The sequence below is a fragment of the Scomber japonicus genome, chromosome 5 (genome assembly GCF_027409825.1).
Source record: "Scomber japonicus isolate fScoJap1 chromosome 5, fScoJap1.pri, whole genome shotgun sequence".
NCBI classification, from domain to species: Eukaryota; Metazoa; Chordata; class Actinopteri; order Scombriformes; family Scombridae; genus Scomber; species Scomber japonicus.
In genome coordinates, this window is record NC_070582.1 from 14,175,688 (window position 1) to 14,319,866 (window position 144,179).

General features: G+C 39.7%; 2 protein-coding genes across 3 annotated transcripts; one reads left to right on the forward strand and one right to left on the reverse strand.

Annotated features, from left to right (window-relative positions):
• The first annotated feature begins 16,189 nt into the window (after positions 1-16,189).
• On the forward strand, positions 16,190-17,262 carry LOC128359123 (uncharacterized). The gene has a single exon (XM_053319547.1). It carries the CDS (start codon positions 16,190-16,192, stop codon positions 17,207-17,209), a length of 1,020 nt encoding a protein of 339 aa, XP_053175522.1. The 3' UTR covers positions 17,210-17,262.
• A 24,357-nt stretch (positions 17,263-41,619) lies between these two features.
• On the reverse strand, positions 41,620-119,608 carry LOC128358360 (A disintegrin and metalloproteinase with thrombospondin motifs 20-like). Of its 2 annotated transcripts, XM_053318607.1 has the most exons (40): positions 119,518-119,608; positions 118,954-119,315; positions 114,602-114,770; positions 108,760-108,767; positions 105,000-105,251; positions 103,409-103,492; positions 102,151-102,275; positions 102,001-102,041; positions 101,554-101,659; positions 97,777-97,923; positions 94,819-94,960; positions 94,146-94,250; positions 84,754-84,899; positions 84,285-84,466; positions 83,224-83,360; positions 82,175-82,292; positions 78,923-79,018; positions 76,262-76,428; positions 75,966-76,095; positions 75,065-75,191; positions 74,762-74,972; positions 74,254-74,418; positions 73,703-73,873; positions 72,622-72,741; positions 71,013-71,120; positions 68,864-69,028; positions 67,036-67,296; positions 64,580-64,741; positions 64,193-64,369; positions 51,991-52,158; positions 47,950-48,123; positions 46,958-47,128; positions 46,528-46,731; positions 46,263-46,392; positions 45,096-45,190; positions 44,902-44,996; positions 44,574-44,707; positions 42,907-42,998; positions 42,544-42,648; positions 41,620-41,778 (listed from the first exon to the last, which is right to left on the reverse strand). In XM_053318607.1, the coding sequence occupies exons 1-40, from the start codon at positions 119,606-119,608 to the stop codon at positions 41,689-41,691; spliced, it is 5,733 nt and encodes a 1,910-aa protein (XP_053174582.1). In that variant the 3' UTR covers positions 41,620-41,688. The 2 variants fall into 2 exon arrangements, with proteins under 2 accessions (XP_053174582.1, XP_053174581.1); XM_053318606.1 differs by lacking the exon at positions 108,760-108,767 and having other exon boundaries at positions 105,000-105,253.
• Positions 119,609-144,179: the final 24,571 nt, after the last annotated feature.

Sequence of the window (144,179 nt, forward strand, 5' to 3'; positions counted from 1 at the left end):
ATGAACACAAACTGAGAAAAATCAACTGAAACTTTATGTGTCAGTAATTGTTTGAATAGTCTCACTTTTATTAGTCTGTCTGATGTTCTCTACAAACTAGTGCAACCATCGGAAAAAGCATTGTCTAGAAATGGATCAAACGTGACTGTCGATATATCTTTACATTCCTTGAGCCTTTTTGCATGCACAAGTGTGAAGCTTTGAATACCAGAGGCAAGACAGCAGAACTTTACATCTTCCATATTGGCACATACACTGCCTTCTAATATATCCTTCCAGCATGTGGTCAACAATATCCTATGATTTCTCTATACTGCATGTGTCATGTCTCAATTCAGTATCTTAAAAGCTCTATCATCTGCTGTATACACCACCACATGAAAAGACCTTGAGTTATAATGAGCACCGAGGCATTTGCTTGCGGGGAAGTATTCAACATCACTTTACAAGCCTTTACAAACATGCCAAATTTGATTGCATTTTGAGTATCCTGAGAGCTGTAGACTTTGGCACTGTCCAAAGAAAAACACCAATTTACTTTCAGTTGCTCTAGGCTGATTTTGGAACTGTAGGCGATATTTTGTCAAGGCTTTTGGGAATGTTATCACAAACACAGCATGCTGGGAGTTTATAAAACCTCTGCTAGCCCCAGATTATCCTTGAACTCTATGTTACCTGTCGTTGGTAAGCTATACTTGGCGAGCCATGGTAGACACTGAGATAGGTCATATGACACACATTGTTGGCCCATGTGTTATTATTCCAGATTAGAGAGGGATCTCACTCATTTTTTGCAATTCATTAGTTTTGATTATAAATGGCAGGTGTTGTTTCCATTCAGAATTTGATTTGAATTTCATAGCAGTGCTGACTTGAATTTAAAAACTACAGAGAATCTTTTGGGAAGTTTCTGCAGCTTCATTAAAATAATTCAGCTGTGCACAAATGTTTAATAGGTAGAACATTTCTCAGTGTGTTGCTGCAGTGATGTTTGCAAATAATGCTTTTCTAAATAGGGGGTTTCTCTTTCTCATACTTTCCCTTCCTCTCCAGTGCTCTCTGTTTTGGCAGACGTGCAAAGTAAAAGTGTAGTATATCATTAGATCAGCAATGGTTTCAAGGCCTCTGCCCCCATGGCATGTTCAGGCTTTACAGCGAGACCTCACTCTTATCGTAGACAACACTGCATTCATCTGCAGGGCAGATGGAGACACATTTTTCAACTCTGCATCCACAAGATTTACAATTGCGCCCACTACCTCTGTGATTTGTAGGTACAACCCGCTAATATTCTCCCATTTTACCTCTGCTCCCTCTGGCTCTACAGTGGGCTGAAGTATGTTGGGGGATATGCTTGATGTTTTTTCACTCCTCTGTCTGTGAGAATGTCTTATTTCATGTTTGTCTGTTTCTTATAGAGTGTGAGGGTCAAAGCTGGGGATTTCTCTTCAGTTTTCTTTTTTAAGTCATTAGGCTCATTGGTGGGAAAAGAGGTGAACAAGATGTCTTGGTATAAATACAGAAAATACCCTTACTGAGTATGAAGCAGATTTTTGTATGATCACTAACTACTCTTAGATAGATTAATAGATGGATTAATGCTTATTAGTCCTCCACTTACAATGAATAATCAGCACATCCTTTTCATGACCTTGTGCATGTATTTGAGAACTTTGTATGAGAAAAATAACCAAAATCTGATTACTGCTGTTTACATTGTCTCTGGTGGGCAGATTCGAGGACCAAAGCAATCAGAACTTTGGGCTCTTTGGCAGGGGGGCTTAAAGTGACAGGAGCTAAAACAGCCTGTTTCAGACAGAGGCTGAACTGAGGGGCTGCATAAAGGGTCCATACAAGATAAATAAGGTAGTTTTCTAAACTATAAATCATACAAAGATATTCCATTAGAACCAGCTTCAGAACATACATATAGGCCTGAAAATGTGCATGTATGTCCTTTTTAAAATGACCTTGGATGAGTAGTGGTCCATTCTTGGTGTCTCTCGTTGGGGTGTGTGTAAAGCGTACGAGGGGGAGTCAAGTGGGGGCTCTTTTGCATTGGCCTCGAAGCCCGTTGTAGTGGTACAACAACAGTTAACTTTTTTGTACATTTACATACACTTTCATAATTAGATAAGATAAGATAATAATTTATAGTCAATCCAAGGCAATACTTCAATTATTGTAAGAGTCATGTAGACATTGATACTGAGGTCTATTGATCTTGAATTGGAGGAAGCATTACTCTATCATCAAAGCTGGTTTCTCGTCTGTCTGTCAACTTACTCCTGTCATGTGTAGTCTGGTTTCTTTAGATGTTTTGATTTTGTGTTCTCCAAAAAGATTGCAAACTGCAGTCTCAAAAAGTCACAAATTCTAACATTGTAACATTATTAAGAAATATATACTGTACTTTTTGCATACATTTTGGAAGTTTTAGAATTAATTATATTTGCAGAAGGGCTATGAAAACTATAGCTGAACTTTTTTTTAAAGCAAAGAGCATTGTTCCCTATTGATTCCTTATGCTTGTGCATTAGATCATACTACTGTAGCAGTTTGTGCATATTGTAAGAGGAAAATGGGAAATCCTACTGTTTTGTTTTTGTTGGGCCCAGAACCAACAGACTATCCCCTTTCAAGCCATTTAGAGAGCCATCTTTAAACTTTACCCACAATTAAAACACAGAAGCTTCAGTATTCAAGGAATGCTTGGCAAAGTTGATGCTACAACCCCATTACAACACATGGGCCAGAAACATGAGGATTACAAGGAATTGACAAAATGGCCTTCTTCCTGCATTAAATTATATCCCCCTTTGTGTCTGTCTTTATGTCCTCAGACAGCCAAGTCTCTGCTGTCAGGGGTAGGGCACCATACCAGGGTGCTGTAAGCGGTTTAACCTACATGAAAGTGTCATGGCTGGATAAAGAGGATGACCTGTTCTTATTGGTCACCTTATATTTCTTTGATCTGTGTTGAATAAATCTCTGGTGAGAAAAGATAATATATACTCTACAGGAGGCCATTTGAAGGGCTCTTCTCTTTGTGGGTTTGGTGATACAAATTTAATTAGATATAACCATTTTTTAAAAGCCAAAAACATTTTATTTTGCTGACAAAACTCAACCTCATCATTTAGTTATATTTTAAGGTTCAGTTTTCTACTAGCGAAATAAGATTTTTAATTTCTCTCATTTTAGAAACCAATACAAATGTATAATAACATCTAAGGGTAGTGTCCTTGAAAAAGGAAGAAAAATACTGTCTATACAAAAAAAAATAAAGGCTTTTTTTAACCTGCATACATCCATTGTGATTTTCTCCGGATTATATGTAAAATTCAAAATATCAAATCTTACACCAGTCCTGCATCAGTTTGCCAAACCAAAACCACATAAGCCTGGATGTCTTTCAGCAGTATGATTGAGAGGGTTGGATGATGTTGAATCTGATACTGGCTAATCTCTAAAAAGGCTCCATCCTCCTCATCCTCTCATTGAAGACACAAGCAGATACTGGCCAAACACTTCAAAAGAACTGGGAGGAGAACAATCACTTTGAGAATTGCTGGTTTCCTTTTGGCTTATCCCCTTTGCTGAGGAATTTCTTGTATGCAAATAGCTGTTTGTGCGGATTTGATCAGTTCAGACGACACCCAAGCTAAACTGTTTCGTCTCACTCACCAAATCCGTGCAACCTTATCACCAAGCCAAGGCAACCATACCTGTCAACATTGGGCTTTGAAACTTAAAACAAAAAAGGGAAATACGGGAGTTTTACTGGGAGAATTATGAAACAGTGACAAAGCAAGAGAGGGGAAAAGACAGGAGAAACCCAGAGTTGACAGGTCTGAGTCAACTGACAGACATGACCAATGGCTTTATCTCTTGGATGTGAGTAGGTTTTTGATCTCTTGATCTTTTCTCACATTTAAACCCACATCAAAAGGCTTTAAGCTATTTCAAGAGGGTAGAGAATATGGCATCCTGTCTTCATGTGAGCTAATCTAACTCAGGCGGAAGTAACAGAGAGGAATGAAGATGATGAATGGCCTGCTCATACAGATGTAGCGAAGGGACACTGCCAGACCTGTAGTATCATGAAGTACTCCCAGTAGTGCAGTCAGTAGCACTCAGAAGATAGAAAATGCTGTTGCTTACAAACACTATAGCCAACACAACACCTACACAGGTATCAGCCTTGAACAACGTTGATGCTGAAACTCTTTAAAGTGATTTTCCATAGTTCATAGAATTACTGTTTTGTTCTTTTTAAGCAGGTCATTATAGTTTAAACTGCAACATATTACATAAATGGACATTGGCTGTGTTAAATATCTCCATATTTACTATTGCAACAAGTCCTCCAAATTAAGCAACCTCATAGGTTCTTTGTACCTGCACTCCAGAATGAACCATTGGATATTTATTTTATTAGTTTATTTGTCAGGGACAGTGCATATTAATAAACATATCTTTAAATATGCCAGAATTAGCCCCAAGGCTAGTTTTCATCTGTTGTCCCAGGCCAGGTGTGAGTTGGCAGCCTAAAATCGAGAAACAGATTTAAAACATTATAAGACAAGTGAGTTACAATAAGTATAAAACACAGAGTGACATAAGCATCACACAATAAAAGCAAAGCAAACTATGATAAGTTGCTTTCCAAACCCATTGCAAATCAGTGTTCAAAAATAATATTTTAGGATGCTACACATCCATGGTTAAGGTCTGATTTAGGTACAAAAACCACTTGGTTAGGGTTATGAATGGTTTGTGTTTAAATGTTCACTTTAAATATACTACTTTCTTAAAGTTAGGCAACCTTTGTCGTCATGACAACAGTAAACACCATGTTATGGTTGTAAAAAAGATGCCCCAGCAAAAGACAAACAGCAGTCACTTTTTGCCACTATCTAGTCATCCACCCAACCAACCTCCTCCTGATATGCAAGTAACCTTATAGACGTCATCTGAATTGCATCATTTCTCCAGGTCATAATTACAGCAGCTGCTAGATGGCAGCTGTTACTCAAAGATGACTATACATTGTTTTTAGCAATGAATAGTTGTTCTTGGGAGGACGGGCTCTACTATTGTCACAGTCACATGGTTGTCATTGTGGTGGGTGTTTATCTAAAATGAGCATGTCTGAAGAAGACTCTGAAAAATAGCAGGGAACACAAATGCAAGAACGTTGCCATGATGTAGAGCAGCAAGAAACGGCTTTTGTTGATAAAAAGATAAAAGTTGACTAAGAGTTGTCTTCCCTGGCTGTAACCAATGACATTCAGTATATAGTGCAGCCTGTAAGTAGCTGTTATAGCTGTATCAGTATTAATACATTCCCCTAGCTGAAGCAACAAATAATTTCTTCAGTACTCCCTGTGCAATAAGGCTATACTGTGTAGTGTGCTATTTTTAATGGTGCTTTTTATTTAAGTGTCTGAATTTTGTGAGATTTTTGATCTAAGCCTGAAGAGTGCGCTCAGAAATTGTAACAATAGAATAATAATAGTAGTAGTTAGGTTAGTGATATGTATCAAATACCACTGTGTCTGAGTCAATGAGTGTGTATCATAAAGAGAACGGTGAATGAATGAACAAAGCTGTGATTTTGGCCAGAGCCATTGTATGTGCTAGAAATCTGCCACCAAGTGTGACTAGTTACACTAATTCAACTAATTAAACAGCACACTATTTGGCTTAGCTCAGTGAATAAAGAATGAGAAAGTTGAAAAGATGTAACCTGAAAGAAGATGATGATAATCTACCTGGAATAAAATAATTTAACCTTGGTACTGTATATGTTGAACACTCTTCAGTCACTTTGACTTTGAATTACCTTTCCATTTTAAAGAGCACTAAGACCTGGCACCCCAATGTTCAGAGAAATATAAACAAATGATATCATGTTACCAAACTGGTGTTACAAAAGTACCACAGCTAAATTTTGGTGGGATTTTTCAACTAACTGTTATAAATACTGCTTGACAGAGCAGTAGTCCCACACTCTTGAGTGCAATGGGCCTTAACAATAAATAAAACTGACAATGTGTTCTTGTAGGTTGTCAGCGCAATGAAATTGTCCATTTTTCATTGCGCTTAGCGGCTATGTCTCACCTCCAGCTGTGCAAGGATTTACAGCCCAGTATTTTGTCTCTTTTGACCAGGCTGTCACACACTATATTTTAGCTTGTTCAACAGTCACTTAAGCAGACATTCAAGCATTTAATCATATGCTTCCAGATTTAACCCCACACCTTTCAACCCAAACCTCCATCTTTCACTACACCGTGGAGAGTGCACTTGTTTTTGAAAAACAGTTCAACAGTTTGACTGCATTAATCATGCAGGTAATTATGGAAATTAAACATCTAGGTGGTTGATGTGCAGTGACCACTTGTGTTAAAAAGTAATGATGGTAATATGTTAGACAAATTCATAGAATTAGAGAAAGTAGAGAGAAGGACAAACTTCAGAAGAGTAATTAGGGGTAAAACAAGGTGCATAAAATAGATTGTAGTTTTACCCTGCTCTGTTGCAAAGCAACAGAAAAGAGTATATGGAAGAAAAAAAGCCAAAGTAATAACAGAACGGCATTCATTATAACATTACCAGCATTGTTAGCACACAACAACCACAAAGGAAAGAACCTGGACCAAGTGGGATGTTTCATCTGTAGAAGATTAACTGTTCATTAGTCATAAAAGCAAAGTGAAGACCACAGGATAACCTTTCAAGCAAATACAAATGACTCAATCTGTTGTGAAATCTCAGAAAACAAGCGTTTGTTCATGCTGTCCAGCTGTCGGATTGTCTAGAGTTGGTTTTGATGGACCAAAAGATCTTACATATGAACTTTCACTTGCTGGGAATGTAGCTCTTCTGATTGGGCTTTATTGTACATTAACCTTATTTAACCTAAAAGAGAGTGGTCCAGACCTTATGGTCTACCATAAAATATCTAATTTAAATATTCTATTCAGTTTTCATTGGCTAGGGATTTTATTTTTAATGTGCTTCTCTCTCCTATCCTTCTTCTCTCTCCTCTTTACCCCAACCAGTCGAGGCAGATGGCCGCCCACTCTGAGCCTGGTTCTGCCTGAGGTTTCTTCCTGTTAAAAGGGAGTTTTTTCTTGTCACTGTTGCCAAGTGCTTGCTCATGTGGGAATGTTGGGTCTCTTTAAAATTAAAACCTGAAGAGTTCGACTTTGTTGTGATTTGGCGCTATACAAATAAAGATTGATTGATTGATTGATTGATTGATTGATTGATTGATTGATTGATTGATTGATTTTTTGATAGGGAGGGAAGACAACAGTGATTTGACATGGATGATGTGTTCCACTCACAACAGATGCCCAGCAGCCATAAAAAAGGAAAAGAGGAACAAAAACAATCCATCCCAGTTGTTTAAACTTGAACTCCAACAGGCTGATGGGAGGTAGGTTTTGGGGTCGTCCATGCCAGAGTGATTCCCCTCTATGCAGTGCCTCCCTGCGCACATCAAAGATCCTCTGCATCAGCAGATAGCCAGTCAACCCAGTGAGCAAAAACAGCTGGGTCCGAGCAAAACAAAGATGATATAAGCGCTCCTCGATGGCGGCACCAGAGCAGTCAACAATGATAAGACCCAGCCTATATTGTGTTTGAAGCGTAGCATTCCCCCCCTACCACTAGCACCAAAACCAGACAATTTAGAGACCCATGTAATGCAAGAGGAAATATAAACTGTGATCTCTTGAACTCTGTCAGAAGAAGAGCTCTGGCTTTTGTCTCTACAACCATTTTGGGGAAGTAGTGGGAGTGACTTTAACTCGTAGGGACTGTGATCAGTCCAGCCCTTTGTTGAAGTATTCAAACACAGCTGGACTGGGACAAAAAATCAGCCCTGGCATTTTTTGCCCAGACTGGCCCCTCACAATCAGTTGTACGCCATCCTTGTGGTCTCCCTAAATATTTGTACTGTACTATTCCTCTAAACCACTACAAAGCTGAGTAGTACGTGCTGAAGACAAGTGTACCAGTGCAAGTATAGCAGAGTACTGCTCTCTCTTTCGACTGATTCTCTGGTGATCAGAGGTGGCTGTAGAATACACACTATCCATACTCAAGTAGAAATACAAGTAATTGTCAAAGTAAAAGCTCTGCTAGCTTTTGAAGTATCTATACAAATATAAAACAGTCTTTCCCCTAGGTTGACTGCTTTGGGATGGCAGCACAAAGAGTGGTGGTGGTTGGTTGGGCAGGTGGGGGCAGTTGTAGTCATTAATTGAAAATGAACAATTGGACTTCTGCCCCTGCTTTATAGGCCACTTGCTCATTTATTAAGGTAATTAAAAATTAGAATTATATTGGCCCCAATTGCATCTGCCCATCAGGAAAATGCCCAGTATGCCAGATTACTAATTCAACACTGTTCATTATTAAAACACTGAGTGTTAGCAAAGGATGATGGGGAAGTATGGAGCTATGTATATAAATATGATGAGAAGTTTCCTCTCTTGAGTTAAAAGTATGTTAAACTGTTTCTTTGTTCTTCTGTTTCCTGTGTAGACAGAGGGAGCTTGTTTTTAATCATCCATAATGACACATGTCCATAGTGTCAATGAAACACAACAACACTCTGTAAAATCCTCACACACATTCAGAAACCAATAAGACTAAACATTTTTATCAGTAATTGAGTAAAATTATTTTGAACTTACAATCTTCAAAAATACAGTTTTGTGGTCTGCTTTGATATGACTAGCCAACTTAGCATGGGGACAGTTGCAACTGTTTCAACCGTCCCCATGGTATCAATCATGACAAAACATCATGTGCTAGCCAGCCACGCTGACATTGACACATGCTAACCATGTCATTGAATAGTCAACAAAACAATGATTCAAACTAGGTAACTTTGGATTCACACATACAAAAGGTCAGGACAGTATGACAAAAATACAGCTCGTGAAAAAAGCTACTTTCATACCCCCAAAACAACTTTTCTTGATAAAAGCAGGACCAGATGCTCAATATGGCCTCTCTCTTTTTGGTGGGCAGAGGGTCTAACTGAGCATGTGCAGTGTGAGTGTCATCACTCTAGCATGCTTCTGATTTGAGAAATAAGACTTGTTGCAACCGTCCCCTGTTGCAACTGTCCCCAGTCTCCCCTACAATATCAAATATTCCCTCTTAAACTGGGATAAATCAGACACAACACAACATCCAAATAAAGATGCTTAAATGACACTGACTCTAAACACACACTCTACAGAGACTGAAGTCCATATGGACAGAAAATCTTTTTTTTAAGGAGGACATTTTCCTGGACGCTACCCAAAGTGGAGGTAAATATTTTCATGGGATGGACAATTTCCTGTAGGATTTAGCTGACAGTGCTACAGGCCTGAATGACATAGGGTAAGCAAGGATCCAACTTAAGAAGTCACATTTACCAAGAACAAGTTTATTTCTTTTGGCACAGATACTATGATAACCACACGACTGTCTAAACAACTTTAATGAATTGCTGTTGTGACCAGAATTTAAAGAAAATAAACTCTAAAGCATTCAGTTTCTCATATATTACAAACTCAATTACAAGGTTAATGGGGTAGAGCTTTGTGAGGGATTACTCAGTATTATATTAATGAAGGCGCTAACGTGATTAGTATGTGTGTGTGCTGCTGGATGGGGAGATTACTTTTTGTGTTGAATGGTGAATAAGGTTAATTATGTTACAAATGTTAATTCATGTACATATGTCTGTGGCTGGACCTGTAACCCCTCAGTTAATAAATTATTTAAAAAAGAAAATCTGATATGGTAACACTTGCAAATCAGGACCGACTGAGGTGCATGTCCATACAGAAAGTTGAAATCAAATATACCAATGTGTTTGAAGTTGTAAAGTGGTAATGTATATCAATAAAAAGGAGAGGTCTTGACTATGCAGCTAGCTAGTGCCCATAAAGTGGCACAGTAAAATACATTTTATGTCCCAGAAGTGTGGTTACATAGACTTAGACATACTTGTTGAGCTAGTTGGCATGCTACTATGCTTGGTGAGCTCACTGACTTTTTAGCTCACCATTGACATTGACATGAAACACTAGCCAAACATATTAGCCCACCAAGCTGCCTGCCTCGCTTCATCACTAATCGTACAAAAGTTGACACCGTATTTATTATACCATCAACTTCTGTCTCACCACTGGCTGCAAACCTCTTGTGTGGAGCTCCAAGTCTATATTTCTGCAGAGCAGGGTTATATAAAATGATATGGTCCAACACACCTAATTTCCATTTTGGACTCTCTGCTATCTCAAATGTTGGCACTATAAAGACAGTAGCACAAATCTCCCTAAGGTAGCACTCTGCATGAAAGCTCTGTGTGTATCGACTTACTGTAGCCTCCACGTGCTAATCCTTTGTTTAGGGTGATTCTTTTGCAATCACTGCCAGAGAGCAGGAGGGGCCACTGAGACCCCCTCATCCCTTGAGGTCATCCAGAGCCACAGCAACGTCTGGTGAAAGTGCGACTCAAGCATCTCACAGCCAGGCTGTTACACCTCCATATGGGCCCATGAATTAAACATCAGCTAGGCAGACGGACTCCCTGCCTGAAAGCTTGAGGGACCAGAAATGGAGGCCAATTAAACCATGCCCAGTCTATTCAGACCTTACTTTGTCGCCAATTAAGAGGGCATATTACGGATGGGAATCAAAAGGGGTGATAAAACAGTTGGGTTTGATTTGATACACGACAGAGAGCTGTTTGCATAAAATCTTAGTGACTGAAGGGGAGCATTTTGTCATTGGCAATGATTGCTAGTACTGTTAAGGCTGATTTATGCTTCTACGTTTGGTCGACGTCAAGCCAACGGCATACCTAAGCAGAGCTCTCTGCATCGCTGTCAACCCCTACGGCGTCCCCTGACATGCATCTCCCCAGAAATGTAACTATGCACCGAGGCAACGCAGACCACAAGGGCTGTGATTGGTTTGCTTGGTAGCAAAAAATATACAGAGTAATAATTAATAAATAGAACAATGTCATGTGACAATCATGTGCATTATAACAAAACACTGCAGAAACTCAAAATCGACACTGATAACCATTCAGGTTTATTGCACCGCGACAAAACACGACGCGATGGAGAGACGCAGAATTTCGAAAGGTGCACGACGGCGTCGGGGCACCGGTGATGTTACGCCGTGGAGGTTATGTAGAAGCATAAATCAGCCTTAAGCTACAGTATACTCAACTCATTAAGAATTCTCTGAACAATAAGGATTGAATCTACTTGAAATCTGATTTTCTTAATGCTTACAAATGCACAAATAATATTTTTTTCCAGTAATTTGAAAATAAATTTCTGTAAAAGCTTGAATACTGAAATTGGAAAATCGTGCCTTGACACCACACTCTGACACATTATGTCACTATAGCATTATACACATTCATCTTTGCTGCAGTTCAGTTCCTCTTCTCCATCTCTGACACTTGTCTAGTGTGAGTAAACACTACTGCAGATAAGATAATAACAGGAAACACAGTTAATGACAGCAGCAGAAGTGAACTGAATCCGGAAACTTAGTTTCTTCTAACAGATGGAGATGATCACAGATGTGGCGCAATCACAAGCTTCTGGTCAAGTGCTTTGCTATGTTGCACAATAAAGATGTACCATTGAGCAAATCATGTCATCAAAAATGCATCATTATTTTCCTGTCAAGAACAATAAACAAGGTCATTATATCCCTTGTTGTTCATTATTTATACACAGTATAAATTATATTGTGAATGAGAAAAACATTTGTAGCGCAACAAGAAGCACAGAGTAGTTGATTTAGCTTTCATGGAGCAGTGCCATGTGCAAATAATATATGCACCTTCTTACCTTCTTACTGTGCAGGATGTAAGTATTAGGACAGTGATTTATTTCATTGTGTAATTATGTTCCAGCACATTAAAACAAAATACTTTCTGTGAGGTTAAAATGTTGACTTTTAACTTTTTAGGGTCTGGGTGTTCATATTGTCTCCTTTCACACATGGACTACAATCCCGAAGTAATCAGGACTTTACCCTGAGGAGCTATACTTTGTATGAGAACGCAGACCATCCCAATCAGTTGCACTGGACATTAAAAGGATGTCAGCTCCATAGTACAAAGTCAAATTAATGTCCAATTGAGCCCATGCATGAATTGGACAGGTCATTTTCCTGAGAAGAACAGTGAGCAAGTGGGCATGTAGACGATTCTATCAAGCGACTGACACGAAACAAAATATACAGCATCCAAGGGTGAAGAAGGGTCACTTACACAAAGAAGCCAATGTCTAGTCATTGTCTAGACAATGAGATTTGGGAACTTCTGTTGGTAAGGGCCAATGATGAAATTGTGAGACAAATTCAAGAAAGGGCAAGACATTTGGTTGTTTATGACCAAAATACAAACCAGTTATGTGACTGTTCATACTTTGTGTGTCATGTTGTGCCTCCTGCTCCCTACATCCAGGGTCCACCCTCACCTAAATCAAATGATGTTTTTGCAATAGATGAGAATGCATCTGACATGGATGATGTGTGCCATACATCTGAAAGGGTACCTGTATATAACGGATACTGATATTGGATGAACCATCCAGAACTCTTTACCTTTAGAGGGAAGGGAGATGGTACATTTTAAATGGGGCAAAAATGTCTACATGATTTAATACAGCTGAATTAAAGAACACTACTAATTCAATACACAGAAACGCCAAGGCAAACAAAACTGTCCCAATACACAAGACATTTTGGGTTCCTTCAACCACAGTGAAGAGTTTGAAAATGTCATTGCACATGTTCATGAAGATTTTTGTCTCCTGCAGTAGTGAGTACTTTTCCTTGATGGGCAGTGATTTATTAGTGAAAGGTGTTTTGTTTTTGTTTTTTAAATTGAGATGGACAATTAATGGGATCCCTATGGGTCATTATATTATGGCTTTTCTTCTGAGGATTTTTTTTAAATGCACTGATCTTTTCCTGGCAACCCAATTGTAGTGGGTGCTGAAACACAGAATGAAAAAAGCTGGGTCATGAAAGTTTACAATTTTCATTGCATTTCTGTGTAAGTTTTTGTTGCCAGGTACAGTTTTGCTGACATTGATCAAAAAGGTGGCAAGATGAGAATAGGCAACTTCTTTGGCTCATGTCAGCCATGACATAAAACATAAACATACCATATGTCTGCTCTGCTTTTTTTTTCACCAGTTTCTATGAACCTGCTGTTTTCAGCTCAACACACACACACACACACACACACACACACACACACACACACACACACACGCAAGCACAGTACACACATGTTCCTATTTGTGAGCTGGCAGGGAAAATTCTTGAAGATATAATCTTTACAACATTTGTAACTAGGAATTCATTGCGTTCAGCTCTCGATACACCCCCTCCAAATAGCTAACGTTTTACATCAATCTGTTCCCTCAGGGTAGGAAAAAGTGTAATGACGGTGAAACTAAAAGAAACAGGTGTTCTTGCTGTGAGTATCTTTGAAGGTGCTGAGTGTTACAAAATGATTGTGAATCACTGCTAATTGTATGAAATTACAGTTGTGGGGTGCAAAATGAAGCCATTCTAGTGTAGTTTGAGCCAACTCAGTTCTAGTAGTACTTTGGAGCATTATAGATGCCATGAATTATGGAATGACAAGGGTATTTCTAGATGTTTACTGATGACTCTGGTTTACTGGAAATGCTGCAGGGGATTTGCAGAGAGTTCACTTGATTATGATGATTGAGATACATTTCAATGGCAAATTGTTCATAAATTACATGAATAAAAATACCAATTCAGTTTCAGATTCACCAAATATAAATATCCTAATATAATATAAAACCTAAGTAAGCAGAAATAAGCAGAAATAAACTAAAGTTATGTGTAACTTGGAGACATGGGTGGATTAAAACCACTGAGTCTACAATTATTGGATTTGGCTGGAGCTGTGGCTATTGTTTGTTAAAAGAAAAGTTGCATTTATTTGTGACTTTATGAACAACAGCTCTTCTCTCAAGAGACTAAGTATTTAACCATTTGATTTTTAATAGACAGCATTGCCACTCCATTGTTTAGCTACACAATAAAGCAAAACATTTTACAACAGATATTTACATGAAGCTAACAGCTATTACATGAAGCTTCAGTTTCATTCAGTTGCTTTATCAGAAAAGGCAGCCATGATCAAACCAATTGAGAGCAGACAAATCAAAGTCATTTGTATTCCTTGACAAGCAAAACCAATAACCATGGCAAACAATACAAAAGCCAGCAGGGAAATATCTGACCGACAATAAATCTCCTTTAATATTATTTCAGCAGTATAATAAACTGCAGCGTTGGCTGCACAGTGTTCGCAGGACACATGGTGGTGTCTTGCAAATCCAAATTCAGTCATTATGTGAGTAAGTATGTGAAACGTGTTCAGCTGTAAAGTTTCATGTTGGTTTTAAAGTAATAATAACAGACTAAATGAATGCATAAATGTCAATTAATACAGAGAAGCATGTGCATCTGATTGGCCACTTGATAAATGTACATTATACACAATTTACATCACTCCTGAAAAATGTGTCTATAGCTTGCTCAGTGCTTGATTTTCTTCACCAGTCACCAGCTTAGCACACAGGTTGTTTGAGCTTGTTTGCTGGAAGTAATTTTCAGTCAGACTACTACCGCTTTGTATTGCACAGAGTCATTGTTTTCAATAACAACTGTAGTACCTGCTGTACCTTAAAAAGCTAGATGGCCAGATCAGGTGCTCATATAAACATTGAAAGAGGTCTTGCTCACTGTAATCATTCTTTTTGTTCATACTGACCATGAAGAGATCCTTTCCTGCTGCACTTTAAATGTAACAGATGTAGTCCTACAGTATGTGTTCTGTTTATCTGAAGCTGATATAAGGCTTCAGCTATCCAAATTAGTCAAATTAAATCCTGATATCAAATTCTTCAATGTTCATTTGGGCACATGACAATTGTGAACCTATCATTTTAACATACCCTTTATACTCATATGCTAACATTAATAAATACCATAAGTGCCATTTAGTAATAGTAATAGGTAATGGGTTTGAGATTGAGGCACTCAGCAACTGTGCTCAAAAGTCCAGTCAACACAGTGACATCAGCCACTGTTTTGAATGGACTTTCAGGAATTTCAGAATTGCAGAGACATGCATAGTTTTGAGTGAAATATACCAGCCAATGCCTTTTCTCTGACTTTATCAGAGGAACAGTTAATGAACAAATCAGGGACAGTTGTCAAAAATGTATATCCTGACTTCAGCTGAACCCTTTCTTATCTCAAGCTTTATCTTTGTCACTTTTTTTTCTCTTTTTTAGGTGAATATTTATAGAATTTTTCCTCCTTTCTATAAATGATTTATTTTGTTCACAATAATGCTATGTATTGTATTGCAATGATTATGACTGGCTATGTAACAGTATACATTTACTCAGATTTTAGCCTAATTCTAACCTGAATCCTTTTCAATCCCCTCTGTTCTTGGTTTTTCTATATTCATATGTCTGTTTATGAATAGTATTCTCAACATACAGTACAGAGGGAGCAAATATATACCTGTTAACTATGCAAGTACATGTTCCTTTGATTGAAATTCAGTATTAAACTTTTCTCAACAACTCTAAGATTAACAAGCCGAAGAGTGACTCATAAACTGCACGGCACACTGAAGTGTTATTTTCCTCAGCCAGAGTTATTTATGACATATTGCTTCATTGTGGGGCCATCCAAACAAAGAAGTTGCACTTGCTTTGAATAGTTGCAGTTAATTGCATATATAAGTCATGCCTATGACTTATTCACTGAGCAAGGAAATATTAGTTACCCCATGACTGACAGAGTTATTTATTGTCTATAGAGTACTGAAAGTAGACTCTTGACCAACAGTTTCCTTCCTTCTGGAGATTCACTTCTCTTGTAGGGCGTTAAGTTTGTTACTCATGTGCCAGTTATATTATTGGTTGCAGAGTCAGACAGGAGTGCTTCTTGACCAGGGCTTGAAAGTCGTGGACTTGGAATCTGTTTATAATATATATAGGTATATAAGATTTTTTTTTAAGACAAATAATTCAACAGGACTACCCGAGGAGAACATACCATCAAAATCATGGCATGTCTTGCTGTCACACTTGGAGTCACCATTTTATTGGGATTCATCAAACTCTCAGCAGCTAATAAGAACACATGTGACTTTTATGCTGCAGTTGGGCAAAATATGCCATTGATCCACAAGGGACTAACAAAAACAGACGGGCTGAGATGGACTCATAATGACACACTTATTTTCTACAGACAGCAAGGCAAAGTATCGGTCGGGAAACCAGAAGACATCTCTGAGACTGGATCTCTTTTGCTGAAGAACTTAAAATTCTCAAGTGCCGGGGTATATGAAGCACAAGTGCTCCATCCAAATAAAACAACGACAAATACGTGGACTGGTCGACTCTGTATGATGGACAAAGTATCAAAACCTCAACTCAGTTATGTCTGTGACTTCAAGTCCAGTGCTGTTAATCTGAAATGCCATGTGGCAAAACCGCAGGGTTTGATGTTCTCATGGACTCTCGATGAAAAAATCTTAACAAGCGAAATAAAACAAACACTGAGCGTATCACTGGCACATTTGAAAGGGGACAGGACCTTTACATGCAGTGTGGCAAACAAAGTCAGCAAGGAGCAGAGTGACCTTGTTCGTCCATCATGTAAAAATCCATCACCATCACCTCCACCTTTGCTTTGTTTTACATCCAAAACTGTTGTAGCAGTGCTAGCAGGAGGAGCAAGTCTTATTCTGCTTTTGCTCATCATCACCTTCATATTATGTTGCTGCCACAGACGCAGCAAACACAAGATGAGACTCAGAGATAAAGGAGAGCTCAGGATGCTTTCGCTAAACAAGCGGGACCCTAGCTCCACCGGCCCAGTTTACGAGACTATGCACCCACCTGAGGACTCTCCAACTCCTCCGAGCCCCAGGCCTTCACCCACGGTCTGTTATCAGAATGTCTCTCAGTCTGAAGTTCAGACTGAAAACAGGCCTATACAGCTATCCATAGCTGCCGAAGAACAGAAGCCTTCACCAGTGCCAAAGCCGAGGACGAAGGGCCCCCAGACACCAAACGTCTGAGTCTGCATTCAGCTTGAGGTCTAACCTGCTGAGCTCTCACTGGAATATGCTGATTTTGTAAAGTACAAATCTTTTTTTTTTACCAAAGATGTTTACCAAATGTTTCAGGAACTAAGACAAGGCTTTATGACCACACAATTGAAACAAAATGAAAAAAATCATACAAAAAAAGTCTTATTTTTCTCCATATTATAACCCTCCATATTGTTTTTCACTTCATCAATAACATGTATAGATGCAGTATATTGACAATGGAGCTGTCTGTGTCAAGGAATATTGGGTTTAATCATGTGCTGTGGGTCAGGGAAGGATAATTTGGGGCAGAGTCATCTGTTTATTCCAAGTAAATTTAAATGTAATTTCATGTGAAAAGTTTTGTTTTAAAAGATTGGTTACTTGATCCCTGCTACACATTCTGAAACATGAACCATGCAAGCTGAATTGCATTAAAGAGGCATCCTTCACTTTTTTATGTTGTTGATGATGTTTTATTATGCATTCTTTAACAGCAGAGCAAATGTACCTGTAACTTAATGTTTTGGAATAAAGCAATGTTTTGTCAAAAAAAATGTGTAAAATAGTTATGACAGCTTAGAGTTTGCATATGTAATAGCGATTGCTATGGTATATGGTATATATGGTACTACTGTATCACAACATCGATCTGATCTAATTCCTCATTTCTATTTTGATCAATGCAAGAACAATTCAGTTTGCAGCTACTCTAAAAAGATTTGATTTTCTGCACTATAATCATACTGTTTGTTTATGTACATGTTGTTTGAAATAAATAGTTGTCACAAATCATATATCTCACATTTCTATGGAAAACTATGATAAGCTGCTTATTTTTGTCAAACAGTCTTTTGTTCCTGCTTCTTACATGTCAGCATTCTTGCACTTATTAAAATTTGCTTGCTTGCAAGAAGTTATTAAAGGGGGTAAAAATCAATAGAGGAATGGATTAGCAAAGGCAAATATCTATTATCTCCGATGGGTAAATGGTAATCCACACATGAAAGTGTTTGCTGTCTCGCCTAATGCTGTGTGACAGCCACATAATAGAATCCCCCTGAGCGTCATCGCCTAAAACTTACAAGCCAATGTCATCTTTTGTCAGGCCCTGCTCCACTCCTGCTCTCTTTACATGGCTGAAATTTCAGTCCAGCCGACAGGGATTTGGCAGTAAAGCTGGTATCTGCTCCTGGAACAATGCCAGTTGTCTTTCTTGAGAAACACTGAGACTTAGCTGGCAACATGCCTTGTCACTTCCCCTCACCAGCTAAAAAAGTGCATGATAAACATAGACAGACAGAGCAACACACACGCACATGCATAGGAATATAGGAATACTGGATTCTCACACACACACACACACACACACACACACACACACACACACACACACACACAAGGGACTATATTTCATGATACAACTTAATGAAACACATCTCAGATGCCTTTGCCAGATCAGCCCTGGAAATGGAAGGGAAATACTTCTGAAATGTGTTTAATCAGTGGCTCTTGGAGTCTAGAGGATATACCCTTTTGATGTTGGAGTGTGTGTGTCCAGGAAAAGGGTCAATTACCCATGGAAAGTATTTATACTCATGTCAGATCATTCTTATTACAGTTCTCTCGTTGTCACAGGCTGCCAAGTCTGGGGAAAGTACAAACCAAATCAGAAAATCAGAGTCAGCCAGCGCTATGGCCTTTATCATCAGATTTGACTGAAAACACGGAGATGATTATGACCTATTAGCATTCTTGAGCCAACTTAGCACTCCTTGACCTTAGGTCTTTTTCTGAAACTCAAAATGTGCAAAGCAATGACAACTCTTATTTAGTTGAAGCCACAATCCTCCAATCAGTTCCCAATTTAATGAAAATGCAATGTGGCCAATTACTCTTGAGACTTAAATTGTGATATTATAACTCTGATTTATATGTTGTTGAAAGTAAAATCCTTTAAAGGTAATTCATACGGTGGCCGACAAGGGCAAATGCACAGCAACGGCCAAACGCTGCAAATACATAAACGATGCAGAACCAAAGACACACAAACACACAAAACAAATTTAACAACAAAATGCTGCAAATACAGAAAAGATGCAAAACCAAAACGACACAAACCCCCAAAACACATGCAACAGAGAAATGCTGCATATTCAGTCAACACAACGGAAGTGTCCACACAACGGAAAAGCGCCAGGCCGCAGGTTTAGTAAGTTGACTCAGAGTTTAAGGAAACTCTGTTTTTCGGTTTCACAAAGCCAGTTCAGCTTAACTCTGAGTCAGTTACCCTGGCAACATACTCCGTGAACCTAACCTGCTGGCTGGCAGGTTTTCTTCAACTAACCCTGAGTTTCTCCTCCTTTGTAGTTGAAGCCCGCAGACTGAAGGAGCTGTCAGACATGGTGTGTCCTTTTCTTTAAGAGTCAGTTAATATTCAAACACAAATACTATGCAGAAATCTCTGTAAGAGGGTGATCGGACCCCGCTGGGATGTTTTATCATTCTCTGGTGATGTTCTGTTTGAGTGTTTCTGTACAATCGATAATTTATCTGAACAATATTCTCAGCCCTCGTATCATCTGTACGACACCACATGGACATGCTCTCAGTTCAGAACAAGTTCTCTGTTCAAGTTCATGTTTCCTTTAAAAAAAGGACACACCATGTCTGACAGCTCCTTCAGTCTGCAGGCTTCAGCTAAAAAGGAGGAAGTTAGTTGAAGAAAACCTGCCAGCCAGCAGGTTAGGTTCACGGAGTATGTTGCCAGGGTAACTGACTCAGAGTCAAGCTGAACTGGCTTTGTGAAACCAAAAAACCAGAGTTTCCTTAAACTCTGAGTCAACTTACTCAGAGTTTTCACTAAACCTGCTTTCTGAAACAGGCCCCAGGTCGGGAGTTCGGAACTCCCATAGCGGCCTGACGCTTTTCCGTTGTGTGGACACTTCAGTTGTGTTGACACTTCAGTTGTGTTGACTGAATATGCAGCATTTCTCTGTTGCATGTGTTTTGGGGGTTTGTGTCGTTTTGGTTTTGCATCTTTTCTGTATTTGCAGCATTTTGTTGTTGCATGTGTTTGTGTGTCTTTGGTTCTGCATCGTTTATGTATTTGCAGCGTTTGGCCGTTGCTGTGCGTTTGCCCTTATGGGCTACCCTAAATTCAGTCTGGAAAATAAGTAGAAACCTTAGATTTTGGTTTTGCTGAACACATCATAGTATTTTATTAAAACAGTGTTAAATCCCTTTTTAAATGCCCCATTAAGAATCAAATTCACAGTATCTGTCAACACACCAGTCCTATTTATTTTTTCTCTTCCATCTCTACACCTCACACTTATTTTCTTCACACACAGCACATGCAATTTGTGGATTGGCTCTACACACTCTGCAGCTGGCTGCAACACACCAAATCAGTTTCACAAATTTGCTGAGGAATAAGGCCGCACTGATTTTTAATGGAGGCGGAGTACTTTCCGGGCCTGAGCAAGATTTAGACACTGGATGTTTGGACTAAAGCAATGCTTAGTGCGCAGGAGTTTTCTAAATCTATAGTAACATACAGTAGACTGTAATCTGACTCATTAAAACATTGTGTCCTTCAAGAGAAATTTCATCTGACAAATTTTGCCACACTCTGTAGCACCTCTCAACTGGGTGGGTCGACACCAGGCAGTAAAATTGTTATCATGTAGCATACAGGCTGCAGTGTGGTTAAGTTGTTCCTCTGTTCTTCTAACCACTAGTTTTAATCATGTGATTTACTACGTCACTCAAAAATATGTTGCCCTTCTTGTTCCTACATTTGGATGTTTGAGCTTTGCTGTGCAGAATGATGTATGTGCAAAGTTTGTTTTCACATTAATTTGTTGAAAGTGGACAATTTCTTTGTGCTCAGTGAAAATCCAATTTTAAAGTACAGACTTACAAGCATGATTTGTGACCACAATTAGTTTGGAAGCCAATCATGGTCCAATATTCAACTTACACAAGTGTGAGGTGGCAACTGCACATGCAGTGAGAATGGACTTTACGGTGAAGTAGGTGACATTCAACTTCTGAAATTGTATATATTTACATATTTATACTTTATGGGATTTTTAATGAGAGAGAAGGAGTAGATGCCATTTTGGTGGTAAATAAACATATCCAACACACATTGTTGTTCCTACTAGAGCATTTTTATATGTATTAATACATGTTTGGAGGTGATCTTTAAGGAACATCTAAAGACCTTTATAATGTTTTATTAGTGGATACACCTGTGCATCTGTATTTCAGTCCTGTGAAATGCAATCTGTCTAAATAAATGTCACTGTAGCATCAAAAGCAGGAACTTAACCTTAAAAGACCAAACAATAGGCTGTACTAAACTCATCTTGGTCAGTTGGTTTAGTTAGTTACACAACAGTTCAGCTTAACTCTGAGTCAGTTACCCTGGCAACATACTCTGTGAACCTAACCTGCTGGCTGGCAGGTTTTCTTCAACTAACCCTGAGTTTCTCCTCCTTTGTAGTTGAAGCCCGCAGACTGAAGGAGCTGTCAGACATGGTGTGTCCTTTTCTTTAAGAGTCAGTTAATATTGAAGCACAAATACTATGCAGAAATCTCTGTAAGAGGGTGATCGGACCCCGCTGGGATGTTTTATCATTCTCTGGTGATGTTCTGTTTGAGTGTTTCTGTACAATCGATAATTTATCTGAACAATATTCTCAGCCCTCGTATCATCTGTACGACACCACATGGACATGCTCTCAGTTCAGAACAAGTTCTCTGTTCAAGTTCATGTTTCCTTTAAAAAAAGGACACACCATGTCTGACAGCTCCTTCAGTCTGCAGGCTTCAGCTAAAAAGGAGGAAGTTAGTGGAAGAAAACCTGCCAGCCAGCAGGTTAGGTTCACGGAGTATGTTGCCAGGGTAACTGACTCAGAGTCAAGCTGAACTGGCTTTGTGAAACCAAAAAACCAGAGTTTCCTTAAACTCTGAGTCAACTTACTCAGAGTTTTCACTAAACCTGCTTTCTGAAACAGGCCCCAGGTCGGGAGTTCGGAACTCCCATAGCGGCCTGGCGCTTTTCCGTTGTGTGGACACTTCAGTTGTGTTGACACTTCAGTTGTGTTGACACTTCAGTTGTGTTGACTGAATATGCAGCATTTCTCTGTTGCATGTGTTTTGGGGGTTTGTGTCGTTTTGGTTTTGCATCTTTTCTGTATTTGCAGCATTTTGTTGTTGCATGTGTTTGTGTGTCTTTGGTTCTGCATCGTTTATGTATTTGCAGCGTTTGGCCGTTGCTGTGCGTTTGCCCTTATGGGCCACCCTAAATTCAGTCTGGAAAATAAGTAGAAACCTTAGATTTTGGTTTTGCTGAACACATCATAGTATTTTATTAAAACAGTGTTAAATCCCTTTTTAAATGCCCCATTAAGAATCAAATTCACAGTATCTGTCAACACACCAGTCCTATTTATTTTTTCTCTTCCATCTCTACACCTCACACTTATTTTCTTCACACACAGCACATGCAATTTGTGGATTGGCTCTACACACTCTGCAGCTGGCTGCAACACACCAAATCAGTTTCACAAATTTGCTGAGGAATAAGGCCGCACTGATTTTTAATGGAGGCGGAGTACTTTCCGGGCCTGAGCAAGATTTAGACACTGGATGTTTGGACTAAAGCAATGCTTAGTGCGCAGGAGTTTTCTAAATCTATAGTAACATACAGTAGACTGTAATCTGACTCATTAAAACATTGTGTCCTTCAAGAGAAATTTCATCTGACAAATTTTGCCACACTCTGTAGCACCTCTCAACTGGGTGGGTCGACACCAGGCAGTAAAATTGTTATCATGTAGCATACAGGCTGCAGTGTGGTTAAGTTGTTCCTCTGTTCTTCTAACCACTAGTTTTAATCATGTGATTTACTACGTCACTCAAAAATATGTTGCCCTTCTTGTTCCTACATTTGGATGTTTGAGCTTTGCTGTGCAGAATGATGTATGTGCAAAGTTTGTTTTCACATTAATTTGTTGAAAGTGGACAATTTCTTTGTGCTCAGTGAAAATCCAATTTTAAAGTACAGACTTACAAGCATGATTTGTGACCACAATTAGTTTGGAAGCCAATCATGGTCCAATATTCAACTTACACAAGTGTGAGGTGGCAACTGCACATGCAGTGAGAATGGACTTTACAGTGAAGTAGGTGACATTCAACTTCTGAAATTGTATATATTTACATATTTATACTTTATGGGATTTTTAATGAGAGAGAAGGAGTAGATGCCATTTTGGTGGTAAATAAACATATCCAACACACATTGTTGTTCCTACTAGAGCATTTTTATATGTATTAATACATGTTTGGAGGTGATCTTTAAGGAACATCTAAAGACCTTTATAATGTTTTATTAGTGGATACACCTGTGCATCTGTATTTCAGTCCTGTGAAATGCAATCTGTCTAAATAAATGTCACTGTAGCATCAAAAGCAGGAACTTAACCTTAAAAGACCAAACAATAGGCTGTACTAAACTCATCTTGGTCAGTTGGTTTAGTTAGCTACACAACAATCATGCCTAGGTGTAAATATGTAGAAAAAACTAATCATGTATGAAAAATAATAATAATAAATTGAACTAGATCCACTTAGTAAAACATGCTGCGTTTGATCTGATAAACTTACAACACCTCCTGACATTGAAGAGATTTATTTACATGATATGTTTAGATTTATTTGATACTGTTGTTTAAGAGAATAATATGCATAAACAACATTATTCCTATGCACATAGATCCGAAGTGAGCTGAAATCTGAGGGCATATGCAGAAGGGATTTTCCAGTGTCTTCATCAGCAGGCATTTGGAATCATGGGAGATTAAACCAGGGACCCGCCAACTGGGTGACCTTTGGTAGGAGTCCTTAAAGAACCTGAAATGTATAACATGTTGCTCACATCAATTTAACACAGACTCAGTATCTTCCGCTTCTGGGAAAGGAGGTCACCTGACATTTCCAATGAAATAAAGTGTAAACCAAACGCTTGTATGACAACACATCCTGTCCTAGGAAAGTTTGAGTGTAGTGTGTGCTTCTTTGTCATGGTTACACAAGGGTGGCTTGTTGAATCCCTGTTTATAAAAGGATTTTTTTTTTTTCCGGATTTCCCTAGCAGAGATGTTTCTCAGTCTGCGCCTTGCACCCTTGCCAAATATCCCATCGTTGTCTACTTCGACATGGTGGAAGAGACTCCTGAAGAGGCTGATTTCATGAGAAACCATGACAAATAGGCTTCCAACATGTCTCTGATCTGCAGACTAACAGTTTTATAAATTTCTTCATGGCTGACTCAAAGTTGCAAAGTGCATGGTTGGGTTTTTTTAACACAACTTTGGGAGAAAAATATAATAGACTGATTGTATTTGCAGGTTTGATATATTTTTGGATTATCTTATGTGTTGTGTTGCTATGTCCATTTAACACCTGCCTTTTTAAAATAACTGGCTATTAAATTTAATTGAGTTCATAGATTTCATTAGTCTTTATGGAGCAGAAATCCAAACATGTATATTTTGGTATGCCTCTGTATGATGGCTTCTGCTTTTTAAGAGGCAAATTCATAGTTATCACCTTAGAACCAACTCTGCATAAGCCTAATGAGAAATTGCTGGTTGAGTCTCAAATTTGGCATCTGTGGCAGTAGTTAGGAATGCATGTATGAATCACTTTGATACCATATCATATTCCAAGTAAATGAGACTCAAAGGTCATACAGGAAGAAGAGATGGACAGAATCAATGTTTAGACCATATCGACAGCAAGTAGAACAAATATTCCAATAATTTAATTCTAATGCCTCAGCAGCTGTTCTGAGCCAAAGAGGCTGGCGTGTGAAAAGAGAAAAGGCTGGGAAAACAACAGCCCTTTGTCAGACTCAGACCTAGACAGGAGCACTGCTGCCATTTGTAGCCAGTGAAGGAATGTGACAGCACCAAGGTCTACAGACATGATACAGAACATCACTGCTCTCAGCATAAATAGATCAGCACAGCAAATAATACTGTATTGTATATTCACTGTGTAAATGGGAAATACTATGCTTTTTCTGTTATTTTTATACTGGTATAATGTCAGATATCTACAGTACATCTACTTAAACATGTCTGAAGGTCCAAAACCTGAGGTGAAAATATGTAAAAATGCTCCCTACAGGTTTCAACCTGCTTTAAACACTTAATTTGAAAAATTACTTCTATACTTCTTCCTCATGATGACAGATTGTTCTCGCATACCCACAAATGGCCTTTAGTCTTTGTTGCTAGGGTTACTGCTAAGGTGGTTTGTGTTGTCCACTCGCATATTTTGCATATTTTGCATATATTTTACAACAGACATGTACATATGTATTTGATGGTGTATCATGAAGAGAGCAGTGTGCTGAACAGAGTTGAAAGTTGAAAAAAGTTGAGTAAGAGATGACCCCAAAAGGTAAAAAAGAATTTCACAACAGCAGAAACTGAAATAATTGTGTCGGAAGCAGAATCCAGAATAGGCACACTTTTCTGTAGTGTGTCCTCCAGAGTGACGATGTAAAAAAAAAAAAAAAAAAGAAGAAAAGGCCTGGGCTTTAATAGGTGGCCTGGGCAGTGAATGTTGTGTCCCCTGAGGTTCGGACAGTGGTACAAGTTTTTAAAAAAAAGTTTGACATCAAAGTTAATGCCAAAACACGGGTCGCAGACCAGAAAAAATTAAGGACATTTCAGTTTTTATTCTTAATACATTTGCAAAAAATTCTAAAAAACCTTTTTTGCTTTGTCTTAATGGGGTTTTGTGTGTAGATTGATGAGAATAAGGCTGTAACATAACAAAATGTGGGGAAAGTGAAGGGGTGTGAATACTTTCCGGATGCACTGTACATTTTGTAATTTGGCATTTAAACGTACCATCACGAAAGACCCTGCATTAATGCGTAGAGTATTGTGTATGTATCATGGTCTGAGGAAGTTCTAAAGGACAGAAAATATTGATGAATATCAGATTTGTGCATCAAACGTTCATGCACATGGTTTACGCACAGATTTGTGTGTTCGCACTGTTTGTGATTGAGGCCCAATGGATTTGTGGAAAGACGTACCATGTATTCGGAATGTGAATCACCACAGATGAGAGGTGTAGGACATGACACTATATTTTTGGAGGCAAGAAGGCAAAAATAAACCACTCACTGACTAGTTAGAAAGCTTTTGCATACTGCCTGGAAAAAATGTGAAGATATCCATAGAGCTATTTCTGCAAACCACCCTATTTAGTCTAAATTGCCTTAAGCTCCTTAAATACTGGTTGTCACCTGACCTTACAGTAAACTCTATAAAAAATCCTGTCTATGACTTGCCTAATCATATTCATTTTGGTATTATGTGCATGCAACAACTGAAAACAATACAGTCTACCTGTCTGTTGCCATATTTCTTAAATATGTTAATGCAACCATTATTACAGAAATCAGGCTGTTCCCAGATACAGTCAACCCTGGACCAGTTACATAAACACATTTAAATCTTATCAAAATCACATCTGTTTTTAAAGACAAAGTCTGCGCCTTTTACCACTCCAACGCTTCACTTAAGATGACTGTGTTTAGATATGAGATATTTTCGCAGTGGTTAAAGGACCCCCTCCAGCATGGTAAATTTTGTATCGTCTGTTTGTTATTTTTCACCAGGTGTATCTCAGAACTCTACATTTTGGGCGCTGCTATGAATTCCAGGTGAATCTCCCATACAGACGATGAGTCTAAACAAACATTCCAGGGGAATCAGCTGTAGACAAAAAGGGGGGTAAACTCCAGTCCATAACTGCTGTAAAGCAGGCCTATCATTTCCACTATAACCATAGCTCTGTAATAAAAATGCTTCTATCAGCCAAATTACCCACCCATGGTCTTGCACCTGATATAAATCAGATGGAAGAAAAATTCCACCTTCTGCTCTAATAAGCATCTTGTGTGTACAGACTCAACATTCATACAAAGATCAAACATTTCTGTAACATTCTTGGAGATGTAGTGCGTGTGTTCCAACATTAAATTACAACCTGGCAAAAAAAAGAAGAAAAAAAATCAGCACCCTGCTGGTCATGATTTTGCACAATAAGACTTTTTGCTTTGACATGCAGGGCACACGTATTTAAGATCATTCTCCCAGATAGCTATAATACCTTTTGAGGAACACCCAGAAGAGATAATTTGGATAGTTTGAAGCCTTTGTCTTGGTGTGCAGGCCTATCTCCTCTCAGAGAAAAGGATCCCTTAAACCTTATTGTATGCCTGGATTCATGCAGGGATAACAGCATGTCAGTGAAGGGCCATGTAACAATAGTTCAAGATGAGAGAGGTGTAAAGGTGCGACGGAAGGCTAACAACACAAAGATTTGCTTTGGCTATGCCTTGTCTATCTGAGAAAACATCAACTCACTGCCAATGGCCTGTCTGTGTGGCCTTCTTTCTTCAAACCTCTTTGAAATATGGTCTGCTTTTTGCATTGGCCCCATACTGGAAAATTGCCTTGAAAAGTACTTTATCACCAAAATAGATACAGTAAGAGCTTTTGGTAAAAAAAAAATGGTGTGTTTGCAGGTTATTTATTGCTGCCATGGAGACAAACTGCTTGAGTGAATTGAAAATTAAACACACAAATTAAAGTTGAGCAAGATGTTACTATACATTCAAATGAGAAATACAAGATTAAATGGCCTTTATATGAGACGCATGCCATTCCTAATCCTTTTTGTTTAGTCATAAAAACAGCAATAATAGGAAGTATGAGCTATTTATAACAACGCACCATTAGTGTATTTTAAGCAGTCAAGACTAGTCATAGAGAACAAAGCAATAAAAATAGTATAACAAAACAGAACTATTATATTGTAACAGTCTTGTATGCTATACTATAATTGACTGTTCTGAAGAAACTACAAGCTCAGTATACAAAGACAAAAACTGTGCCAAACTTGTCTAATTAGAATATATTTAATCACGTGTCTAACAACTCCTCTGGGCTGATTAAGCTATGTCAGATCTGGTCCTTATGGCAACTGATAGACAGTCTGGTCAAAGTGTCCACTGATGCTGCACATTATGCCAATAAATGTGTCACAAGCAGTTGGGTAGTGTATGTTGCTTAGCTGCAGTACCATATGGAGTGCTAAAACTGAATCAAAAATCCTGCTTCCATTATGGCATTTGAAAAGCTCATGAATCTTTCTTACAGTACACCTTTTATTTTATCGATGTTTTAAATGGGAACAGTGGTCTGGGGTAAAGGCATAAGGGTTGAATTTGAGGTTCCTTTAAACACAATTAACTCCAGCACAGAAGGTGGCTACGTGGTTCACTTTTAGAGTGCTGGGAGCAAGATTGATCAGCAGTAACTTTCTGAAATGAAAGTTGAGAGTGCATGTTGGTTACTTTAGACGTTTCTAAACAGCCGCCGGTTTGATTTACTCCAAGGCAAATCAAATAAAGCACACCATTTCTCACAGAAGACTTTTACCTCAAGGTACTTGTTCTATCATTCAGATTTTAGAAAGATTTTAGATCTAACCCTGATTTTCTTTTCTTTCTTTTTTTTGAAATGCAATCCTCACATGCCAGCCATTTGCACATAGGAGCAGTCAGGAGCTATAGTGTATACATACTGGGTCTTGTTCTGCATTTTATTTTATGTCATTTATCACAAACCTTTACCCATCTGCATTTCAAACAAGCTCCAGACATTTATCATCAACTGGTATTATTTGACCATTTGTTAAGCCTCCCCTTGCCCTTAGTTACTGTTGCTTTGCTTGTCAAAAGCTGACAAAATACTTGTGTTCTCACTTGGGATTTAGTGGGGTGTATTACATTTATCTTAATGTTTGTGCTAACTCTTGCTTTTGTTTTGCTATTTTTTGTATTTGCATCCTTTCTTCTTGTTGCATTGAACGTATGTTGTGACCTGTTATTAGCTGGTGCAGCCATAAGGCTTAGTGATAATTATATCCACTAGACCTAACAGCAAAACATTTTACAAGTAGGCTAACTACCTGAGCTTATGAGTTGTGTTTTGTAGTTCATATTTTCAGACTGTACATTTTACTTCTCAAGATAAAATATTTTAGGAGGACTAATTAATTAGTTTGGGAGATATAACGGTTTCTCTGCTTACAAGTTTAGCTGGACATGCTGGAAAGTAAACTCAAAAGCCAAATCACATAGAGAGCAAGGAAGAGATGCGAACATAACCCTAAATTTTAATATACAGAACCAGCTACCATTCAATGGACGTGTCGGTTCAAAACAAGGCTTTTTCTATCCTTTGACCAATGCCCTGCCTATGGATGCTAGGGTGTTTTATAGACTGTGTTTTATAGACTACAAATGAAAAACATGAATCATTTAATTTGCCTTTTCTCACATTTGTCTCAGATAGTACAACAGCTGCTTTACTACATTCTTGAGCAACTTCTAGTTGATCCCAGCTTTTGAAATTTAAGTCAGAAGCTGTGTCAAACGCAGAGCTATGTAAAGTAGACACTTACAGAGCCTCCCTCAGTTTTGCATCTGATCCTCCTTTTTATGCTCAGTATTACAATGACAGTGAATACCTATAAATGTGCTTCATATTAATATAAGTACATTTGAATGTTACTGTACTCCAGTATAAAATATGAAGATCTTCAGATGGCAAATGAAGAATGATGAATGCCACCTTTTCATGAAGAGGAGGTGTGATCATTTGCAAAAATCACAACCCCCAAATTTCTGTGCAAGGCTTCATGTTCTGCTCCATTTTGTGTGTCAAATATACAAAACGCTCCAACAACAACTGAGTTGTTCATAGAGAACTGTTACTGTACAGAACATAGACCTTAAAATCTATTACCAGTCCATAGATTGGAGGAGAGTTTGGAACAATATTCCAGTACCCTGGTTCGCTGTGTCAGTTTGGTCAAACACACACACACACACAAACACACACACACACACACACACACACACACACACACACACACACACACACACACACACACACACACAATTTGTGCAATCATCTAACCATCAGATTCTAAATCATAAAGTTTTTCATAGGTTTTATTTATCTCAAAGAAAACATTGCCAACTTAAATTGACTTCAAGCCTCTTATGTTTACTATGCTCACTAAATGAAAAACCTACATACATGTCATGGGAATGTCCAGGGTTCAATACCTGGATCAAGAGCCTTATCAGATACTGGATACAAGTCATATCCTGTCTCCCAAACATTATCTTATTGAATAATGATTCTTCTCTTGCTATTTCTAGTCATCAAAAAAGGAAGTGTTACGTGCTTAATCAGGATCGCTTCGGTTGATACTTGCCCCCAGAGCATGCACATGAATTTTGGTGAAAATTCTGTCCACTGGGTTTGCAGATACGCATTTGTGGCCACAAATGCCACAATCTAGACAAATGATTATTGTGTTATGGCCAATATTCTTAAAGACTGAAGAATGCCACCGTTTCATGAAGAGGATGTGAAGACATTTTGGTTAATGGCAGCCCTGTTTTTTTAAAAGAGTTTTCTCATTTATAATAGAAATGTGAATCTCAGTAGGTGTCATGTTGCTGTTTTTCGCATTTACTCCTTAGCAAAAAAATCCATCATGGCAGACTTTTATGATCCAAGATGAAAATCCCAGAGGATTTTTTTGTAGAGCACACTGGACTTTTTAATGACATTTTAAGTCAATCAGACTCCTGTGTAAGGAGCATGGTATTCCCAAAATGTATATTTTGGGCCTCAATTAGAGCGCCATCATCTGGTCACTTAGACTGATATATTGTGCACATGCACATCATGGTGCCAAGTTTTACACTCATACAAAGAGATAATACATACACACACACACACACACACACACACACACACACACACTGTCTGTAGTCCAGACAGATAGACACACTCAACACAAGAGGGGAGCACTCAGACTGGCTTTCTTAATTAGAGCAGATATACATAGGGGTGGAGATGTTTTTTGGGGGAACATTGTTAGGGTTTGAGGGTCTTTTGAAGGATGAAGCGATAGCAATGCTTTCTTGTTGATAAAACATGATCACATCCACATGAAGAAAAGAAAATCACAATTGATTTTTTTTTTTAAATTGACTGTCATAGAGATTGTGCAACCAATGTTTTAACTGTCTAAGAATGTCCCATGTTTCTCTTGTCCAGAGATTGTATCTTTCTTTTGACAGAGGAGGGCTAGTCTAAATGTCTCTTAGGTACAAAAGACCAGAACCTATTATTTAGTCAAGAAAAAGAGTGGAAGACCTTCAAAGAAGTGATTGATGTGAGTTAACCCTGTCAAATGCAGGGTTATGGATCAGTGCAAAACAGAACATAAATCACTTCCAAATGCTCCTATCTACCACTGTTAAATCTGACTGATATACTTTTTGCTCTCTCTGCTGCTGCAATGAATGTCTTTTTATTCAATCTACCATCTTTGAATGAATAATCATAATATTTATAATAATATTGCATAGTATGTTTGCAGAAATTAGTAGACAACAGTGCCCTCAGTAGATCATATAATGCAAAGTCACTGTGTTCATGTTATCTCTGAATTTCCTCCATATTCCAAGAGGAAAATATATTGATTTGACATTAATGTCTGCCTTCTGCCTTAAATCACTGATGTGGCAGGTTTAATGTGTTATTCTATTTAGTCACTCTGTCAGTGCTGTTTTCAACTATTTGAGTTTTATAAGATGTGACTTCTCAGTGTTATAGGAAGAGCTCCATGGCTGCGTTTCAATGTTTTTGTAGTTTGATGCATCAGCCTCCAGTTAAATAAAAGAAACCCATCTGCTGGTCTGCAGCAGGAAAACAATTGAGCTTGGAAAAATGGACATAATCTATTCTGAGCTACCTTGAGAAGAATTCCCTCATGACCGCTAACATCTTTTTCATAAGCTTTGAAAACTTTTCCACTGAACAGAAATACAGCGTTTCGCTTCTTTTTTGTATATAGTATAAAACCCCAAAATGCTGAAGCCACAAGAAAGAATATGTGGGACTTATTTTTTATTTTTGGAGGATTTCAGTTGCTTGCATGGTTTATTGTCTGTCATCACATGATAGGGTTGTGTGCCACTAACTGGGATGCAGTGTGTATACCTCACAGACCCCTTGTTAGTGTGAAATGCAGGAGAACAAAAGCAACATTCTGTCAAGAGGTTTAATACACCCTGGTGACGTGAGCCACAACAGTGTGTAAAGATCTCCAGAAAGCTCATTTGATTGGAGTGTTAAGCTGTTAAAAATAATTACCCCCTCCACCCCCACCCCCCACCCTTTGCTGTTATAGAGTGTATTGCCTGCGAGTTTCAGACACAAAAGCCCGGCACAGCTCGTGTCTATAGTTGCGTCTGGCTTGTGCCTAATTCATTCTAACTATGCTGACACGGGGCAACATTTTCCAGGCTGCTCAACAGCCTAAAGTTTTACAATGGGAAAGTATTTTCTGCAACAAAAACACTGCCACTGGTCATAATTGTGTGCCTTTCCTAAATGACTGTCAGCAGACTTTTATGGCCATTTTGCTATGCTTACTGTGAGAATAAAAGCTTTGGTTGTGTAACAAGTAGAGCATTTAAACTGTAATAATATCGACAAAATATGATGCAAAAAAACATCTTGCCTTACAGGACTGAGTCTTAAAAAAAGATTCTGAGAAGACATGGAAATCCTTCAGTGACTGTGTACTACCGTCTGTTAGCTGTAATGTGTCATTCACGCCAGAGTGTCACGTTCATGGATCAAACAATGCAAGTCCATTTTTCACCACACCACATGTGCCTATGGGCTATTGGCACATGCTTACAGGCCCCAGGGGTCCGACACCAACCCCCCACCCCCTTCATACCTCCTCCAGTTGGACCATGCCCGTCTCTGACAGCATACCACCCAGCCATATGCAGTGAATAGGTGGTCAGCTTTGGACCAAGAGTGCAGTCCCCCACACATCACATGCAGCTGTTACAAAATAGACACTCTAGACATGTAACACAATACCTAAAAATGACCTCATTCAGTCTCAGCCAGTTAAAGTCAAAGCTGACACGATTTCCTTCAAAAAGCTGGCGATCAAACTGACAGCACAGTCTATAATGCTTGTGAGGCAAAGTACCAATAGCTTCTACCCCCAAACTACTGATAGCCCAGTTGGCAGCAGAGATAACTGTGTAATCGTGTGTGGCTTTCATGGATTTCTGAAGCAGACATGGTGCATCAAAAGATGAAATTGATACTGTTCAAGGCCAACTGTTCCATTATAGGATGTGTGTATATGTGCTAGTGCAGGGTGGGACGGGATTTAAGAAAAAAGAGAGATGTGTTGGTGTGAGGTATAGAGGACTTTAATCCTGGTTAAACAACCTTCTTTCACTGCAGCAACTTTCACTCTGATAATCATTTAGAGGACAGCTGGACATAGATGTCTGTATGCACAGTTCTTTGGAGTAGTGCAAACACATACCTCAGGGAAAAGTATGTAAAATATAATTACATTTACAATTGCTGATAGAGGATAAACAAAATACAAAAATTGTGATCATTTGATGCTTCAGCCTCCAGAAACCTGTTTAAACCTGCCCGCAGTTATATAATGCTTTACCACCATCTACTGGTCAACAATAAAGGTGCATTTATGAACTTCACCAAATTGTTGCATACTGGCCTACTTCAACTCCACTGAAAACAGTAACATGCACTATCTATCTATCTATCTATCTATCTATCTATCTATCTATCTATCTATCTATCTATCTATCTATCTATCTATCTATTTATCTATCTATCTATCTATCTGTCTATCTATCTATCTATCATACAACACAAGTTAAATTTCAATATGAACTTAACATGATTGTTGTTTGAATTTACATTTGAAGAAATTAGTTAATGTATTACATGAAATTACAATTATTGTTTATTGACTGGATTTAAAATATAATATCCTAATCATTTCTTGTTGTCAGATATTCCTTTTTCTTAACTGAAATAACATGACAAACTAAGTTCATTCAGTCTTTGTTGACTGCCATATTTGATTTTCAGTGTCCATTTCCTCAACAAACAATGGTGTTTGACTGTAGGAACATGGTTGGGTAGTGTATAATATTTTTATGATAAATACTGGTTACATCCATTGATGCAATCCAGTGTCCAGTTGATATAAGCAGTATTTTTTCATAAAAATCTGATTATGTACAGTAAAATGTGAATGTTTTTAACAAATGTTATATCATTAGCCTCAACTTATTTAGAAAACAATGGTTATGTTTGTTTAGGATATGTCCTGCTCAAGCTTGACAAAAAACATTAAAATGTATTTAAAAATATATATATTTTCATTTGATGTTTTAAAATAAAGTAACTATTTTTATAAATGCACTTAAAAACACTGTAGGTGATTAAAATATTTAATATTTATCATTCTTTTGTGGTTACACCATAGGACATTTTCAGGAGCACTCTTACTTTTGGTTTTAAAAAAAGTTGCACGTCATTTCAAATGAATTAAAACCAACAAAAACACAAAATATACATATTAATAAATCTGCTACATGCTTTTAAAACAATTTTAGAATTACAAGTACATTTTTGCCAACCCTTAATTGTCACTGACCTGTATATAGAGTACGATACAGTAAACAAACTGGTGAAACAGCACTGATTGTAAACATTTTGTCAGTGGTTTAACTCTATCATAAACAGCACCCCCTGTAATAAGATCTGATGCAGCTAATGAATAAGTTTCATCTCTACTTCATCACCCCATGGTACAAAGCCCAGTACCTTAGATACACTTTTGTGCTGACAGTCACTATAATGTCAAAATGGTCTGATGTCAGTCAGCTTGGAGGAAGTTTAGAAGAGCTCCTCTACAAAGCATAAAAATACTCCTGGACTATCTGTATGAATTTGTCAGCACAAAATACACAATTTACACTCATATTTTCTGAGTATAATCTACCTGCTAAATTATAACATTTATTATATTTACATGTTACTTTTACATACAAATTACTTAATTAAAAAGTTAAATTGTGGACATATTTATTTATTTATAATTGCTCCAGTGGTTCACACATGTGCCCAACATGGACAGTGGATGTAAGAGCTTGTTTAATACACTAGGGGTCACTGTTTTCTCAGTTTAAGGAAATGCATGTTTCTTTGGGTCATTAGGCGGAAGCCTCCTTTTTAGTATGTACTTCACCAATAAATATTGCTGTCATGTAATGGTGTGTCATGAATTTATTTTATTTTATTTTATGCAGCTGACATTGTACTGCATGAGTTGAATAACCGATACTTATGACACAATCTGTCACAACACAATTAAACATCTGGGATATAGTTCAGTTACATTTTTTAAAAGTGTCATAAATCCTTTGAATTTCATAATATGTAAGCACTGAATCAAATGCAGATTAAATTGCAAATATATCAGATCAACTGTGTCAGTGTAAACCATCTGAGTAGTAGTTTATGGATATATGGTCTTTGGAGCATTTTGCAGCACATTGCACTGGAATGTCTGTGCTGTTACCTCAAAGCAGACTGTGGTACATGGTAAACATCAATCATTAGTCTCTTTTATGAGGATTCTCAGTGCAGGTTTGTGTTTTTCAGCTCAGTCATTAAAGATGTCTGGTTTATGCTCACAGCAAACACACCAGGGAAACTTTTCCTAACTTGTTCACATAGTTTGGAAAGACCTAAGCACAGCTTGGTTTCCCTGGAAAACTGCTTTTGAGGGGAGCTGTTGTCGTGCTTCAGGTCTCTTCCAAATCCTCAGATTAGATTTTAGGAACCAAGGCAGGCTTTTGGCAAGAAATCAAAGCAGTTCTTGATGGACCACAGTATCTGTTTTCATTTATTGTACAGAGCTATCTCTGTGCAATGAGCCCTATAAAAGAAGCTTGTATATAAACACTTTGTCTTTTGCTGAAATACCATCACCTTTATTACCCAGTCACTTTGGTGACATAATTCCTCAAGAAGGTACTTTCCATCTCTCTGTCAAATTTTCAAAGCTTACTGGGAACTTACCTCATTCTTTGATTTGACATAGCAACTTGATGAGTCATCAGGCAGCTGACAGCATCATCTGTTTCCTGAACTCAAGAGTAAGTGTTCTTCAGTGAGAAATGTATTAAAAGGTATTTGCTCTATTTATGTGTCTCTTCAGGGCCGTTTCAAGGAATTTGGGGGCCCCAAGCAAAATGAACATGGAGGCCCCCCCACCACCACCGCCCACCGACGCCGGCCCCCCCTTGGACCACAGCAAAAAAAACCTACGCCCCGCCCGCCCAAAGCCTACAGGAACCACAGCATAGACACACTGTTGAAGTTCAACCACACATATCAATAAAATATTTCTTAACAAATAGGCTACTGCTTACAAATGTTGCATATAGGCTACTGCACACATAGTATATTTTATTTGAACATTTGCAATCAACATATAAACAAAGTGCAAATTCGGTATTAAATATAAAATCCAACATAGATAAAAGAACACACACACATATAAGATTAACCGTTAAAAAATATGCAAAATATTTACATCTGCTGTTTGCGATCCTTGGCTTCAGCAAAGGCAACCACAATGTCCTCCATGTCCAAAGACCAGCGAACATCACGCTAAATTGACATAACGGCCAGTCCTGTGAGCCTCTCTTGGCTCATGGTGGACCTCATATATGTCTTTATCAGCTTCAAAGTAGGGCTGGGGCGACGCAAAAAATACGTCGACGCAAAAACTGTGCGTCGATGCGTCGTTTGAAAACAAAAAACGAGTAGCGGTAGAGGCAGCAGCAACGCAAGTGAGTCAGTTGACTCTGATCAATGTAAAAAACCAACTCGTAATTCTGTACCTGTCACATCAATGCTAACATTCCTCCACTCCAATGCATGACTACATCATGTCTTGGATTAAACACACACATTACACACCGTATTCTAGAGTGAAAAGGCAGAGTGTATGTTCCTATGAATGAAGAGCAGTTTATCCTCTTAAAACACGCTGTTCCGTCTACGGGACGGGACAGATGTTAGGAGGTCTTCTGAATGTTTTAAACAGCAACCCTTAAACTTATATATCCATTCCGTGCAATGTTAGAAAGCTTAGATTGTCCTGATTCATTCAAGACCACTCACACATTGTATGGTTGCTCACAGCCGTAATAGTATTAGCGATTAGCTCGGCTAGCCACTCAGCTAAAGTAAGAACAGCTATAATGCTACATACCTTCAAAGTCTTCCCTTTATCCACAACGATCATCTTATGACTCAGGACTTTCTGTACAGCTCGCCAAGTATCCATTCTGCTGAAATATGAAATCCGTTTCCATAAAACTGGAATATTTTCCTCAATATGTCAACATTTATTTAGTCTAACACGTAACGTAATAACACAAATAACAAACCATATGCGGTCCGTTTACGTCATTTCCGGACCTGCACGTCCATCTCAGAGTACACGTGACTAGATGTTTACAACCGTGAGCCTCTTCTGCTTCTGACGACACCACTCACCAGCCAATCAGTGCTCAGGCAGTACATGCCTCCAAAGCCAATGAGGACATGTGACCGACGACAACGACAACGTGGCTTTGATTGACAGCTGTTCCAGCCTATGGAAATATTCAGTGAAATGAAGTTGATAACCTTTTAGCCAATAGTCTGAGGTTTCCAACGGTGTATGACGTCGTTTAGGCTAAAAACATAAAAAATAGGGGCGTGTATTAAGAGGCCAGCTCGGGGCCCCAGGCAATTGCTTGGTTTGCCTGTCCTGTTGCGACGGGCCTGTGTCTCTTAAGTGGAATTGAACTCCAGAATGTTGTGGAAATGCAACCTGCAGCACTGAGTGAAGGCACATTGGCCTACAGTCTGGCACGTATAAACACCCAGCCAGTGGTGACCTGCTGTCCTTCTTTATTAACCAGTTGGTCTCTCTGTGGTGGAGAAGAAAGACTTTCACATTTCAAAACATGTTTTGTTTATTGCACTGTACTTCACTTGGATGTTTGACCTTCATTGTGAATAGTGATGTACTGTATGTGCAGAGTTTGACAATAGAAGGTGGTTTATTTATTGGTCATTAATTTTAACCTGAAATCTGAGATATGTGCATGTATGAGCACCATTTTGTGATATTGCAAGAAGTCTGGAAGCCAATCCTGGTCAAATGTGCAACTTATACAAGTGAGATGTGGAGACTTGAAACCTCTGCTACACATACACTGACGATGGACTTTATGGTGAAGAGATTGTGGATTTTTATTGAGGGAGCAGTAGATGTATTTTTAGGAATGTTAGGTAATTGAACTTCTCTGTTGAAAAAACACATATTTGACACAAACTATATATCTGGAGTATCTTTATTTGTCTAAATATTGTAAAAATAGATTTCGGTGCAAAAAATGTTAATTTTAAATATACTTTAGTTGAAGCCCCCCTCAACTCAAAAAAATGTGTTTTGTAGAGTACCTATGAATAGCATTTGTGTATACAGTATACAGAGGTGGACTTTTCAGTGATTTGGGAGACATCTTGTGTCCAACAGTTTTGAAACAAGAAATATTTGCATATTCATAGATTATGGGATTTTAAATGAAGGAGATTTTTGTGTGGAAAAACTATGAGGCAAATTATTATTCAAATAATTTTATGCACATCTTGTCATGTCAAGATGTGATCTTTCAATGTGTTGTGCAAATAAAATAAACATAAATCAACTTGTGAGTCAGCTGAAGAGCTTTTTTTTTAATTATTACTAATTTTTAACAGCGTTAGTAGTAGCAAGTCATACAGTATTGGTATGATTAGTAACCATAGCACCAGAATCAATCATTCATTTCTTTTATACAGGCTACATACATGCTGTAGGTACATATGATTCTTAAAAACATCTTTGGATAAAGCATGGCAAACAAACACACAGTTTCTCTATTCAGTACCAATGCCCATTCAGTATTTAGCACACTGTTTACAATTCAAGTATGAATATTAAAAATACACATATATCATAAGTTACAATTCTTAACGGTTATTACAAAAAACCCCAAAAAAAACAAAAACAGGATTACATTTCTACAAAATTTATGGCACATAGTGCATCAAGTATTCTTTAAATTTCTGATACAGACCTCATAGCACAATTGACCATCATAAAATAAATGATAGCCAAAGGTTTTCTAGCTGCTCATTGACTTATTTTTTTATTTTTTTTCAGCCATTCTTTAAATCAAAAGAAGCTGCATTGTCTGAGAAGAAAAAAGAAAGTCGAATCTGCATCTATCCTCTAACTTTGGTTAAAGCTTAACATCAACATACCAGCATGTTAGGTTGCATAATATACAAAGTTGTAGTAGTGGTCATGGTAAAAGTCAGTCATGATGAGTGAAGTTCTACTCAAGGGCAGATGTAGTGATTTATCTGCTGTATCAGGCAACCTTGCACCTAGATTTTCAGCTACATTAATTAGAGGATCGTGACATGCTTTAAAGGCAGATCCTACATCTGCTGGAGAGAACTGAAGCTCTGCCACAGTGATTATTATTCCCAAAGCCAGTGTTTTCCTTCTTAAGATTAGAGGTAATTCTAGGAGTTCAAAAGCACCATTCAAAAGCTCCTTTTTTAAGGTTAGTGGTTATACACTACAAATAGTAGTAAGCTAATACCTTTTTTTTAAGTGAAGCAAACAAAGGACAAAAAAAAAACAGACAATGGCTTCACTGTCGGTAGTAGTCATTGTACCTTAAAACATGGAACATACCTACAAATCATTACAGAATAAATATGCTTGAACATAAATATATTACAACACATATCTCAGTAGAGTATGGTTTGTGAGAGGTAGGTGTTGCAGGTACCTACAGTAGGCCCACTGACGGGTGTGAGGAGAGACATCACACCTGATACTGTGTCACGGTGTAACAGATGAGAACTTGTCTGTGTGAAGACATTAAAGAAAAATACAAACTAAAAAAAAAAATCTAAAATGAAAAGCCACATTAAACTTTTCCCGACCGCACTAGTGTTTAACCGTCTCTGTTAGTGAGTAGACTTTATATGCAGTTTTCAGTAGTTTTGTGCAATACCTGACAACAGGTGACACCAAACAGGCTCTAGAAATATATAATGAAAACTAAAATAATCTGTAATTGTTCTAAAGACTCCTAATGCATCAAAGTTTGACCTTTGACTTAAGGCAGGTTTGGAGGGATGTCAGTAGTTATCAGTAGTTTTTCTCAAGCCTTAAATAATTTTTTGATGTTTCAGGTAATATGGTTATTTGTTTCCTTTCTGAGAGTTAGAAGATTGATACCAGCTTCATATCTGTATGGTAAGTATGATGCTTTCTCCAGCGGCCGGTTAGCTTAGTTTAGCATAAAGACTGATGGCAGGGGGAATAGCTAGCCTGGCTCAATTCAAAGAGAGATACAATTCCATTTTTGCTCCAGGAAGTTATTGTGCCCTTTGTTAGAGCTGCCAGTAAGTGGGATTTGTTACTTTAAGAGAGAGAGCTAGGCTAGCTGTTTCCAGTTTTTAAGCTAAGCTAACCAGCTTGCTGTGGCATCATATTTACCACAAATAGAATTTGTTCTTGTATTATTAATTTTCTGCACTGGCTTAATGGTGTACATAAGAAACTAGCACGTCCATCCCTTACATACTATTCAAATGTCCAGCAACGATTATTAATACATACATAACTTATACTGGTATATTGTTTCATTGAAGTCAGTAGTATAAGAGACAACAAAATCCTTACAGTGTACCTGTAAATATGTATATAATCATATTTGAAACATACAACAAGATTATTTCCAGGCACTCCATGATAAAATTCTGGAAACTACTCTTATCAACAGAAAACACTTCATTTGACAGAAAACAATATGTAATTTTTTAAAGATGAAAATATCTCATTTAATGGGAGAAGTTCTGTTAAGTTTTTCTACTGTACGTGTAGTTGCTTTCCCAGTGTTTTTAAGTATTGTATCCCTTTGTATGCTAAAAATGCTTAACAGTGTCAGAGGAAGAAAACATTTTAGATTCCAATGCGCAGACGTGTTTGATTACTTTGCAACACTGTTGGCAAGTAGATATACTGTAGCTGGCTCCTATTTAGAGTTAGCAGTTTGGATGAAGGCCCTAACATTGGCCCTGTAGTACCGAACAATACATAGTGTCTTGCCTGTTTTAGCTGCCATTTGGGAAATGAACTGGTGATGTTATTGTAGGATGATTACATTTAGAAGTTCTTCCACCACACTTAAAAATGACTATGGGGTCCAACAAATCACTATTATTGCATGTTCTTGGTTACTGTCTTCAGGTTGATTTAGGGGTTTGGTCTCTGCATGGCCCTTACTGGACTTGGAGGAGTAGGCCGTTGTGAGCCTGGGGAATGCACTTCCCACAGAAACCACCACAGCGACCGTAGATTCTTGTCCCATCCTACGGACGGGGACAAATGAGAGAGGAATGAGTGGGCAAAGGGGAACTTTTTACAGAGCTTCATAAATGTCACTGGGGATTCCTCCTCAGTGAATCAGACAGAAATACAAGACAATACTTCAGATGACAAGACCCAACACAAAGCACAATTACACTCTAGTTAAACGACATTCATAACAAATTCCATTACAAAAGGAAAGTACTGATAATACAGTATTTAACATTTTCTAATTATCCATGAAAAGACCTAAACCAAGAATAAATTGATCCTCCTAAGTTTTGACTGTGTAGCTTGATACAGTATAGCTTATTCCTCTGTGCCATGAATGAGTCATGCTGTTGCACTCAGTGACATGTTCCTTCATTATGATAAACATGAGGACTGTAGTTTATTTTGAGTTGACGCTACATAAATCGTCCTGGTGCAGCAAATACTCACTTGTGCACTCAATTTGTGTCAATTGATGCCTGAAAATGGTCCCTAAAAATGCACTGTTTACTCCTGCTTGAATAATATTTACTGAAAGTACAATACCCAGCTGTTTAGGAAGTTACTTAACCTTATAAAACATGAAACAGTATATTTTTAAGATGTTTTTTCGGATTTACATCCTCAGAAAACAATGTGCTTATGAAAGGATTAACACATTGTTGGTTTAACTCACACAAATATAGAATAGCACATTTTGTCCTTTAAGAGCTACAGTACATAGCATAATCTAGTGCAAAAGACAAACATTATATATTACTACTGCTGCTTCTTACCTCAGATCTGTGGACTTTGACGGAAACATAGTTGCCCTGAGATGTCCATTTGGTGGCCTCAGCCACTTTGAGGCCAGTGCCAATCAGATTAATGCTGAACTGACCCTGTGAACACACATCAGACTTGAGTTTTTACTGAGTGGTTATTTAACCAGGAATGTCAAGAACGAACTAGCAATGGTTTTTGGAAATAGCTCTGGAAGATTTGCGGCTTAAACACAAACTAAAGGTACACAGTCAGATCAGCATCTCCATTAGAGTAATGGAGCAGATCAAGTTATTGCATCAGACCCAGGTAATTATAGGAGCAGATCACACATTTATATACTGCCATGAGGCCATGATGAACAGTATTTCACTGACCTGTGGACACTTGGCTGCACTGTAACAATCTCCCGCTGTAGCAAAAGGCACAGGTCGCCCAAGAAGAGTATGGGAAAACTGGAGGTCTGTGACTGTTAAACAGCAAAGATACAAATCTAGAGTCACAATTTGCAACAGCAGAAGTAAACATGGAGTGAAGACAGCTGCTTTAAGGTAAATAACCACACGGAACATCACTAAGCACAGTTTATGCAATTACATTTCATTGCAGGGTTGATGTCACTTCACTGTCACATTGCCAGATGTTTTAGTTTTTAGTTTTTTGCATCTCACATAGCGTTGGGATTCAAATCTGTATCCAGTAACAAACCTTATTAAAGAATCTGAATTATTTTACGTACCTTATCAACTCCATTTAGGTTTAGCATTCAACTATTTTAAGTAACAGAGTTTCAGATAAAGTCATATTTTTTAAGAATTAAAAAGACTTAAAATTAAGTTCATGTACTATGTATCTTTTAATGTAATGACTACCTGAATGTTTTGTGCATTGCTTCTACAAAAAAAAAGAGATACAAATATTCCTGGACGCAAAAAGAAAACACTTTTATGAACACAATTCCACTTATGTATCCTGTCTAAGAGTGAACTGGTTATGCACATAAAATGTTTGATTAACATTTGAATTTACCCTGTTTTTCACTGAGTGTCCTCTTTAGTATTTCCAATTTTCATTTTCCCCTATGTTGTCACACATAATAACCATGACCAGCACCTTTTTGTTCCCCTCACTTCATATTGCCTGTATGAAATGATGATAAAGTTCACGGGATGCACAAGGCACATAAAAGCAGTGCTTCTTCATAATCTTTCTTTCATCTTGAACTCATTACCCCCCAAACCCCCAGCCCTCTTCAAACCGCCTGAAAGCCAAATGAGTACCATGCAGGGTGGGAAGGGTGGGAACATGTGCTGTCAGGACTCAGACCAGATGAAGAGGATAGGAAGATGACTATGTAGGTTATAATCCAACTTCCCCTCTAAGCACACACACACACACACACACACACACACACACACAAACACACACACACACACACACACACACACACACACACTGTGTGTACAGAATACACTAATCCACATACTCTCATCAAAGGCATACTTGGACACAACAGGGAAGGTTGGGCTGGCTATAATAATGAGCAATATGGCCTGAAGATGTGTGTGTAAAAGTGTGAGTGTCTTTATGTGAATGTGTGATTGCTTACAAGCTAGTGTGAGAGTTTGATATTAATGCAATCACATTCACAGGTGTGTGTGCTTGCACTGTGCGCTTGTGTCCTTAGTCTTCTTGGATATGCTCACCAAGGAAATATGTGCTTGGCAGCACTATAGTCTATATGTGCTTAAGAGTAGGCACACATATCTGTGCATTCCTTTATTCTCATGCTCACATGTTTGCACTAAGAGGCCCAGTTTATTCAAGTCGCCTTGTGATGTGAAAATGGTGCGCTGAAAGGTCATTATTTGGATTCCAGTAGAAAGAGTGTGGAAAAAGGCACATAGTGCATTTGGACAGGCCAGGCTTTAGAATGTGGAATTATTAAACACTATGGGACAAGGCGTCAGGGGGTTTATAACAACACTGATGTGTGGTCTTATTACAACAAACAACGTAAGGCAATCACACAGTAATTACGCACTCATTATCCTCAGGGAGCTCAGGTCCAGACGAACTTTATGGAACAGTGTGTATCCTGCTGCTGAGTAGTCATTCCTGCAGTTACAGTCCTGTCTTCGGCTGCCATTATACGGGCATTCAAAGGGGTTCAGCAATCTTTGGTGTAAGGACAATTACTGTTAAGATTTATTTAGGACAAACACACAAATCTGAATAGTCTTCAAATACTGCATTTTATGCACCTGGTATTTAAGGAAGTACAATAATGCTGTACAAATTACACAATATTATCCAACACTCCACTGAGTCATGGCTCAAGTGGCTATCCATCACCACTAGATTATACACACCTGTGCCCATACACCTCAGAGTAGTTGTCTGTCTGACCGCTGCGCAAGGTCACATACTCCTTGGGGAAATCAGTCTGCATCTCAGCACAGTAAATCTAAAGCCAAGCACATTGAGACAATAGATGAGAGCCTGTGAGGAAGCAGCAGGTTGAGTCATGAAGTGTGACAGAGCGACTCTGACAGAACAGACACACCTGTAGGATCCGGGAATTGACTTTGAGATAATATTCCCCATCTATCCTCACACCCTTTTTCATCTGGACCTCACGGCAGGAAGTGAACAACTGGCCTAAGAGAAAAAACATGAAGGAAGGGGATTTTAGTGCAACAGTAAGGAAATGAGAGACAAATCTTTGACAATGAGGTTTGCCACTGCCATAAATCTGTTATCAGCAAATGCCATAAAGAGCAAAACTAATGGAGCCATGTGGTAGTTGAGGGAGGTGCAGAAGTCATTTTATAGTTACATGTCTCATATACCATTCAATCATATGTGTAATCATCTACCTCCAGCCTCCCCTTGTATAAGCATTTAATTGTCAATTTTTTTTCTTTTAAAGGTCCCATATTGTAGAGATTTCTATTTTCTTTTTTGATTACAAAGCAGGTCTAGGTGCTATATGAATAATGTCAAAATATCAAAACGCTCAGTCCAAAGAGAAATGTACACAGCTTGTATTCACAAACTGTGCCTTTAAACAAGCAGTTTGGACCTCTGTAAGGCTGTGATGGATAACATTATTCTCAGTAGTGGACATTTACCTGTGAGTTTTACCCAGAGCCCTGTTTTTAACTGCTATTTTCTTTCTAAATGAGAGCTGATGTAAATGTCTCATTATTGGTGTTACCTTCTCTCTTTTCCCAGTGCTATAGACGGCATATCACACTGATTAGCTAATTAGTATTAATACTTGACTGCAGTACTGGCCGTCACCCGAGCATATCATTTTAATTTCGACAGCGCCCGACTTGGCAGAAACCAAGTTAGGAATAAACAGCACAATGTGTCGAAACATCTGAAATGTGGGCGCGAACCTGCTTGCAGTCAGCTTTTACAGTATTTGCAAGTTCATTATAAAGAAAGATTTGGCTCCAGCACTGATTCCTGAGGCATTCTAACGGACTGTAGACATCACAGTTTGTAGAAAACTGCTAACTGTCTATTTATTGTTCCATAAAGTAATCACCCCAAGAGTGGAGATTGCTGTTCTGCCTAATGTGTTAAAACAAAGCATAAAGTTGAGTTTCTATAAACACACCGCACACAGCACAGTCGATTTAATACCATTACTCTACACATTCCTGGTTGGCAGTAATCACTACATGGATAAGAAAGGAGAAAAGAAATGTGTTTGACTCACATTCTCTGTCTTGGCATGCAGCTTGAGACTCAGGTCTTTCTGAAGGACGGCAGTGTTTTGACAGATGACCTTTGGAGGTCACACACTCCACTCTGCGCTCCATCACTCCTGCCCCACAGGTCTGCGAGCACTGGTATAAATACAAATACACACAAAAACATTCACACATACAATAAAACAGTTTCACAAACAAGCTGCAGCAGCCTGATTCAAAATTCACAGATGAGATTTATAATCAAGTCATCAAAAGCGATTTCTGTTTCACCTTGCTCCATGGGCCAACTTTCCAATAGGATGTGTATGGACAGTCCCTGAGAAGGCACGGTCGGGTGCCAGGAGGGTGAGGCTCCACACAGTGGGTGCTAGCAGAGGAGGACTGGGCAGCATACTGGCGGTGAGCCTGAGAGGAAGGCATCATGGAGCAGGAGACAATACGCTGCTGGTAGCCCACACCACAGCTGGCAGAGCACTAAGCCACACACACATACATTGAAAGTTTAATAACACTACAATGTGTAAAGGTTTGTACAGAGCAGTAGTAATATTAAATGCAGAGGTTGATTTCTTGATTTGGGCTTCAATGGTATCTATTAATGAGAATCTATAATCTGACTGATAAGATGTTTGGGCATTGCATAGTGGCACAACCTCATATGTGCTACATGAACAAAGTAAATGTATAATTGCATTCTTACCTGTGACCATTCCCCTGTGATCCACATATAGTGGCAGGGAGCTCCTTTGCACAGCTGGTGTGATGGAGGCTTGGATGATGGCTCACAATAATCAACCTGGGCAGGGGTCATCCCTGGGCCCCTACACCCCACCTTCCTGCTTCTCATGCCTTCTCCACAGGTTGCATTACACTGGAAGGAAATCAAGAACAGGGAGAAGTCAGTAAAAGCAAAGACGAGTTAGCAGAGGGGGGGCAGTGTTGTACTTTCAGCAAAATTACTGACTTCTCAGACCCCTGCTCACTGCCTCTTTAGCTCTCCAGATGGCCATGAATGGACACTCCTTTTGTAGAGACTTGCACAAGTACTGTAGAGTGTTTTAATTCCTGTTCAATTATTCCACTTTCTTTCAAGGATACAAAACCTAATATGTGCTCTGCTTGACAATGTTACCATGACAGATGAAATTTAAGCTGTTTTCCTTCAGGACCAGTGATGCTTTATATGACCATTTTAACTGTGAAAGAAAGGAGGTTGTAAGTTCTCGAGGCAACACAGACAGGAATCTGAACACTTCAAACATTCCTGCAGTAGGAGGATACAGTGCGAAGTCCCTGCATGGTGCCCCTCTTTCATGCCTCTCTTTTGAGGACAAAGCACGGGACATTAAAGAAAGATGAACCACCAACAAAAAAAAAACAAAAAAACAAACAGTCTGCTAGCGTGACACAGAACAGCAGGACAAAAGGGATGATGGCCATGAGCACTTGATATGATTTACCCACTGATGGTAATCATCAAAGCCCACATGACTGACAGAAGAGCACAAGAGTACCTGCAGGTTGTCGGTTTAATGATGCAAAGAAAGAGAGCGGAGTTCTCAGCCAATAAAAACCTTAATAACACCTTAACATCTGTACATCTGTCACACACAGGGAAAGCAGGTGGGGGCAGGGGGTGGGGGGGGGTTGTTGTAGGTAGGAAGAGGAAGTAAAATGGGAGTTTCTACTTACTTCCTCCCATTCACCAGCAACCCAAGTGTAATGGGTGCATTCTGCAGTTTGGCAGGGCCGCATGACAGCAGGACGTGTGTGAGCATCACATAGATCCCCTCTGACCTTTCCAGTGCCTTTTAGCCTGCAGTAGACATCTCGGTTCTGAACTCCAACTCCACAGGTGACAGAACACTAGTAGAACACACACAAAGCACATCTGACTGAGAAAAAGACAAACTGGAGTTCAATGCATGTTTCTTTCTATAAGTATGCTGCCTATATTAATGGCATTCAAACATCACTGATTTTACAATTGACGCACCATTTACTTGTCGGGATAAGTAGTACTTAGCTAATGAAAGTTTTGTATAATTGTGGGGATTTGAAGGGAGCTTTCCAAAGTTTGGCCTTAGAGATTTCACATTTTTCAAACAAAGTCTGCAATTCAAACTGAAAGTGTGGAGTTTAAACAAGTGGGCTTTTACGAGGCACGAGGGTATAATGCAAGGCATATCTGTATTGCACTATGAGAAATGCAAGTTTTGTGTTTTTGTAGCTTGAGGTACAGGAGGGACAAGTATATCGTGGGTCATCCAGCTTCATGGAATTTTGTAGAAGTTCGGGGTTCATTGGGGTTCCCCTTTAAAGTGATATTACTTAACTTTTTATCACCTTCAGCCAAAATGGCCACAATGTGGCAATTACAGGATAATGATCTTTTCAATTCCCTTCATTTCCTAAGAGTCTCTTGAGTTAGTTACCCCAGTGGCCAGCTGTCCTACTGCAGTAGGAAAAAGCCCCTGTGGTCTGAAATGGTTTTCCTTAAAGACCATAATTATAAAAGACTGTAAATTTGTTGACAGGACATTCCTTACTTTAAACAAGTCAAAGTAAATGGGACTCTTTTTGTTATTAAAGTTCATATATTTGTTAAACTATATTATTTGTTATATTTGTTAAACTTTTCCAAAAGCTAGAAAAGACACTTTTATACGCTTGGTGTCATTTTAATATAAAGTCTATAGCACATGTGCTAGGTCAGCAACTTTCAATGGGGTGCATGGTCAAGGTTAACCTTGTAATATATCCAATATCCAGCTCTTCAAGTGCATTCATAATGGAATTACTAAAACCACTGAAATGTTCATCTGTGGCATGCTAAAACATAGTGTAATGGTAGCACTAGAAGAAGTGTCATAAAGTCAGAGAAATTACTCGGTAATGTTAATTAAACAAAATCTATCTATAGTTTGCCTTAAGCTGCTGATCATACCTGACCAAAAAGGGCTAAAGCAGCAAAACCTTTAAGTGGATTAAATCAAGCAAAGGTAATTGCTTATGAACTGCAGCTGTTGTTTGAAAAAGGAGGATTGACTTATTTTCTTCTTGGAAGAGCTATGCAGTCCTAGTTTAACTTGATATTATTTCAAAGTGTCTGCAGTGTCTAACCCTGTTATAATGCTCCTGAACAATATACTTTTATACATACATCTAAAACCAGTTTGCCGCTCTCTGTGAGCCATATAGGTAGGAATCACACAAAGGTCTATCTCAAAAATCTCTTTGATGTGCTTTGAGAAACATACCTGCATACTGAGAAAGTATAGTATGGCTTGAGCTGATCAAGCTGATTTCTGTCTGACTCTCCTACAGACCTCAAAGAACAGTGCCCGGCCTCAGCAATTTTACATAGTCAGAAAATCTATGCATTCTACAGCAGGTATCAAATTTCCTAAAACTTCCAGATGTATTTGTGTTACTCGTTTCTCATTGTGATTGCATGTTATCATTGCAGACTGTGTGGTTGAATGTGAAGGGTCAAGTCCTTGAGTTTGGAAAGAGAACAAAAAGCACCAGAGGAAATCTGACCTTCAAATCAAAAAGTGTCCTGTTCTAAAATCTTACAAAGCCTGAAAATGGAACCTGCTGTTTAAGTGATTATACGCAATGCTAACTGCTACAGGTAAAGAAACCTGATTCTGTGTTCTAGCAAAAAACCAAGAGATGGTGGGGACATCATGAAACTATAGATGAAAAGTGAGACTATTTCATGATTTCTTAAGAGTGTTGAGTGTGCAGCTCCAGACTTTAAAGGGTTAGTTGACCCAAATTATAAAGCATATTTTCTCAGTTACATCTACCAGTATCCAGCCAGAGTATCCAGATACCAAACAGGTTTTGAAATATGAACACCATATCAGAGAGTTCCACCGTAACTTCAATTGAGGTCAATGCAGTTTTATTTGTGCTGAACACAGAACTGAAAAATAAATTATAAACATTCAGCATGAATATCCAGAAACAATGTAATTGTAAGGGTTTTAATGGGAGTGCTTTCTATCGAAATTTCCTTAAAAGCTATGTTGACACTGACAGCATGCTTTGTGGATTATTCAAACTAACAGAGCCACTGTTTTGTACAGAGATGTTGCTGTTTTGATGAAATACGCCAAATAAAATTGCATTTACCTCCAATGCATGAGGGTAGAGGCAGATTTTTCAGAGATTGATATTGGGAAAAAAACATGAAACCAAAACTCTCTAGCTAAGACATAAGTCACAAAATATATTTTTTACAATTTGGGAGAAGCGACTCTCTTCCTGCAATTTACAATATTACAATGTAAATATGTGTATAATCAGTATAACAAGCAGCCAGTAAGAAAGAGGAGAATGATTCTTATGTCCTTGGCTCAAAGGGCAGCCCACACCCCCTCTGCTCAACTAACATTACACCCCCCATCAGAGGTGACTGAGAGGGCTGGGTAGCTATGGAATAACTCAAATAGTGGGTGCTGAGGTTTCAAAGTTGTCACATGCATGGATATTAAGATATAAAACATGTCTTTATGCTCTAGTTGAGGATTTCATGGTTGCTGGTGGTATGTGGAGGAAGATGATTGCTTCCAGACTTCAGGGAAAGAGGGAGAAGGGAGGGAGGAGAACACCCTCAAAGAGTGGGGAGTGGCAGGAGTCTTGTGGAGGGAGGCAAATGTGGGTCTTCGTGGACCTTTTGGGATTTAACAGTTACTTGGCAAGAAGGAGAGAGATCACGCAGGAGATGAAAAGTTTGTTTTGACATTATTGTGGAAGAAATGGGTAATCAGAAAACACAGTATAACTAAAAGGTCTGAAAGAAAGACTGAATATATGGATGACAACCACCTTGAGATACATTTAAATTTCTATGTGTGTATTCTGTGCTTTTGAAGAACCAGTGTGCGTGTTCCTTTAAGACAAAGGACATGACAAAGTATTCCTCTTTTCAGTTTGATCTATGACTGTGAGTTTAAACATTTTTGTCACTGTAGCATGACTTTGAGCCAAAACTGTGTTGCTGTTATATGCATAGCCCCTTGGTGGCAGATACCATAGCTGTGTGGTTGGCCCCACAATGACTGTGACCTCACCCCCCCCTAGCGACTCCTCTATGTACGGCCTTTGCCCTGCAAGTGTCTGATTGCACAAGTCTACAATGGTACTGTACAGGAACCTGCCGTGCTTCGGGACCTGTGTCATTCTTAACACCATGCTTTCATCTGTATGGGAGGTCGAGCTCGACTGCAACAGCTGCAACTCTGGATCTCCATGTTTACTGTGTTTCATGAACTTACCTCATTATGAATTTGAGCTACAAACAAAATCTTTAGAAGATTTAGTGTATGGAAGGTTTTTTTTGTGTGTCATGCAACACTAATGCAGAAATTGTTTTTGAAACATGCTTGTAGGTGTGCGGTCGATACATAAAGCTGAAGATTACACTACATTACAACTAAATATTTCTGAATATTTAAAACCACTACATAAACAGTTTTTTAAATCCTGCCTGTGGTGTCTAGCTCACACTTGAGGAAATGACACATTGCTCTTGAACAAGAATAAACTAAGTGATGATTGGACAGGTGCTCTGTGTGTACATGTCCTCCATCTGCAACCTCTGGGAAACATTCTGCTTTGTTTGTGTTTCAGCTACTAGCAGCAGTTACAGTTTGCGTGGTCCGTGAGAGGCCCAGGCTATTTTGTAAAAGCCAGAGGAGACAGTGGGAAGAGTATGCATACCTCTCTCCACCTGTTCGCCTTCCAACTGGGGCATCCTCGGGTCCGGCAGGCCTTCTGCGTCCGTGGCCGAGGAAGATGACTGCAGCGCTCCTCTTCTATTTTGGTTTGGTTCTGATAAACACAGGCAATCTCCCGTAGCTTGGTCCCCCGACCACAACTCACCGAACACTGGAGAGTGAATGGGAGAGCAGAACAAAAGAAAAGAAGGCATAGTGCTTTAGGGAATGCTGTGCAGTTGCAATAAGTTATTACAAATGCCTCAAAATGGTCACATAATACAGTTTTGTTATTCAATAATGATTTTCAAACTGCACCCTTTTTGGGAATTTCTTAATCACATTAAGTAAAGTAGAACCAGAAAAAACATAACGCAATTATATGCCTGCTGTGAGCTATGTCTTTTCTTCTGTACAGCACTTTGGTCCACTGTGGTTGTTTTAAAGTGCTTAACAAATAAAGTTGGATTGGATTAGATTGGATACAATTAAGTAGTCCCACTGAAAAGTGTTGATAGTGAGGTACTGGATTATTCAGGGTAATGCGGATGCTGTTTCTTTAAATCATTTTTTTGTTTTTATATGTTAAATTTGTTTAAATACATTTTCAATGCAACAAAATTCCATTCAACTCCATTAGGCACAAAGCAAAAATTATGCGTAGATTCCGCTGCCATGCAGATACCATATACCAGCTTGCTTTCTGTAATTTGAGTAAACTAACACTTTATGAAAATAGACATAAAGAGTATTACCTAAACTTGGACAGGAAACGCGGGAATATAACAAAATGTTTCTCTCAGTATTACATATACAGGATTTAGACCTCAACACAAGCGCACTCGCTACAACCAATAGCTTCCTTGTTGCATTTCATGGCCAAGTGAACACACTGCAAACAAATTTCGGCTAAACAACCTAAATGGATTTCACCAAAACCCTTTGTCAAACACTCACACGCTGATGGAATGCAGCCAACTATTTAACCTGTAAACAGAGGAATTACTTTTAGGGCTGCTGTAGAGCTGCTGCTGTAGAGCTGATGATGCAGAGTGAAACACAGATGCATGCGCACGGTGAGACTATCATCTGGTATCAATAAGGAACTTAGAAATACTTCAGGAAAGCTAGCGAGACGACGACGAAGGAGGAGGAAAAAAAAAACAATGAATAAAAACCAGACACCCTGATGAAAGCCCTGAAAAGGCCTTTGCCCGAGATGGTAGATGAAAATATTCTAGAGTATTCGGTCCACATTGGACCAGACAGCAATTAGGGTGCCCGCTATTTCTGCTTGACGAGTGAGCGCCCCTATACAAAGCCACTCTAAAATGGGGTGCTGGAATAGAATACACAAGACAAGGAGAGTTGCATTTTGTCTTACCATATTTTCCAGTCCAGATAATAAACATAATATTGCATTGTCCTCTAATTATGATCTCAGAATGTTGCATAACACCAAATGCATAATTTTTTTCCCCTGAGTGCTCATGGTACCGATCATACTACAGATGACCGTGGAAAGAAAGAACCTATATTGGAGATATGTCTCAAGCTTCTTTTCTATGAGCTTAAAGACTTTTTCGACTGTTAAATAATTCTAGTGATCCAGGTTTAAGTTGGCTCTCTATCCATCTCAACCCTTCAAACAAACCTTCACCTCCTGCCTTTTCTTCTAAAGTTTGGTGCAGGCAGTGGTTGACACTACACACACATGCATCATACACATTGTAATTACAGAGGCATTTTAAACACAGGGTTGGCTCAGCTGACGAAGAACATCAAAGCCAAGCCAGAGCTGAGTGACAGGCCCTGAGCATGGCAGATTCCCACTGCACACTCACTCAAAAATGATAACAGAACTCCCTCTACCTCAGACAAGAGCAGAGACAGGCAAACATGTTGAGGGAGTGATGAGGGGGACTAGCCCCTCCTTCCTGCTGTAAAAGAAGGAGGGGAAAAAAAGGGAGGAAGAAGGGAGAAAACGCAGCCATACAGGCTATGCTGTCCCAGCTGAACTGTATCTGCATTTAACGGTGGGAGAAAATACACTATATGGCAATGTGCTCCTCCCTCTACCCTGCCAACCTCATCTGTCAGTCATTAGTTAATCAGGGCTGGTAATGCTGAGCACAGAGAGCTGGCACAGCGCGTGGGACCAGAGGACAGCTTCACCTCTGAGAGCAAGAAGAGGGCAAGGACTCAGGGACCTCCGCTTCAACGATCGACAGCTGGGTTGCTTCACTCACCAGCACCCACTCAGGTAAGACTATTCCACTTGCCGCTTACTTTCAGCTGCTGTGTGTGACAACTCACTGTCTAGCTGCTTTCTTCTCATCTCCTTAAAATTGGCGGTGCATACATTGCCTACATTTTAATGTGGATATGTGTTTTTTCTTTGGAAACTGTCAGACTACTGATCTCATATTAGGGTGATACAGTACATTTTACTTCTTTATATGTAATGTCAAATTTGAAGCGGTTTGTGGCCTGTTGTTAGCTTTAAATGCTGCTGAGGTATACTGATTTTTTTAACATAAATTAAAATTCTGCAAGTCACTTTAACATGAGGGAAAAAAAAACAACACATAAATCAAAGGGGTCACATGGGGAATGAGAAACACTCAGAGAAACAGATTTGCCCTCCTACATTGTACCAGCAATTAATTTCACATGATTAGGTGGCTTAAATCTAGTATAATCCGAAGTGGTTCATCTAGGCATAATGTGGATTACCATAAAATGGAATGACTCAATCGGTTTAAGTGTGGCAAAAAGTTTAAAGGCAGCCATGTGAAACAGCTCTTGTGAAGAGTTCCCTCAAGAAGAGCAAAAGTTCTGCAGAAAAAGACATAATTGATATCTAAAACTATTCATAATGAACAAGTTGGTTTTAATTGTTCTGCTGAATTGCTTCAGGGCAGCATTCTTGATGTGATAGAGTTTCACAGTTCTTGAACAAATCATATAATTGAGTGTTAAATCAGATCCAGTTCATTCATGGCTTGTCTGTGTGCTATAAAACTATAAAACATCCCAGGGCGTTTTAAGCAGAGATGTCTGATTTTGATTTAAATCAATAAAATATAATTCATTACAGATGCATTTTAACAGGATAACAAACTGATATTAGATACTACTTACCCCCCGCCCCCCCCCCCCCCTTTTTTTTTTTTACCACCAATGTCTTTGTCTAGGACTGCCTAGATGACCCCACCCACTACTTGACTGCAAACAGGTAAGCCAATAGGACAAATGGAAACTGTTAGGTATCCAAGAGAAACTTGTCTAGAGTTGAAATATCTGTCACTCAGCCAATATTGCAATCAAAGCAGATAATATTGTACATCACCTTACAGAGAGGGTAAATTCCACAAAACCAACATACCACTTTGGCTCAGATCAAAACTGCTTTTAGAATGTGCATTTACACAAAGGCTTCAAGCATGTATGAAAACATCCATTACTGTAAAAACTATAATTATGCTATAAAAGGTTTTTTTGGTGATAAAAGTAAACATAAGCATTTTGTAAACCCTGGTTAATGTTGGATCTGACCAATAAAAAGACACTCTTATGCATCAGTCTTGCCAAAATGTCAGATTTTGGCAGATTAGAGATGAAGATAAACTATCATGTGTTTAACATTGTTGTTTGAAAGGCTGGTTTATTATTTAATTTTGGCCTATTCCTTAGCCATTATGATGATGTCCTACAATATCATAAATATTTTGTATTATTAAATAGTGTCTGCTCTTAGGACTACAGCCAACATTTCAACGTTTTATGTCAAAAGAAATGATGCATTATATGTGAAAGTAAGCGGCAGCTAAAAGTCAAATTAGACCAAGATGAAAGTTTTTGTTGTATGCACGTTTATGTGGGGGTTATAAGTGAGACCATATCTTAAAATGTGAGCGCCAAGGTTGAATTCCAATCACATTGCAGCACGCTTGCAATGCAAGAGGATGGTAATACCAAGCATATGCTAACTGTAGTTACCCTGACTCTTCAAAGGAGCTCAGTGTTGACCCCGAGCAAGAACAAACTTGCAAGTTTAGACTGTGTGGTGGGAGACTAGAATTATACCCTGGACTACATGCTGTCAAGGTTGTGAGATACAGTATCTTTAAACAATGCTATCTGCTCCATGGGCAGCTATGCTTGTGCAAAATCTCAATTTATGGTGCAAAATATAATCTTTTCACCAAATGATGCAAGGAAGAAATGATAGATCGGAACTGAAAGCACTTTAAGATAGTGTCACGCCTTGTATTACAGCTCTATCAGTATCAGTGTGTTCTCTGGTTCATAGACTAAACTGCAGATCAGAAAAAGACGGAGACAAGAGGGAGGAAGATAAAGCATCACAGAACATTCAGGCTGCTTCTCTGTTCATGGTTTTGTTTTGCAGGGAGGTTTCAAAGACAGAAGTCAAAACAACATATGTTGTCAACATGGGAACAGCTGGTAAGAGAGGCGTCATGGGGCAGAGGAATGTCCAGAGTCATAGATCTTTTATCCAACAGGCCTAAATAGTCACTAAGACTTATTTGAAAGCAAGCAGAGGAGCGCTGTGAAATCCTATCATTTTTATGTCCAACACATCGCAGTCTAACTTCATCTATAATATATCTACAAGCTATTTTGAATTATGGAAATTATAAGATGTTCAAATATGGAAATTGTAAGATTAATTCAATAAAAACAAGTAAATGCAAAAATTACTACTGATACATTTCAGATGTGACAAGCTCATTTTTGCCAAATTAATTATCACAAAATGCAGTTGATTGTGTGAGGTGGAAATGACTTCCTGTCTCTGTCAGTGTAGTTCCTAACAGACTGTCAGCTGCAGGAACTGTAGCATGCTTTTGATTGGAGACGAAAAGTCAGCTAAAACTAAACTGCATATTCTTTGCTCCATGCCAAAGTATGACTTTGCCATCATGAAAGAGTTAAATAAACAACTGGTTGAGTAGGCATATACAGTTTCTTCAACACAGTTTCCCTTTTAAGTCAACACCACTCAGAGAAGATATACTAAGCAACCATAAGTCAAAACCAAATGACAAAACAGCTGAGTTTTTCCGTCTGTCTAAACATTCCACTGAGTGCTTTTTCCATTACCATGTTATACTGAAACATCCAGCACTGCTCAGATGAGTACTGTGGGGATGGGGGAAAAAACTAAACATTAAAGAAATGATTGAATACAGCAAATTCTTGAAAAACACAAACAGCAGGCCAGCCGTAAAGTCATAAAGCAGTGACCTTTGACACAGGACATCCAAGTCCAACTCCCTCTTCCTGCTAAATGTTATCCAGCTGCTTTTCTAATCTGTCATAGCAACCAGCTTGCCATAGCTTGCAGATGTGGCAGTATGGACAAGTTCAGAGAAGTGAAAGATCTTGCCCTTGGATTTACATTTACAAGAAAAAAAAGCAAATGATGCATGAAGAAGAAAATATTACAGTTTTAAAAATGTTTTTAATGGTGTAAACTGAAGTTCTTCAACTGCTGTGTGTGTGTGTGTGTGTGTGTGTGTGTGTGTGTGTGTGTGTGTGTGTGTGTGTGTGTGTGTGTGTGTGTGTCTCATTACCACGCACATCTCAAAGCACACACAGTATTTACAACATCCATTTTAGAGTAATACTATGGAGATTATATTTAACCTTTTTTTTGGTATTTACATGTAAATTATAGTGTTTACCAAAATGTTACTTTGTTTTACACTTTACCACCCCAACCACTTCCCCCACAGTGCCTCTTTAAGAAGCTCTACAAACCCTGTGCCTGGTCTCAGCCAAGTCCACAGATGGAAGTCTTGACAAAACAAAAAACTCACTCACTAAAAAACTTAGATAAACAAAAACAACAATCCCTAATGTACCTTGTTTGGTCAATTTATTTCCAGCACAGATTCTCGACAGTCTACAACATCAAGGACAAACATCAGGTTTAATTACCACTGCTCAGACTCAATAAGAGTTTTCCTAAGAAGCAAATACGTAATGCAGTGCAGTAATGTAAAAAACAGCGCCTATTTGACACTTAAAAAAATTGACGAAACAACAATCATCACAAATCATAAAAAAATATAGTGTGCAAAAACTTGAGGATGCATTTTCATTTGAATAAAAAAAGACTGAAAAACACTGCTACTTCAACAACTGACTGAACAGTGGTCCACAAATATGACGATGGACAAGAAAGAGTTGACCTGACAATAGCTAACTCACGTCAAGTACGGCACATGTAAAAAGTGAAGTGTGATTACTGTCTATAGTAGCTAAAACATTAGCAACTTCATGTTTGCATATATAAGAGGTCAAATGAATGACTCTTAGCTCCTTCTTACTTGAAGTGGTCAAGAACAATCTTGTGGGACACCCTATCTATCACAGCGTCTTCAATAGGAGGGAAAACGCTCTTTAACAGACATGACAAGTCCCACAAACTCCTTTTTACTCCTCCAACTCGATAGCATCAACTGGTCCAAACTGGACCAGGCCCCATCTAGTCTGAGGTGGCAGTCTCGTGCGAGAAGAACATACATTTACGTAGAGTATGAGAAGCAACTCCTACAGGCCTAAAAACACTTTATAATACTTGACAAGCAGGTTGAGGAGAAACAGACGCTCTTTACCTGTGTCAAAGTGAGGCCATGTTCCCTGTCATACGATGAGCCTGGGGTAGACCAACCTAAATGCTTCCAGACTTTCACGCCCTGTCTCCTCTCATTTGGTCTCACTGCATCTGTTCTTAGCTTGGATCACCCACAAAACAGCATCTACCCTTACTAGATGGACTCCTCTCTTTATTTCTTCCAATGGCCTACACAAACTCATTGTGGTAACTCTTATTGCTTCTGATGGTGCTTTGCCCCTACAGAGACAGCATTAATATCATGTTTTAACTGCTATATAACAATAAATTGTGAGGATATTCATGCAAGCTCTGATAAAGAAAATCTATATGTGTGTAACATGTTCTTTTCTTCATGCTATCCAACTGCTTGACATAAAAGAGACTTTCATTGCTGATTTGAAAGCCATGCAGTAAACCAACTATTTAAAATCTTCTGGTTTTTCTGCCCCCTATGTCTCAATGGGTTGCCAAAGTCTGTGGAGCACAGTGCTTGACTTTTAACCAGCAAATCATGAACTGAACTATTTTGCTTTTTCTTAAAGGCCGAATTGAAAGATTATCTCCCCACTCAGATTTAAAATAAAGCCACGATGAGAACAACGCTCATGAGGACCACGTTGGAACCTTCCAGCCGCCACCAATTCGATTGCTCACACTGAACTGGCATATGGGCAGGATCAGGAAACATAAACCCAATGATGTCACGACCATCTGACCCCAGGGTGACAGGTTTGGAGAATGTTCTTGCCCGGTACCCTCAGGCCAAAGTCAAGTATGTCAATGTTGTGCATGTGGATTTCATTTGAACCAGCATGATTAGTTCACAGACACTCAACTGCAAGCCCCCTCTATGGGAAACCCGCTCTCGGCAGGAAATGGTATGTTTTTGTTAGCAACAAACAGGCATAAATTACTAAAATGGTTACCAATTTATCACACACAGCCTTACTGTTGCTCCTTTTGACATGGACATTGCTTTTAAAGTAATCATCATTAGTTAATGATATTTACATTCCTGATAGTTTATGTTTTACTATGTCTGCTGTCCTAATTTTGTGCAATAAATGTGATAATTGTTTTGTGTCGTTTCTTTTGAATACATGACAAATGTGTTTTGATGATTTGTATTTAGAAAATGAATACAGCTTTGACATCACTCATTTAGTTGCTGACACTGCATGAAAAAGGAAAGGGGTCCCAAAGGAAAAACAAGAGATTTTGCAGAGGTGTGAAAAAACAAAACAAAAAAATCACTGTCCTATGTCAATTATTATGAACTCTCCTTGATCACAAGTTCATTAGAGAGCAACACATTATGTGAATATTGTCAAGCTGGTAGTATACCATCATTAATAAAGCCATTTCCCTTGTTATGCATCCGCTGATTCTTTAAAGAAAAAGTATCCTACGTCCAAAACAGAAAAACAAGCTATTTAAAAGAAATAACTTGACTATGAAGTACTAAAATACTTAAAAGTAATGGTATTTGTGACAAAACCAACATGTTAATTCTTTTTCCAAGAGGGAATTAAACAACATTCACTCATGCAGTGATACATTCTGGGATAATGTAAAGCTTGAAATACATTTGACTTACAATAAGGATACAATATAATAAATTCATGAGTTACTGCTGTGTACTGATTGACTGATATTTCAAATCTCTGGTATACTTATACTGTAAGTGTTTCTGTTTAGTGGAGAAACATATTTTGGGAATACTACCTACAGAAGAGGCCATAACATCAGGTAAGACACTGTGTATAGCCATGTGAAATATTTTGACAATGTTATGTAATAACAGTGTCTTCTTATTGATCAATTTAGGCTTTCTATAATTTCTACTTGTATTTATTGAGATTATTCACATGGATCCAGTCATTGTTTATTACAGAAGTTAGCCTCATAATTGAGTTAAATAAACTTGATCAACACTTGACATTACATTAGGTTATGACTTTATATTGAGCTATATTAGGTATAATTTTTCACTGCTGTTGGTAAATAAAATGTTACCTATAGACAAATGTAATCATGTGGTCTATTCCAAATTGCTCTGTTGTCTGAGGCACATGGTGAGGTCAGCAAATACTATTTGATGATATCACCTGATATTACTTTAAACACAGGTGTTCTTAAAAAAACATATTTTAATGTTTCTCCTCAAAGAATGACCTCCAGCACAATATTCCATATGTAATTCAGCAGTATTCTGTAAATACTGGCTTTGCAAGGCTCACTTTTGGATCTCCTCAGCTAAACAACACTTGCCAGCATGAATTAATACTGTACCAATTATAGTTGTAGTAAAAGTATTACCCTGCCAGTCTCCTGCCAAATGCATCACAGAGCCCTCCATTAATACAATGGTAAACAGATGTGCCACCCACCATTAAAGTTTGATTTGGACCATGTATGTTTTCTTCGGGCAGATTACGAAATTAAATGCTAAAACTCATGAAAGAAAAACGCCTTCAGTGTTTTTATACTAAATTATGCAGAAGTATGTTAAGTATTACAGATACTATAGAAAAAGATTTCCATTATGTTCTCAAAGACTGAATTATTACAAGAATTACCGAAAAAGACTTCCAAATGGGACAAAGTCAATTGAAGGTCAAATACCAAAGTATCCCATAATGACCTTCAAGTCAAGTCTTTTCCTTAAGCTGTTTACAGTACCTCACCTACACATTATATACTGCAGTGCATACACATGCACATGGTTTACCAGTGCTATGTGTAAAGTGCCTTGAGATGACTTTGTTACAAATAAAGACTGATTGATTGATATCAAGATACTGCATGTGAGATAATAACTGTTGTGTCTAAAGAAATAAACTATGTATTTCAAGTATTTTGCAGCATCCTGTGTCTTATTCTGTTTTATTTGTAGGACCCTGAAGATGACTTGTGCCTTACTTTTCAATTACAAAGCAATTACTAAAGTTGTTAAAGGTGCAGACCTGCATTTTGTTTGCCAGTAAAATATTGCATTGAGAAACAACACAAATTTCACAGTTATGTTTCTTTAATAAACTTTACAGTGGGAAAAATGTTTTATGTATTTTTGCATGTGAATGAAATAAATAGCAAAAAGAACAACAAACCAAAATATGCAAAATAAAGCAAAGTTGCTCTCTGGCAACTGTGCACCACAAAGTTAAAACAAATGAAGTAGTGGGAGGGAAACTGCCATGGCTGAGGAGTCTTGGTTGCAGTGGAAGTCTTGGTTGAAAATGACACACACAGCGAGAGAAGAAAAGGAACGTAGAAGGAGACTGCAGATATCCTCACCAGGGAGGACATAAATACAGACCACTGCAACACTTCACCTGAAATATGTGTCCCAATGATTTCATATTGGCTTATCTAAGTCAGAGTGCATACATGTCACATTTTACAAAGGGTCACAAGTTGTTTGCAGGAACCTGAATCTGCAAAGCTGCACAGCCACTGGACAGTGACTGCTCGACTCAGTCAAGTGTGAGTGTTAGAGCCCCAACACAGACAACATATGGCAAAAGCACTGTGGATGTTGAGAGAGAGCTGAACTGAACTTAATACTATAATAGATAAATGCAGAGAGAGCAGCTTTTGAATACTTTTGCTAAAATATGCTCTTTACTCTTTATACTGGCTGATTCACCATAGAGCAGCAGTATATGCTCTTCACTGCCAGGAACTTACAGTTTTTACCTTATAATGTACCCAGTAGTATAATGTTTTAAGTACAAATGTTGACCTAGATTCTGATAATGTGTATGTGACTTTGAAGAAGAGATTTTTCAAGAAGTGGGGATATGGATCACTAATCAAGTAACGTGACTGCAGAGAGCGAAAGCTCAAACCAGTGTTCAGGTGACGTGTGGATAATGACAAATAATTCAAGTAAAGTGTTACATCAATCTAAACTGGAACAAAGCATTAAAGCTGCAACAATTAAAATCTATTGTAAACAAATAAATAAATTTTCATTTGAAAAAAAATCCTTCAGAAATACAAAAACTGGCCAAAGAATAAAGAGTGACACAGCAACAAATGACTATAATTTCATAAAGAGGAGGTATCTGTGTGCTTTAGTCTGTTTTATAGACGTTGATGAAAGCTGAAAAAGAACAACTCAACAATAACCTCAATTTACTGCAATGACAGCTTTATGTTCAGTAAACTGCACTGATGCTGCCCACCATTAACAGAATAAATAGTTATTCCAAGTCTGGAAAACTCTTTTATATCTGTATCTTTATCATACTGACATTACAACATCATATAATGTAAGATTTTATAGCACCTTATCATAAATTATCACAATGTCACTACGAGTTTGTATTTTAAAGTTGCTGTCTCTGCTCATGTGGCTGCTTGCAGAGCAACTGAATAAAATCACAGAAGGACTTCAGAGGTAAGAAGTTAGGATTACACTTGAATAATTGTTTTGATCCACACAGACGTTGATCCATTTTTGAAAGCCATTGTTTTTGTGACATAACTCTACAACAATGTAACAACCAGGGGAAGTAACATGCTCAAATAGTAATTATGGTGTAGTTTACTCAGCATTTGTGCTCAATTTCCTATTTGTATGTATAAGCCAGGCACTATATTTTACTGGAAATTGATAATAATAACAATTACTGTTAACCCTTTCCTGTAATGTTTATTTTTCAATCACTCTACCTTTCAAGCCATTTACTTTAAATTTAGTTTGAACTGTCTTTGAGATTGGTTCTTATCTTGTAAGGTGTCTACTATGACATGGTTGTGATGTAGATGATTTCAAATATTTTAACCTTTAACAGACATGAAGCCATTCTGAATTGCATATCAATGTAAGTAAAACAAAAACCCAAACATATCAAAAATAGGAATGAAACATGATTTGAAAATATTTTCCTCTGTACAAACTGTATTAAGTCATAGATAGATGTGAGAGGTCTGACCAAGAGCACCAGCAAAAATATTAAATATAATATCTAGTAACTTAAGTAGCTACTTGAAAAATAAAATCACACTGTACAAAGATACATATACAAAATATAGTAACAGTCATTTGTTGCTGTTCAATAAACGTCATAATATTAACTCTTATACACAAATATACACTTGTGTAATTCAGATACAGGGTGAAGACAGCAATAACAGCATAGAACATTTACTTCACGCCTCATATATGAAATAAATATTTTCTAGTGTTATGCTTCTACAGATATATGGCACTGCTGGACAAAACTGTCCTGATTTATAGGTTTTAATTGGGAGCCTAGGGTTGAAATGGGATCCATGTGGCTTTAATGATCCCCTAAGTGGAGCAGCATTGTGTTTTTGTGTATTTTTTTTCCTTTTTTCTTGATTCTAATCAGCACCATGCCAGAGCTGGATAGCTCAGTGGCAAGAGATACCCAACATTCAGTTGAATCTCCCACATTGTTAGGCTAAAAACACAATCAGCACACAGGTCTGAAGTTATTTTAGCACACCATGTTTACTCACAGTGACGCACCCTCAGTGAGGAAGATAAGTGTTGGAAGAGAACAAGGTAGTACTATCGTACCGGCTTCCATGGTCGGCGTTGCCAGGAGGCAGAGCCTGGGCAGGGCTGCAGGTTGCATTGCTCCATGTCAGGCGGTTTGTCCAGGATGTCACAGTTGTAGTCACTGAGCCTCTGGCCATTGGGCCTTTGACACACCACCCAGCGAGTCTTCCTTCCTCCACCACAGGTGTGGGTGCACTGAGGCAAACAAACAAAAAAGGTGCTCAGGATACTTTTATTATGCTTCAGGACTGACTTTACACAACCCGTCTTTTGACCGGTATACAGACAGACACAAACACAGAAATACATACACAGAGAGACATAACAGCTGAAAGGGATGAAACACAAGAGTAGTGGGGGAAATGTAATAAGGTTAACAATGACTAACTCTTAATATGACCTCACCTCTTCCCAGACTCCATTGATCCACAGAGGGCAGGGCCCAGAGTTGCAGCTCTTGGACTCGTCGGGTTTGACCCTCTCATCACAGTAGCTGTTGCTACGACCGTCAGCATCCTGACAGACCACCACTCGCCTCTGGAAGCCTCCTGCACAGGTACTGGAACACTAGAGAGCACACACAGTGTGTCACTTGCTATGATTGGTTTGATTTGATTGATTATTCTGATTCATTTTTATATTTTGGAACTGAATAGAAAATCAATTTATTTGCATGATGCTTAAAAAATATAGATGCAATTCTATTTCAGGTTAAAAGACATAGTATAAATAAGTTCATATCATGGTTTGATATGCATAAGTTGTAAAACATTATTAACTGAAGCTTTACTTATTACCTTTTCTTGGAACTTTCAACTGTATCAAACAAACTTCCATGCTCAGCTTTTAGACCAGTGTCAGGGAAAGACCCCTTAAATATGACAAACTGTCATCACGTGATACATGATTACATCTGAGCAAGTTCCATTTGTGGAGGAAGGTCATGGGATATAGGGGAAAGCGCCCAGGAAAAAGTTTGTAGAATAATTTTATCACAAATAGATGTTCGCAAGATAAAGAATGAAAACTGTACACAACCAGTTATGCTATATTAACAAACAACTTTTCTGTTCAAAATTATATTCCTAAAATGGAAAACATCAGCCAACAAAGGACAACCTCAAACTCTGAACAGCCTTCAACAGAGCAGTAGGTACACTCTGCATCCAATTAAAATAACACATCCCCACTGTCAACGGGAGGGAGTACATTCAGGGCTCTACAATATATGTGAGGGAGGACAGCACAAAGTGAGCCTCAACAGCAGTGCCCTCAGTCAAATTCATTATGTGAGACTTACAATGAACGCCTCTGCTGGGGGGACAAAACAAATAGGCAATGTTCTTCTTGAGGTTTTAAGATTTTGTAAAAACCTTAAAACATTTATCTCCAAGCTACTATTTTAGTTTTTAGGGAAGATAATCTGGCCACCATTTTACCAAAAGCAAATCTTAGTCATAAATGTAGCCTTAAGATGCTTTTAGGAAACTGGATCCTCCTCTATTGTGTAACAGCCATCTGTACACTTAGTTCTTCTAAAAAAGGCATTTCATTCAAAATGGACTTGATTGTCTGTTAGCAGGGAGCAAATTCCCTCCAACACAACACATTGGTCTCTACTTAAATGCAACTGGGCATACGCACAAGTGAAAGCACAAACACAAAACACAAACACAAGTAAAAAACCTGCAGTGAAAGGAGACATATTTTGACATATAGTGACTATAGGGACTTCATCAACTGGAAAGGAACACCCTCAGGCATCCTAGGCTAGGCATGACTTTACTAGTCAGAATCACACATTATTCTAACTCATGTACTAACTCTAAAAGGCTGTTAAGGTTTGTTGTGCCCCTTAACCCAAAAAAATTTATTTAGTTATAAGGTTGGACAGGAAACACAACAGAAGCACATACAGAAAACACAACCCTCCCAGCACCAATCCACCTTCTATGCAGATGTTAAACCACCAGACTCTTCATGCCAAACCGATTTTTAGCTTTACAATCAAAGTTCTACCTTTAGGGGACCTAGATCTTTTCTTGGCTACACAGCTATGGAGTGTTGAATGTCTACATTTACACTGACAAACCACATCTGCAGTCCTTGGCACAGGCCTTACAACTTGTCCTTTGACAAGGGACAGCTGTGGCTCAGGAGGCAGAGTGGTTGTCCACCAATTGGAAGATTGGCAGTTCGATTCCGATGTTGATGTGTCCTTGGGCAAGATACTTAAATGCTGTGCCAACAGTGTATGACCTATGTGTGTGTTGGTGTATGAATGTATATGATTGGTTAGTTTCCTCCTGATGAGCAGGTTGGCACCCTGCGTGGTAGCCCCTGCTATCAGTGTGTGAATGGGTGAATGAGACATGTAGTGTAAAAGCACTTTGAGTGGTCATAACGAATAGAATAGTGTTATGTAAGTACAGTCCATTTACCATTTAATGCTGTTTGCGAAGCCATTTACCCTGTATGCATCACTGTCCTGGGAAATTAAAACATTTGCTACTTCGCCCTCCAAGTTATGTTTACAGACAGATGCACACTTGATGACAACACAACGTCATTATATAACAGACGTTATAGTAGCTATACCTCAAAACATTTATTTCATCAATAGCTTTCTTAAGAAAGTCTATATTATATTACTGCAAATAATTTAAAAATAAGCTCCAAGAGAAGACCTTCGCTGGATTTGCAAACTGACATCGCTAACGCATTTAATCCCATCGGTCACACAGATTAAATGGATTCAATTTATTCCTGTAAATAGTGGCTGTAAATCCTGACTGGAATTTATAATATCACTCCACTACTGGACAAACTACTGCACTGAGAAAATCACATGCTGTACGTACTGCACCCCAAGGTCCGGTCCTCCACTGGTTGTCTGCTGAGGGCACATTCCAGAAGCTGTGCCCAGGATGGTGTCCTGGGTCCTGAGGATATCCATACGGCTGGTTGGTGCCATGGTAAACAGAGGAGCAGGGTACAGCCGTACACTCCTGTTCTGTTGCAGGTCTGTCATCCGGGTCACAGAAAGACTGGTCTACAGGCTGATGGTAGTTAGAGCAGACTACTTGTCTGGTAGTTCTTCCAACACCACATGTCACTGAACACTGGGGAGACACAACCAATCACTGAATCAGGTTGAAAAAGCAGTTACGGCAGACCATCAATTTCAAACCAGATTCATTTTCAATTCATTAATTTATTATAATTCTCATAATTCACTTAAGAGTGCGTGAGTGTCTATCATAGCACGAAACTCCATAAAGGATATAGACTAGTCTACATTGCTTTGAAGACGTACTAGACTGATGTGAAATGATGGGATGAATTATATATTCAGACTTTTTCTCTCCAGTCGACCTTACAGAATTAACTTCAATGATTACTTCATCCAAACCTGTCTCTTAGACTGGATTCCAACTAGGCTGCTTAAGGAAGTCTTTCCCTCAGTTAGCACCTCCTTATTAGATATGATCAATCTGTCTTTAGTAACAGGATATGTACCACAGTCCTTTAAGGTAACTGTTATTCAACCATTTCTTAAGAAGCCTACTCTTGATTCAGAGGTTCTAGCCAACTATAGGCCTACATCTAACCTCCCCTTTCTCTCCAAGATCCTTGAGAAGGCAGTTTCCAATCAGCTGTGTAACTTTCTACATAGTAATAGTCTATTCGAGGATTTTCAGCTTCAGACAATCGACTTCTCTCTGTCCTTGTCCTGTTAGACCTTAGTGCTGCCTTCGACACCATTGATCATCAAATCTTGTTACAAAGACTTGAAATTGGCATTAAAGGAACTGCATTAAACTGGTTTAAATCCTATTTAAATATGCTTCGGGTAATATTATTCGCAAACACTTAATGCATTTCCATTGTTATGCAGACGATACTCAATTATATCTATCAATGAAGCCAGATGAAAGCAACCAGTTAACCAAACTACAAGCATACCTTAAGGACATAAAGACCTGGATGACCTGCAACTTCCTGCTACTAAACTGAGGATATTGTGCTTGGCCCCAAACACCTTAGAAACCTCTGCCTGAGGTTTCTTCACGTTAAAAGGGAGATGTTTCTTGCCACTGTCGCCAAGTGCTTGCTCATGTGGGAATGTTGGGTCTCTTTAAATTAAAGATTATGATCTAGACCTACTCTATGTGTAAAGTGCCTTGAGATGACTTTTGTTGTGATTTAGCGCTATATAAATAAAGATTGATTGATCAGTGTATTGCAAAAATATAGTAGGCTGGCTGCAAAACTTGTTGATTGATTGATTTTAATTTTAACCCTTTTTTCAGTTTACAAGTCCAGCTGACCTCAACTCACTGTAACTCCTATCCCAAAACTTCCATTAATTTCCCAAATGTGACCTCTAAAGACCTAAATTTGGGCAGTGTTGTTTTCAGTGATTGTTCCCATGTATTGTTTTATGATGTGAAGCCCTTGAGTCTGTAACTATGAATACAATAGTGCAACAGTAAATCATCCCTGGCTACAGTTACAACCCCATCATTGGTCTTTTCTTAACTCTAAAAGGTCACAGCAGTATCAAATGCCCATTTTGTTTCAGGGCAATTTTACCACTGTTAGAAAAGTGAACTGAGTGATAATTGCAAGTCTCTGTACTGGAAAACATCTGTATCAATTGGACACAGTGTCAGACGTTTTGCTTACAGGAGACCACTCCCCGTCAATCCATTGACCACAGGGGCTGAAGCAGGCAGAGGACTCCGGGGGCCGGGTCAAGTGGGCGCAGTATGATTCATCGGCCACTCCTCCCTGGGCATCTCTGCAGCTGACATAACGCTCTCGCTTCCCCTTGCCACAGGACACTGAGCACTGAGGAACATGCAGATACAAGCAGAGCTGAGATAAATATTCATCTCATGTGGAAATTGAATAACAGTTTAAAAGTATGATACAAACAACCCACAGGAATTATTAACTCTTCTGTCTGTTGAAATTGGACACATTTCAACAAATTGGACACATTTCAACAAACCAGTATAACCAGTATAACCAATATAACCAATTCTATTCAAAACTCAAAGCATGTTGTGTTTTTCTTTGAATGAATATGCCATGAAAGCTGTGCTATAGAATTCCTGCAAACCGTTAGCTCCAAATGAAAGAACACTACATACCATATGAACTATATATCATGCATCTATAGTACCTCTAGTAGACATATAATTACCCAGACACTGTATAATATCAAGTGAGTCATCAGTAAGCTGCAATTATGTTCAATTTTAAGTTACCAACCTAGCCATTTGTTTCATTTGAAAGTATACAATAAGGATGCAAGATGTTAAACACATTTTTAGCATTGTCCAACATGAGTTTCAGACGCTGCTATTAATCAGTTCTTGTGCAGCAAAAATGTTCAGTAATATCTTGTTTTACGATAATTAAATCAATAAGAAATACATTTTTTTCTCATCTAGGATGGAAAAGATTTGAATGCTGTGTTTACAAACGGCAACTGACAAATCTTGCATAGTGTACCTTAAACAATTATACATTGTGGATTCTCTGGATTCCTTGTCATAAATAAGTGTGTTCAGGAATTTCTCAGCCATTGTTGGTGTCCTCAGATGACTCTGATCATCTTTCACCTGCTTATACAATATAGTTGAACCCATGTCGTCTCAACAGGACATCATAGTTAACATTTCTGAGTAGATGAATACCTAATGCAACCAAATGGCTCCAGCTCAAACAGGCACATTAATATCCCACTCATATCAATGATACTCTACTTTTACTGAGAGAATGTACGTATTTGTATGTGTGTATTATGTGTGTGTCTGTAAGACCACACTGGCACATGTGAGCTCACACCGACTTTCAGATTGACAGACGGGGTTCAATCTTAGAAACCGTAGACTCGTGTTTAGATGAAGTCTGGTTTTCATTTGCGACGAGTAACAATACAAAGCATCAGAGACAGAGGGGCCTCTCTGCCCAGACAGTGAAGCTTGTGTGTGTGTGTGTGTGTGAGAGAGAGAGAGAGAGAGAGAGAGAGAGAGAGAGAGAGAGAGAGAGAGAGAGAGAGAGAGAGAGAGAGAGAGAGAGAGAGAGAGAGAGAGAGAGAGAGAGAGAGAGCGAGAGCGTTGATGCAGCAGGGGGTAAAAGAGACAATGCCAAAAAAGATTATGGTCTGTACAGTATGTACTATCTGAAAGAATGTCAGAATATACAGTAAAATTTTATATGTCAACCTATTAATTGTAAACACATATGCAGCAGACCCGTCATTACTAGAGTATGGTCCCCTGCTATTAAACACAAACAAACACATACACATACAATATATACAAACTCTATATGCAAGCAACACATCCATAAAGATGAATGAAATAGTATAATTAATAGAAATAGAAAGATTTTTTTACCACTTAAAGTGACTCTTACCTTACTTGCTTTTCACACAGCACTTTGAAAAAACTTGAACAGCAACAACCCCTCCTCCCTCCTATGTCCCATCCCCGCACTCCCTTCCCCTCCACCCCCAATGTGAAAACTCTAACCAATCATATCATTCTGTCCGAATGATATGATTGGTTAGAGTTTTCACAGAACCATATGAGAATGGAATAATGATGAGTTTCTATGCCTGGTGGATCTAACATTTTAGAATGCCATTACCTTATTAATAGCATTTTAACCTAAACAAAAAAATGTGTAAAAATGTAACAAAGGTAAGGGTAGCTTTCACAAAAACTGCATTGCTTTTATATATTATTTTGGACGTCATAAGGTAAACCTACAGACTATAATGTGCTCTGATAGACCCAATAAACCCCTTTTGTTTCCTCACCGCAGTCCAGGAGCCATATCTCCACTGAGTCAGGAGCTGAGCAGACTTGTCAGGACGAGGTGTGCTTTGTGCAGGAGAGGCCCATGGACACACTGGCATCTCGCAGTCCTGCATATACAAACATGAAAACACTGTAGTCATACAAGTCATACATCAGTGGGTGTAAAATAAATATTCACAAATACTTCCAAGCATTTTTTCCTCTTCAACGAAGTTACAGTATATGTGGTAATAATAACTATAGTTGTCTTAAAGGAATAGTCTACACTCTCTGCAGCTGTACGAATGCTTCTTCCACCACTGTTATCTGGAGACTGAAAGGTCATCAGTTCAACACTCTGCCTTGAGTTTCCATCAGTGTTTAGGAACCCTTAAGCAATACACTTAAAGCACTCAGATAAAGTGTGTAGCAGCCTTATGGTCTGTGTCCACCTTGACACTGAATTGAGTAAAAGTAGAGGTGGTAAACATTTAAAGAGGATGATGTTAACTCTAACGACTAGGTCATGAATTTTGCTTCACTGAAATGTGTGTTGAAAGCTCAATTGTCTGAGATTGAAGTCCCTTTTCAGGTGACTGGATCTGCTTTTAACCAATCAGTAAATCAATTATGATAGTTTTCTAAAACATCAAAATCATTGAATCAACATTTTTCAAAGTTCAACTGAATTATTCAGTGTAATCACAATGTGAGTGGCTCTGAGGTTAAAAAATGGGTCATGTACTCACTGAATAATGCTTGATTTTAGATCTGCAGTGCCTAGTTTAAGTTGTTGCTCACAAGAATCAGGAGTTGAGTGTCAGTGATTCAGCTCTGCTTGTCTTCCTCATCCTCTAAAACATTAAGTTTGCTGACTGGTCTGGCTTCCAGCTGTTGGCTCACTCTGTCCACCATAGATGTTTTTAGGCTAAAATCTCACAGCAAAAAGTAAGCTGGTGCTATGGAGAGTCATTCCATCTTTCAGCTCATGTTTTGGTATGTTTTCAGTGAAAAGGTTGTGATATAACCACTGACATAATCACTATAACCACTGGGTCTTGCATTAACAATATTTGGAGTCATGGCCAGAAACATCCAAATTAAGGCTAATGTTGCACCAAATGTGTAGGCCGTGGTTAGCCACGTTAGCCACAACAACTTTACGAGGTGATAATATGTCAATGTTGGCTTGTTCCACTGTTGACATGTCACCCAAAAAAATCACTTAATACTGCTTTAAGTTGGCTTATAGTGAGACTATCATTTTAAGTATATAAAACCCAGGAAGCCTAAATTCCTTGACTGAATACTAACTTTTGTCCGGCTTGCCTAATTGCAGTAATAATTAACAGCTCTTAAATGTTAGAGAAAGTAAATTCTGAACTATCCAAGAGGACCTTCTTTATTATAAACTTTACAACTGATTGGGAAAACTTTAAACTGAGCCTTGTGTCTAACCTCAGATAATACATGTGGCATTATTATGCTTATTATGCCCTAGTGCTATTATTATTATTTCATTTAGTTTCTTTACCCAAGAGAAAACACCGACTCTGGGACAAATGATGGTGAACCTAAAATGTTGACCCTTTGTTATTTGAGCAGTGTGGAGGTTTTTGTTCTTTTTACCTGACTGTCTCTGGGCCTTGCCGCAGCGTTGCACTCTCTGTCATCTACTGTGTCACCATAGGCCCCTGACACACACCTCACAGCTCTCATCTGGTAGCCATGGCCACAGGTCACTGCACACTGAAAGACAAAATCACACACATACACGCACACACACACACAGTACACACACACACACACACAAGAGAGAAGCCCAGTCAAGCGCAAGCTATCTCAAACTCTATCTAAGTATGTCAAGGTTGATATCTTAGACGGGGCCTCAGTCAAGGTCCAGCTCAGCAGAGCTTGGTTAATACTCTGACATGCACATGCACACACACACACAAACATACACACACATTCACATACACACCCAAACTCTCAATTCGACCCTTTACCCAATTCTAAACTCACATACAAGGTGATCCAACCATGTTTAGGTACAACACAAGAGCAGAGGAAGTGCCACAGGATAGGTTTATTTGAGCAGCAAATTATAATTACACAGGAATTAACGAGCCAATATATTCCAGCTCTGTAAATACAACTATCTGACTAAACATGTGTGGGAGGTTTTTTGATGTATAAACTAGACTATGAATGGGCAAAGGTGTTCATTCATACATGTTTCATTCGGTTTGTGCTTTACCCTAACAGTACCAAATCTTTGGAAATGAATAAACTTGTATGTATAGGAAAGCGTGTGTATGTGTGTGTGTGTGTGTTTGTGTGTGCAGTTCACTGTGGGTCAGGTTTAGTCTGACAGGATATGAGGGCAAAGTGAAAGCACCATAGAGGAAATGGCAGCTGGAGTCAGAGCACACTCCTCCGTATCGCGCCAGTATATCGGGTTACACATACACACACTCACACTTGAAATATACACTGTCTCTCCTACACACCACATTCTCTCTCCGTGATCTCTGTGACCACACACACATGCACACACACATACACAAAGTAACTGATAGGAGACAAACTCCTAGACGGCAAGCCACACATGAAACCCATTTCCTCAGTCAAACACAGCATCAAACCAGTTTTGTCTTTGTCTTATCTGTGTGTGTGTATGTGTGTTTATGTGTGTGTGTGCAGGACTCACCACTCCCCAGACACCAACTTGCCAGGATGCACATTCAGGCAGTTCACAGTTACCAACAGTGGGGGGTTTGCTGGACTGGTCACAGAGGTGCTCGCTCAGCTTTTCCTCCCCAGCTCCCATGCTGCAGGACACTTGCCTGTGCCTCATCCCTTTCCCACAAGTCACTAGGCACTGAGATAGTCAGGTGGGTGATGAAGGTGGGAATGATAGGGTGTTTGATGATGGTGGAAAAGGGAGGGAAAAAGAAATCAATGTGAGATGGCACACATCCAAAATCACATCACATTCCTGTTACAAAATAGTACCACCTAAATTTCTTCTCTTGTCCTTTCTCATCTTTTAATATTAAGTAATATAATTCAGCAGCAATATAACTAGACCCTCTAAAAAGACAATAGAGAAACACTAACACCTTTCTGATGCAGTGTCTATGTCAATATTAGCATTTTACTCTGCTAAGAGCCAGGTTTCTTTGGTGTTTTAAAATTTGGAGAGATCTGCTGTGTTACTCCATCTGTAAGGGTGGCTTCATGATTGAGTTATGTTCCCACCTCGCTCCACTCGCTGACAGTCCACTTTGGACATGGCTGGTCATTGCAGATTTCCGTGACCACCCTCTGGTATTCGTCGCAATCCCTGTCTGACAGCCGCCGGCCCCGGTTGTTCATACAATAAGACTCTCGGCTACGGCTCCCACGTCCACATGTTTTAGAGCACTGTTTACAAGAATATGTGAACCATGTTGAGCCCACTTAATCATGATCAACCAAATATTAAATACACATTCTATTATTGTATATTCAATATTTTACACTTGTAAAGATGTAACCCAAAACCTGTATTAATGTTGTACTTTTAATACAGCATTTTGGACAAAAAACGTCAGATTATTTCAGAGTTATTATGACTTCTTAAGTCGGTTCTCAAAAGTTTTGAGTAGTGGCAAAAGTGGCACTGATTAAACTCAATATTTGAACACTGTATATGCCTTGATATGTCCCTTAAATGAATGAGGCTCTCAATTGTCCAGAGCATACTATATAACATAATTCCCCATACCTGTGACCAGGCACCGTACTGCCAGTTCTTGAGCAGGCAGTTCCCATGGCACTGTTCCCTAGTTTGAGGTTTGGCAATATCTACACAGGCGCTGGCCTCCATCCTCTCACTCTGTCTCTTCATCATGCTGTACTTCATACATTGGACATCCAGGCTGCGGTAACCTGGGCCACATTTAGCTGAACATTCACTCTTTCCAGCAACATGCCACCTGTGTGAGAGGAGATGTAGAAAAATATTAGTGTTCTGTAGGAATTAGTTTTTGCGCCAGTATATGTCTGTCTTTGTGCATTAAATACCCACCTGACTTCACAGTCGGTGTTGCAGGGCTCAGGTACAGCAACAGGACGAGGTAAGTGTTCACAGCGTTGGTCTGATACCTCGAGGTGATCGCTCTTACGCACACACACTGCCTTTCGTCTCCGGACACCTACACAGAAACATACACGTGCGAAGAAAAGTAAGGTTTGAATCAGACAACATATGGCAGACAGTTCGTTTGACAAAATATCACATTTCTTCACCTTTAACTAGCCTGACCAGTTCTCTGACATCCAGTGCTTCGTATAACAGCCTTAGGGGCCCATGTCGTTCGAAGACCCCCTGAATATGTCTCTTTAGTGGGTGCACTCTGACCCACAGGGAGCCTGACTAGCTTGCTTCTGAAAGGGAAATCTGAGGGGCTTAGTTGGGTTAAGGGCCAATCTAAGGCGAAGGTGTTGGGCGATGTGATTGGCTGGGGTCACATCGAGGTTGCCAGGAGGGGGATTTATGGAAGTAGGGGATGAGTGAATAAGGTTTTAAATCCAGAGGTGTTTGTAAGTGATGCAAGAGAAATGCTGATCCTAATATGCGCTGACACTGAGCTCCATGCCCATGTAATAAGACTCTCTGCAATAAGAGCTGTAAGACACACTATGGTTTCTATAAAGTTAACACTTCACAGATTTTTAACAGTATGTTTTTATTCTCTACATTAAGACTGGCTTTGATATTCAACAGTCTCTGCAGCATTAAACTTTGCAATATTGCAATTCGTGAAATAACAATTGGCCTAAAAGTGAAAATGTGTAATTATGCTTGCATTACAATTTCACAATGGATATTTTGTTTCACCACAAAGCTTTTTAAGATTCACTGAAATCAAAGAAATGTATCCATATTCTTCATGTGTGGAGATTTGATGGCTGAGTCAAGCTCTTACCCTGACAGATGTGGTTGCACTCAGACCAGGAGCCTGAGGGATCCCACACAAACTGTTCCCTGTGTTCCTCGATGGGTACGTTGAAGGAGTAACGGACATCTGGGTTGTAGAGGTTTCCCACACACAAGACCTGTGGAAACAATGGTGGGAGTCAAGTTCAAAGGACTTCGCATGGCTTTTCCACAGAGAGAAGTTGCAGACAGAGCTCATCCTCAAAATATTGGGAAATGAGAAGCAAAGACAACTTTGCAGAAAGACAATCCAAGACACCAAAAAGAAAGCTTTCTTCTAATAACCTGCAATATGAGCTCCTCCTCAATGCGGTCAGTGCAGTTGATGCGCTCCACTTTAGTGTCTGAGCCGCTGTACTCTATGACAATTCCCTTGAAGGTGATTTCCCTTTTGAACATGGCCACCACAAAGTTCCCATTGAGGAGGGAGTTGGACTGGCTATCGGATAATGCTGGAATAAGAAACAGACAGATAGGAACAACAAATAAGACCACAAAACTCTAAACAACAACTTGAAACATGAAAGAATTCAGTGTAAATGCAGGAATGTCTCGTTCTTAGAGTGAGTTTATGTCTTGCAGAATTAGGGTTTTGGGGATGTTTATGAAATGTGGCTTTTGCTATTTCAGGCTATATGTTAGATTGAGCTTTAAGCTGCCAAACTATTGTTGTGCAAAGCTATTGCTGCAGGGGAGGTATGTTGAAACACTAGTGGCACTAAATTGCAGTCATTTGGAGTTAGACTGCATGACTCTCCTCAGTGACTGACATTACTATGCAAACAAAGGACCTCCACTGACTGCAAATACAAACAAGTACATAAACATACAGACCCAAATAACACCCACAGGAACACATGGTTAGACACTCACACTTGGCAACCAAACATATGACCACAAAAATCTTTCTCTACCTCAAAAGCTATACATGCAGTTAATTATAATCTAAGAGTGCATGCCGAAACAATGTATGTGATTAAGTCTCTAGAACCAACTTTGTTTACATTATAGTCTGCACATTGTTGGACCCCAGCTAGTCATCTTTAGCTCAAAGACGACTGGGGGGGGTCTGCTGGGTTTTGACAATGATCTACACACTCTGGTTGTCATCAGTGACACGTTGCAGCAATGATAAAAAAATGGATTAGTGTGCAGACACAGAAAGGTACAGTATACACAGAGAGTGGAACATATATGAACATTTTAAAGTCCCTGTCTTCATGCCTGAACAACAGAGATGCAGGAGGATCAGTTAACATGAAGTACAAACGCTTTTTTTAAAAGTGTATGTTTTGATGGGTTAGGGTTAGGGTTAGATGGGTGTTAGATAAAAGAGGGGGGGGGGGGGGGGGCGATACTCATTTACAGAGACCAGTATAGACTGTTTATAGCTGTTCTATTATTTGCATTTACCCACTTGGTCACTATATCCACATGACTGATGATTATTTATCAAAAATCTCATTGTGTAAATAGTTTGTAAAAGCACCAGTAGTCACGTGGACCTGCAGATGTGAGTTTCTTCTTCTTCATCCCTACAATATTGTCATAATATCAATATTGAAGTAAAATTATTACAATATTTTATCTTGTCTATATCGCCTAGCCCTAGTTGGCAAACATCTGAATTTGTAATATTTCCCCTTTCATTCATTCTGCTTTTTCCTTTGATTTCCTCTCTATATATTATAGTCTACTGGGCAGGATCTCACTCACTCTATATATCTACTGCCACACAACGACACATTTGCCTTTTTGTCACCTGTTCGAAACTAGAAGTGTGGATTTTGTTATAAAAGCAGAAGATAACACTCACTCACACAGGAAGAAAACTGATGACATGTTGCTGAGATTTCCCAGGCCTTAGCAACCATTTTTGAGAGGCTACAAAGCTTAAGTAGAATAATGATGTACTTACATTATTTCTGTTTCCTCTATTGATTCATCCTCACTTTTTGTAATATATTGTGTTTATAGAGTTTCCTTAGGAACTAAAATTGTGAAGTGCATTTTCTGACCTGTGTGTACTTGCATGATGAGTCACAGGACTGCTCTATTTGATGTCATTATGAGCTCAGGGATTCCTCTTTGTCAAACATTTGCCCTTGGCTTTATCATGAAATACTTGCATTGGATTACATTTGCAGTCTCTGACTTGACTGGGTGTGGTGACCTCAAATTGGCAAACCGTTAACCATGTTTAATGTGGAGGGCACACACTCAAAGTGTCTGTGCAGTGCTCCGCAATAGCTGGAGTCAAGCTTTTCACAGCAGAATGGCAGAGCCTTCCAGATGTGTTGTCTGACAATTTGACTTGAGAACATCTTGAACCTGACTTGAACCATCTGAACCCCTCCCGACCCCCCACAAAATAGGCAAAACCCCTTTTCATTTTTTTCCTTTCTGTACGTCTGACTCTGTCTCTCATGCAATCATACACACACTGAGCACGGTCGGTCCATCTAACCCTACACCCCTATATCCACTTTCATGCAGCCTGGACTCCACATGCCTCTAATTAGCACCTATTGCTGCCTCATTTATCTTTCTCAGGGCCTGACACTCCATTTGCTTTCCCAACCAACCCTCTTTGCCATGACCAGATGGACCAACGCCCCTTCACGTTTCCTCCATATACACTCAGTTCAAATGACAGCTTCCTTTACTTTATGAAAACGGTTTGACAACAGTTTGGCCTATGTCTCTTTACCCCCCATAAGTACAAGCCTGCCTCTACAGCTCTGGGTCACCAAATCTGGGTGGTTTATGGTCATGTGAGGGGGTAATGGCATTGACCTGTGTGATGAGAACTAAAGGGGTGTAATATATACATCTTATTAGGTTGGACTGCCTGAATTTTGGATTCTCCCAAGAAAATTTGCAACTTGATACTGTGCTGCTAAAACTACATTCTTACACTAACACATACACACAGAGTATACTCACCGAGGTAGTTGTCATCCTCTGGCTTTCCAGAGTAGCTGACCTGTTTGATATCAATGTTGGTGGCTCCAGCTGGGATACGGACCACTGTGTTGTAACCTGAAGAAAGGGAAAAAAAGAGAAAAGAGACAGGCAGAGACACAGAATGAGACAAAAAACATGAACAGTTACACGGTCAAAAAGGGACAAAGTAGCAACAGCAATGAGCGGTCCCACCTTGATTTCCATAATAGCTTCACTATGCTACACCAAATCCCAGTCAGGGAAGTCCGGTTCTAACCACTAGGGATTTCAATGTCACACTTGGAAAAATACAAAAAAGGTCTAGTCCTCTCAAATAACCTGCAGGAGACCTTGTTTTAGTCTCAGAGGCCCAACCGTGAAATGATATGTAATTATTCCCTGGACCTACCTTTGGCCTGTAATTACTACACCGGGCCTGTTGTCCCATGATAAACTAACATAGAAAACGAGTGAGCATGAAAGAGTAAGAGAGCAAAAGTAAGCGGCAGTGAAACATGTGAAAGCCAAGAGGGGACAGCAAAAAAAAGAGATTGAGTAGGGGTCATAGTACAAAATGAGCAAAATATGAAGAAAGTTATGTCTATTAGAGGAGAGAAGACAACAAGTTAAGAATCTGTATGTTCTTCTGAGAAATGCTGGATATCAAACCTTAATACATTTTTGTTACCAACTGAAATGTGCCCATAGCAACAGGTATCAAAAGCAGCAAGCTGATATTGAATGCTTGCTCTTTATTCTTATTCTAGTATCCAACTTCAGATTTGAAATAATACATTTTTTTTAAATTATAGACTGTATTGTATTCATTGGCCGTGTGGTTTATCTATTGGTACTGTTTTTTTAACAAAAATACAGTTATCATGTCAATATTAGTATTTTTAAAAATTCAAACAATAGTCAGCTCAACTTGTGAAAATCACTGCTTCAGTTTCTGCACATTCAAGTAAACCCAGGATATGTAATACATCTAACTGTCTACAGGTAAAATAGGGAAGATCAGATGGCATATTCAGCATATTCCTGTTTACAGAAACAGTTTGGTGGAAAAGGGTTTACCTTAGTGTATGATGAGCAGCTGTTCGGACCAATAGGTCAGTCCAGTAAAACCACAGGGTGTTCAAAGGCTTGATTGAGGGAATAATAATGGTGGCTGCTACCTACCAAACTATTAATGTTCACTAATTTTTTTTCATTATGTCAGCTTGAAGGAATTCAACCAGCAACCATGTGATCAGTCAACTACATATTTGTGCCTTCAAAATGAGAGAAAAAAAACAATGGAATGAGAGAGAAAAAGGTGCGAAATGATGGCTAGCCTGATACCTTGAGCCACTCGGGGGCAGCACTTGGTTTGCATATCGTCCTCTCATAAGCCACACACACACACACACACACACACACACACACACACACACACACACACACACACACACACACACACACATCCATTATTATCACAAGCCATGTCAAACATAACTAAAAAACCTTCCCACTGAGGCCACACAGTACCTGATACTACTTTAAATAAACTTTCAGAAACCCAGACCTACAGTAAAAAAAAAACTTGGTGTTAACTGTTACTGTTTAAGTGTCAAATTCTCTCTCTAACCACTAGGGACAGGATAAGCACACAAAAACATAGGAGCGTATGAACTTTAGAAACCGCCAACACAGTCCCCTTCTGAGGAAACATGGTATCCACAAGCCATCAGAGGCCTCTGAGATTCCCCAGCTTAACAACTGACCACACACACGATCCTCCATCACCACAGAGTGACCCAGGAATGAACAGTAAACACACACCCCGGGGAGGAGGTGGGGGGGCATACAACCATACTGCACTTAGAGAATGGTGGGGTTTACCTCAAACATGCATCTCCCTGCCAGTAGGAAGAGAGAAGATGATGTAGTATTAATAGCTTGCTGATGAAAATTTGAAAGTGTCACAAGCTTGCCATATTGCAAACTGAATTGAATCTTGAATCTGAATTTAATTAAAAACATTACACACTGTTTTAATCACTACAGTATGTCTGATCCAAAAGACATAGCAGACTACATATTGGACACCAGTTAATCTTAGCTTGCCGTCTCTCATGGCTTCCCATGTGCTGTTTTCTTTTGTTCACTAAGACACACTACATGACAAAACAAGCAATTGTTGCGGCTGATTTTCATTGCTGATGACCAAGTCTGCTGGGTCAGGCCTTCATCAGGCTGATAAGTATGATGTATAATGTAGTCTGAATTCAGCATTAGACCTGACTGATTCAGGTTTTGACTCACTGAAGGTTAAACTAGCTAAAGACATTGCATTACTTTACAACTTGAACATGTAATTAGAGACATCTCAGAAAAACACTAGTGACTGATTAACACCACTAAAGAAAATATCTGTATGATTTCAGTGGTCCACTCTGGTTTTGTCTGTAAATTAAGCTTGTCTAGTCTAGTGCAGTAGCAAAAGGAAATAATAAGATAAAGACTAAAATTGAGTGACAGACAAAGGTAGACACTAAGAAACAGAGATACATCAAACAGGAAAGGACACAGGGTAATAGGAAGAAAGGCAGGCCCAGACCCAGGAGTAGAGGGATATTCTGCAGGGGCTGCACTCCCACTAATGTTCTCTTTCTTAAGATTTCCAGGGCTGAGGACAGTCTGGTGTGGTTCAATACATTACCCCCACTGAACAACAGAGTGAAGAAAGAAAGCAGATGCATAAAGACGCAAAAGCTAAGTGTCAAACTAATGTAGAGTAAACATAATCGAGGTCACACCCAAGGCTTTTATGCTAATGCTTCTGCTGCCCAGACATAAAAAGGATTGGATGCAATCAGCAGTTGGCCATCGTTCAAGCAGGACAGTTTAAAGGGGTGATGTCAGGTTTGTTTTTGCTACCAAAAGACCTGACAGAGTGTTAATCACCCTCTAAAGCCTTAGATAGGATTGGTGTCCTGTATTCCCCTAATTTGGCTGATGCACGTATTGTTACGGAAAATCCAGCTTACTATGTTTAAACGTAACCAGATATGACATCAGTGTATAATATGAGAAAACAGCACATGAGCACTCTAGCCATGTGAAGTGAAGTCTATGTTTACTGCATATCAGATATATCATTGCTCATCTGCTGAAGCTGCTGACATACAGTGTGTTTAATAGCGACACCTTTTTATGAACAGTCAGCTATTAGTGTTCCTTTCGTGCAATATGAGGAGGGGGACGTACCATACTGAGCATCGTTGAAGGTCCCTGCCAGGGTTTTACATGACGAGTTGTCCCCGCCACAAACTCCACACTTGTCATTCCTGGCCTTAGAGTTCAGCACGTGGTCACAGCCTGCTTGCTGAAGAGGCAAAAATGAAGAGAAGATGGGAAAATAATGATTGATGATGATGAGTGATGTATTGTGACATGCTGGGTTTTTTCATAGTGCAATACAAGTGGCCAACATGAAGACAGGAGACAGAACTAGACTCAACCAAACTGAAACATAAAAAACATGAGCAACGATATTACAAACAAACAAAAAAAGCATAATGTTTGCTAGATTTTCTTAGTATGCATGTATGTAGGTAGGTGTGTGTGTGTGTGTGTGTGTGTGTGTGTGTGTGTGTGTGTGGGGGGGGGGGGGGGGGGGGGGTTTCTGTGTGAAAGATATAGAGGGGAAAGAGAGCAAAAGGGGGACACTGTAATCACCAACTTATCTACAATGCTCTTGGAGGGCACCTGTGTTTGGGCTTTAAGGACAAAGGGGTGCCAGGGTCGATCTGGGGCAGGGAAGAATATGAGGCCTGTGGGAGGTGGCTGGCCTGTTACAGGTTAGAACCCCTTTAGAACAGAGCAGGAGAGGTCTGTTCAACTGGATCTGTTCGAATGTTTTTAACTACATATTTGTCAGCAGTTTTTTTTCCCGGACTTGTGCAAATGGACTTCGAAAATGCAGGTGTTTCTGATTGTGACCCACTTACATTTCACTGAAGACTAAAGCTGCATCCTTTCCAGCAATTTCAACACATGAATCAAGTGAAAGCCAGAGCAGGTTGAGAGAGTTCTGTTTGCATTTTAGCATCAACCAATTTAAACATCTTGAATGGAAATCTTGTAATAATTTAAAAAAATTTGGATTCAAAGGTTACTCATAGAAACAGATTTCACACTACATATGATATCGTGAGAGGGAGCCATGGTTGAAAGCTGACGTTGATGATGAAACTTTGTGCAGTATGTGTGTGATTACACAAGTTTATAGGAGAAAGAGAAACAGACAGATATACCCTGCAGAGGCCTTGAACACAGATGTCATAAGTGTCTGGCCCACATGGTGTGCCATCAATGACGCGGTCCTTCAGCTGATAGTACGCCGTAGTCCCAGCAACTCGGCAGAAAAGCTTACACCGATCCTTCATTAGTACTGGAAGAAGAAAGAAAACAAATTATGAGAAAAGTTGTGCCATTGCTCACTGAGTTACTGAATAAAAATAAAAATCTTGAAAAAAACATGATAAAAAGCCTTGAGATGACTTGCTGTGCTGATTAAATAAAATACAACATGACAGCTCACATTTTTAAAAATCTTAAACCTATTTACATTTTTTGCAAAGTTCTACAGAGTTCTGCTAGACATTGCCAAAATTGTATTTGTCGTTTAAAAAAATCACTTTGTATCTGACAGCGTACTTGCTCCAAGGCTTGGCCTGTTTGCTTGTATAGCATCAATTAAATGAATGAATCACTTGCAGTAACTTAGACATGGTGGTCTTTGCCAGATGGTAATCTCATGTAGCTGGGCAAGCCACCTAGGCCAGGAATGAGATACTGCTGCAACAGGGAGAGCTGCCAGGAGTTTCATATGGAAGGGCTGCATGCTGCTTTAATGTTGCTGTAGTTAAGTATCAGCTAAAAGTTTTACCTCAAGGGATTTCTTATCATGGGCATGCAAAGAATGAAAAAGAAGAGACACACACAGAGACTTGTACTCTACATCACACATCCACCCATTCTTCAACAAGCATTTATTTTCTTTTTTGACATAGGGCTAAAACATAACCTATCCCACAGGTTATGTTTTAGCCCTCACCCTAACCCTCTGTCTTGTTATTTGGGCAAATAAATAAACTAAACCAGATAGATCTATCAAAAGTAAGCAAACAAATAGACATAATACACAAAAACGTATTTCAAAATGTAAGTATGCCCATTTGCAGTGTTTAAGTTAAAGATACTGAATCATTGGCTTCAAACTACACCGTATACTTGAATGTAAGTAGTAGCCATCTTTGATGTTTTGGTTCATTTTCCAACAAATTACACTGTGGGTTTACATTTGTGTACTCACTGCCACTGTACTTGGGGACCCAGCGGACGGTGGGAGGTAGACCGTTGATGTTGAAATGCTTGCCGTCAAAGTGAGAGCACTGCTCTTCACGGAAATCTTTCCGTCCTCGCGGGCATGGCTCAGTGTTGCAGGAACGGAACTTCATCCTGCGTCCCACACAGAACTTACCGCCATTTCTAGGCCTAGAGGAAAAAAAGATGGATTGCAGAAGCATTACAATTCATTTCAATCTAAAGCATTTGATAATGTTTGATTGGTGCTGTATGACTTCAAACCAACATTGTTTCCATTTAGATTCACACTAGGACAACAAACTTTCTTAAACTTTAAGCTTTAAGTCAAGTTAAGGCTCACTGAATCTGGTTACTCACCTAAACATGTTTACAACACATTTTTCTAAGTGGTTTACAGTCACTCATATTCATTGTGTTACAGCTTTGATTGTTTTAACTGTCTGATTCTTTCTTACTCAGGCTTGTTGCAGTCTCTGATGTTGCTCCGTGTTCCTCCACCACAGGCCCTAGAGCAACTGCTGTAGGGCCCCCAGGGACCCCACTCTCCATGGACTGGCTGTAGATCCAACTCCTTGTTTACACACATCCCATGTCTGCAATACTGAAGTGAACAAACACAAACACACACAAATTCTGTTAAAAGACTGTACTGTAGCATCATGACGGCCATGACTGCATATCAGTCCTGAAGACAAACACACCTCTAGTGGAGATTAAGTGCAGACACAGCTAGGAGTGGTGTTCCTCTATGCCTCCATAATCGTCTGTTTGCACATCAAGCTATATTTTATTCTAATTTAGTGATTAGCCATGGGAATACATCCAACTCCTCTCAGTTGTTCAAAGAGAGATGGAGGAGTGAGGGAGAGATATATAAAGACTGAGGAGGAAGTGGAAGACAGTAAACCTAAATCTGAAATATACATGTGCTATCAATAAAAATAAGCCACATGTTCATATGCATTTGGTGTTGTGGGGGTGTCTTAAAGGTTGTCAACAATTAAGGTCTTGAACTGTTCCTGAAAAACAGCCCTGGACTTTTTTAGATAGACCGGCCCGGCTGATATGGGGGTGGGGAGTACTGCAGCTGCTGCTGGGCCGACAATGGGTCTCTCTTGCTCTTGTTTTTGTATAACGGGCTGCTCAGACGGCCCACACAGTGAGCGGCCCACCAAGATTTCTCCTGGTGCTAATGATGGCCAGTCCGACTCTGGTTATTACTTTGCTCTTATCACATGTCCAAAACTTCAGTCACGGACTGATTCCAAATGGTCTTGTGCATCAACATTAATTTCATAAACACAATATGGAAATCTTATAGTGAGTTGTAAAGACAATTTGATGCAGACAATGAAATTGACATGAGTTTTCAAATGTAAAATGGCCTCTTTCTTTGCACAAAGTCACACTGTATTTCACATGGTCTCTATATTTCACATAGGGAATGTAGCATTGTTAGACATTCAACATAAAATCAGTTCAGCTACAATAAGAAAAATTGTGAAAACAAAAAACATTTGCTATGCCTATGTTTTGCCTATGGTAAATCCAGAGTAAATATTTCTGAAATCATCTTCAGCATGGATATACAAAATTACATAATAGAGATCTTTCATACAGCACACCCAATATGACACAAAAATAAGGCGCCTGCTATGAAAGAGTGTGTACCAACTGACCAATCTTTGCCAAGAAGTGTTAACACTGCTTTCATGAGCAAAGCACGGCAGGCCCATTTCCCTTTTGTGTGTAACTAAACCCCCTTCTCACTGTGCTAGATATCGGAGGGTCCTGTTCACTAAAAGAATGCAGGACAAGACGGCGTCTGTCTGCGTACGTAGCCCGCCATCAAGCACACAGGCATGGGGAGCAGTGGCACCATGATAAGGAAACTCTAGAGTTGTGATAACAAGAGGAACAAAGTTCATTACTGGCTAGATATCAGCAACTCTATTCTCCTGTTGTGCTATGTATCCTGATCACCTATGTTTTAAAGCTGTAGGTACACCACTTTAGACCTGTAACCTGAAAGAGAGGATGTTCTTTGTGGAGCGTCTCTATTTTCACTGTGTTTCAGAGTTTGCTCTGCAAGTGCAATTTGTTTCTTCTTGTAACTTTCATTACCAGCTCTCCAGATAAGAAATGCAGCCATTATCATTTCAAATGGATGCACACCCATTCTGCTACAAGACATTAAATCCCTGACTTCAGACAAAAACTGAGACCGTCTGTTCAGAATCATGTGAGATTTGCTTCAGTGAATTTTCATAATTACGCTAACAAACCTGGGAGGATATCAGTCAAACTGATCTCCTGGTCAATGGCTAATCTGGCAACATAAATTCATGATTTGCAGTCATTATCTTCAGTGAACACCAGCAAAACTGCCAAGTTATACACATATATACACATACACACATACATACACACATAAACATATGCAGAATCTGGCACTGTTGCCTCTACTATCATGGCCTAGTTTTCATGTGTGTTTTACACACTTGTGGTCGTAATGATGAAGTGTAAAGCCTGTGCACAATGACGGACAGGTGTTAACAGCTGTAGGGTATGGACGAAACAAGCAACACACATTTCCATAATCCAGACATGGTTTGAGTAACAGTCTGGGCCTTTCTTCTGGCTCCACTACAAATACAAACTAAAGACACTGATAATTTTGTTGGAATACTAACAATGGATTTAGAGAACAATTCAAGTGAGAGGCAGTAAAAGACAAACAGGTGCTGGATTCTTATGGATTAGGCAATCTCCTAAAGAAAAAACAGAGCTGAACAACTGGAGCTCGTGGAATTGTAAAAGACACACATTTTTAGAAGTAAATCCAGAGTTTTCAAATGTCACAACAAAGACTTCTCCTCTATTTACAGCTCTCACATCCCCTTCCTCCACCTCAGTTTAGGTACTGTCAGCCCAAACCTGAGCATCCCTTCTATACCTACTCCTTTCCATAGTCACCCATCCCCCTTATCCCCTATGGGAAATTGCAAGGGCCACGCTGGGACCACCACAGTGCAACCAGGCGGCAGGACCCAAGGAACTGTCAAACACAAGGCGGACTGACTGTCAGAGAGGACCAAAGCCTGTGTAAGCCTCTGAGGCATTCCACTCCCCCCGCTGGCACCCTGTGTTTACAACCGTTTTGTTTGGCTTGAAAAGGTGATGTGGGTGAAAAGAAGAAAGAGGGAATGAGGGGAGTGGAAGGAAAAAAAACATCTGTGTGATGTATGTGTGCGTGCCTGCGTGCGTGCATGTGTCTGTGTGTGTGTGTGTGTGTGTGTGTGTGTGTGTACACATGTGTGAATGTGTGTTAAGTGTGAGAGTGATTGCTCAGAGTCTGAAGGCATCTGGGTGCCACGCTCAATTCCAATTAGCCTCTCTTTCTAAAGTGCACAAACACACCCTAGGAAAACGCTGAGGTGAAAGGCAGTCTTGGCAAATCTCAAAGATCATTAAGGACACTAACAGACCCTTACCAAGAAAGATTGTCAAAATTTGCCCTCAATTGGAAATGTGGTGAGACATTTGAAGGTCTTGTGAGAGAAACCTGTCCAGCTGTGACTAGCATGTGTTTCAAATTAGGAATTTCACAAAGACACACGCTGACTCACCAACTCATACCAAGACATGCGCATATGTCACATGCATGCATTTTGCACATACTGTACATAGATATAATGCACATAGGAAAACATACACAATACCTTCACCTTTTTGCTTTCAAATGGTATACCAACTAACACAACCTGCTAAATAAAGCTCAACCAATTTAGCCATCCAGCCAAAAGAATAGTTACCAGCATGCTAACCCTGTCAGTGGGAACCATATCTAAGGACAGCAGCATCTGCTCTGAGCTCTTCAGCTGGCTGGTTTGGAAGTTAGCGCCCTGTAATTGCCAGGAGCACCTCATTTCTGAACCCAAGCCATACATCACTGCAGGAATGAGAAGGCAGAGGATTGATTTAAAAAGCACTCCGCTCTTTCATTTTAACACAGCCATTTCCAAAAGGCATCACCTTTCATGTTGCGGTGTCTTTCTCGTGACTCTGGGTTCGGAGTTCATTTTAGCCTTAGCCTGTTGGCGGTTTGTGTCTTTGTCTCTGATGATCTGCACCAAAACCCATGGCCTTCCTTTCTACAATGCACAATTAAAACAGGCCTTAATCCTAAAATAATCTGAAAACATCTGGAGTTAAAATTACATGAAATGGACCACCACTGCTGATTTTCAATAAGTAGTCACACAATAAAGGGCCCATGAAGCCATCCAGAAGTAAAGAATTCTCTGCTGTGATCTCTTTGGCAATGCAGGGAATGGAAATAAGTTAAATGACAGTTGTTATTATAGACTGGATTTACACTGACTCATTTTTCAGCTATGACATGTATTTTTTTCCCTCACAGTTCTATATTTCCTCTTTCTCTTGTGTTAAAAGGGTGTGAAGACAGGAGGAAGAGAAATGATGAGAGGGAGGGGAAGGTGAGCAAAAGACAAAACCTGATGCAACCATGACCCCAAGCAACCTCTCCTTACTGAGTCTTCTTACTTTGTTTCCTATCTTTTTTCCACCCTCTATGCTCTCTCCTCCCCCTACACCTTTCCAAGAAATGCAAGGGTTGTCATTAGAGTCAATGAGTAGTTTGGCCCTGTCAGCTCTTCCATTCACCTGAATTTCAGAGATATTTTTACTAAGTCTGTCTCACTCATCATAATTTCTGTACAACTGTGCACATATCTCTTGTAAGCTGAGCTATTTCATGTTTCATATTAACAATGGATGAAATTATTATTTCACCAAATAGCTCACTGTATGCTACATAAACGGGAGACTAACAAACATTGGCAACTATCTAGAGAAGAAATCTGACACCGCTTTGATTCTCAAAAGATGGTGGAAATATTGGGCTTACACACACAGTCTACGGGCTTACACTCGTCATTTTCACTGTAAATGTTGGATTTATGTATTTATTTACACTTACCTATTTACAGTGAATACATCTTTTGAACAATAATTTGAATTATGATAACTGACTGTTAGGACATACATTTTTGTCAACATTCAACACCTACAGTATAAATACATTTGTCCCTCTCCGACAATCTAGGCCGCCAGCAATGAAAGCTCCACTCACTGACTACCGGACACAGTAATTCCATCGGCAAACTACGTGAATGCTAAAACAACAATCCTCTTGTTAGCCCAAATCCACAGATATGTCTGTGATGATGGCAAATCAAAGTGGTAACATCCTGCAAATATCCAGAGATTAGCTGAGAGTGACATTGATACCAGTCTCACAATCCCAAGTTACAGTACAGGCACACGCACAGACACACAAAACACACACATACACAGAAACACACACCCATCCCAGCATCGTACGACAAGTCTGTCAGACTGCCAGGAAGTTCCAGCCAACACTCACCGCCTCCGCCAACAGACTCCATTCTGCCCTGGCTTCACTTTTCAAGACCTCACTATCTCACTCTAATTGGCTGAAACCAAAGCAGGTTGTCATTCTTTTCTGAGGAATGTTCTGGAAATAAAAAACAACTTCCCGTTTATTCACTTACACTAACCACTTAATTAAGCCTGTGTTAAGAGTATCTGGGAAAGCTTTTTGAGGGTTTTTTTTTATCTAAAGAAAACCTTAATGAGAAGCCATGGTGATAAATTAAATGAAAAACACTTGAATGTTTTGTTTTTTTCATTTTGCAACAAATTGCAAAAAACATCTTTCAAAGGAGCTTTCAGTCAAAATCACACTTAAGCTACTCAATGAAATGCACAAAACTGAGAACAATAAGAACTTTGACAACAAAACATCACAGTTTATCTAAGCTCAATTGCCACTTTTTTCCTCTGCCACCCACTGAGCGACAACATGGTGAGAAGCAGCACAAGGACCTTCAAAGGGCGGGGATGTGGATACAGGGCCGGGATGTGGATACAGGGCCAAGCGTTCCCCAGCCTTGGCTTGACAGGCCATTATTGACCATGCTGGCTGGCCCCTAATCTACGCACACACATGCAGACGTGTGTGCAGACTGTGCGCTCACGCTTATATTAAATGTAGATGATTCTGTATGCATTTCAATGCAACACACACAAGTGAAACCATGCATGTACTTGCACAAAACACACACACAGAGACACACACAAACGCACAGGCAGGATCCTTTTGAAGAGTGAGAGGGACCGAAAAGGGGGGAGAGAGAAAGAGAAGGAGAAGAGAGGATGGAGGGAGGGAGGGTAGGAGGGTGGTGGCAGTATTTATAGACAACAAGTGATGGGATGCCCTCGTTAGTGCATGGCCCACTGAGCCAGATGACAGACACGCCGCCAAAAGGTCATGTGACCGCATTACTCACTCCGGCGCCCTGAGAGAGGGCCTGTTGAGCAACAGTGAGGGAGGGAGGAGAAGCAGATAGTCAGAAGAGAACAGAGGGGGAGAAAACTACCCATGAACCCTACAGTTCCCGTTGCCCTATTTCAACTAAGCTGTATACAAACAAACTTTTTTTTCAGTTTTAATTTAGGGGACGTGCCTCTCTCCCACTTTTTGGGCACTGACCTCAATTACCCGATGTGGTCACAACTTTGTTTTGTAACCCAACCAAACAAAAAAAAATCTCTCCACACAAGGCAGACACAAGAGGTGACAGCTTGCCTTTGAGAAAAGTCTTTTTTACGAGAGATGGTGTTTCCCATGTAATAGTTTAGAATGACATGTCAGGCTTTGGTCTAATGATAGGCTAAGAAAGGGATCTTTAAATGGAAGCTGCAGTTGCTAAGACAATACCTGCTGCTAGTTTTCCCCCATAGAGGCCATAGCTGTAATCCTCTAGATCTGACAACCTCCCCCACCCCCCACCCCATACACACACACACACACACACTCCCCTTCAGGGCCCTGCAGACACCTCAGAGCCAAAAGCCCGACCCAAGACCCTGTAAAGCCTTAGACCTGAACCTCATGACTACTTGTAGGAAGAAAGAGAAAGGAGATAAATGGTTATAAAGAAAGGACCAATAGAAGTGTTGAGAAGGTGTAATACTTTAAGTACACCGAACATATTTCGGAAAAGAGATGAAAAGGGATACAGGGCAGAAGAAAAAATAAGTAGGAAGGGTAGGACAAGTAGCTATACGATGAAAGAGAGATGCCAAGAGATACAAAGAAAGAATAATACAAAAAGACACAAGATAACCAAGAAGAATTATCTGCTTCTGCAGATTATCAAACTTTTGAGGCTGGCATAAGGATGAATACAAACATACTTGCACACACAAACATACCACACAGAAATACCACATAAAAGCGCTCTTGTATTAGCAGGTGAGTGTCGGTGCAGGGTCCCCCTCTCTTTCAACTCACGCTACTTCAAACAGCCCCCTGCATGAAGATGAAACTGGGCCCTCGGCACTGCAAACAAAGGTGGTTCCGCCATTCACACAGGCAAAGAAATGAACACAAAATACAGTAAACACCAACCATTTAAAGATCAGATGTGATAATTTAATCCACAATAGCAGCAGGGCTCTATGGTAATGTTGACCTTTTGACAAGTCATATTCTGGGATAGCTCAACAACTACTGGATTGATTACCATAACATTTTGTACAGACATTCTTGGTCCCCAGAGGATGATTCCTACTGACTTTGGTGAGATTCTCTGACTTTTTTTCTAATCAAACTATGAGGTGGACATTTGTGATTTTGGGAGCTCAACATTTATAAGGTAAATTGCCATGAAATTTCAGAATCATCTTCAGCTTCGCTTTTAGTTGATTTCAATCTGTAACCTCAAAACTAGATGTCAATATATCCTCCACCTTGTTCCTTTAAAATTAGGTTTAATGTGTTTGACTTTTAGGTTATACAAATAGTTACATATTCGAATTCCACACGCTACCTTCGAAACTCCATACTAATATACTATTTAGTACGCCAAAACAGTATGTGAGATCTTTTAGTATGTCTGAAACCGTAGACAATAGTAAAACCAATAGTATGTGAAGTGCACACTATTTCTGGGGAAATATTACAGTATACAAGCACTGAACACTGTGCCAGTGTAAATATCCCTCATCAACATTGTTGAAACAATCATTTTCATTTAACTTAGAAATATAAAAAATGTTTATTTTCAAACTAATTGAACCTGGTTTGAACCCAGATGTCTTATTGTTATTGATGGGCAAATCACCAAATCAATGTTTACAGGGTTTCATAAAGCTCAAACATCAATTGCAATCAAGCTAAGTCAGCTCAAGATGCGTTAAGGGTGTGTAGTTTATTAAAGAGATCCACTTGGTTTGATTAAACTAACACCATGTCTTCTCAAGCATTTCTCCCACAAAAGGGCTTACACCAGTATGGGAGCTGCATTACTGTTTAGACGGGGTTGTTGTAGTTGGATTAAGATGTTAGCTATCCCCTGTTAACCTCTCCTCGCTAGACAACGCTGATCCAGGACCTAACATGATGAGGTGGGAGGTGGAGCCAGATGAAAGGATATAGGGGATATAAGACTACATGGGCCCACACTGCAAAAGACTCCTGGAGGGCAGAAGGTTAAGGAGAGAAGAGAGCCCTCCTTCTCTCCCTCATGCATGTTCCGAATGCTAAACACCAGCCCACCATATCCTCATCCCCCTGTACCTCCTCCTAGCTCTCCTCCTCCCTCCTCTCTCCTCCCGCCTCCTGCTCTGCAGAATCACTGATGTGAGATCTTTTGTGAGAGCGCTGGCTGGCCTCAGCCTGGGCTCTGTTACGGCCTGACCACTGACCCACTCACCCGCCTTTTAAAGAGGTTTTAGGGTCATGAGTTCACAACAAGGTGACTCAACTGTGAACGGTGGGCGGCATCCTCTTTCAAAGGACCTACGTCTTCACCTTTCCCTCTCCTGACTCTCTCCTTCATTTTAACCCCCTCTGTCTCTCTTTTCTTTCCTCTTTCTCTCTGTCTCTCTCTGCCCCCCCTGCCCTGCAGCCCCTCTTTCCATGTATCCTCAGTGACTGACCCGCCGTCTCAGCCCTAATTAGCATAGCATCCCAGAGCGAGGAGAACATGAAGGCTAATGGGGGTTGGGGCCCCTAACAACACTGAGGGTAAAGCTTCAAGTTTCTAACTAGGGCCATCACCTGACCACATTTACATTGGTTTCTGCAACCAGAATGCAGGCAGGAAAGTAATGCATGGTAAATTATTCCTTTGTCTTGGTGGAGAAAGTGAATTACAAGAAAAAGGCATCACAATTCAAAGTGGAACTTTGAGGTTAGGCTTGTGTAAGTAATGTATTTTGTCTAAAGTTCGATGAGGCCAGCTTTAACCATGCTGATTAGTAAACAGAGGAAACACGTTCAATGTTGCAACATGGAAATTTAAAAGAAATATTTATATTTAACCTGTATTTGGTTTAAGATAGCCCAAACTAGTTTCATGGTAGCTGCAAATAATTAATCATGTTTTTCTTACCCTGCTTCAAATACCCGAGGTGTGGGCTTTTCTGCATCACAGTAATTTAATGCATCAACTCAATGGCACACTACCCCATAGAAAGAGGATAAGAAGTTTCGTATGTGAGATATAGATGCATGTCATCCCACCATGCAAGGGGAAAAGAAAACGGTACAGTACATAGTTAGAACACACTTTGTGCAATCAAAGTGAATTCATAAAAAATCACCTCATTATCATTATAGTATCAACTGAGAACTACCCCAGGTCTTGAACATCAACATTTGAATGAAAAAAGGTTAATCAACCAACACATGCCAACATGTGGCCAAGACTGTTGCATACATTTTCAAACTTACCATTCCATGACCACAGTCCGTCCCATCAGCCAGTGGCATGTGTTGCGTGCGACATCCTTTATGGTCCCCCTCTGCACTTGTACACCACAGCCGTTTGCACTGTTTCTGTGTATTAAAAAAATGGGGAAAAGTGAGCACCAGCAATTAATCATTGTGGCAGAAAGAAAAAAAAATTGCTTTCAACATTCTACAGGTTTTCAACACAGTTCACCTGTGACTGCTGTTTCCCCCTTATATTTCCCTTCTTTCTTGTGGGAGGAGGAGTGTGTTATTGCAGTTCTCAGATTTAAGTCTTAGTAGTCAGGACCTGACATTCTCTTTTTTAGTTCCAGACATCTGCAAAATGCAATTTAAATATCCCAGCATAATGTTTTAATTAGCAGCTCCCCATGCATTGAAAAATAGGCTTAGGTAATCAGCCCCTTTTTATCCTTGTTGAAATGCACATTATACATTACATATGGGAACTTACAGATTTAATTGATCCCACTGTATATAACAATAAAGTGTCATAAAAACCAGACACAATGAACTGAAAGCAGCTTAATATCTTTTGGCTTATACTGTGTGAAAAACTGATCTGCTCAGATTTTGATGTCACATATGCCTTAGTTTCCTGTAGCTCTACTTCCACATAAAGAGCTAATTTTTTTTTTTATGTCAGCCAACTTACCATGTAAGGGCAAATTTGGGAACCAGGTCCAAACATCAGTTCACATTGTCTGTTAGCATTGTAGATTTGACCAGGGAGGAGGGTAGGCAGCTCATATGTCCTGCCAACAGGCTCATCAAGAAGGCACTCCCCGTAGCCGGTGCTATGTCAAAAGGAAAAGTTGGTGTACAGTAAATTAAAAAGAAATAATAAAGCCATACAATTCTGCACAAACACACATGCACAAGTCAAACTTTCTTAAAACTTCCTTCGATAATCCAGTATTTTTTGACCCCAGAAAGAATCAACATGTTTCATCTCTTTCATAAAAGCAAAATAAACATCTCTATGTCATTGTCTGTGACCATCCTTAGATGTGTTTCCCCCTGTGGGTGGTCTGTAAAGTTACCTAACAGAGAGACTGATACCACTTCTCCTCAATAGCCTGTCAGTAAATGCTGTCACTATGAAACTGGAGTCAGGCGCCACAGACTGAATAAAACAGCATTCTGATACAGACTCAAAAGGATCTGTACACTGACCACATTTTTATCCAAGGTGTATTTCTCTGTGCTGAAGGCAAACAAGGGAAATTGGAATCATAAAGCACTGTGATTAAGTTATATGAGCCTGTGCCAGCTCTAGCGTTGTTGTATAATGACAGATTGTGATGTATATCAGCCACACCCTGCACCTCAACACAGTAACAGAGACCACAAACACAGCTGGACTGAATATATGCACCAGCAGGCTGCATATGAAATCATCAGCCTTCACAGTTGTGAAAAGGTCCTAGTCAAACATGTTGGCAGAGCGACTTCAGGCTGCTAAAACACCTGGTCCACAAAGCACCAGCTGATGTGACAGGCCAATAATTACATAGGATTACCATCACCCTACTTCTGTCCCTTTCATTTCCACCCATAATGTAAAGTAACTGCAGTGAACAGTGTGAGCTGGTAGGAGAATGACTACAATACATAGGAAGAATAAATCACAGGAGAAGATACTCTGAATGAAGACTTTTTATCAGCCTGTCAAGGAATCATACAGACAGTCCTATATTACAGTGTCTTTCAGCAGCTGGTCATCTGAAACCTAATGGAATGATTATTAAGACCAAGACAGACAGACAGAGGGAGAAGAGGTCAATATGGTCACTTTTTAAATCAAACGTCATTAAAGAATATCAGCTGCATGAACTCAAGACAGCAAGGCAATTCCTGTCTGGCACCAGAAGAGATTCCACAGCTGGTGGCCATTGGAAGACGTGAAAGTGAATTTATTTGTAAAATGACTTGGTTAGACATAGTTGGCTGCATTTCATCAGACTAAACACTAATAGTTTCCATGTTCACCATAGTGGGTATCCCTCAGCAGCTAATGCAAGAAGTCTACTCATGTGTCACACTGATGGTTTTTGCAGAGGACTGAATGACACACATCACTGTACAGTGTTAGATCAAATAATGCCAAGTAAAGCAGTAAGTAATGCAGCAGTGCTCAGAGGTTTGTCTGCATGTACATGACAGCATGTGCCAATTATTGCACATAAAACAAGATTAAATTTGCATTTTACTTTTATATTTGGATTTTGTGGCTTAAATCAAATGGCACCAGGCCAGGGAAGGAATGAATGGTTTCTTTATATAGCAGTTGACACATAATAACACTATACAACGGCAGGACGCTTTTCATCAACTCTTAGGTGGGGGAGTTCACTGCACATTATTACAGCAACAGTGAGATAAGGGGGAGAAGGAAGGGAATCCTTTGCCTTTTGAAAAGGGATATTTGAGAGGTGGCGCGGCCTTTCGTTTTTTAAACTGGTAGGAGAGTGGCACAAATTGAATTTATTCTTCAGAAAGAATGGGCAGTCAAAATACTGACGTACTTGACCAGGTCAGCCCACTGAACAGGAGTGCCAGTGTAGAAGTGCTTGCTTGAATCAATGCTCCTCATTGTTGGCCAGAGACGGACTTCAAAAGCACTTGGACTACACCCCTCAAGGGCCTTTCCCACCACTGTGGCTCCCACACTCAACCTGGAGTGCTGCTTTAGTCTCTCCATACCTGCACTGTTTGTTATATATCACATAACAATTGTTAAGTTAAAATATACAAATGCATTTGACATGCATATCATACTCATACTGATTTTTGTGTGGCAACCAGTCATACACAGAAACCCAACACAGCTGAGAAGAACTTGTCCAAATAATGAGGAGATTCATGAATATCCTCCTCTTCCTTATCTGAATGTACCGACCACTCAGTGTTGAGGTCAGCATTGGCTGGAAACTATGGGATGTACAACCTTAAAACTGCATATGAGAAATCGCCTAACACTGCGTTCTCGAGATGCATCTGGTCAACAAGGCCATCCTTTGTGAAGGCCTCCACAATTAACAGAGGAAAGGAGGCAAAGATTAAAGGGTCAGGTCCAGGGAAGATCTAATTATAACTGACATTTCCAATCTTGAAGGGAAGCCCTTCACCAAGATTCAGTGACCATGGTGCGGGTTAGGAGTTGCTGAATGAACTGTTGCCCCGTGCTACAGGTTTTGGTGGAGAAAGCAGGCTAGTGACTAGATTATTGTTTGCTCAGGATCTTGAGAGAAGGACTCTGAGTGGAGAGACCATGGAGGGGCTGTGAAAGATCCATTGCTCAGGTCAGCCTAGGAAGACCCCCGGATTCAAACAGGAAATACTCTTTCAACACCAGGCAATAACAACTCTACACAGTTTACATTGTGCTGACCTGTCTACAGAGCACTGCGAGAGACAGGGAAGCTGTTTGTTTAGCCGGCCACGTCACAACAAGTAAAAGTTAATACACATTTAAAATGTGGATGTGATAATATGAGCTTGGAAAGGAAATGGAGAGGCATTACTTTCTCTTCCATGAGAAAAGTGCATCATCCCTAATATATTTTGCCAAACTGTTTAAAATGATAAAAGGACAGCTGGGGGTACCTACTCTAGAAACTCTGTGATGTACTTGCGGCTGCACTTGGACCATGACCAGGGATTGGTGTCATAATTGAGAGTAGGAGCCATGACATGATACTGGTGCTTCATGCCTGCATCCCGACATTTGGGGTTGTCATCATGAGGCATGTTGAACCTGGTGGAGAGAGAGATAAAGAAAGGGAGTTAGAGATAGAGAAAGATATATAAGGGAACACACACAATGTGATTATCAGCTGCTTAATGGCTCAGTCGTAACAAGGAGGATAAGTGTCACAAGAGTTACATTGACTCATTTTTAACAAGGTATCAATCCGCACCATCCCTGTGAGTTGCCACACACAGCAACAGACACGTATGTGAGTATTGCCACACACTGTGCACCTTTCTCTACATTTGTCTGTTTTTTCATTTCCATTCCCAAATGCATATACCTCCCTATTTTTGCAATCTCCCAAATGTTTATACTATAAAATCTCCAAAACAATTCAGTAAAACTCCAACTGCACAGTAGGTGGTACAGCATTTTATATACTTGATCTACTTTTACTATCTATCTATCTATCAACCTGTCCGTTCTACCATGACGGCGAACATGCTAGTGAGAACCACCTCCATCTCACCCCTTAAAGGGCAAGGGTCCCCATTCCCCAATCACATTCTCAAAGGGCTTAATACTGAGGGAAAGGTAGGGGAAGTAACACCATGCACATCAGCACACATGTGTATGCACCTCCGGTGTGAACGTATATTATCATAGTTACAACAAGGTGTAATTAGTGCTGCAGCGAATGGTTAATGAGTCATTTGTCAATTATGTTTTTATGTAAGAAAATAAAATAGTATTGTTGTATTGTCTGACCAACAATACCAAATCCAACAACAAGACATTCTATTTACACAAATACAGAACAGTTGGTATTTCCGCTTAATAAATCACTTAAACGCTCAAATGATTATTAAAAGAGTTGGCAGTTCATTTTCTGCTGATCCTCTGATAACTTCATTGACACATTGTTCCAGCACTAATCATGCTAAACAAAACAAGCCTTCACAGATGAACAGATGTATCAAGTAAAGTACAAGCATGGCATTGGAAAATTAATGAATTCATCCAGCCTATCTGCAGTTGGCAAGCTCATGAAGCAAGTTTTCTTGATCATGTCCAGAATAGTGCAGTCCGATACGGATGTCCTGTTTTGTGCTGCGGTTTTGGCAGTACACCCATAAATATGCATAGTGCATGAGTAAATGCGTGTACACGTATATATACACACAGGAACCCACACAGCTGTATGATGTCTGAAGTGTTTACAACAGGATGTGGGTCAGTGCTGGGCTTTGGGCTCTGGGCTGTGGCTGAGGGTCAATCCATACCACCACACAAACAAGACCTAGCAGGGCTGGCATGAGGCCCACCCTACAGGGGCCGAGGGCCTGAAGACAAACACCCAGGGAATAATTAAGCCTCTGGCAGAGTAATGAGCCTCACACACACACTGAGCTATTGGCGGATAGTGACAACACTGAATATGGCTCAAATAGTATTTGCAACTATTCTTTCTCTCCATATGCTTATGCACAGGTGAATCACGGTGTTACAGACAGTGAGAGGAAAGTTTCCAAGCACACAAATATTTGTAATAACATCTTGATATGTTGCTGCAACTTAGTAGACTGTGTTATTATCATGATGTAGAATTGTGTGTGTGTTGTTTAACCCAGATTTGAACAGCACAAGTGAGAATACTGGATTTGCAGTCCTGAGATTAGAGCCTTTTACTGTAATTACATTATAAATCAGGCAGTTTTGTGGCTTCCTGTTCAGAAACCTCAGGGGACAGATCAGATCAACGATCAATGAGTCAATTCCAGTAGGAAAGTAACAACCCCAGCACTGAATTATTAGCAGAATGTCATAAGTTTAAAGCCCACTCACTTTTAATTTGAGCTTTTACCAAGCCATGCTTTTCTCTTTGTGCATAACACCATTAATGCCATGCTGCCAAGATAAAAATGGATTTCTGTGCTAAAATGCTCATAAATAACTGAGAGTAAGATGTGCTACTGGAGCAATGACAACCTGGTGGGGACTTTGAACAGACTGGCTGTTCTTGAATTAGTGTCACAGCCAGCACTGCAGTCTACAGAAACAGCCTTTGTAAGCACTTCTAGACAAACAGACCTTGGGGACCTAAGAGAGCTCTGAATACAGGGAGAAATTGATTCCTGCATTGTCAATGGATTACACATCTTTGCTCCTCCAAATTGAGTGCTGCACAAAAAAGGAAACTATTTTTTCTTCTTAGCCAGCTTGCTTAGGTTATGCATTATCAGGATAATGCCAGTGAAATTTTGTGGTGTAGCCTTGATGTTGAAAAAGAAAGTCTGTTTGCAGCTATAGACTTTAATGGCTTATCAAATTGTCAGGATGAATTATTTATGATCTGAGCACTTAGTATTGTCTAATGACAAACTTGATAAATCCTTATATGTGCCACCTTTAAACAGCTATCAAGTGACACAGCCTCGCCCTGAAAATCCCCATGATGGGTATTAGCAATCACACATCCTTGCAGTATTCTGAGAAAGGCCTCCTATCCATTAGTCTAAATCTTTCTTTAATCTGCAATGCTCTTGAGTGGCTCCCACTACCTGACACTGGCTTTCCCAGAGTGCTAAACACTCATGCCTGTGAACGCTGCGATTAACCTCGCAAAGAAGCAGAGCCAACTGGCCTTCCAGCTGCTTGAACTTTAGCATAAACAGATCCACACAAGATGTAAGAGGAAGAAGGGGGTGCTTTAGACTCGTCCATCTGGATGCTATGGTACAATCTTTCCACTGGAAGAATGTGTGAGTGGCAATGAGGAGGAAGAAGAATATCTTTCATTCTTACCAAATGGCTCACGGCCTCTCTCTGACACGGGTCCTTTCTACTATCCTACACAAATGGACATGAAGACCGGAAAGAAAATCCCTCACTCAGTTTCAAATTTTTACTCTGCAGAGGAGGTGGGCGGGAAGAAAGAACAGACACGAAAAGAGGGATGCTTTATCATCCTCATAAACTATTCCTATCTTACTGAGATGGAAAAGATGATGTGACATTTAAATGAAATGAACTGAATTGGAAGAAAGAGGCAGTAATGAGTGATTTACTATAATTTTGCCTCAGATGGATATTTGTAATAAACAGTGGTTCATATGAAAGATTCAGTCATGTGTTTTGACTTAGCCATTTGGATACAGCTTATACATACAAGCCTTTTTTTCCACTTCACAACATGTGGCAACATTTGCTTGTTGTGAAAACATTCTATGTCAGACAAGTGTGTTGTGATAACAGTGTTATACTCGCTAATAGGCAAGTTAAATATGACGGCATTGTGACATCATCAGGTTATTTTATCAGGCAGGTGATAAGGAGAGGAGGGCTGGGAACTAGTCAGCTCCTGAATACTAAACAGAATATTTAACCTTGTACTGTCTGATAAAGTTCACTGTGCCACTTTAAAGAAATCTTTGGATGTATTTGCTGTAGAACAAAGAACTCTCAAAACAAAGCTCTGACACTGACAGGGTTAAATTCTTAAGCTGTATAGTGAGGTATTATAGGCTGGCATGTTATTAAAAGTCAAGTTTTCTCTTTATTATGTTTTGCACCTGTTTCTGCTACGCCCTACGTCTCCTGATAAGAGGGCTTTTGTTGGTCAGGACTGGCTATGGGGGGTGAGATGGGATGTGTATGAGGGGGGGTTGCTACAGGTTCTGTGCTGCAACTTACACATGGCCCAGCTCATGAGCAATAGTGAAAGAGGCACTAATTCCATTTTCCTCACTGATGGAGCAGCTCCGGTACTGGTCACACATTGTCCCCAGCTCTGCAAGTCCTGCAGGGTCACGTACACACACAGAGACAAACACATAGATGCAAATAAACATATACACACAAATACACAGCTATCAGGGAAAAAAGCATGCTGCTTTAGTGTTAAAGGCGATTAAACCATCAAAACTTCTGTTCCATAAGAGAGATTAGCCCCACCGCCAACTCCCTCCATCCCCCCTCCCCTTTCTACCACTCTGTTCTGTCACTATAATATTATTAGCTGACAGCTTGCCATAAACTCATTACTGCACAGTTTATGAGCTGTGGTTAACAGAGTGGAAAGTTAATTGAAAAGGAATTGGAGGTGGAGATAATTTTGCAAAGAGAACAGCAAATGTTTACCTAACGTGTCGCATTTATCTTTCGCACGACAGATGTCTTCCCTGAAAAAAAGAACCACATACAATGCTTTTACTATTCTATGAAGAGGAGAAATAGCTTGAGAAACACTTGCTTTTGCTTTCATAGTGAGGATAGGAGGTAAGTATGTACCTGGTGATGAGGAGTGCAGTGTCATGGTGAGAGGGATGGCTGTCATCTTGGACATTTTGGCTCTGCTGCCAGACGCAGAAGTTGTGGAGAGTAGTGGCAGCATTAAAACTCACTGTGGGCCCTTCCTGTTATGAGTGAAACACCAATGGAAATGTGGCCAAGAAACTCAGGGCATAAATAGCAATATTGTAAGTGTTGTAGTAATTGTAGTAAGTAATGTCTCATTTCAAAAGAGTATCTCACAATTGTCAAACTTCCATATTCTCTAAGTGGTCTTAATGAATAAGAATGACATACAGTCGATCGGGGCACAGAACAGGAGCCTCCTGCAGCTTTCCAAACAACTTCAGTTAAGGAGCAGAATTCATGTCAACCACTCGTCTTTGAGTTAGACCGAAGTAAACACAAAAAAATAGTCCTCAAGAAATTTTAAGGGAACTACAAAGCATCGCTCTTACACCACTTCTAGGAACAGCTGTAGATTTTTTATGCAAGTTGTCTGCCAGACAGTGTTCCTTGATATGTGGGTCAGTTTGCAAAGTGTTAAGCAATAATTTTGTCTTACTTTTTATCATGGTGGTAGTCAATAAAAAGTTAGCAGTGGGTACCTTGTTATTTTATTTATTATTATTTGGAAACTTGCAGAAACAAATCATTTTCTCAAATACTACTACTTGTCTGACATACACAGATACTAAATACACAGCGAGCCACAACCTCACTTTAATGTAACCAAACAAGCATCCTTGCATTAGTACACATGTCAAGTTATCCGGTTTGTTGAACCTGAAATGTATATGCTGTGTTATTTAGTTTACCACAACATCAAAAGTGGTGTTTAGGAGACTTATTTTCTGTATCTTGGACACATATGAGATGATTTGCAGGAGGCTCACATTCTTTACTCTGATCAACGCACTCTATAACCAAGGTGGTGAGTAAAATGTTGTCATAATATGGGATTAATACCAAGTTTGGCATACACCTGAAATGAATTTAACTATTTAAGAATCAAGTACAGTGACCAAACAAGCTACAGCAAGCCTCTTCTGCATCATCTCATGTGCAGGTGGCTAGCTGCCTCACTATAGTATCGTTTGTTTTCCACAGAGACCTCTCCTGAGACTTGAGACTGACAAGGCAGGCAGTGTCCATTCAAACAGGCCCCACAGAGAAAAGGCCAGGCTAGGGACACCTGCACTGACGTCAGCCATATTGGAGACGTGGATACAGTGAGCATTCAAGACTACACACTCACCTGTTCATTGTGGATGATGACTAGCTTGACAATCACGATGTTGATGAGGTTTCCTACGCTGGGGTCTTTGTACACTGCCGCTACCTGTAACAAAGACAAAACACACAGACAAAAAATGCAAACCTCCACTAACCTAAACCAGAGGACAGATAAGGACAGTATAAAAGCTAGTGTATTGTACTTAACTCAGTACTTGGATTAAGAAAATACAGCTGTTGCTTTTTTTGGTTAATCTCCATGAGGTTTAATCAAAATAGCAACAGTTCAGTGAAGGCAAAAGAAAGAAAAAATGTCTCCTTCAGGGTAAGTTTAATCAACAGGGTATTAGAACCAATTACATTTCCCGCATGGACTTTAGCAGAGAAAAAATAAACTAAAACCTGGACCCAGCAACAAATGTGAAACGTCGGCAAAGCTGGACCTCAAAGCCCCACTGTGAAGACAGCAAAACATTCCCTCTGTAGCTTTCCCCTCTCTTGCTTCTCTGCTGCACCCTTGTCACGGTCGGCCAGCGGTCTCCTGAGGCCGTGAGCGGCCTCCTGACAGGAACTCATTAGTCCACTATAAACATTTAGCTTGTCTTAGCCTGGGGGGAGACAAATGTGGCCAAGGCCTGTTCAGAGTGGGCAAAGGGAGCCAATCTTTGCATGCCCTTAGTCCAACTGTGACACAGGACCTTGTTCTGTGTGCTCTCGCCCCAATTCATATTATTGTATGATCAGTGCACCAAACCAAAAATTACAACAATGCCAGCAGGACTGTGTGTACCATTGTAGCTATAGTAGTTATATTTTTAAGGAATCTCTGGGGTTTTTAAAGCTGATTCTGATATTGGTTTAGGTTTTTTAAAAAATATCTATGAGGCAAAACACTGAAATAATCAAAACAAAAAAATCAAAAGACTTTTGAGTATTTCAAAATGTTGTAGGTTGATGGTATTCTTCTGGGGGAATTTGAATGATTTGAATTTAAAATGTATTGGAATAGATGGAAGCATGGCAGGTCTAATGTTGTGACTCCAAAGTTGGCAAAATACATTCACTGTACCCTATCATCCTCCCTTAAGGACAACACTCCACTGACAATCATTACTTCTTTATAAGTTAAGGAGTGTTGTGAACATTAAGTCTGTCATACTGCTGAGAGACAGTGGAAGGTACACACAGTTCAGTTCAATTGATAACCTATCCTGCTTTGACACAAAACAGAGACTCCCCCAACACTCTTACTATAACATATGTACAGAGAGCCAATCACACTGTTACTTGGCTTGATTACATATTCTCCCAGCCAGATATGGGACTCATGTAGACAATGTGCTGAGTCAGGATTTTACCAATTTGGATCACATTGAGCCACAAGGGCCAAATTGGGCCACAAAACACTTTAAAACCAAAATGTCAACAGTAAAATGTAAGAATGAATCAGTTCTTAACTGTATGCATGTGCATGTTTAAGTGGTGTGCATATGTGTATCTACCTAGAGGGATATCCCATTAGAAACACACAACAAATCATCTAATAAAACAGCACAAAAATACATCTTCCACATTAAACAAAATGTAATTTTAAGAAACATTATTTTACTTACTACTGACATGATTGTTAGGATGTAGTGCTCTAGGTTGCGTCCATGGTGACGTGTCATTTTAGCATCCGCTGTTACCATCAGCTCAACGTAGCGAGGGTATGAGAGGAAACGCTTGCGTCTGCGCTGGGATTTGGGGTGTGTGCCATTGGAGATGTTGTCATAATTGTGTTGATCGTCTACTGTGGCTCTGATAGTGTCCAGCTCCTCTCCCATATTCCCTCTGCTCTCAAAAGAGACAGGCTTCTTGGAGTCCTCTGTTTTAAGACAGGAAAGTAATGGAAGTGATTATATGGAGAAATAGATGTTTGAAAAGTAAAGTGTTCATTATCACACACTCAAATTCTTTCACCCTGGACACCTCATGTTACATAGGCATTTCATCAGAGAACATGGTACATCTACAGTTAAGAGCCATGGCTTTTAGCTTCACTGAATTTCAATAACATAACAGAGGCAAGCTGGACTTCCATAGCAAAAACCCGCCATAATTTACTGTGTAAACTCAGGAAAACAGTTGTACCAAGAGACACAAGGTCACTGGTGAGCTTTGAGACTAAGAGTTTACAGGCTAGGCCGTCTGCACTCCCCATACTCAAGTGCAAGGCATACAAACACAGAAAATCCCATGACAACATTTTACAAACTCACAGAGGGACTAGCCTCAGTATACGACACACAAGGGTATAAAAATTGCTTAGAATTATCCCATCTCTATGACCCTGACCAGCATAAAATGTGGACAATCCTGTCAGAAAGCAACAAATCAAATAAATTTAATGCCAAAATGAAATGGTCCCATTTATAGGCGACCTTTAACAACTGCTTCAAACAGGCGAAAAAAAGAACTAGGACAACAGCCATACAATATGCTGTGCATACTCAACTGGCATTCCCTCAGCTGAACTGCATGTGTTGAGCTGACTATGAGCCATAGATTCCTTTACCATGATAGAGTAAAGTTAAAAGAGGGAAACAGAGGGAGAGATCAGGACAGCATGAGGCTTGTTTCTTTGGGGGAAAAGGGAAAAGAGAAAACTACAAAGGTTAAGGTCAGACTTAATTACATGTACATATAATGTCTGTCCATGGAGATGTTTCTTAAGGCTGTAGCCTGACAGAGTCTGGGGAATGCACAGTTAGACCAGGGGAACCTGAGAGGGAGCACACAGGAAAGCTCCACACAAAAAGGTGATTTTGTTTAGGAGAGACAGCTGTAGAGTATGCCTGTTACTGACCAGCAAACCACCCCAAACGTAAAACAAACTCATATATTTTTGTCATGAGAAATCTCCTTCAGCATCATTAATCAAGTTAAAGAATAACACATCAAAAATCTTCTGTGTAGTCTGAGTGTTGAACTGTTTGAGCCAAGATGGATAATTTATTAGCATTGGATGTTTTTTTTTGTTGAAACAGGCAATTTGGGGTTTGTGTATCTGCATACAGGTCATTATGTTGTCCAGACCTGCACTGATGCATAACCACGTGTGATGTAAGTATGAAAGATTGCTTGCAGTAGTTTCTGCCTGATGTTTTTCATCAGCCACAAGCCACTAAATCATGCAAACACATTGACACAGAAGCTGAAAAGGCACAATCTGAGATTGACAATTTCTGATTCTTTTTATTGCACAAAAGCATGTTGTTCAAGTGTATCTGTAAGCAAATTTTTTATGTCCTCAATTATTGTAAAAATGTGTATTAATGTCGTTCGTATTGCGTTGATACGATTTAATGATTTTTATTTTATGTTAACTAAAGTTCTGCAGCTTTCTGCAGACACGTGTGCATATTAAATAATGAAAGCATTATAATTTATACATGAAATAACATTCAGTGAACATTATATGACTTTCATTGTTTACGAGCCAAGCATAGTTTGGAGTCCGTCATCCTAAACAACCTCCTCAACTTTGGATAACCCAATTATAGTGAAGTGCTCCATTGTCTCTTCAACACTCAATCTTTCCAGACAGTCAGACAGAGAGAGATTGTGTGTAACTGTTAGGTCAGAGGAAAGCAAAAAAACAAAAAAAAAACAAAATGTGTTGAGCACTCTGAGATTATTCAAGCGATGCCCCCAGCGGGCACACGAGGCGGAGCGTGACTCCCTGGCACAATGGCAGACAGCTCTTGCCGCCGTGAGGCCCAGCCCCATGCCAGCGCCAGCATCCAAGTCAGCGCCAAGCTCGCCTGTGCCCGTGCACACCGCCCGGCCAGCAAGGCCAGAACAGAGCTTTGTATCTTCCAGGAAAAATCTCTCTGAGGCCAACCCTTCACTAAACCTCTTAAACAGACTCATCACTGTAGACATCAAAGGGATTATCAACGCACAGAGGAGTATCTACATCTAGAGAAATCTGTGTTAAGTCTCAGAACAAGCAAGTGTGAGATGAAAAAAGAGAAGAGGAAGAGGTGAAAATATGGTCTCTCTTATAATAGCCTTTGAATCAGTGCAGATTAGCCACACACAACCTTTCCCAAATCGCCTTAGGTTCAAATCCCCCTCTCACTAGGTAGTGAGCTGCTACTTACACCATGAGAAGACAGGGGTGACTGCCCTGACCCATTGGACACACATAGACATTACATCACCCACTGGGCAATGGGCATCAACTCAGCTACATCACATACACATCAACATCTCTTTTTGAATACACAGCTCTAATTTCGCAAACATGAGCCTATAAAACCGATCTCCAACAGTTCTCATAACAGAGAATAATGAAAGGAGCCATGCACAGCATGAGTGTAAGCATTTATAAATGTTGTAATTTGGTTGGCTCCAGAATGCACATAGCTAAAACAGACCCACACTTCTCTGCTCTAACGCCTACTTGACTTATAAACTAAGCAAAAAATCTTTTCATCTTCGTGCCAAAAGATAATCAAACACAACAAATATTACAAATGTTTATCTACTCACTCAATAACATGTTCAATTACACACAAGTATTCCCCACACATTGTGCCAGTTTCATACATATTTCAAGCTTTTAAGCTAGGTCTGAACACAGATGCTTACACTAAACATTTATTAATGTATGACACATTTTTATGCTTGTACACAATCTTTAAGGTTATGCACTTTCTGCTTGAGCACATCCATGTACTACAGCCTTTCCAAAATGATCTCATTTTGATTCAATTTCAGTCTAGGTCAAAGAGTTGCTCTTTGACTCGCCTTCAGTTCAGTCAGAGGTATCAATGCCAAGAGCCAAACAATGGGGAACACACATTTCATTGTTGAACTAATTAACATTCTTCTACAGTAGTCCACTGAGAGTTGAAGCACACTATTCCTCAGGTGCCAATTAAATAGACATTGTACCTTATATTGAATATAGGTAGTGCTTTGGTTGTATATGAGGTACTCTGATTATTACAGTTTAAAGGGCAACGCCATCTGTCTTCTTTTCTGGGTCGTTCAAATGGAAAAGCAGTGACACAGGTTAGCACTAATGCATAGCCCAACTGATGCCCCCCACCCACACACACATATGTTGATCAGTGAGTGTTTAAGCATGGAGAGTGATGAAAGCATTAGCTTGGAAGATCTGAGCTCGGAGATGCAAGAAAGCTCTCCTCTCCCATCGCCAAACAGCCAGAGCCAGGGAGCTCATCGTTCTTTTGAGCCCATGGCAAATGCTGGCCTGGGTGCTAGGGAGACAGGCTAAAATTACATATGTAATCACATAAAAAATACATATGTAACACTACTGGAAAGCTATAAAAACCTCAAACTTCAAACCTCAATGACCCCGCCCCCTTTAAATAACAGTAGAACTCCTGCAGACAGAGGCACAATTAAGACAGACAGAGAGAAGCAGAGACAGCTAATTGTTGCTGCTGAAGAAGGCTTTTAAAAGTGAAGTTGCATGACTTTTGACCTCATTGGAAGACTTTGGGCTTTGTACACTTACAGTGCTCTGAGTTCAGTTGTTATTTTCACTCCGGAGACATGCTTAAAACAGCATGGTGGTCTGTTAAAGAATGTGTTTGGAGTAGCAGACCTCCTCTGAGGAGACAAAATACTACTTATGGATCTGGAGTCCTAATGATGGGCAGGGGCCCAAGAGTGTTTTCTTTTGTCAGGTTCAAGCTGGGAGTCCTCCAACATTAAGATTTGAGAAATTCATCCAAGCATATTAACCTAACTTATACTATCCAAACACTGAGAGCGCATACTTCCACCAACCTCACCCAAGGCTGCACAACCGTAATAGAAGATGTTTACAAATCTGCACATGAATTAGGATCTATTGTTAGAAGTAACATTGCACTCACCAGTTTAACTGCTGAGATCTGATCACACAGAAAAAAAACTTAAAGAAGTCAAGTTTTTGGGCAATGTTGTCATGATCCCAGATAAAAAGGGTAAAAAAAATTGTTTCTATTGTTCAATAAAACAAATTTAATAGGATTAAGAAATGATGCTTCTCCAAAGAGTCAGTATGGATGAAGTCATTACATCTCCTCCATACTTTTAAAAATCCTGAAACAAATCATTTTGCCTTGACATAAACAAAGCAGGTCCACAGTTTTGAGAGATGTCAGGCGTCTCATATGATAAACAACCAGAGCTGCAGGCGACGACACTGATGTTTCACTGCCCAGCTCTCGACACTGCCTCTCCCCAGTCCAACTCAGTGGGAAACTGTTGCTCACCTGTCACCCCCTCTAACCTTTGACTGTCATCCATGCCACCATACAGTCAGTCACTGTCACTCAAGTGACTCTAACCATTCCAATCAGTCCCCATCTGTTAAGAATGCCCAGACAGTAGACAGTGGCAGAAAATAGCCCCAGCTGGAATCTGTCACGGGAACTCCCGAGACAACACAACACGCAGAGTTCAATAGGGCTGAGGCCTCAAGGCAGGCAGACACATGGCAGCTATTAAAGTTATAGACTGTCTATAGCTGCCTAGCTCTGTTTGGACCTGTCCAGAGTATCTGTTATCTTAAAATCAGATGACAATGACTGTAATGCACCTTATTATTAGCTGCTTGCACTATCTGTCATACACTATTAACAAATATGAGACAATGATGAAACAGAGTATCAAGTCAGAACTTTACACTTTGGCTGAAGACTTGCAGTCACTGCATGACAGCAAAACAAACTCATCTGACAAACAAATCATTGAAATGGATATTTAAAAGTCATAAATTCTGATTCTTTTCTAGGCCAATAGCAAGGCAATGGGTGAGAAAGCTACTTTAGAGAAGCAGGTGTAAAAGAAGAAAGGCATTCACCGAGAGCTTGGGAAGAGGCTGGGGCCTCTGCCAAGCTCTGGCACAAGAACGACAGGCACATGCAGCGCTGGCCAGGACTGCTCAAACACATGAAGAAAGAAGTTCCTTTCGTCAGCAACTCCCGATATTCTGCGGGATCCTTCATCCACTGACAGGCCAGAGAGATACACTCCTATGCCTGTGTTCTCACAAACACACACTCACAAGCAGATCACATCTACGTATGCACACAAAAGCCCCAAACCAAGCGTTTTTGCCCAGCAACAATAGTTGCTTCCTGGAATGGGGGAGGTTCAGTTCGTCTAGGGGGCATGAGGGCACAAAGCACAGCTAAGCCTTTTGGAGCCATCTGACATTCAGAAGCTCCACACCACCTAAAGCTGAACCCTAAAGGTGAGAGAGGTTGTCTGAGTGTTCAGCGTTCGTCCATCACACCCTGACTAGCCACCTTTCCTGACCTCTGTCAAGAGTCGACGTAAGAGGAAAACAAAGAGCTTAATGCATACATAGTTCCAATTGAGGCCCAGCAAACAAGCCAGAAAGCCCAATAACCACACACCTCTAGGAGGGGAAAAACTCAAGGTCACATCCACCCGTCCAGTGAGTGACTCCAAACAATGAGGGAAGTGAGGTTACAATCAACAAGTGCTTCCATTCACATACATGAAAGCGCAAAGGGAGAGCGGGCAACGATTCAAGTCGGCTAGTTCAAACCCCAGGCGGGGGAGGGCATTTTTCCATGTAAATGAACCCATTGACCAAAAACCTGATGCTAGCATTTGAACTACCATGTATACACAGTGGGCACCAAGGGGGGAATCCTATACACTGATTATGTTGAGGGTCAGGGGGCACAGATGCCATGTGTGCCAAGTATTGCCACATCAAAGCCAGTCACTTTGCTGTCCCAGCTGCCCTCAGTTAGCCATCAAACCAAGAAATCGGATGAAGTACCCTGGAGCTAACGCTGGAACATTGATGTTTGGGTATTCAGCTAGTATTGTAATATTTGCTGTCAAGCTGTCTATATTCAATTCACTGTGTCTAATCCATACAATACATGACACTGCAGAGCTTTAGACTTGCAGTCAACAACTGAAAGAAAGAGATACTGTACAACTCCCTTTCCCGCCGTCTCCTGCTTGTCTTCACATGGATTTTAGAGCGCAAAGGAAAGAGAATGAGAGAAGAATCTGCCCCTATCTGTAGCCACCCTCATCCTTGTGGCTATCTCCATTGAAGGACGACACAGGGATTCACATGCAAGCTCAGAGACAGATACCCCGTAGAATGTGTCATTAAAGGTCGGCACTGTGTTGTGATTTGAGTCTAGTATTCTTCTTCTCCAGAGGCTTTTAAAAGCCAGAACCAGGCACAACAAAGCACTCTGTGACGTTAAAACATTAATCACCCACTCAACAGCTATACTGTATACTCTGGAGGTATTCTAAACAGCAAAGAAGCCACCCAGGTTGGCTGATACAGGCAGGCGACCAGTACAGTTGCTAGCAATGTTAGTCAATGAGACCTTGATTTACTTTTAAATTTCTGATTTGCAGTGTTACTCTGTTGTTGGTTTTGTTTTTTGGTATAGCTGGTCTTTGGAAATTCTGTATTCAAGATATAGTATAACTCACATCCATTCAATAGCATATAGAATGATGACATGATGCTTTCACAACAAAGCATGAACACACACAGTGAAGAAAAGCAGCTGAAGACAGGTATATGGCCATGTCATGACTGCTGAAATAACAAACCATCATTTTCCATCAAGGTAACACTTTAAAAGCTCTTATCATTCCCCCTCTGTTTTTGACACTTCATAGGTCATATGTAGAAAAAAGTCAAGTATTCGTACGTGTTGGAGATGACAAGCCCAGAGCTGAAAACAAAACATATTCTTTGTTAACTTCATCTACGTGGAAACATAGCTTCCTTTCCTTTCAACAGAATTTTGCAAAGGTGTGCAGATACTATACAAACTTTGGAAACTTTTTAAGATACAGAAGTCTAAGTTGTTGTTCTGACATAGTCTGTAACACACTGAAGGCAGTCCCATGAGACATCATATCTAAGGGAAAAGCTTATCTCACCAGAAGTATCTTTCTGCTGATAAACATTTTGTTTCCTGGAAGTCAGCTTTGATAAAATGCAACTTGTTTTATCTTTGTCTTACTCAAAAAGATGTTTTCTTTTGGATACAGAAAAGAGAAACGTATATGAAAATGAATAATCACAGTGAGTAGATGGGATTTAAAAAACAAAGATTTTACAGAGGGAAAGACTGTCTGGCTATTAGATTTGAGGAATTGTTAGCCATCTTGCATTTCCGTGTGTGTGGACGAACTGAAATGGTTGGTATGTTTCAGACCCAGGAGTCCTCTAAACACCCAAACCTCTTCAAAGTCTCAAACCTGCCAAATCCTTCATCATTCAAACTCTAGCTCGCAATTTGATTTAAGACAAGAGCCCTCTTCACAGAAACATAAAGTGGAGAAAGAAAGAGACAAAGAGAAAAAGAGAGAGGGCTTGACCCCGACAAAGAATGTTTTATAGGTCCCCAAAAAGAGGAGATACTGGGAAAGGAATCTGCCCCCTACTAACACCACTGGTCTATCATTTCTGTGATGGGATCAGAAACTTTTGTTTCTTAACTTACTATGAATCAGGGTTAGTGGGGGTTATACTAAAGACTGAAATACGGTTAACTGAAATTATCTGTTCTATACACAACCATCTTTCCTACCACCCATCTATTAGATACACATTCTAAAATTCCAACCATTAATAAAAAATACATTTATGAGGGTTATAGTATTTTGTGTCTGAGAGGTGTTCACTAAACTCTGGGATCATTTTAGAGGCTGTAGTTTGTGGTAATTTGTAGTTGTATTGAATTGCAATATTCTAGAGTATTCTGGAGGTGGCAGCTTTGGGTGACCAATTAAATTTTCACTGCAATCCAAGTGCAGTGCAACATCTTTGCAAACTATACACTAGTTTAGTTTTAGGAGCACAGTCCAAACACACTGTTGCTTATACTAATCATTGAGATTTAATCTGACTAAAATGTCAAAGGTTTTGAATCATTAGCAAACAAATGTCCATATCTAAGACCAGGAGAAACAACTAAAAGTGTTTTGCAAGCAGAACGACACACGCCAAGTCAGTGTTTACATCTAACCTGCTAGTAGGGACGTGTACTGCACTCCTTCCCATAAAAAGACAGGAGGCCTGTTAGTCTTGGCTCAGTTTGGCCTTCAAAGAGCCCATTTATCACCACATCTGGAGAGGGGCCTATCTGATAAGGCTGAGGAGTCGCAGCTCGGGACACCTCACAGTCCTAACCCAGTTCTTTTAATCCTCCTGCTCATTGTTTACCTGCTGCCCTTTGATGAAGCTCTACAGGTGTCTCATCCATATTCGCATCCTCCTCCCTACTATCCCCTGCTGTACACTGAATATCATTTCTAAACGTTTGTTGGTTTTTATTATCTTATAATGGATGTTGCTTGGATGTGAGAAGTCATTCACCAGGCCTACACTTAAAGGTCTTCAAGTATATTTAAAAGTGTCCCAGAGTGGGGGCTGAGAGACCCTCCAAATTTCTCTGTCTCTGTTTACCACACACAGGCTGAGTGAATGAAAGGACAAAGCATATTAAAGAGGTACTGGCCTGGCCCATCAGGTCAGTCTAAGTTCTTTAAACCGCTGCCACACATAATAGCCACCACCAGGCGACAATGGCTGGGTTCAGACAACAAGCAAATCTAGCGGCCTGCACATAAAAGATTTATTGCATCGCACAACAAAGGCCGCCCACAGAGATTCCTGCAAGGATGACTCTAAGGCCCTCCATCATGGTGAACTCCACTTAGTCACCCTGCTTTATCTTGAGGGCCTCTGCATCACCTCGGCTTCAATCATAAAAATTCAAATGAAATTGGGAGAACTTTGAAGCAGCCCAAGCAGAAAATCTTTCCAATTCTTTTCATCACAAGTGCAAACTAAAACTTAATTATTCCTTTCCTTTGAGCCTCCGCCACAGACCTGGCACTGAATGCTTCAGCAGAATGTGAGTGAAACCACTAGGCAGTGCTCGAACGCTTTTTACTTAATTAAATCGAGGAGTTTTCAGTAACACCCCTTAATCAAGGCTGAAATCTATTGGGTAATCTGGAAGCCAAAGATCGTGACTGAGGATAATTTACTTTTTAAGGCAGTTTTTATTGCTGTGGCTCGGAGATTAAATGCAGGTCATCAGGAGGTAAGTGTTTGTGGGTGAAAGTCAGACAGACAGTGGTTACAGGCAGTATAGTTAGGTAGTCTGTAGTCTGTTACCTGAGGCAGCACAGGGTTCTGTGTTGTTTTCGGTACTTGAGATGTTCATCTTCCTCTCATGTCGATAGATAAGATGAGGTTTATTGTGCTTGTCATCATATTCCTCCCCCACAGCATTCAAAAGGGGCTCCAAGAAGTATTCGCCATGTTGTGTCGTAAAAGTTCCAATCTAGAGTAGAAAAAAGAGATGTCATTGACAGCTTTGGTATGAAGCATGCACTTACATGTGTGAATACTGTACAGTATGTGTAGCTATAGTTTACAGGTTATGGCATGGTTTCATTTAAGTAGTTGAGGTCTAATTGCAGCCATCCTGTGTTGCCCTTGGGCACCACTGTGCACATTATTTCCATGCTTTTGAATAAGCTGTTTTTTGACAGGTGCACATGGAAAGAACATGCTGACTTGTAAAGGTCAAAGAACATCACTACAGTGCGCTGTCAGTCATTGTTGAAAGTGTAACCATGGTAATCAGGAACAATAATAAGACATTGTTTTATCAGTTTATACATTAATCAATGCACATGTAAGTGGATTCAGAAATCCATTTCACATCTTAATATGCAGGCTGCTAAGTTAGAGTGATCATTCTTACTGTGAAAATGCATTTCCTCTCACAACTTGACACTGGGAGTAGTGACATCATTATACATGGACAGAGCTGCTGACAGGGGAATGCTAATATTGATTTGGCAGCTCAGTCCCTCACAAAGCTTCTTAGCTCACTCAGCCATGAGGCACAATGGTGTTTGTATGGTAATTTCATGCGCACACTTAAACAGGATATTGGACACTGGAATGTTATCTTTAAAGCAGCATTATTCCATAACCATCCACAGAAGTGATGGACATTTGTCAATGGAAAACATACAAATCGGATATGGAAAACGTGCACAAACTGTCTGTGTACCTTTCCTTTGCGTCTTTCAAAGGGTGAGGGATTAGTAGGCTTGCACATATTTACAATGTGTCCTCAAAAGTGCTACAGGCCTTGAGTGCGACATGTGTTCAGAGCTGCAGTGTAATGACTAGCTTGTGAAAACATGACACAGAATAGAAATAATCTCAGCACTGGAAAAAGGCACTCAGAGCTTTAATGTTCCACACAATACTGTTCTGCAGCACTATCATCCCCTCACAACTGACAAGCCAGTGGGAATGAATGAAATTGTTGCTGCTATGCAGGAATGGAGCAAAGTATTGACAGAGTCCAGTTACTGAGTAAAATTGTGTAGTATAGCAGCAAGTGCTGAGAGGGTTTGTACAAATCTATCAAGAGTTGAAACTGACATGGAGGTACTCACTAAAGTATCTCTGCAGTCAAAATATAGTTCATTCAATCATTACTTTATTTTCCTGTTCAAGAAATACATATTTTACACACACAAAACAGTCATATGGGCAACTGAGACATACTGAAATTCTATATGTTTGTACTGTGGAAATACAATGGTGCACCCAAAGTTCACCCAATGTGCTGACAATTTTCTGAATGAACCAATTTGACTGTGGATTTCTCAAATATATGTTAGATATATAAATAACATCATACAACTATAAAGAGCATTTACTTGAGAGCATTTACATGCCTTGATAATCAATCACTGACAATAACTTGGAAGCTAAAATTAGTCAAATGAATCATTTTATATATAAAACAATATTGTGTTCTCTTGGAAATACTGTAACACCACAAGGTTATTTTATTAACCGTCCAGGAGCGTTCAATCATATCAGATGAATTTCATCAGTCGATTGAGTTGGCTCAGTCAAATTTCCTCTTTTTGGTGCACTCTGAGGAATTCTCATCTATATTAAAAGTCAGCTAAAAATATTCATTTTTTTCTTGCCTAGTTGTCATAATTCAGACTTTATTCAATTATCCCTGCACAAATATGTCTAACTAATTATTAATGGTGCAAGTTTACTACAACTACTGTTGTAGTTAAGTAAGCATAATAAATTATTCATTCAGAGTAAGAACTTGTGAATGTTTACCTGTATCTTGTAAATCACTATATGTGGTGAGTTAAGTTTAATTAGATGATTACGGTCATGCCGTTCTTAAGTTCTCATGTGGTGTTAACCAAAGGCTGAACAGACAAATGCTCTGTTTTGTCAATGTTACAGGGTTTCCCAGCATTAGCTCAGCAGCAAATCTGGCAAAAGTTTGGACAGACACAATGGTTGCTGTTCAGTAGTGGGTGCTGAACTGGGCCTTACAGCTGAGGGACTTCTATTTGAAGCAAGGTCACACTCATGACATGGATGGAATGACTGTTGGCACACATCTGTTTCATTAAATCCAACAAAGACACTTTCACTGGGGGTGCTGAGTCATCCAGAAGTGGCATACAGTTGCAGTCAATCTTTAAAGTTAAACAGGACATAAAGGTGTCATGAGCCTGATCTTTACACAGAGGTACTTCACTTGATTCTAGAATTGAAGATCATTTCTCAGGACAGGCTGACTCACCACACACTTGTATAATGTGAGTGGAGTGAGACAGCAAGCTTCTCCAGGAACTAACATTCCCACGGTGTGAGCAATCCTTAAGTTGCCCACATCCTTCATTGGCAGTTGTCTGCTCTTCACAGCATTTCTCCTCTTTTCTGTCCATCACAGCTCACTTTGAAAAGGCCAAAAGCCCCTCAACCCCAGCCCCCAACTCCCCCCTGGGGACGGCTTTAAGTAACTCTGGTCGAAAGAGGAACCTGCTTTTTCTAGAATGACCCTTTTGTTTTAGGGCTTAATTATTCCTTAATGACCTCATCCCAACAAAATGTGCCTGGCCATTAAACCCCAGTGATCAGATACGGACACTTTTATGACCCAATAGCCTCTGGTGCTGTCTCTATTGTCCTGTCATTCTCAATGAGTGATGATGCGGATAACCAACAAAGATTCTTGAAAAAGGATGCAAACATGTTTGGATAAGTGAGTCATACATCAAAGTTGGGCAGAGGGGCAATTAAAGGCTTATTACCCTGATAATTCCAGCATACCCCGTGTCTTAAATTGCTATACAAACATGAAAAAAGACGTTACTTGGCTGTCTGTCCCTTTTTTTTACCAAATAGGAGTCAATCTCCACAAACTAATAATACACAATGATTTATAATCATTGTGCCAGGTTTCAACTGGAGTACAATCACTACATGCATTGTGAATGTACTGTTTGGAAAAGCCTCAGTGCAGCTGATACCTATTGTGTAATATGCTATCCTTGTACTGTACGCAGTGCACCTATCTAAAATAAGGATTATGTCATTGATAGGGGTTATGACAGGGAGGGAGAATCCAAGTCTGTGGTCCACCAAGCCTGTCTATGTTCATGTGGCCAGCCAAACACCCCCACCACAGTCCACACCAGTATCTGGCTGGCGCGACTGAGGTCAACCCCCTGCCCCTGGACCAGTAACCTTATGTGACCCATGAAGTCATCCCCTTCAGCACTTATCAGATTCTCTCACACGAGAGTCAGCAAACTAAATCACTTGGGCATCAGGATCCTCATATATTATAATGGGGCAGTAAACTCATTACTGCCCAATAACCCCTGTTACAACCTGTAAGATCCAAAAGATATGATAATGGCTCATCAAAAAACCAACAGCTGTTTTTGACTAGGTGATTGTGTCTGTTGTTGGGGGCTTTGAGTAATGATGACTGTCATAAATGGTTGACCTGATTACTACTCTATGTAAAGTGAAAAACTATGAAAAAATGCCCATAACAACTTCCCAAAAACCCAGGGTAATGTCTTTAAATATATAAAATATATAAAACAGACAAAAGCATCTAATTGTCAACTATAAGAAGCTGGAGCCAGCAAATGTTTGGATCTGATGTACAAAACAATTCATTGACTACTCTCTTACACTTTGTTTCTAAAGATTTTTGAAGTTTCTTGCAGAAACAACAAAAAAAGCATACATGATACAACAGATGTCAACCCATACTTTATTGATCTATGTAGGGAACAGTTGTCTTTCCATATGCTCTCTCCTCAGATGTCAAACAGCAGCTACAGATCAGCAACCCTGGGCAAGAGCACTGGACGCTTATTGTACCATCAGCCCCACAACACCACCCTGATACCCAGACATCCCTGAGCAACTGCAGCATCACCCCCACATGCGCAGAGATGCAGGGCTGCATGCTCTCCTCCCCTGTGACATTATTCTAGTAACACTTGCTCTTGTTACACTCCTACACACTTCACTTAAGCTGCGGGTTACTGAGTATATGCATGGATGAAATGAGAGAAAGCGTGAAGGCCTGCCAGCATCGCTTGATTAAAACACCTAAAAAAAAAAGCTTTTAAAGGTAGGGAAAAGTAAATACTCACAAGGCCAGTGCACAGACTGAAGACGGCGGGGTACTCGCTCTTGGCGTTGACGTGTCCTCGGAAAAAGCAGTGGCGCATATCGCTTGGCTCAAAGAAGTGGAAGTCCGTGGCGTTACTCTGTTCGGCTCCCAAGTGTGTCACTGTGTAAGAGGGAGCGATGAAGCCGGAGTCTGCGGTCATATTGAGATGAAAGCGTTCCCCAAACGCATCAATCCTGTAGTGAACCCGTAAGTCTGACAGGTCATCATTTAAACTTCTCCGTCTCCTTCTGTAGTGCAATTTGTGAGGGAATGATTCTCCGAAGTCATTCACACGGATCGGGGTGATGATTTCATACGATGACAGTTGCTTGATGAAGCCTTCTGCAAAAAAAAAAAAAAAAAAAAAGTAAGAGAAAGTTGTGATCCAGAAAACAAAATAGCGGCATTAACAGCAGTGTAATAGAATACATGCAGCTGCAGCCCTACTGTACACCAGGCATCATTCTCAAACACCGCAGACTACTGTTAAAACACCTCCAACAATATCGCTTAACGGTACTCATAAATTAAAATGAAAATCTACCTTGTTTCGGATGCAATCGGTGTTGCAAAGAATCCCGGACAAGTGCTGATAGATGACACATTAGTCCAACCAGCCAGATTGCAAACTGCATGATTTCCTCCGCGAAGAAAGCCGGGCTGTCGTCTCCAAGGCAGTACCCTCTGTCTTTCCCGAGCGGCTCCCCCTCTCCCTCTCCTTTTCCCCGGCTTGTCAGCAACAGGTCGTGGGATCTGCGGAGGCTCTCTGCAGCGCAAGTCTTGCAAAGTGCACTGGCCTCATCGCATTGCTAAACATGCATCCACTACCCTCTACAAACGCGAACTATTTATGACACATTCATCTCCCTTACAAAAAAAAATGCTGCCTGATGTAAACTACAGTCTATACTGAAAGGAGGGATCAGTGCCAAGTACGCTTTCCCTTAGCCATCCCTAGAACACCCCGTGCACCCTAAGCACTCACCAACTGAGAAGCAACGCCCCTATATGCTCCCGAGCCAATGGTGAGTTCGCCTCGACCACCACACATGGGGCAGTCTTGTGCGCTGCAGTACAAAAACCCTGGAAGGAAGTTACAATGCCAGTCAATGTATACAAATCCACCAAAACAACAGTCATCTTGAGATCAGGGTTTTAGCTTTGCCATCAACATTGACTTCTAAATAATGTGCTAAAGTGAAAAATGTGTATGTACTATCAAAAAGCTGCCATACCACATTGTGTTGACTTTATTTTAAAATCTCCTATAATGAAAAAATGATTTCTATAAAGTATCAAGACATTCTTATAAAAAGTGATGTGTATAAAGTTCATATTGGGTTTGCACAGTAGATCTTGACTGATAAATTGATGGAGTCCAACTCCACCAGAGAGTCCACCAGAGAGTACTGACACATTTAAGGCAAGAAATGTTGAAAGAGTGTTCATATGAAAAGATTCTACTGATGTATAATGCTCATGTTTTCTGATATTGATGTCAACCTTAGATATATCAGTCAGGATATAATATACTTTTTTTTGTTTTGTTTTGACAATGATATTTTATCATATAATTTCATTATTATATTACATCATATTTTAATAATTCACTAATTTTATCCAAACTCAGACAAAAATTGTTGATTCAAGGAGATGGTCATTTTGTCCATGGAAAGAACAAAATATACGAAACAGAAACAAACTGTTCACAATATGGGTGGATCAATATTATAAACACCTTTCAGATTGTACTACGTGTCATGCCACTGTTATTGTTTTTCTGTTTGGTTAATAAGAAGCTAGAGGAGCTAAAGTACTACCTAATACAATGAGCTCCATAAGGGTTTATTTGAAAGGCTGATATATTGGATTGCACTGCATGTACTTACGTATGTAAGTGTACCTAGACTGGGAACTTAGTGTGTAGCTTATATAGCTAAAATGCTGATCTCAACTCATATCTATATTAAAGTAATAGTCTAAAGATTACTTATATCTCACCAGTCTTAGGCTGTAGGTCTGTAGTCTGTATAATCCACACTGATGCTCGTGAGATCATTATATTTCTAAGTCCATCCTAATGTTTAGGCTTATGTTGATTATATTATGCATTTCATGTATCATTTAGGCTACTATTAGTGTATCCACAGTAGTATGTAATATAACTCGTGGGAAAATATTAGGCAATCAAAGCACATGATGATTAGCACAGAGGGCATTATCAGCCATTCTTCACTGTCATCTATTGGAGGAAGTAGACTTTCTTGGCCATGATGTGGTCAGCAACTCGTTAATCATTTGGGCACATAAAGTCCAATACAAAGTTGATGGACGTGTGAAAGGAGTCTTGTTTTTCATGTCCTTTGAAGACTAATGTCACAGCATTGTGAGTAATTAGACTCGGTGGGCTCACCGGAAACACTTTTGGATCCTGGAAGCTCTTTATTTGACACAAAACATCTAGTCTCCCAGTCATGGCTATTACTTTTTTAAATTTCTCTCTATCTCCATCCTCCTGTGTCTCTCTCTGAACTTTTCTGATTCAAAGGAAAAGAAAAAACAAGAACTAGATACATTTCAGCCAAAATCACGATGTAGTAGACCAAACACTGGCTTGCCACATCAAATCTTTGTTGGTCTTATACATGATCAGATATGGCCCTATCTACATTGCAGATATGCTGGTCATACGGTTACAGTATGAGAGGCAGGCTCTAAAATCCACTTATATTTGGTTTTATTTGGTAACTTGATCACATGTTTTAGAGAAATCAATGCACATCAGAATTCACATGAAAAGATGAGGCAGGGATCCCAATGGTGTCTTTTTCTATCAAAATATGTTAACATCTGCTTAAAGTGCCCCTTTAAACTGAACTCACTGAAACAAAAAAAAAGCACATCTGGAAACTGTTCAAATGCGCTAATAAAACAACAAGATTCTCACATTCCATTTTCTTAGTTGATAGCAGTCATAAAAGAATGCGTAGAGCCCATTCAAATGCAATGCCAGGCTCAGTGTTCAAGTCAGGCTTGCTAAGCTGCATCTGAATTTCAGAGCTCCTGAGATGACGTTATTGTTATTTTGAGCAGAATCTCTCCACTGTAACTCTTTTGATGCCTCCCTGATGTGTTATTCATTCTGTCTCCAAGCCTCCTGTGAGGCTATTCATTCCACTAAACCACGGTCACTGTTCTTTCATCATCAAGAGCCAAGTGTGAATGTGCAAAAAGCACTGAATTTGACGAACAGAAACCAGTTGGGACATAAATGAATATTTGCATAGCGTATCGAAAGGAATGTTAAAAAGTTGTGTGCAAAAATTCATAATAATAAATAATAATATTGCTCTAACATGTTTGTGCTATAAAAAAGTAATACTCTATCATATATATTGTCAGTCCTAAAGCAGGTCATAAAGTTAATGTTTGATTTGACACCTAAGTCTCTAGTGATATTTCCACAGTGTAATGATTAATTCTTAGTGAAAGAAAAACAGCCATGTCTTTAAAAAAAAAAAAAATGTCAATGAGATGATCTATTTTGCCTTTTTATGTAATTAGAGTTGGGGATTAAAATGATTCTGAAGGGGTTAAACTAAATCTATATGTGAAAATAATGACATGCCCCAGATGTGCAGCTTGCTCAGTGTAACAACTACTGAGGGGAGGTTACCTATTGGATCCTGTGCTGCATGGTGTACAGGTGCCAAGCCCTTTAGCTATCACGTCAGTTCCCATCAACTAACTAGCTTATATCACCTGCGGCACATTTTAAGTTAGCCATTTGACTGCACTGGATAGCTTATTTAGGGTTAGTGTAGCTCCCACATACTCATTATTTCTCCACAGATGCTAGAGTTAAATGAAACATCCCCAATTTCTACCAGATGTACAGAGTCAGGTCTTTGCACATAAAGTTTCTGCCTTAGGCCTCTACTTTGTATAATCTTAAAATTTTGGAGTGTTCTCCCCCTGCAAAAAATCAGTCTTATACATGTGGACATACAGTGCATTAATAAGTCCCTGTACATCCAGTGACAAGTCCCTGATTGTCCACATATTGGGGTCATTGCTTCAGATCAAACAACAATGTCTTAATAACAAATTGGTAGTCAGGGACTTGTTTGGTTCCAAATGTTAACCATCTCATTGTCTCAAATCAGCAAAGATATACTCTTGATTGAAAATCTGCATTACTTGGCCCTTGTCCACAGGTTACCCTATGGGGTCAGGTGAAATTTCATAAAGGAGGGTTAAGATGGAGAGAAACATACTTATAGAATATAAGAGGCATTGTAACTTTGATAGCTACACTTCTTATTCTGCTCCATGTTAGTTCATTCTTACATTGTACCTTGTAGTTTATCATCATTGAACCTCCTTGCATGTTATCCTAGAAAAAAAGTGTATTTGTCTTCATGTAATATAATCTATTTTACCAACATGCACATGTTGCTTTCAGATTGACAGTTGTGTTAAGAAAAGAGTGTTTGAAGAGACTTCCAGCCATCTGTGTATGTTAAAGATGTGGCCAAGAGTTTGTCCCCTTATGGGAGCAATCAACTGTGGTGAACCAAACATCAATAGAAATCATGTATCAACCATGGTACGTTTAGTTTTATGGTTTTATAAAGATTTGTGCAGACCCTGATGTTTTTTCTTAATATTTGTAGTTTTTTTCAGATGTTTATGTGCCATTTGTGAAATACAATTTTTCTTAATTTTCTCTAGTTTTTCTTGTTTGACCTTTTCTCAATTACTCAAATTATCTTTACCCATATTAGTTACATGATAGTAAGGCTGTGCTGTTAACCAATTTATTTTTGAAAATTGTCTTATTTTGCAGGAGACATACATCCTGTGCGTTGATTTGACAGAGGTTCAAAAAAGATGGCCTGTTTTTTATTGTATGTTTTTGTTTGCCATATTTTGTATGTACTGTAAACCATCTGAAAATCAATACCAGACCAGAGCTCTCAGGGAATTACTGTCAAGAGTGGCACTTACTGTACATTCTAACTCAATGCAGCAGTGGAAGATCTTTCACTGGCATGTCAGGTGATTTATCATCCAGGGGTTTGACCCACCCTTAGCCCAGACTCTCACCCCTGCAGCTTTACCCCAAATTTTAGCAAAGGACAGACTTGAGAGCTCAAACAGCTCCAGAGCCTCTCTCCCTCATGGTTCAATGAGTTTGAACTCCCCAGTCATAACAGTGATCTATACCTCCTGATACACATCAGAGCCTTGCTTTCACCAGCTACTCCTTGCAATGTTGCAACCTCTGCTTTCTCAGATGCATATTTGCACGTGTTAGAGGTCTCCTGTGATTGTAATATGACCACAGAGAATGATTTCATGCTGGAGAGTAACCAAACTGCAATACATCACAACATGTTGTTGTAGTTGTGTTTGACAACAAGATGATATTGACAATCCACAGAACTTAGGGAAATATAATGACCTACTACAGCAGGCATTCCCCTCCAACAACATACCCCTATTGAACTCTTCATACTATGCTACAATCTGTATGATGCCATGAGCTTGAATCATCTATGGATAAATGAAAAAGTTGGTGCAGTAGTGGATAGCAGGTTACTGTGTCACTGAAGGAGTTACCATAACATACTCGCCACACCCTCCATTTCTATCCTGTCTCTGCTCCCACCTGCCCCCTTCTCTGACCGTTCAGGTGGTTCTCATGGTGCAGTGATCAAGGAGCTCGGCCACCTGAGACTTGTGTTGGCTTGCACTACAGATTAAGCCCCCCCCCAAAAAAAGACTTCCGCCCCCCATTGTGACAATGAAGCTTCATAAGCCGCTGAATTCCTAGTGCCCTTTAAACACAGTGGTCTGTCAACCTCTTTCCTGTTCCCATTGAGTGAGGCATTGTCTGTCTTAGCCCTGCAGACAGCTGTAAAACAATGTCAAAGCAGCACTCTCTCACCACTCTCCTGAGTACTGTCTTATTGATGAATCATCATGTTATGGCAAAATAACAAAAAAGGGTTGACAGCAAACAAAAAGATTCTTGTGTGCTGAAAAGGACAGAACAATGAGGCTTTTAATTGTACCTTGTGATGACTGTAGTAAAGGTAGTTGTGTAAATACATGATGAAATCTTGCTGCTTTCACGAATACAGCTCTTATAATTTGACATCCTCTTTCCATGGCAGGGTGAGTGTTTATTATTGTACTGCTGAGGCCATTACATCATAACCTGCTGAGTGATCTAACATGGTAGACTATGCAATTATTGGTAACGTGACATTACAGATCACAACATTTGACCAAATAAAGTGATGAACAAATCAACAACTAACTGATAATGAATGAATCCCTAACAGTCATTTTCTGAATAAATTGGAATGATGGATTTTATAATGAATACTTACAAGTTACTTACAGATTAAGCAAAGTTTTGAAACAGCATGACATCTTGAATGTAAGTCCAATATGGATATTATAAAATGGGTGTTAGAGTTTCAGATCTTACAAACAAATTAATGAGCTAAAAGATGCCAAAACATAGAGCCGTGGAGCTGGGAGGACATGCAAAATCAGGTATAGCTGCAATGATTAGTTAATTAGTTAACAGAAAATCAACTATCTCGATAATCGAATAACAATTTTCTTTTCTTCTTTTTGTTTATTGGACAAAACAAAACATTTAAAAACACAATCCTGGACTCTTTTTCTGTTTTCTGACATTTAATAAGGAAAAGGATTACTCAATTAATCAAGAAAAAACTGAATATTAATCAATAATTATAATAATCCTTAGTTGTTGTGGGTATATCACTACAAGTAATCACTCTCTAATTACACAATGTCGTTGAGCATGTATATTAACTAGCTTTAAAGGACTATTTATAGATTATATATATGATGCAAGATATTTCCTTGAGGAGGCACAGAAAAATGTATTAATATGTAAGTAACTCAAATTAAGGAGTAGTTATTATTAACATGCCCCTCAGATGCCAATTCATTTTCAGAATTGATCAGGAATGGCTCAGTAAGTCCATTCAGATATCTGGGAACAAATGATGTACTGTTTTATAGACATGCTATCTTGATGTATTTTCCTTTGTATCTTATAATCTACTACATAGTCCATAATTCACAGTTATTCATAAACTACTTGCCAGTTATTCATTAAATATCATTTAGTTCATATTGGTAAATACCATTTCAGATTAAATGAAAATCCTACAATGAGGACCATTCTCTACCTTCTTCTTCCTTTCTGTTCTGTTTCTCCCTCCAGATTTACGCCATATGTGATAAATAAATTTAACCTTGGGAAGCAATAGCCTGATTCAGAATATCCACCGTTTAAAACTACCTCATCTGTAATTTGTGACTTCTCAGCTGGTCTCCTCTGGGACCAAACACTTACTTGGCTCTTTTTTCCATTCCAGGAACTGTATCCATTTCCATTGCTAATAGGAACCGTAGGGAAATAGAGGTGAGAGAAAAAGTAAGTATGTGTGTGTGTGTGTGTGTGTGTGTGTGTGTGTGTGTGTGTGTGTGTGTGTGTGTGTGTGTGTGTGTGTGTGTCTGGGTTAGGGGAAGGGGCTAAATGGGAAATGCCTGGTGTCATAAAGACAAATTTTAATTAATCGCATGACTGTATCAATTACACTAAAATGGGGAGACAAATCAGACATTCAAGGGAAGTGAGATCATGTTTAATGCTGAAATTGTCTTTAAAAAGATCAGACACTGAGAGGGGGGTAATAAACCATAATAAGACATCACACTCATAAACGTTACGTAGAATGGAAGATGATCTAAGCTATGCAAAAATTTCTTGCCCAGGATATACCCACCAAGACTCCACTACACAACATGATGCCTGCTACACATGTCATGTGACTGTGATTGGGTTTCACTGAGAAACATATTCCCTTTCTGCAGTTGTCTACAGGCAATCGTGCATCCATCCCCATGATAGAAATAGTGTGTGCTGATCACTTCTGACGTCTTTCTCACATTCTTTACCAGTAAGTGTGGATTTCCTTTTCCTCACAGATGCCTTTGTCTTCTTCAGCAGGTGGACATTTCCAGCATGGAATTCTTGACTTATTACAGTTGATGGAGGGAGATCTACATATCAGCTTTTCAGTTTGCTTGGCCCTTAGTGTCAAGTCGGTTGAAACAGGAAACATTTTGACATCAAGTGCCAGCACTTAGTGCATTGGTGTCATTAATCTGTCACCTGATATCCCTCCATACCACGATTGAATGTCACACAACTCACCAGCACTCATCATGTTTTACTCAAAGTAGGACCAGAAGAGAAAACGCTGACCATTTAGCTTTGCACAGCTTTGATTTTTCTCTTGTCACACAGGAGACTAATCGGGTAGTGTTAAGTGGCACAGGCCCTGCTAGAGACAGCTGCCTAGTATTTGGGATATTAACAGCTGTGAACTTTAAACATGCAGTGACTCATGAGATTTGATGACAGTCCAGCTTGGGAGTCCTTGGATCTTTCTTCTGGTCCACTAAAATAGTAAGCACACAATATCCTGAAGACAGAGCCATGTTTGTGAGATCATGTGTAAAGATGGTCCTGGTCTGGGCTCTCTTCTACTTTCTCTTTAGAAATATTATTGCTTACAGTTGAAAACCGCCTTAAAATTCAAGCTAGGAGGTACTAATGATGATGTTTTGTATTTTTAAAACATAAAAAATGGAGATTGAGTAAGATTCTTGTGATTCTGCGTGTTTTGGCGTGTACTACAAGTCACTATATATCATAATCCAACAAACCATTTTGCAAACTGAAACAGACAACCCAGAAAAACAACAGAATAACATTAGTGCCCAAAGTGCCCAAAAAACATGTTGACAGTCAAGTGACAGTCACCAAAGTAATTATGACAGGAGCCAAGATGGAAATCATCTGACATTACTGTAGAGCTGACAAAGGTCATGTTAAGGAGGAGGTAGATTTTAATACGAGAGACAGCTGTTTGTTTCCAACCATTTATCAACATTGTTTTTTTAAAACATGACCACAACTGTCCCAAAACTTTAACAAAGAACGTATTTTAACCCAAACCATTATGTGTCCCTGAATCTAACCAAAGTTATTTTCAACCCTAAGCCAAACCAAACTTTAACCATAGCATTGTTATATTATAAAATGTTGGGAAATATTGGGAAAGTTGAACATGAAGAATGTGACGCGAACCCTTTTGTAATGGGAAATTACTGTCTTACTGTCTTAATACCTACAGTAGTTACTAAAACACACATCTCTGTGCTCACCACCGTTCATTATTAACTCTCATAGGAATATTTGAGCACTTTATGAAATCATTATTTGCTGTCTCTTTGAGAGTTAGATGAGAAAATCATGTTTCTGTAAAGTGAAGCAATTCACTCAGCATGAACTCTGGCAGAGGAGGGAACAGCTAATAGGGCTCCAAATCTCACATTGTAACTTCCTTGCTTAATCTTTACATAGAACAAGTACTTGAGGTTTATACATTCGCCCAGCACTTCTGTACAGTCACTTTGTCCGGTTGTTGTTGGCAAAGAAACAGTACAGCACTTAAGTCCTCCTACAACCACAAATTGATGTTTCAACATTTATGTTTGTGTATAGATTAAACAAATGAGAAATGTATTAATTAGTCAGCTTTGTTAGTAGATGGATGTTTGAACTATCTGTTTATCCATGTTTCCCATATTTTTCCCAGTGAATACTCCATACTAAATGCACATGAGAGTGACACTTATCATCTCAAACCTTGCAGAGACAGCAACTACAATAAATGTGTTTCCCAATATTCCCAAAAATAATTTCCTTAAATGAATGCAATGTAGGATTTTCAAACGACTTATACAAATGTAATACCTCTCAATCATCATTTATGACACACTAGTAGTGTGTAGCGATGTATTTATCTACGAAGACTCTGCCCTGTCTCTGTTTTTCTTATTATTTTGTAGTGTTGGGGATGTTTCTGGGCATCAGTTGTTGGACATTGGGTGTGTAGCTGCAGTGCACAGGGTGTGAGGTCGGGACTCGTAGTGTAGCGATCTGATTACATTACTGTCTCTGTCTCTCTCTTCTGCTCTACTTTGCTCCCTGCCTCTGTGTCATGGATGTAAAAGCAGATCTATGTGTCTCCTTGACTCCTCCTGACTTGACCGAGGGCAGGACTGAGCTACACAAATGCAGAACAGAGATGCCACAGCAGACAGGATGAAGTTCTGCAATGGGGCACCTTCCCGCAGGGTGGGCATGTTTATTTGTGCTTCAGAACATAACCATCATGAATCAATCAGAAAAAGAATTCTACTTCTATCTGATTCATGGCTTTGCTCTTGCTAGTGCCGCTTGCTCTCTTCATTCACTGTGTAGCTGACTCCGACACCACTGCTCTCACTCGCTTGTTGAGTTGGGGAGGAGGGGCCAACTGAATGATGTGTGTTTACAAACACCAACTGACAAATCCTGCACAGTATGCCTTTAAATATAGCTTTCTCTTGCTTTGCCTCTCAGATATCCTCCCATTTCCATCAGTTTCCTTAGGTCAGGGTCAACAGGTGATGTTTGGATATATTTGAGCTCAGGGGGAAATTACTTTACTCCTACTCCTTACTATTTATTTCTAACTTGACAGCTTCATACCTAGACATGACATCCATTTTCCAAAATACACACACACACACACACACACACACACACACACACATCCTTAAAGTAACTGTTTCCCTGACCTATTTGTACTCACATGAGGTTTGCCACCAGCTATGGTGAGGGTCAGTTTTCACATTAGGAAGTAGCTTCCATAAATGCACTTTTGGAATAAAATCAAGCTTTGCACTTACCCATAAGTGTTCAGGCACATCACGTGAATTTAAAACTGACCGGTGATTTGCACACATTTTAAATAAAGACGAGAATTTACGAGATAAAGTAATAAATCCCCAAAGGCCACAGCCAGGACAACTGCTGCACTAGCTAAATGTGACTAGCAACCAAAATAACAGTGAGGTCACATGTGGTTGAAATAGAAGATAACACCACCCAATGAGAGTTCTGTACTCAGTCATGAATTACCAGAACATGAGCTTGTCATGAAAGAAAATCTGTGTGTATTATCCATAGACTGTATAAAAGATTATTATCAGGGTATTATCAGGGTAAATTGATCTTAATGCTCCACTATTACACTGTGACAACCCGGATAAAACTCCCGTCTACACCGGAAACTGGACGCTCGCGGGAAATCTAAGACTCTATTTCCGGGAGTCGGAAGGAAAGAGAGAGAGAGAAAGAGAGAGAGAGAGAGACGGTTGAGCAGTGGAGACCAGGTAGGCTGAGCAGAAGCTCTGTGCTCGACTATACAGGGTAAGTTAACGTTGTTTAGGCCGTTTTAAATTCCAATATAACGAAGTCCAACAGCCGACACCATACTCACCTCATCACGCCATAGATCTTTCTCAACTGGATACACCACACAACAAAAGGAGAACCGTGATCGTCATTCAGACCTCTTTCAGAACAAAAGCATACACACAAAAACCCACTCAGACCACAGCTCACACACACATATAACTTGTGACAACGTTTTTGTTTTACTTCATTGACGTTTTTTGGGTTTTTTTTGACAAATGAACAGCTTTATTTTTTTAACTGAATTGCCAAGTGAACTGCTTTATTTTTTTTGAAGAACTGAACTGAAAAGTGACTTGCTTTATTTTCCATTTTGAATACAAATCTGTTTCCAATACAAACGTGTACATTTTATATGTCAATATGGTTTATTTTATTTTAAAAGGGTGTATCTTTGTGTGGGGTTTGTAATATAAAATCTTACATGCCAGGAGAGAGACCTGGCTGACAACTCAGTCTTTATTCAGTAAAATTAAAGAAAGAGAATAAACAAACTCAAACAACACATAAATAAAGCTGAAAGCCAGTTTTCAGGACACAGACATATTCTCATCTTTATTACATTTTCTTTCAAATCAGCCAAATGAAAAACACAAAAGGATGTTCCCCACAAACAATATGAAAATAACAATACACTTTTTTTTCTGCTTAGACCCATTACCTCATAATGTGCTTCAGAAAATCAGAAATAAGGATGTACAAAAAGGAAGCAAGTATTTGTTGGCTAATGTACATTTCAGCATGTAACACAAAATGGAAATAAAGATGCTGATTTATTATTGTACAAGACTCTCCAGAGGCATTAATGTTTTGTGTAATTGTAAGTGTTGTAGTTTTTTTCATTAACAATACACTATACTCCGAAACACTGAGCAAAAAATACATGTTATAGGTACCAGAGTTGGTACCACAGCAACAAGAAATCCTGTAAAACGCAGATTGAGTTCAGTCAATGGAGCATTTAAAGTGCAGATATTGTTGACAGATTTTTGGTACACAAACACATGCACAAATACATCAGTCAGTGGGAGAGGAATCCCTCCTGTTTTTGCTATACATGATCAAAATTCATTTTAATCTACATTATCAAATAGAATGTTTCTTCCTGAAGCTTTGCTGGCAATAACATTATTTATCTTTTTTTTTGCAAAAAAAAAAAAAAAAAAAAAATCTCTCATATGATAATAAATAATAAAGAGCTCATGCCTTCACTTCTCCTGTTGGCAAAAACCAGGCATCTAGTGTGAACTACTGAAAGGAATGCCTGCATATTACTTTGACATTGACCAGATACTGGGCAGTGAAGTCACAGGGGTGGGGGTGGGGGTGGGGGTGTTCCCATGATATGTATTAAAAAGACAGTTACAAGAAGTGTGAAAATTAAGGTGTGAAACTCATTTTAGATGTGTGAAATAGTTTAACACTGAATAACTTCCTGTCATGGCATCAAAGATGTGCACAGAGAGAGGGGCAGTGGTTCATCAGCAGTTTACTAATGTTATCTTTTTTTAAATTTAATCATAGTCATATTGTTGATAATCGCAGTCATCAGTTTCAAACCTTTTTTTTCAATATTTTGATCTTTGATTTTGATCATCGTTATTTGAGGCCACCAGTGCTTTGCACATGATGCACAGACAATGATTTGTAGGCTTTAACAGTCAGTCTGTCTAAAGCAGGGCTCATCCTTTTACACACCCACTGAGCTCACTGCTATTCTACACTTTCACAAAGGCTCCCTCCACTTTTCGCCTCATTTCATTCTCTTACCGCAGGATTAGAGCCTTGTAGCACAAAGGTGTTGTACTTACTTTCTCTCATTGCCCCCCAATACACACACACACACACACACACACACACACACACACCTTTTCTTCTGTCTTGGTAAAAGGATATGGCTGGTGATATTCTATATTTTTCATTAACAAATATCTGGTACAGAGCCACACAAATAATGAATTGATCCTACCTACAAGTATTGTATGTGTATCCAAAGCCTTATATGTCTTATTAGACCTCTGCTGCTGACCCAAAATTATTGAATATACATAGATGAGCCACATCTGCACTACAAGGAATTACAAGTGTGAAAATATGATTTCTAATCTGTTATTAATCTTTGGAACTGTTTCTAAACAAACTACAGTAACCATTGCCTTCAGTGAGAAGGAATATGTCACTGTATAGCTCACTATTGTGTTTGTAATAGTGTAAAATGAAGCCTTAATATCAAGCCTAATATTACCCCTAAATTGAAACCAAATCCCAATACTAGACCCTAACCATAATCTCTAGTTAAATGGGGGTGTATTTGGTCCTCACAAAGACACTTTAAAACCTCACCCTGTTAAATCTCTGTTTGAGTTGACTCTATCAAAGGAGGATTTCAGTGTGCCAAGGTGTCCCTTGATGAAGACCTGGTTTTCCCACAGTGAAAGATTACAGGTCTCAGATGGTCGAAGGAACTTTCAGCCACAGATAACTTGGCCTCAGAGATACTACAACGTCTAAAATTAGTGTTGTCAGAATGCTCCACGATAAGACAGCTTGAGATTTCACACCGCACACTGGTTGTCACTTTGTTCAAGTCCCACTGCTGCTGTGTGTGGGACATGCAGTGTCTGTGTGACTGTGAATGAGCAATAGAGTGACAGAAAAATGTGAATACTGTGACTGAAATATGTTTATATGTTATGACTGTAATGTTTTTCATTGCATGTAAACCTCTCCCAACACACTGTATGTCTGTGGCATAGACTAAATATGGACCCTTCTTCCTACCGCTATGCAAAAGTGAAGCCAAAATATCTAATTTCCGGAAGCTGCCACTTTATTTGTGTGACATAATTCGGAGCCAGAGTCAGCACATTAGAGTCAGGCACCGGGATGATGGCACTTAGATTTTTGAGGAGGTTTGAGTTAACTCGGCATAGCTGTGGCGGTTACATGCATAGGCTCTGTTGCAACACCATACCCTCCTGATGCACAAGTTTAACCATGTCCCACTTGGTTTCTCACTTGGTTTTTCAACAGACTTTTACTGTCATTTATGTTATCTGTCATAGATAGTGTTACTACTATAAATTGATAGTCTCATCAAAATTAATTGTTTCCTCTCTTCTATACTAGCACTACCTGCAGCCAAGAGAAAATGGGCACAACACCTGAAAATCAGCTGTCTGCTTTTACCATATCTTGAACCATATGTAGACATCCAGTCTCCATACCTTATTTAATCACGTTATCTGCATTAGTGTTTGCGTGTGTATGTGCATGTGAGTATGTGTGTGTGTTTGCTGTCTTTGCACAGCACAGATGTATGAGATTTATGTTTGGTGCAACCTGAAACTCTTGTATGCGGCTAATATCTTACAGCTTCAAAAGATCCTTTATCCAAAATTCTTATCTTAATTAAATACGACTACAATGAAGACCTCAATTCTCTACACATTCATTTAGAGTTACAGTTATATCAAGTAGTCCCGTGATTTGATAACAGATATGATTTGGCTTAAACCAAAGGGATATGTTCATGGAACTAATGCAAATATGTAGGATAGAGATCACAAATCCTTAATCAAAAAACATATAATAGCACTGAAAGTTTTTAATATGAAAAGATTTTATGATGACAAATCCATCACTCATAACAACCTCCAACACATTGTTCTGCAGTACAACTGCATGAGCTGTGACTTTTGCCAAGTTCATGGTTCAGTGCCTCATTCCTCCACCCTGCCTCCATCTACTCTCCAAAACAAACAAAAAAAGAACAAGAAAACACTTATGGGCCTGTTTCAAATCCCAAACTGTGTAAATCCTGTGGTTTGGGTCCATGAAGAGGTCCTGGGGAGAAGGATAGTGTTTGGGGGATTAGCCCCAGTCCAGGTGGTCTTCATTTAGACCCCTACCCCCATCAGGGGGCTGTGAGCTGCTGTAACAGCTCAGCACGTGGTCATCACAGCCTCCACCCGGTTCTGATCTCCCATTCATCCACTTCCACTCCATTTTATACATGCATTTCAGCACTATCCACCCAAGTGCTGTAGCTCATAAAACACTGTTGAATCTCTGTTAAGCATGATATGATCCATGATGGACTGCTCTTGTCGTGTTGCCTCTGTTTTGCAGCTGTTGTATCAGATTATTACTGCAAAATTAGAATGAATGATGTGGAAAAGCAAAACAAAAGTGGAGACTTATAGTACACTTGGCATGTAAACTGACATGGTTGTATCTTTTGTTGGAGGCTTTAAAAAAGCATTGAGTACAATCATGATGAACTGAGCAACAGGACAAGCTCAAGTCAAACTTGTCCAAATATGTCCTCCACCACTATACATATTCACCAATTCCTTAAATGAGTTCCAGGTATTGTCCCTCTGCTAGTTAGAGTCTGAAGTTGTGTAAACAGGTCTAAATAGCAGGGAAGCTGCTGAAGATCTGAGAGAATCTCTGATCAAAGGTACCTTCACATGCAACCGGTGTCAGCACTGTGCATGTGTGTGTGTGTGTTTGTGTGTGTGTGTGTGTGTGTGTGTGTGTTTCCCACAATGAGATGACAGACATAGATCTGTCTGGTGTGGTTCCATCAGAGGCCCTGTTGCATTTTGACAGCTTCTGTTTGCACAACACAAGCCATGGAAAGCTCACCTGCACCCAGCCTCGCACCTCACATGCACTCCTCCCACTGAACTCAGGGTGCCATATGTACTCACATAAGTGTAAAAAAGCAGGTGTGATGCTGACACATTAGCAAAAAGATTAATAGGGGTGGTGAATGTACAAATTGCTTTGCTTGAGCTAACTGGACAAGTGGCATTTGAGTGATGGACATATTCTCAGGTAAAGCTTTGTGAGGTAAAGACACCATTATCCTCGACACCTCTTGAGCAAACAAAGAAAGGGAGAGAAAAGAAGAGAGGAAGGGTGAAAGAGAGAAAAACTGGGGGAGTTGAGTTCAAGACTGCCTCCCTGCACAGCAAGAGCTGCCTTTGAAAATCCCTTTGACAATAAGAAACGGGTTAAAGTAAATGTCTTTCCAGGAAGTCTAAACTTTGGAGTGTTCTTGCTGATTATTGTTCGAGGTGACATTGCATGAGAGCTCTTTTGGCTGGGCTGCTTCCATGCAGTCCAATCTCGAGGTAAAGGGACCACCCATTAGCCTTGTCTGAAGAAATGCCCATTCAGTCTCTGCGCCTATTCACAAACCTGCCTGTCTCTCTAGGCTTGCTCCTGGCCAGGGTTTGTAGCTAAGGAGTGGGGGGAGTAGCAGGGTTCCTAAAAGCGGAGATCTGGAGAATGAAGTCTGGTTGCCTTGGGCTGCCGATCAGGCGAGAGTAAGCCAGAGTTGAGGGGGTCTCCTGCTGCGGGAGAGCAGAGCTTTGATTCACCACTCAGCTTCACAGCCATGTCCCAGAACAATCAACATCTAAAACCCCAGGGGCCAGGCTTGGTGAGAGGAAAGGTTAGCAGTAGGGTGGGCGCATGTTGTGCATGGTGGTGACAGTGACATTGACAATGATGGGGGGACAATGTGGCAGCAAACAGCTGTGTGGGAGGTGACAGAGGGGTGAGGAGAGAGGTTGAGATTCGAGGGCTCAGCTAAAAGACTTCCTGGACTGGAGCATTGGAGTTAAAGGAGTAGACTTCATTTGTTGGCTAGCCTTCATTTGTGCAGTTAAAAATTGTTTAACCACAGAAAGTGTGAGTTGAAATTTTGGGGCATTTGTAGAGTTTAAGCTTTGTGTTGTGTTTGTACACTTCGGTATAATGTGTCTGTGACTGAAGGAATCGCAAAGCCTGGCTGTTTTTTTTAGGGAAACGTGTAGCTGTATATGTCTCCTGCTTGCATATTAGTCATTTCTAAGAGAATGTTGTGTCTGAATTTGTTATTGACTTTTATATAAATGCAGTTCGGTTGAAGGGCAGCCTTGACAGAGCCCTCATAGCTCAGGCAGATGGGATTGGGCCCACCTGAGTTTAGCCTCACGTGTCTGCTCCATATTACTGTTCCCAGCATCTGACAATGTGGCTCACATTATGGGAGGCTGCACAGCACTGCAGTGAGATCGGAAATTGATTCAGATAGTGTGCATCAAAGGGGATGACCTAATTACTTGGCAATTGATCAGTTGCAGCAGCCTCCCCAAGAGCAACTTACAAATAGACCCCCCCTGTCCCCCTGACTGTTTTAGTACATTTTATTGGGTGTCCCCAAAAATTGAATTTCCTTTCACAGATTAGAGAGCTTTGTAAGTTTACCTTCCTTTCAATACCCCATGTTACAGCCCATGAGTGCAGTGAGCCAAACCGTCTGTCAGTCTGAATTCACTTTGATGATCAATGCGGCACAAGGAGCATGTCCCAAGGCAGGAAAGTAATTTTCAGTTTGATGAGACATGGCAGTTATACAGACTTCCACCTGCATCAATAACTGTCCTGTTAAAGGAAATCTGGGAATCAAGCACTCCATAAGTTTTTTCCTTTCACAGGATGTGAGCAGAATGACAAAAAAGGTGACTAAGATCTTATCGGGACTAACCAACAAGTGGACAGCATTAACATTTGGCGGGAGATTTAACACATACTATCAGAGACATATAGTAGATACACACAAAACACTTGCACCCAATCTGTACTAAGAAAACAGACATATTGACCTTCTCGTACAGTAAGAAAACAATGCATGTAAGGAGAAAAGATGCTACATAGTAACTCCGAGATCTGAACATGACTTGACTGAACCGCAGGGTCATCAAGTTCGTGTGAAATTAGGTACTGTGTAATGTATTTAATGCTAAATGCCAACACAGCAGAAATACCTTGTTTTAAAATAGCCAGTCTCATCCCAGAAGACACAGAACACCTCCCTTCTCCTTGAGCTTGCTGGGGCCCAGAGAAGGAGCCCCCAGAATGCTGATAACTCCCCCCACCATTCACCAGCACTCTGGTTCATATTTTTGTGGAGGTCCATTGACTTTCTCCTTTTCAGTCTCCCTTTAATCCCTGGGTCTGTGTCCTCAGTGGCTCGCTACAGAGAGGCTATTATTCAAGGCCTTATTACTGCGCCCCTCGCGGCTTATCTCCTTCCTGGTGACAGTCTTTTCAAGCCTCTCCCTAATGACCTGGGGAAGCTCACATGCTCAACTTCCCAGGGCTGCGGGGCCCCGCTGATGTCAGAGGGGGTGGCCCCCACGCAGGGGCTCCTGGTCTTGCCAAAGAAAAGGAGAGAGGCACGGAAAGGTCCTGCCACAGTCACCAACGCGTCACACATTCACACTTTCTATGTCTACCTCCTTCTTCTTCTTGTGCAGGTGACAAAACCAAGCCCAGCACGCAAGACACCTCCAATGGACCGGCGACTCCATTCTGATTAAAATGAGTTTGGATGCTCAATCCCTCAAAGGTGGTGTCAGATTCTTTGGACTGAGTAGATGTGGTACCTTTGTTTGTGGGTTAGGGCTTTTGTTTTGCTCATCTAGAGCAACAGAGTTTATCAGAAACGTTTTCTAGCTGTGTAGCAACAAACTTAATGCAGACAACTTTAAAAAATCATGTGATGTAATTTCATTGATTAAAATATCCAAACCTCATGTTGATACTCGAAAGTGGTCTGCTGGCACATGCTGTGATACATTCTGTATCCTTAAGCCTTGATTAAAAATCTGCTTTAGCCAACCATTCATCTTTGTCAAGACAAGTGAGGGTATTGAATTGCATTTATATTAGTAAGAGCTTTTCATTCTTCTGCCATGGCATTCCTTGTCACAGTAAGTCAAAAGAACGGATAAAACCTCTGTTTCCATTCAGTTGCACTAGATTGTTTTCAATTCCCTTCAGTGTGTCCAAAACATTGCATTACAATGTATGGCAAATATCATGCATAGAAGCTAGTGAAGCAAAGAAATTCCAGCTGTTTGCAGCCCAGCATGTTCATTCACATGCATTTTCAAATCACATGGGTTCTATAGGAATCAGTGAGGAGGAATGAACTCTCTTTTTGCTGATTGTGGGTGAACAAGGTGTCCTACTGGTGCACCTTCTAATTATCATCCCCATCTCCCTGCTAAACCCTGTGGTGTCTTTGGAGAGGCTCGAAAAGGACATGGCTGTCCATTATGCTTTCATCTGAGACTGGGCCCCAAGGAAACAATAAGCGGACCAACATTTCGGTCATCATCGGACACACTGCTGTCTCCCATATACAGAGATTATGGGAAATGTGACACAGGTGTCTCCCTGTTTCCTCTCATGGCATGCAAGCCTGTCGCCCTGAGGCCAGGGGGAAACAGCAGCCCTTAGCATTATGTGTCTGTATCATAAACTATGTATGTTGGACTGGTCCAATCAAGAAAGTAATGGCTTTAGTGTGGCTATTTCCAGCACAAAAGGCTGGAGACATGCAGGGTATGTCCTGAAGGAGAATGTAGTCCTTTTTTTGGTTTTCCTGCTACCTCCTCCTCTCTACATCACCAGCTGGTCTGTCTGTAGGGCTGTGAAAAATTGCTCTGCGGGACTGTGCTACTCTGTACGTATACTGTTAGACATCTGAGGAGGAATAAAGAGGAATATTGGTTTCATAGACATGGGTTCTGTCTTTGTTATTTTGGCAAAAAAATATGAGCAATCAGAAGATTATTTTGAACAAACCCCTGGGTTTATTTGGACAAGAAATTAAAGGCAAAAACAATCACAACCCAAAATGTCTATTGTAAGCATCCATCACAGTATACAGTATGACTTCCTGGTTCAACTTTGACCTACCGAATGTATTGTAGTTACTTAGAACCTGTCTGATTGTCTCTCATATTTCTTTACCCTGTAGACCTCATTTTAGCAATGTTGCTGCGTTCCCAGATCTCAGGGGAATGGACTATGGTGAATACAACATAATAAAAAAGAAATGATAACCAATAGAAATGATGGCCAAAACTATGAAAATAGGACTCAAGCCACAGTTAATAATGCATCAATATCTCTAATGACATCAATACAATATTCTTCCACTAATGCAAATAAATAAGGCACTTACAGTATGTAATAAGACTAGGAAGTGCTTGAGATTAGTTTTGTTCTAAGCAAAATCCAGAATGACCACCACCACTTTTCTTTTAACCTTTCTTGAAACTGGTGGAATCTACAAAGTCCTTTGGTCGGAGGCACTGATGCCCTTTAACCCTGTACTTTTAGTTTTCAGTCTAAACCCACTTTTAATTACCCCAAAACACTCATCCCCCCTGCTTCCATCAACAAGGTTACTGAGGGGACAGAAGAATGCGCAAGCACAGAGGTGAAGTAACACTGCAAACGCACCAAAAACAGCCCACAAGCTGAAACTTAATCAACAGCAGCTCAAACCAACCAAACAACCAAAATTCCAACAAAGCATCTCTGCACTGCTAGACAAAGAGGGATTTTGTTCTAAGTGCTAAATAGGCCATCACATTTGATGGCAATCCATTTACTGATGGGAGTCATGGTAGCCTTGTAGAAAATAGGGTTAGGCCTTAGACCTTACCTTAAAAGTGTTCCATTTGTAAATGCTATTAAGCCTGGTGCATCAGAGGTTGAATTTATGAGACCTACAAGAAAGTACATAGTCACTGAGTCATTTTCCAGCATTTACAATGATAGTACAACAATCTATTTATTTAATAATCAAATGTTGGGTGTGCATAAAATATCCTTCACTTGTTTATTTTATTTTGCTGTACAGTACATCATCATTGTATTTACTTCTGGTCCTTAAGAAAACTTTTAAAACATCCTTATGTTCTTGTTTGTACTTTGTAACTTTTTTGTCTAGATATGAAAAGACAAATGTTGCACATAACTGTGTTTTCTGTAAACATAAAGAAAGGTACAAACAGTATTGCATTGTCTTAATCCCAACAAAGTCAACAGCATATCCTGAGATCAGAGACACTATCTTCCTGACTTAACTCTTGTGGTTATGGAGTCTGACAACTGAGTTGAGCTAAAAAAGATCCAGGGACTGTGTTCATACAGTGTACTTTCTGCGATCAAAGCAAAAGGGGGAAAACAGGGCTCCGATAATAATGGAAAGTGTTTTGACATCCAGGTTTAAGTAATCATTGGATTTAGATAAGAGGGGAATTCCATTCGATGTGAGGTAAAATAAACAAAACAGGAGATTGCAAATTATTCCTCCAACAGGAGAAGTCCCACTGTAGCCTCGGGGTGTGTGTAGTGCTCACATTACATCATGGATGTAATCACACATGGAACAATGGAAAAATGCATGTTGGTACAGTACTGAAGAGCCTCGAAGCCTCCCTGCAGGGTCAGCATCGGGGCACAAAGTTTTTATCATGAGTTTGATAAATTATTATTATTTTATTAAAATAAACAAAGTACCTACTGAATATAATGTTTAGAAACCTGTTTGTGACACTGTTTTAATTTTAGGTGTACAAAATATATAGTCATGAATTGCTCCATTCTGCTCTTGACAACCAAACCAACTGTGACTCAACTTGTTCCACATCCTCTGCATCTGTGTGTTCTCTAATTAGAAATGTTACAGCAGAATGTAACATGTAATCATGGCCTGGGAGGCACTGGTCTTTTTTCCTGATGCAGGTGGAGACAAATACAAATTCTATTAAAGGAAACTCTGGGTTTGAACATGCAGATGCACAGACAAGCAACGACAAATATTGCATATTGTGTGAATTACTTAGTAACATATCCTAGCTTTACAGTAATAAACACTGTCTACCTCATGTATGGCTTTGCAATTGGCCTATTGGTTTTAGCTGTACTTAGCTGCATTATTCTGCAATGTATGATTTATGTCCAATGCCCATGACAGTATTATGTACTTTAGTAAGTCCTTAAAGAGACTGGTGTCAGGGTAGTGAATGGAGGCTAATTTTTGCATCAAGTCACAGACCAAAATACATTTCGTAACTGCAACCACATTATTTCCCTCACCTTGTACATATTTTCATTGATTTTGGCCACTTGAGGGCTGCCCAACACACTGTAACCACAACATTAGCATACAATCACCCTATGAAGTGTTAGCAAGCACAATTTATACCTCCACCATAAACAGGGCCACGTTTGCATTCATTTGGAGTCATGTCTCTGGCCAGTTTGCAATTGAAGTCCAATATTAAGTCTCCTTCCAACTCTGTATTGGTCTTCACTAACTTAAGGTGGAATCAGGTGGTTTTATCAGAGCCTTTTCACTGAAAACACCTGCCTCCTACAGCTGGAAATTAGAATGGTAAGAGTGAAACCAAAAATTGAGCTAAAACTCTCATTAGAGGTGAGGGGACCTGCAGCATAGCATGATGATTCTTTGTGGATGTGTCAGCATTAGCAATACCTTTCACACTAATTTTTGGTTTGGCTTACCCGAATATAGATCAACAGGTACCATAGTCTGTCAAACAACTCAATGCAAAATCACTCCTTCTCCTTTTCCTTTTTTCTGTTTCTGACATTATATTTTGTACTTTTCTGCTTATACTGTCCAAACAGTTTGTCTTTTCCCAGTCACTTATCTATCTTTTGTCTCCTCACCATGTACCTCCAGTCTAATGTAGAGGGAGACAAAGTACACTCCCTGCCCTTTGACCCAGTGCTTACGATCTGAGAGGACATTAGAGTTAATGACGCCTCTTCAGACTTCAGGAAAAAATTCCACATACAGAAACACACGCTGGAAGCTAATGTGCTAACCCTATCATTCCATCACACTTAAAATATATGACCCATAAAAGCCCTGGTTAATATCTTCCTCTCCATCAGTTAACTTTGGCATGTGTCTCAAACACCTCAATTTGTCTTCTTCATCCCTAAGGACCTGTGTTGTGATAATGTGTTTATGGAGAGAATATAGCATTACAACTGACAGTGAGCATTCCCGGGATTAGTCATGCACATCAATCACTTTTCAAAATGTGTGGTTTGAGTGTGTTGCTGTATCCTGACATAGACCTGGGGCTGATAAGAAATACACAACATCACAACACTAAAACACTAAATTCTTCCCCAAACAACAATTGTTGTAGGCTGTTCTAACTTCTGTCTCATTAAGGCCCCATTCCTAAGGAGCCCACTCTGTCCTAATTGGCCGTATCCAGAGCCTACATCAACCAACCATGCAGCTAACTATAGTAGTAGGATTTCTCTACTTTTTCTCGTTCTTTACTCAAAATGTCAATCTCTCAAATATTTCAGTACATGCTCAAACCAAAATCCGATCCAAAATATGAGAGTGGACAATACAAACAACAAAGCCTACAGAACAAACGGCTGTTTATGGACTTGCACATGGTAGAAAAAATGCTGCAAATCAGGTATTGAGAACAGGTTGACACCTGGGGTGGAAGGTGCTGTCCTTTACTACCCATTTCCAAAACCAAAAATAACCCTAACCGTAACAGCAAAATGTAAGAAACTAATGTTAAGTGTTGTTCCCTGCTCAAATGTTAGTTGCTGTCATTAGTATGACAGGCTAACTATTTTACTTCTTACTGTGATAACACATGTGGTGTTACATGGCAAAGCAGCATATATTTAGCTAACATTAAATTATATTGTGGGGTTACAGGTCACTCAGGAGGCTCAGGAGGTAGAGCTGTCATCCTCCAATTGGAAGATTGGCGGTTTGATTCCCGGCTCCTACTGTCCACATGTCGATGTGTCCTTGGGCAAGACACTTAACCCCAAATTGCTGCACCAACGGTGTATGAATGAGAATGAATGGTTAACTTCCTCCTGATGTGCAGGTTGGCACCCTGTGTGGTAGCCCCTGCTGTCAGTGTGTGAATGTGTGTGAATGGGTGAATGAGATGTAATGTAAAGTGCTTTGAGTGGTCATAAAGACTAGAAAGGCGCTATATAAGTACAGGCCATTTACCATTTACCATTTATATGATATCCCACATTTTGGGAGCGACTATATTAGAGTTTATAATTATGTTAGTGGCTCTGCCCTGCTCTTTACTCGAGTTGAGGAACTTTGCACTCCAACAATCCCAGAGAAATTGTTATCCAAAATCGTGCTACATTTACCAATCCCAGCAATTAGCCCTCATCCTCAAAGCCAAAATACAGAAAATACCAGCAGGCACAGCAAAGCAAATCTTACCTGGTTGGTGGTCCAAGTGTGTTTTATGTAATAAGCTGAACATTCAAACTTTACATTAGAATGAAATGCAGTCCGATCTAACATTTTCCTCATCATCTTACACCACACAAATACACTGCCTGGCCAAAAAAAAGTTGCCACCAAAAAAAAAAGGTCACACACTCTAATATTTCGTTGGACCGCCTTTTGGTCTACCCTGCAATACTAGAACAATCCTGTTTCTTTATTTTCTTCTACATGGATCACCCACAGGTGAGGATGCTGACTTTTTTCCTGGATTTTTTAGCTTGAGCATTATTTCATGCAAATAGCTATCATTTGCATATTAAAGGTAATTGATTATTGCTTTTGTATTAGAACAAGTTTGAAGACACAGTTTTCAACCACCTCACTGAGTGAGTGTAATATTAGGGACACATTATTTAAAGTTTTTTATTAAATATGTGCATACATGGAGCATTATATTGGAAATCTTGACAGCAGTTGCAACAGTACCTGAGGGGGCGGGGATTAGCAAACAGGACGTCTAGTTGGAACATTTCATTATCTGGGCCCAATCTCTCCCTTTCTTGTCTATCCTCTGGCTGTAACAGACGCAGAGAAAAGTAGGTGACCACGGCACTACATACAGCAAACAGTCTTATCCAGC

Coding starts and splice junctions, on each gene's coding strand:
- LOC128358360 (XM_053318607.1), bottom strand. CDS start 119,608: ATGCAGTTTGCAATCTGGCTGGTTGGACTAATGTGTCATCTATCAGCA. Junction 94,961..97,776: donor TACATCACAGAGTTTCTAGA/GTAGGTACCCCC, acceptor CTTTTGACATAG/CACCGGCTACGGGGAGTGCC. Junction 64,370..64,579: donor TCAATGGAGTCTGGGAAGAG/GTGAGGTCATAT, acceptor TGTTTGCCTCAG/TGCACCCACACCTGTGGTGG.
- LOC128359123 (XM_053319547.1), top strand. CDS start 16,190: ATGGCATGTCTTGCTGTCACACTTGGAGTCACCATTTTATTGGGATTC.